This window comes from Lonchura striata, chromosome 27 (assembly GCF_046129695.1).
Source record: "Lonchura striata isolate bLonStr1 chromosome 27, bLonStr1.mat, whole genome shotgun sequence".
In the NCBI taxonomy this organism is placed as follows: domain Eukaryota; kingdom Metazoa; phylum Chordata; class Aves; order Passeriformes; family Estrildidae; genus Lonchura; species Lonchura striata.
In genome coordinates, this window is record NC_134629.1 from 4,948,708 (window position 1) to 5,083,921 (window position 135,214).

At 57.5% G+C, this 135,214-nt stretch overlaps 11 protein-coding genes across 12 annotated transcripts in view; 7 read left to right on the forward strand and 4 right to left on the reverse strand.

The window, feature by feature from the left end:
• FAIM2 (Fas apoptotic inhibitory molecule 2) overlaps positions 1–8,831 on the reverse strand; it is an 18,643-nt gene extending 9,812 nt beyond the window's left edge. Inside the window, exons 1-6 of one of the 2 annotated variants that reach the window (XM_077788613.1) lie at positions 8,670–8,831; positions 7,041–7,221; positions 4,121–4,224; positions 3,942–4,006; positions 3,289–3,342; positions 38–88 (exon numbers count right to left, since the gene is read on the reverse strand). In XM_077788613.1, the coding sequence (XP_077644739.1) occupies positions 38–88; positions 3,289–3,342; positions 3,942–4,006; positions 4,121–4,224; positions 7,041–7,221; positions 8,670–8,684 (470 nt within the window). In that variant the 5' untranslated portion in view covers positions 8,685–8,831. The other variant, XM_077788612.1, reaches the window with a different exon arrangement.
• Positions 8,832–26,710: 17,879 nt separating this feature from the next.
• On the forward strand, positions 26,711–31,134 carry AQP2 (aquaporin 2). The gene is made up of 4 exons (XM_021543946.2): positions 26,711–27,076; positions 29,061–29,225; positions 29,937–30,017; positions 30,919–31,134. The coding sequence occupies exons 1-4, from the start codon at positions 26,711–26,713 to the stop codon at positions 31,132–31,134; spliced, it is 828 nt and encodes a 275-aa protein (XP_021399621.1).
• An 8,804-nt stretch (positions 31,135–39,938) lies between these two features.
• AQP5 (aquaporin 5) lies at positions 39,939–43,029 on the forward strand. The gene is made up of 4 exons (XM_021543947.2): positions 39,939–40,405; positions 41,641–41,802; positions 42,036–42,119; positions 42,775–43,029. The coding sequence occupies exons 1-4, from the start codon at positions 40,043–40,045 to the stop codon at positions 42,958–42,960; spliced, it is 795 nt and encodes a 264-aa protein (XP_021399622.1). The 5' UTR covers positions 39,939–40,042; the 3' UTR covers positions 42,961–43,029.
• Positions 43,030–56,862: 13,833 nt separating this feature from the next.
• Positions 56,863–58,505, forward strand: LOC110477837 (pro-glucagon). Its single transcript, XM_021543949.2, has 3 exons — positions 56,863–56,957; positions 57,653–57,799; positions 58,496–58,505. Exons 1-3 carry the CDS (start codon positions 56,863–56,865, stop codon positions 58,503–58,505), a joined length of 252 nt encoding a protein of 83 aa, XP_021399624.1.
• Positions 58,506–61,499: 2,994 nt separating this feature from the next.
• On the reverse strand, positions 61,500–84,682 carry SLC4A8 (solute carrier family 4 member 8). Its single transcript, XM_021543945.2, has 25 exons — positions 84,540–84,682; positions 79,862–79,943; positions 79,009–79,143; positions 78,494–78,629; positions 77,640–77,800; positions 76,579–76,764; positions 75,446–75,534; positions 75,179–75,336; positions 74,758–74,845; positions 74,015–74,161; positions 73,763–73,854; positions 73,196–73,370; positions 72,799–72,932; positions 71,706–71,951; positions 71,515–71,620; positions 70,392–70,553; positions 69,672–69,785; positions 69,055–69,216; positions 68,284–68,535; positions 66,263–66,331; positions 64,910–65,083; positions 63,705–63,842; positions 63,050–63,147; positions 62,516–62,619; positions 61,500–61,814 (listed from the first exon to the last, which is right to left on the reverse strand). Exons 1-24 carry the CDS (start codon positions 84,582–84,584, stop codon positions 62,532–62,534), a joined length of 3,237 nt encoding a protein of 1,078 aa, XP_021399620.1. The 5' UTR covers positions 84,585–84,682; the 3' UTR covers positions 61,500–61,814; positions 62,516–62,531.
• An 11,726-nt stretch (positions 84,683–96,408) lies between these two features.
• On the forward strand, positions 96,409–103,631 carry GALNT6 (polypeptide N-acetylgalactosaminyltransferase 6). The gene is made up of 10 exons (XM_021543950.1): positions 96,409–96,896; positions 97,627–97,799; positions 99,241–99,390; positions 99,489–99,723; positions 100,668–100,785; positions 100,886–101,086; positions 101,555–101,686; positions 102,960–103,061; positions 103,171–103,323; positions 103,480–103,631. Exons 1-10 carry the CDS (start codon positions 96,409–96,411, stop codon positions 103,591–103,593), a joined length of 1,866 nt encoding a protein of 621 aa, XP_021399625.1. The 3' UTR covers positions 103,594–103,631.
• A 2,239-nt stretch (positions 103,632–105,870) lies between these two features.
• Positions 105,871–107,781, forward strand: CELA1 (chymotrypsin like elastase 1). The gene is made up of 8 exons (XM_021543952.1): positions 105,871–105,923; positions 106,015–106,097; positions 106,192–106,292; positions 106,543–106,668; positions 106,755–106,891; positions 107,156–107,301; positions 107,381–107,530; positions 107,649–107,781. Exons 1-8 carry the CDS (start codon positions 105,881–105,883, stop codon positions 107,664–107,666), a joined length of 804 nt encoding a protein of 267 aa, XP_021399627.1. The 5' UTR covers positions 105,871–105,880; the 3' UTR covers positions 107,667–107,781.
• A 3,093-nt stretch (positions 107,782–110,874) lies between these two features.
• LOC110481815 (chymotrypsin-like elastase family member 1) lies at positions 110,875–112,784 on the reverse strand. Its single transcript, XM_021550602.1, has 8 exons — positions 112,732–112,784; positions 112,558–112,640; positions 112,363–112,463; positions 111,987–112,112; positions 111,764–111,900; positions 111,355–111,500; positions 111,126–111,275; positions 110,875–111,007 (listed from the first exon to the last, which is right to left on the reverse strand). Exons 1-8 carry the CDS (start codon positions 112,772–112,774, stop codon positions 110,990–110,992), a joined length of 804 nt encoding a protein of 267 aa, XP_021406277.1. The 5' UTR covers positions 112,775–112,784; the 3' UTR covers positions 110,875–110,989.
• Positions 112,785–114,313: 1,529 nt separating this feature from the next.
• On the forward strand, positions 114,314–120,699 carry BIN2 (bridging integrator 2). Its single transcript, XM_077788618.1, has 12 exons — positions 114,314–114,391; positions 115,764–115,844; positions 115,954–116,008; positions 117,394–117,488; positions 117,586–117,681; positions 117,759–117,866; positions 117,962–118,047; positions 118,849–118,924; positions 119,168–119,250; positions 119,504–119,722; positions 119,792–120,182; positions 120,500–120,699. Exons 1-12 carry the CDS (start codon positions 114,314–114,316, stop codon positions 120,593–120,595), a joined length of 1,464 nt encoding a protein of 487 aa, XP_077644744.1. The 3' UTR covers positions 120,596–120,699.
• Positions 120,700–124,400: 3,701 nt separating this feature from the next.
• SMAGP (small cell adhesion glycoprotein) lies at positions 124,401–126,119 on the forward strand. Its single transcript, XM_031507255.1, has 3 exons — positions 124,401–124,431; positions 124,523–124,597; positions 125,956–126,119. The coding sequence occupies exons 1-3, from the start codon at positions 124,401–124,403 to the stop codon at positions 126,117–126,119; spliced, it is 270 nt and encodes an 89-aa protein (XP_031363115.1).
• A 1,846-nt stretch (positions 126,120–127,965) lies between these two features.
• Positions 127,966–131,865, reverse strand: DAZAP2 (DAZ associated protein 2). The gene is made up of 4 exons (XM_021550604.3): positions 131,796–131,865; positions 130,458–130,570; positions 129,993–130,229; positions 127,966–128,091 (listed from the first exon to the last, which is right to left on the reverse strand). The coding sequence occupies exons 1-4, from the start codon at positions 131,806–131,808 to the stop codon at positions 127,966–127,968; spliced, it is 489 nt and encodes a 162-aa protein (XP_021406279.2). The 5' UTR covers positions 131,809–131,865.
• Positions 131,866–135,214: the final 3,349 nt, after the last annotated feature.

The following is a 135,214-nucleotide window of genomic DNA, read 5'->3' on the forward strand; positions in this document are numbered from 1 at the left end:
TCCCCAGGCTGTCCCTGACCCCAGAGCCTTCCCCTACCTGGGCCCGGAGCAGCAGGCGAGGATCAGGTAGGTGACGAAGAACACGGCGCTGCAAGGAGAGAGGGAGAGCTCAGGGGGGAAAGGCGGCCCGGGAGGGTGGTGCAGGGGGAATTGCCTGGGATGGGATGTTGGAAACGCAGACACCCAGTGGGTCAGGGTGGCTCCTACCCCTGGTCCCTCTCACTAAGCTCCTTCCTGCCCTCAGGGAGCTCCTCCGCATGTGCCTGGCCCCAGGGTGGGACAAAACATCCCTGGAGAAGCTGAGGGCTGGATTTAGAGCAGAGCCAAGGTCGGGTTCAGACCCTGGAGAGCACCCAAATGTGCTGATGGCAAACAGGGCGGGAACTGGGTTTGTGCTGGCCCTTGGGAAACGCTCCTTCATGGGAAGGGAGGTCAGGCAGGGGAGGGGGCTGCCCAGGCAATGGTGGAATCCCACCCTTGGAAGTGCCCAAAGCCTGTGGATGTGGCACTGGAGGACATGGCCAGCGGTGAGGGGAGGGTTGGTGGCTGGACTCGATGTTCTCCAGGGGCTTTCCCCACCTTCACAATTCCAGATTCCATGGTTCTGTGAGTTCCTCACATGGAGGGGCCAGGATTTGCCCCTCGTTTCCAAACCCTTTGTAGCTTGAGGGTGTCAAGGCTGGAGGTTCTTAAACCAAGGGCTGGAAACGTGACCGGGCTCAGGCAGGGCTGGAGGAGCTGTGCTGGAGGAGGGAGATGCTCCCTTGGTACATCCCTCCAGGAATGGGAAGTTTTGGACTTTCCATTCCTGGAAGTGCACAAGGCCAGGCTGGACAGGGATTGGAGTAACCTGGGACAGTGGGAGGTGTCCCTGTCCATGGCAGGGGTGGCACTGGATGGACTTTAAGGTCCCTGCAACCCAACCCATTCCAGGATTCCCCTGCTGGAGCACTTGAGGAAGGGCTCAGGGCGGGAGGATCCATTCAGAAAAGCGCTCAGGGACAAGCCCAGGGCAGGAGGATCCTCCCAGCTCAGCAGAGCCCAACATGCCGTGGCTGCCCAGCCGTGCCCAGGTCCTGGCAGGTTTTACCTCCCAGCACTTGACCCCTCTCAAAGCACATCAGCCCCAGAGCTGAAGGAGGCTCTCCTGCCTGCAGCTGGGTGTTGTTCCAGGCTCTGGAAGCTGCTCCCCTGCTTCCCCCGGGGCAGCAGTTCCGGGCGTGCCGATGGCTCCCGATAGCCGCTGACCCTCGGCCAAGGCAGGGAGGTGACGGCAGAGCCCAGGGCCACGAGATCCAGGGCACGGAGATAAACCCGGGCCCAGCTCTCCCACTGGGAAACCAGGAAAGCCAGACTGGACACGGCTGAGCAGCTGGAGCACAGAGCCAGCGGGGTCGCCCATCCCTGTCTGCTCTGGACTTATTCCTGCTGAGGTGCCATCCCAGCTGTGGGAAAACATCCTGGGGCTCCCAGGTTTGTTTTACAGAGGTCTCTGGTTAGGAAGGAGACCCAGGCACAGAGCAGGAAAAACATTTGGAGACACTGGAATGAAGGGAAGGGCTCAGCTCACTGGGCAGTGAAAAAACATCAAAGTCATGGAATGGTCTGGGTGGGAAAGGACCTTAAAATCCACCCCATTCCCACCCCCTCCCATGGCAGGAACACCTCCCACTGTCCCAGGCTGCTCCAATCCCTGTCCAACCTGAATTTGGACTTCCAGGGATGGGGCCGCCCCAGCTGCCCTGGGAAATCCATCCCAGCCCCTGCCCACCCTGACGGGAGGAATTCCTGCCCCGTCTCCCATCCATCCCTGCCCCTGGCACCAGCAATCCATTCCCTGGCTCCCGTCCCTCCATCCTTGTTCCCGCTCCCTCCCCAGCTCTCCTGGAGCCCCTTCAGGCCCTGGCGGGGCTCTGAGCTCTCCCTGCAGTGAGGTGAGCCCCCCCAGCTCTCCCAGCCCGGCTCCAGAGGGGCTCCAGCCCTGCAGCAGCTCCGAGGCTCCTCGGGGCTCTCTCCAGCAGCTCCTCGTGTCCCTGTGTGGGCCCAGGGCTGGAGCAGCTCTGCAGGTGGGGTCTCACCTGGGCACAGGGGGAATTCCTCCAGGACAGAACCCCCCCAGCTGCCCCAGGCGTGTTCCTCCTGGGAAGTACAGGGAATAAACTCCATCTGGGCAGGGAGCTGGAAGAGGTGACCCCAGAGGCCAAGGTGGGGACCTGAGCCTCCTCTCCCTGTCCCCTGGGAGGTGACACTGCCTCTCCAAGCCCAGCTGCCCTCTGGAGCACCTTTGGCTCCCTCCTGGTGCCCCAGAGCTGCCGGATGCTCCCATTGGAGAGTTCTCCCGGGTTACATAAGCCGGTGTCTCATCTCCTGATTTGGGTGTGAACTGATTAAAGCTGAGTTCACCTCACACTTAATGAACCGCACTGACCCTGCCAGCAGCCTGGAAACCACGGAGCCAGGAGATGCCGGCACCTGGGAGCTCCGTTCTGGGCTGGGCTGGGGGAACCAAGGAAAGGCAGCCCAACCTCAGGGCTCTGGGATGGAGCCTCGGGAGCGAGAGCCCCGCTCAGACATGGCCAGGAGCATCCCAACACCTCCAAATCCACCCCCTCCATATCCACTGGATAGAATGTAATGGGAACCCCAACAACCACCTGGCTTCCAAGGGGAAAATCCCAAAATTCAGCCTCCATGGTGCCCTGAACATCCTCCCAGGTATCAGATATGGGGTTCTGCAGTGTTTTCCTGAAAGTTCTGCAAGGAGATCTTTGGAGCTTCCCAAGAGACCTTCCCAAAATCAAGCCTCTAAGGTACCCTGAACACCCTTCCAGGTCTCATTCAGGAGTTTCTACACTGTTTACTGGAAACTCCCCAGTTTTCTCTGGCTTTCTGCAGGAAATAGGTATTTATTTTGACCCTGGTTTCTAGAGCCATTTTTGGGGAAGTGTTTGGAGTTCTCCTCTCTCGTGTCTCTTGCTCATTCAGGTGAGATCTGCCATCTGCTCACCTCAGGCTCACCCAAGGTTGGACACTGGGGCTTGGAGCAGCCTGGCATGGTGGGAGGTGTCCCTGCCCATCCAGGGAGGCACTGGATGGGCTCTGAGGTCCCTCCCAACCCAACCCGTGATTCCGTGACCTTCCCCAGCTGCCCCTGGACACTTTGGAGTGATACTTCACATGCAGGACAGGGAAGTGTTGGGAAGTGTTGGAGACCCTTCCCACATCCCCACAGCCCCATCCGGGCTGCCTGGAGCACACGAGGCTGCAGGAAAAGCCAGGGATACTCACTAGGAAGCCCAGTACCAGGCGGAGTGGGTCTGGATGTAGCCCTTGACGGGTTCACTGCAGGACAGAAGGAGAGAGCCTGAGCAGGAAGAACCCAGTCCCTCAGAGCTCCCTGCTCGATGAGCCCAGGAGCAGCCCCAGCACGGGGATTAAAAACCCAGCCCTGGGGAATCCTCCCAGCAGCCTGGGCCTGGAGAGGAATTCCAGGTGGGAAGGGCAGTGCTGCTCCCCCAGTTCCACACTGGAGGTGGCTGGGAATGGCTCCCACAGGGGATCAGGGAGCCCAAATCCCCAGGCTGGCAGTGATCCATTATTTATTCTGGAGGCAACATGAGCCACACACACCCAGAGCGCTCGGTCATCCGAGCTGGAGAGGGGGATGAGCAGGGGAGGGAAGCCAGCCCCTGGAGCTGGGATCTGGTAACTCCCACAGGGAAAACCCAGCAGTCACTGCCCAAGGGCAGCAGCCCTGGGGAGCACCCAGGATGGATGATCCAATCCCGAGCCTGGGTGGGAATGGGAGCAAAAGCGCTCAGGGACCTCCAAGTGTTCCCTCAGCTTTGCTTTTCTATTGGAACACTCAGAAAGAATCCAGGTGACACAACCCCAGGAACCTGCCCAGGTCTCAGATGGCTCAGGACACACCCAGCACCCACCAGAAGGTGAAGAAAGCCACGATGACAACGGTGACCAGGAGCTGGATCATCAGGATGGCGTAAACCTGCAGGGAGAGGTGGTGATCCATGGATCCCAGAGCCCAGCACAGCCAGGCCCTCCAAGGGCTGGGGGTCCAGCCCTGCCAGCCCAGAGGGCGAGGGACGTGTCCCTCTCTCACCTTCCTGATGAACACCCTGCGCACGTTCCGGTCATCCCAGCTGAAGGTCGTGAGCAGCTCCGTGTCCCCCGGGTACCCCCCGCTGCCGTAGCTGGGGCTGGTGCCTGCAGAGAGGCCAGAGGAGCAGCTCCCACCCCAATTCCCCCCCGGCTGTGGGACCTGAGCCCAGGGAGCACTCACAGCTCAGGTGCCCAAATTCCCAAGCGTTCCTCTGCTCCCTTCCTGCTCCTGCAGCTCCTTGGGACCATCCCTGGGAACAGAGGGGGAGCATTCCCACAAACCATCCCAGCACCAGGCTGGGTCGCTGTCTGAGGAAACACCAAACCTCCCGCAGCAATGGGAGGGCTGGGATCATCCCTCGCTCTCCTTTCCCTGGATGTTAAATCGTCCCCAGAGCAGCCGTGAGTCAGCATTCCCAGCGGACAGCAGGATTCCCTCGCTGCTCTCCTGAGCTGTGTTTGCATCGTGGCTTTTGTCAACAACGTCCCTGCTCCGAGAGCAGCTCCTGGCAGCTCCCTGAGCTCCATCCCTCAATCCCATTTCTAGGCAGGGACTCAGGAAAGAGTTAAGCAGCGAGCCTCAAAAAGGAGGAAACATCTCCAATGCTACCAGTGAGAAAAACCTTCCCCCAAATCCTCAGATCCCTGCACAAGTCATCCCTGCTCTGCCCAAACAGGAAGGGAAGCTCCTGCTGCTGCTTTCCCCTACCCCGTCCCTGGCAGTGTCCCAGGCCAGGCTGGGGGAGTGGAAGGTCCCTGGCTGTGGCAGGGGTGGGACTGCACGGGCTCAAAGGTCCCATCCCACCCAAACCTTTCCATGACTCTGTGATCATTCTGTGCCCTCTTTGCTTCCCTTGCTGATGTCCCCTCCTGTGTCGCTGAAGTCCCCCCTGCTGGGTTTCCACAGAAGGACTTTTGTGTGATTTTCCTGCTTTACCTTCCTGTCCCTGCCTGGTCCACAGACGCCTCCCCTCCTCCTAAAGCTTCTGAGCTCAAGGATACCCAAATCCTTCAGGAAGACGGAGCAAAGACCCTCTCAATCTCAGAGCAGACACCAGGAGCGCCAAACTCAAGGTCCTGGTCCTGATTTTCTCCTGTTTTCCTGGTCAAAAGTTGCTCATTCAAAATGCAGGAGCTTCACTTAGGTGCCCCCAGCAGGAAACAAGTCTCTGCTGCTGTTCTGTTGTCAGTAAATCCCTTCCTGCCCCACTGGAGCTGAACCTCCCGCGTGTTCTCCTGGATCCCTCATGGGTCCCACAGTACCTGGGGCCAGGACAATCCCTGGGACACTTCCAAGCCTCCTGCACCAAAGCAGTCCCAGCCCCTAAACACTAAATTCACCCCTAAACACCAAATTGGCCTCTAAACACCAAATTCACCCCTAAACACCAAATTGGCTTCTAAACACCAAATTCACCCCTAAACACCAAATTAGCCCCTAAACACCAAATTGGCCCCTAAACACCAAATTGGCCCCTAAACACCCAGCTGGCCCCTCAATGCCCCGGAGGAGCTGAAGGGTTTCACCCTCCTCCCTCCCTCCCAGCATCCAGAGGGTTTCCTCCTCCTCCCTCCTGCTGCCCCCACTTGTGTCCCCCCAACCAAGGCCACAGCAGGACAGAGTGTCCTGAGTTCATGGTCACAGAAACAACCCCAAATCCACATCCCTTCTCTCCAGGTGCTCCCAGTAAGGTGTGACACATCCCATAGAGTGGATTTCCCATCTGGAGACCCCAAATATCCCATCTCACCCCCTAAACCCAAACACCCCATCCCACCCCTGAACCCCAAATACCCCATCCCACCCCTGAACCCCAAATACCCCATCCCACCCCTGAACCCAAACACCCCATCCCACCCCTGAACCCCAAATACCCCATCCCACCCCTAAACCCAAATATCCCATCCCACCCCCTGAACCCAAATACCCCATCTCACCCCATTTAGGCCTCACCCACCCTAATTCATCACAACAGCAGAAAACTCCAGATGATCCCCAGAGGCACCTGGGGGGGTTTATCCTGTTCCTCAGGGGAAAGGCTGAGAAACCATCAGGACATGCCAGCACAGACACAGCAGGGAACATTTTCACTCCTTCCCCCTCCCCAAACATCCCATCCCTGCAGCTGGGCACAACAGGCAGCAAAGGATGAAGCAGGGCAAGAGCTCAGGAGTCCCAAAATCCCATAATTCCAGCATTTTCTCTGGCTGGAACTGTGCTGAGTGAGCACTTAGCCACCCCCAGGGTCACTTCCCAGTCACCCCATCCCGCTCCAGCCCCACTGGCAAGCCTGCAGCCATTCCCTGGGCACAGCCAGGGCTCTGTCCTTGGCTACGGCCCAGCAGAAGCTCCAGGGAGCTTCTGGCTGTTGGAAAAACTGCTGGTTTGCCCAGGAATGGCCACAAGGATGCTGGAACAATCCAGCCTTTGGCTCCAGCCGTGTCCCAGCCTCCCTGGCTCTGCCAACAGCCACACTCAGGGCTGTGACACCAATTGTGACACCAATTGTGCCACCTCAGCTGCTCTGAGAGCTGGGGCTGCGTGGGAGCTGCAGGAGGGGGTGGGGGGATCCAGCTGCTCCAGGACTTTCCCTCCAGCCCCAGGAACTGGGATTGCTCAGGGCAGCGAGCTGGGAATGGGGATTTCTCCCACCATGGGACTGGGAAGGAGTTTACTCCCACGTCTGGAAGGGAGTGAGGTCTCTGGGACAGCTGGAATGGCTTTTATTCACAGATACAGACTTTCATCTGCAGATGGAGACTTCTGTGTGTAGATGGAAACTTTTCCACATTGGTAGGGACTCCTGGGCACCACATCCGTGGTCCCTCTCTTCTCCTGGTTCCCCTCTCTCCTCTCCAATCCTGGGGGATCTCTGCCCCTCTCCCAGGGCTCACCCCAGCACAGCCATGGGAAGACTTACTGGGATCCACGTAAGCCCAGCTGGGGTGGAGCGGGGCCGTGGGCGGGGCAGGAAAAGTCCCGGATTTCATCCCTTCTCCTGCTGTCGCCTCCTCATAGGACGGAGGAGCCGGGGGGGCTGTGGCAGTGTCCTTCTTGTCCCCCTGCCCCTCAGAGCTGGGGGGTTTGTTGTTCACAGAGAGCTGCACAGAAAGGGGCAAAGAGAGAGAGACCTGAGTAAAAGCATCCCAGAAACCGCTCTGGATGAGAAGCTGCCACGGACGGGTTCTGGAAAGGGCTCAGGAACTGGGAGCCACACAGGAACTGGGAGCCCCCATTCCCAGGCGCTGGACACGGGCCCATCCCTGCACCCCCAGCAAGGGTATCCACGACTCAGGGGAGACGGGAAAGCCCCGGAGGTGCTCACTGGGATGAAAAGTTCCAGGTGGCGAGGTCTGAGGGGAGACACGGAGCCCCCGCAGTGCCTCAGGCTCAACGTGACACCAAAACCATCCAAGGAATTCTCTGCTTCTCATCAAACATTGCTTCTTAAAAGAGTTTTCAGTTCCTGGGCAGAAAATCCTGAACTCTTCATTCCCATTTACCCCATTTTGGGTCAGATGCTCCCAGGAATGCTCTGGTTTGGCCCTCCAGAATTTTCTCCTCTCTGCCCGTGTGGAGGCTCAGCTCTGGTGCTTCCCGGCATTCCAAGGACTTGGGATTGCAGCAGGGAGCCAACCTGGGGCCACCTGAGCACTCCTTGGGAACATGATCCCTTTAACCTTCCAGACGGGCCTGGGACAGATAAACTGCCAGGATAAACCCTGCTGCCCGCGGAGGAGGCAGCTCAGCCGCAGCGGCGTCCCCGCAGCTCCGGGGGGCTGCAGCTGCCCCAAAGCCAGTGGGCATTAAGAGAGCAGAGCAGGGCTCCAGCTGGGGCCACAGGGCCTGAAAACACAGCAGGGCCGGGCTGGATGTGTCCCAGGGGCAGATCCAGCTGTGCCACCTCCCCTGCCGGCCCCAGGGACTCTCCTTCCCTGCCCTTCCCTGTCCCTTGGGTTTGGGGGCCGAGTTCATACAAGCCCCCTCCCCATCCCCCCAGATATCCAAGGCGATCCCAAGGGATGGAGCTGCATCCAGAGCGTTGCCATGGCGATGGTGCATGAGCTGGCAGAGGATCCACAACCCCCCCTCCTCGCTCTGAGAGCACTGGAGAGCCCCAAAATCCCCAAAATTCAGAGCCCCCCGAGTCAGGCAGGAGGTGCTGCCAGGTGGGGACAGGGGTGGGACAGCAGAACAGCTCATGGAGCCCCCGGCACCCGGGATCTGGGGGGGGCGCGGGGGGGGTAAAACCGGCCACAGGTCCAACAGGGTTTGAGCTGTGCATCCGTCATCCCTAAACCATCCCCCGATCCCAAAACCAGCCCCAAACCAGCCTCTAATCCCAAAGTCATCCCTAAATCAGCCCCCAACCCCAAAACCAGCCCCCCAGCCCCTTCCACCTCCCAGCCGCGTCCACCCCCGTGGCAGGTTCCGTGCAGGTTCCAGCTCCCCCTTCCACCCGTGGCTCTGTTCCCCAAACCCTTCCACCCTCCTTTCCTGCTCCCGTTATGCAACAGGGACGGGCTCATCCCGCCCGGATCCCTCCTACCTTTCCCTGGGTCATGGCTGCTGCGGGCCCCGCGGGAGGGATCGGGATGGAGCCGGGCGCGGGTCCCTTCCAGCCCTTCTCCCGGGACGTGTCGGGCTGGATGCGGCCGCCGCAGCCCCCGCAGCCCCCGCAGCCCCCGCAGCCCCCGCAGCCCCCGCAGCCGCTGCCTTCGCCTCCCAGCGACGTCCCCGGAGCAGCGGGCGCTGCGGCAGGGCTGTACCACCGGCAGCGCGCCGCGCAGGGGAGCGGGAGGGAGAGAGGGACGGGATGGAGAGAGGGATGGATGGAGAGAGGACAGGGATGGAGAGAGGGATGGGATGGAGAGAGGATAGGGATGGAGAGAGGATAGGGATGGAGAGAGGATAGGGATGGAGAGAGGGACGGGATGGAGAGAGGGATGGGATGGAGAGAGGGACGGGATGGAGAGAGGGACGGGATGGAGAGAGGGATGGGATGGAGAGAGGGACGGGATGGAGAGAGGGACGGGATGGAGAGAGGATAGGGATGGAGAGAGGATAGGGATGGAGAGAGGGATGGGATGGAGAGAGGATAGGGATGGAGAGAGGGACGGGATGGAGAGAGGGATGGATGGAGAGAGGGATGGGATGGAGAGAGGGATGGGATGGGATGGGATGGGATGGGATGGGATGGGATGGGATGGGATGGGATGGGATGGGATGGGATGGGATGGGATGGGATGGGATGGGATGGGATGGAATGGGATGGGATGGGATGGGAGTAGGCGGGTGCACGGATGGGGAGGATGTGGGGATTCAGGGAAAGGGATAACCCAGGGTTGGGGATGCAGGAACGGGGATGATCCTGGTATAGGGAGGATGCAGGCATAGGGCCCCACTCCAGGCCTGGGAAGCTGCTGCCCCAGAGCTACTGAACCTCAGGAGTGGGGTTTGCAAAGGGAGGGAGACTCTGAGGAGCCTTTGCTGCAGCCTCAGAGCCAACGTGGGAGCAGCTCCCGAATATCCTGGGGGTGCTGCGGGGGGCTGGAGGCTCCAGTGGGACAAGAGGGGACGGCCTGAGCCGGGCTCGGGCAGAGAGCAGGAGGGAGGATTCCCACACTGGACAGCTCCTGTGTCCCACCCTTGTCCCCTCCGGCCGCTGCAGGCCCAGGGGGGCACAGGGAGGGTCTGGAGGTGCCCTGGCAGCCCCACCCCCCAGCAGATTATTGATCGGTGTTATTGATCCAAGCCCATGGACAGGGGGAAATGGGCATCCAGGGGAAGGGGCTTTGAGGGAATCAGGGAATCACTGCTGTGACGGAACCTCAGGGCACAGGGAGATGGGGACATCTGCTCTTGTGCCACAGGCAGCAGGACATGGGGAAAATTGCCCCTTTTGAAGTGTTATAAATAAGAATTTATTCAGACAAATTAAAAATAAAAATAATTTTTTTTGCGGTCAAATTCTATCTAGCCAGCCACATGGAAAGAACAGAGCCGAGCCCGGGGTCAACCCTGGGTGTGCAACAAGGAGTCAGCCTCAGTAGAGGTTTTCTCCTATGCCCACACCTCCATCCTGGCACAGGCAGTTTTTATAGGGAAAATTCCGCCTGAGGCCAAGATTTGAGCAGTTAGTCTTTTCTTCTATTCAGAGTCTATAGGTTAATAAGATTTTCTTTATCCATCTCGGAGGATCAGCACCGATGATCAACACCTGGAGCCCAGACCTGGCCCATCTCCTGGCCGAGCCACATCCTTTTACTTGTAAATCAGTTTCCAATATACATCCAGTCTCGCCTGTAAGGGGGGGGTCTAATACAAGTATCCAATATTACATATTTCATACAAGGAATGGCGCGAATTATATTTATTACACATAACAGAAGGGTGAAGTGGATCCCACGGGCCCAGGACAGAGAAGGCACAGTGCAAACACAGCCCAGGCTCCACCTGGACCCCGGGAGAGGGGTGGAGAGGAATGGGAGCTCTCAGCAGAGCAGCCACGCTCTCTGTTCCCCAAAATGAGACAATTTGGAGCTGAGCCCCTCCATCCCCCCTCCCGTCCCTCCCCAGCCCCTTCCAGTCGCTCCTGAGTTTGACAGGTCAAAGGCAGAGGTACAAACAATAAATCAGCTGTTCTGAACACTCTGCCAGGGAAAGGGAAAACAAAAAAAAAAAACAAACCGTGATGAAATCCAGGCTCCCCAGGCCCAGCGCAGAGAAGGTGAGGAATCTTTGCAGGGAAACAACGGGGTGGGAAAACCATCCCCGTTCCTGGATCCTGCGGAGGAGCCGGGAAAGGAAGGGTTAAAGGAAAGCACGAGCTGGAAGGGCAGGAATGCAGCCAAGCAAAGCAGCCTTGGCATCCACACGGACCCAGCCCGAGCCATTCAGTCGGAAAGGGGCGATTCCGCAGGACCTGTCAGGATTATTCGAATCAGTTAAGGGCCACTTAAGCACCGGCTCCTCAAGGGCTGCGTTCTCCTGGGGCTGGGCACGGGCTGAGAAACCTGGGCAGGTCCCAGGGGAGGGAGAGAAGCTGAGCCCAGCACGGTTCAGGATGCGAGGGTGAGGATGGACAAACAACCAAGAACAAGGATGGGCAAAAGCCACGGATAAAAACTGAGCACAAGGACAGGTAAAGAACGTCCAACACACTCAGGTGGTGACCCCCTCCAAGCAGGGGCTGGCCAAGGGGCCAGGGTCTTGGGAACAGGAGCTCCGGGTGCTTTGTGGCACCAATCCCTCAGGAAGCCCCAGGGCTCCGCTGCCCAGCCAAGCCAATCCTTGGGGCCTTAACTCCAGATCCACACGCTCCATCCCAGCCTAGAAAGGCTCAAAGAGGTGAAACGTTTGGTCTGGGAGAGGAAAAACTCCCTGCAAAGCAACAACCCCTGCAGCTCCTCTGGGATAAAAACAGCAGGGAAGAGACACCAGCCCCTGCCCTGCTCTGTTCAGGGAACAACCTCAGTGGGAAGGGACCCCCAGGATCATCCAGTTAACCCCTGGCCCTGCACGGACACCCCAAAATCCCACCCTGTGCTTGAGAGTGTTGTCCAAATGCTCCAGGAGCCCTGGCAGCCCTGGGGCCTGTGGGCAATCCCCGGGGAGATGTTCAGCACCCTCTGGGGGAAGAGCCTTGCCCTGATCTCCAGCCTGATCCCCCCTGGCCCAGCTCCAGGCCGTGTCCAAGGTCCATCACCACCCGGGGCTCTCGCTCTGCCCTCCTGGCCCAGCCTGGCACCAAATCCAGCACCAACAGGCGCCAGCCCCGTGGGGCTCTGAGGAGGCACCTGAGCCAGGAAAAGCATCTGGGAGATCCTTCCTGAGCCAGGAAAACCATCTGGGAGATCCTTCCTGAGCCAGGAAAACCATCTGGAGAGACCTCAGGGCTCTGCTGGGTCCTGGAGAAGATGAGGATGACTCTGCCCAGCCTGCAGGGATGGAGAGCAGATCCCCCAGGCTTGCAGGGACCATCCCTCCCCCAGAACGCTGCCCCAAGCCTGGATCCTTTTCTCCTGTTTGAGCTGGCAGCTCCCAAACGTGCCAGAGTCCCTCAAGGTGTTAATTGTCTCCACAGGGAAAAGATCCCAGATCCAGGTGTCTGGCACACCCATCCAGCTCTGGCCATTCACCTCCTCACTCTTCCCTTTAACACTCAGACTGAGAAATAATGGTAATAAAAAATCTCTGTCCAGGCCACACCCAGCCAAATCCACCAGGGATTTTGCAGGATTAAAACAACTTTGCTGAACACTCAATCACTTCAAAACCAAAGGAAAGGGAACCTGATGGGATAATTAAAGGATTTGCTGCACCAACATCCACAGTGGCACACCCAGAAGCCCTCGGTAAATACTCTCTCCCCCATCCCAAGAGGGAAAAAAAATCTCTGGCAGTGAAAGACGTGTTGTGGACTTCAAAATAAAACATTAAAAATTCAGGAATTTACCCCAGGCCACTGAATTATGCGTGGATTATTAGTGCTAAATCCCTGGTCCCTGGGTGGAGGATTAACATGCAGGCTGGGAACATCAGGGAATGCATGGAGAGGGGTTTGGAGAATAAAATGAATTAAAACCTCCTTGCCCTTGAGAGGCAGAGCCTTGCCAACATCCATTGGAGCATGAGAGATGGAAACCTGGATAGGACAAGGGAGAATGGTTTTAAACTAAATCAGGCAAGATTTGCATTGGATGTGAGGAAGGAATTCCTCCCTGTGAGGGTGGGGAGGCCCTGGGATGGATTTCCCAGAGCAGCTGTGACTGCTCCAGGTTGGAGGAACTTGGAGCAGCCTGGGACAGTGGGAGGTGTCCCTGCCCTGGGACTGGGTGGTCCCTTGAGGTCCCTTTCCACACAAGCATTCCATGATTCCCAGCTCCCATCTCCCTTCCCAGCCAGCTCCTGCCTCTTGACTCCCACCTGGCTGAAATGTCCCCTCCTTCCTCCCCAGGATGTTCCTGAAGGATGGACAACCCCCCTGAAAAGATGGGAGAAGGAGCTGGATGAGCCTGGACCCTCTGGGATGGGAATGTTTGAAATGTCCTTCTGGGTTTCTGCACTCTGGAGAGCTCCTGCTGGTGCCCGAGCTGAGCCCAAACCCCGCTTCCAGCACCCCCTTTATGCCTCCAGTTTTCCATTGCCTGGAGGGAAATCCCACAGGCTGAGCTGTCCCCTGGTCCTGGGCTCCCAGCTGCCAAGGAACATTAATTATAACCCTGAGCAGGCCACTTTAATTAACGAGGGCTTGGCCGGCGAGGTGGGCAGCACCTGCGAGGAGCAGCAGCTGAGGGAGCTCCTGCTTCACCCCTGCCTTGCACCAAGGCCGTGGCAGCATTGGGGCGGTCGGAGAAATTCGGGCCGGGTTTGTTTCTTTGAGCACCTCCGGAGCTGCGGTGTGAGATTTCCATGATGATCCCACGGGGGATGGTGTGGCGCGGGGGAACAAACGGAAGCGAAATCCGTGATCCCGCGTCAGAGGAGCAGCTCTGCGTGCTCCCGGGGCCTGAGCAAACACTGAAATCCAGCCTGGCTCTGCCCAGGATTAAATCGTGCAGCTCTCAGGCCTTGGCAGCGTTCCCTGCCCGCTGCAGCAGAGCCCGTCCTGCCCCCGGCTGCAGCTGGGCTGCTGGAAGGAGGAATTGCTCAAGAGCTCCGAGCAGAACAGGTTTGGGGACACTCACAGCGACACCTCCACACCACCGAGCCGCCCCTGCTGCGAGCTGCTGTGTAAATGCAGGTGAACTTAATGCGAAGAAATGACCATGTCTTGGCTTAATTCAGAAGTTTGATGCACTTCTTTATTATAACTATGGTTAAATACATTCATATGCTACATAAAAAGGAAGAGATTAAAACTACATACTACTTTCTCTATCTCTATCTAGCTCTCCCACGACTCGTGACCCTCTCCTGAGAGTCCACACACAAGTGGATTGGATTGGATTGGATTGGATTGGATTGGATTGGATTGGGTTGGATTGGGTTGGATTGGATTGGATTGGATTGGATTGGATTGGATTGGATTGCATTGCATTGCATTGCATTGCATTGCATTGCATTGGATTGGATTGCATTGGATTGCATTGCATTGGATTGGATTGGATTGGGTTGGATTGGATTGGATTGGATTGGATTGGATTGGATTGGATTGGATTGGATTGGATTGGCCATCGGGCTCAAACAATCCTCACCAGAATCCAGCCAAGCACTCACTCCAGGTAAACAATTCTGCAAACGCATCCCACATAGGAAAAACAAGGAGCAGAAATAGAAATTGTTTTCTCTTTCATTTCTCTCTGTGCACCTCTACGAAAAATCCTGAGAGGGAGAGAGAGGTGCTTGCCACAGGACTGAATGGAACACAGCCCAGGGACAGCCACGCCAGGGTCTGACGTTCTTCCTGGTCCAGGAGTGACTCTGGTGGTGACATGGCTGCACCCTGCCCTGCAGAGGAGATGGAGGAAGGACTTGGGTGATCCCTGTGGGTCCTTTCAAACTCAGGAGATTCCAGGTTCTGTGGTTCCAGAGCCCAGATTTCCAGCAATTGGCTCAAAATCCAGGTTTATCTGGTGTTCTCCTGGAAGGATCCTCTGCCTTTGCCCCGGAAACCCAAATTTAGAAGTAAGGGCATTTCCCATCTGGCCTAAGGATGTCCCAGGAATGGAACTATGGAATCGGGGAATCCTGGAATGGTTTGGGTTGGAAGGGACCAGGACAGGGGCACCTCCCTCTGTCCCAGGCTGCACCAAGCCCCAGTGTCCATTCTGGCCTTGGACACTGCCAGGGATCCAGGGGAAGCCACAGCTGCCGTGGGAAATCCATTCCAGGGCCTCCCCACCCTTTCCCAATATCTGAACTACTCCTCTCCAGGTTCTTGCAGCAGTTTGTAAACCAAGCCTGTGGCTGATGCCTCCCTGACCTTCGTCCCTGGGACACAAAGACCTCGCTTTCCTCCTTTGTGTGGCTCAGACACCCCAAAAGCCACCTCCTTCTTCTCTTTCCTCCCTAAACCCCACCTTTCCCGTGAGATCCCTGCCCTCACACCTCTGCCTGGGAAGCACCTTCAGCCCCTAAATGGGGGCAGATTTCTCTCCCTCGTCCCACCACGAGGGAGCAGCTCCATCCTCCCGGGATGGACCTGAAGCTGCCCCCAGTTCTCCCTGTCCCACGTTGGGACCTTTACCCCCAAAACCTCCAGGCAGAATTCTTTTAGTCTCAGTTTGTGCTCTTTGGGTGGATTTTCCCAGGTTTTGGGGTACAGCAAATCTCCTCCACTCCCAGCGAGACCCAGCCCCTCTTGGATTCCAGAGCAGCAGATTCACAAGCTCCACTGGAGCAGCAAAATGAAATTCTGAGCTCTCTGGGCAGCTCTGTCCCCACCCAGAAGAGGATTTCAGAGCTTTCCTCACGCTGGACTGGCTGGCATGGCCTCGAGGAGCTGCCAGGGCTCCCCGAGGCTCAGCACAGCTCAGAGAACCAAAGCAAATCAGAGTGACAGTGGGGCCAAATCCCATCAGCACAGGCATGGGCACGGGAGGAAACCAGAGCCACGGCCCAGATTTAGAAACAAAACTACTCCAAAAGTCTCTGTACCGTGGCAGGAGGGCAAATCCCAACCCAGGCCTCACCACGCCCAAACCCCACTGAAATCCAGTCACCACAAACAAAAATATCCCACCCTGAACCTTCACCCTCCCTTTCTCCTCCACAGTGAGAAGGAGACAGAGGCTCCACAGAACCCACGCTGGGGTTCTCTCGTTTCAGCCTCAGCACTGAGGAGGGGTGCGGGAAGGACCAGGAAGCAGAAGGAGAAGGAGAAGGAGGGACATGGAGGATGGAAGGTGAAAGAGGTGATGAAAAGAGATGGAAGGAGAGAAGATAAATGGCTCTTCCTCAGAAAATTGAAAAGCAAGACTTGGATATCCTGCCTGCACCTGCTGTGTAAAAACAAAATTCTGGGAGCAGTTTTGAAGCCTGTCCCAGCCCTTTTCCAGCTGTTGATTGCACGGAGACCCCTGCAGAATCCAGGCTGGTGGGAAGGGCTGCAGCCAACCCTGATGGCTGTGGAAGCCTTTCCATGGGGTGTCAGGCTTGTGGAACAGTTCTGCCCTTTTGCCTGCTTCTCCCACCATTCCAGACTCAATCTCCATGGGAAAAACATCCTGAAGCAATGTAGGGATCATGAGAAGTGTGAGGGTTTCATTTGCTGTGTCTGGAGGTTGCCAGAGCAGCTCCTAGAAGCAGCTTCATGGGATGGAACTCTGGGAATTCATCACAAGCTCCCAACCTTGCTCCTGATGCTGTCCCAGAGCCCAGGAATGGCTTCCAATCCCTTCCGCCCCAGGAGGGACAGCTCCAGGCAGGGGGCAGCTGCTGGAGGACCGAAACCATCTCTGTCCTCCTGGCTCTGGGCACAGCAACTTCCCTGGATCCCATTCTGGGTGGGATCGACCTTCAGCTATCAGCTGGTCCTCCACAAACCCCACTGGACCCAGGAACCCAGCACTGGGAATGCTGGGGCTGTCAGATCCCAGCTCAGTGCCCAGATCCAAGTTCAGATCCCAGCTCAGTGCCCAGATCCCAGCTCCACACCCAGATCCCAGCTCCGTGCCCAGATCCCAGCTCAGTACCCAGATCCCAGCTCAGTGCCCAGATCCCAGCTCCACACCCAGATCCCAGCTCAGTGCCCAGATCCCAGCTCAGTACCCAGATCCCAGCTCAGTGCCCAGATCCCAGCTCCACACCCAGATCCCAGCTCAGTGCCCAGATCCCAGCTCAGTGCCCAGATCCCAGCTCAGTGCTCAGATCCCAGCTCCGTGCCCAGATCCCAGCTCCGTGCCCAGATCCCAGCTCAGTGCCCAGATCCCAGCTCCGTGCTCAGATCCCAGCTCCGTGCCCAGATCCCAGCTCCGTGCTCAGATCCCAGCTCCGTGCTCAGATCCCAGCTCCGTGCCCAGATCCCAGCTCCGTGCTCAGATCCCAGCTCCGTGCCCAGATCCCAGCTCCGTGCCCAGATCCCACCTCAATGCCCAGATCCCAGCTCAGTACCCAGATCCCAGCTCGGTGCCCAGATCCCAGCTCGGTGCCCAGATCCCAGCTCAGTACCCAGATCCCAGCTCCACACCCAGATCCCAGCTCCACGCCCAGATCCCAGCTCCGTGCCCAGATCCCAGCTCCGTGCCCAGATCCCAGCTCCGTGCTCAGATCCCAGCTCCACACCCAGATCCCAGCTCCACGCCCAGATCCCAGCTCCGTGCCCAGATCCCAGCTCGGTGCCCAGATCCCAGCTCGGTGCCCAGATCCCAGCTCAGTGCCCAGATCCCAGCTCCGTGCCCAGATCCCAGCTCAGTGCTCAGATCCCAGCTCAGTACCCAGATCCCAGCTCCACACCCAGATCCCAGCTCCACGCCCAGATCCCAGCTCCACGCCCAGATCCCAGCTCCGTGCCCAGATCCCAGCTCCGTGCTCAGATCCCAGCTCCGTGCCCAGATCCCAGCTCCGTGCCCAGATCCCAGCTCAGTGCTCAGATCCCAGCTCAGTGCTCAGATCCCAGCTCCGTGCCCAGATCCCAGCTCTGTGCCCAGATCCCAGCTCTGTGCCCAGATCCCAGCTCAGTGCCCAGATCCCACCTCAATGCCCAGATCCCAGCTCCGTGCTCAGATCCCACCTCAATGCCCAGATCCCAGCTCCGTGCCCAGATCCCAGCTCAGTAACCAGATCCCAGCTCAGTGCCCAGATCCCAGCTCAGTGCCCAGATCCAAGTTCAGATCCCAGCTCAGTGCCCAGATCCCAGCTCAGTGCCCAGATCCTAGCTCTATGCAAAGACCTCAGCTCCATACTGAGATTCCAGCCCCAAATCCACACACAGATCTCAATTCCAACACCTAGATTCCAACTCCACACCTAGATCCCAGCTCCATATCCAGATCCTGGCTCCACATGCAGATCCCAGCTCCACCCCCAGCTCCCAGTTCCACACTCCCCCAAAGCAGAGGCAGGAGCAGCTTCTTGCTCAGGAATTTATTTGAAAATGTTTCATGTAAAGGCCAGGAGGTATTTGGTGCAGTCCAACGTTTCCTCCGGCTTCCTCTGACTGCTGCATCTCAGCCTGAAAAGTATCCTTGCTTTTTATCCCTGTGGACCCCAAAGTTCCCTGCCCTGCTACAAGGGCCATGGACTGACCTTGGGCTCAGGTGAGAGAAGCCAAAAACCTTTTTCTTTCTGCCTCAATCCCAGCTGGTTTTTAGAGGGATTTCTGGAAATAACCCTCTTCTTTCCCTGCCCATCCCTGCACCTCCTCACCAGGAGCAGCTCCCCAGGAAAGGCACTAGCACAGGGATAATGTGCAGGGGACAGGACAGGAGGGGACAGGGAATGAGAATGAGAACCTTGGACCCCCAAGGCTGGAGGGGACAGGGAAAAGAGGCTGCAGGTGTCAGGGGACACAGGACATCATTCCTAGAGCCACCACCAGGACCAATTCCCAGCAGTGTCTAACACTGGTTTTCATTTTCTTTTTTAACTCGGGGATCACCTGGAGCTGGCCTCTTCCAGAGCTCATTCCCTTCCAGCCCATGGCCCCGGATTACTGAGATTTACATAGAATGAGGAAAGCTGAGCTCAGCCTGGCACTGCCCGTGGCACTGCCCTGTGGCACTGCTCCGTGTCACTGCTCGGTGTCACTGCACCGTGTCACAGCCACTCCCCAGTCCCACCCGCAGCACTGGGGCTCTCTGAGGAGTTTGTTTGTGCAATCAAACCCCTGTGCAGCCCAGCCGAGCTCTCCTGCCCGGCTCTGTCACCAGGGTCGTGTCCCACCCTCCCTGCTCCTCACCGACATCACATTCCTGCCAGGCACCCAGCAGGGCCATGGGGGCTCCATCACTTGGGAATCTGCTCCTTGCTGGGTGTCCTGGAGTCTGGCTGGAGTTGTTTCATGGATTGGAGAGAAAAGCATTCATTATTTTCCTGTAAATGTTTATGTGCCCTGGCCTGAACTTCAGCACCCAAACATGGGAAGAATGTTCTCCTCTCTGCCATCCCTTAGGTGGGACTGAAGGGAGGTCCCAGCTTCCATCTCTCATGTCATGGGATGTTGGGAATGGCCAAATCCCAGAGAAGTTGTGGCTGTCTTATCTCTGGAAGTGTCCAAGGTCAAGTTGGATGGGGCTTGGAGCAACCTGGGATAGCGGGAAGTGTCTCTGCCATGGCAGGGGTGGGACAGGATGGCTTTAAAGTGCTTTCCAACCCAAACTGTTCCATGATTCCTGCTGGGCCAAAAGGCTCCGTGGTCTCCACACCCATGGCAATGTCTGATCCCAGCAGGATCCACAGCCTGGCTCTGGCAGCACCAGTCTTGCTGTCTGCTTCCACTAAAGCCCAGCCAAACATTCAGGACTGAACTTGCAAGTCCTTGAGATGGGATAAAGAAACCCAGCAAAGCCTCTCAGGCGGGTTCTGCTCCTGGCCCGCACCCAAGGTCCCTTTGGGAGGCACTGGAGGGAATCGGGGCTGCAATAATCCATGTGCCTCCCTAAGGAACAACAAACATAGCCAGAGCCAACAGAAGCTCTGTGCAAAAAGGGATTTAGGACTCGGCCTGAAAGGCAGAGAAGGTGGGGATTTTTCCCTACTTTGCTCCCCTGGGTGAATGTCCTTCGGCAGTGGGAGAAAATCCCTTCTCCTGATGGTCACCAAAAGGGACCTTAAACCCCTCTCTCACTGCCACAGCTCCCTGCTGGAGAGGGGCTTGGGACAAGGGATGGAGGGACAGGACACAGGGAATGGCTTCCCACTGCCAGAGGGCAGGGCTGGATGGGAGATTGGGATGGAATTCTCCCTGTGAGGGTGGGGAGACCCTGGGATGTGTTTCCCAGAGCAGCTGTGGCTGCCCCATCCCTGGCAGTGGCCAAGGCCAGGCTGGACAGGGCTTGGAGCAGCCTGGGATAGTGGGACGTGTTCCTGCCCATGGCAGAGGGTTGGAATTCAATGGTTTTTAATACCCTTTCCAACCCAAACCAGTCTGGAATCAGGCAACAGGAGCCAAATCCTGGAAAAACCCAGCAGAGACTCCCTCCCACAGTGAGGGTCCTGTTTGGCCCTGTCCCTGCTGAGGGACCCCCACTCACAGCCCACAGCCCCTCCTGTCTGGGGATCCTACCACGATCAGGACTTCCAGGGTGCAAAGATCCCTGGAGCCCAACTGCTGCTGCTGCTCCAATTCCCGGATGGAAGCCAGGCCAAGGGTTTCTGCCCCTGCTGGTCCCAAGACAGGTGAGTCCATTCCTTCATTCCATCTGCTTCCCAAGCCCACGGCTGCCATTCCCCACACTCTGCTGGGGAGCAGGGTGGCACCAAATGCTCAGGCACATCCTTCTTCCAAGCTGCCAACAGAGAACCTCAACCAAGAACAGCATTTGTCACAATACAAAAATTTAACTTTTTTCTTTTAAAGGCTGCTTTTGAAGAACTCTCCAAGACAGGATTTCAGTTTTGCCCATTCCAGTTTTACCTATTCCAGTTTTACACATTTCAGTTTTTCCCCTTCTTTGTGAGACAGAAATCTTGCATTTCAAGGAACAACAGAACCAAAACCATTCAAGTTTGTACAAAATTTTCTCCTAAGCCTTATTCCAGTGGTGGATTCTCCAGTGTCCAGTGAAAAGGACGTTTGCTGCCATGGGAAGCAGCAGTTCAGGTTGTCCCATAGGCTATTTTAGAGGAGTGGGAGTCGCCTGCAGGTGCTCCCTGCTCCCAGAAAAGAGCAAAAAATGGGATTTCCAGCAGGGTCTGGGTAGCGCATGGGACTCCTGTGACAGGTCGGATCCAAGCAGGAAAATGTGCTTTGTTTATGCAATAAGTGTTTTTGTGGCTCCGAGGTATTTCAGATGGAATGGAGATACCTCAGGATGTTTATACTTTCCTGGAAGCCAGGGGAGCAGAGATATCAGGGCCATCTAAAGCACTGGAGGAGCTCCTGGTTGTGCAAGAACCGTTCCCTGCTTGCAAAACGTTCTTCAAAATACGGCACCTTGGAAACGTGGCACCGGGACCTTTCCTGCTGCACCAGCATGGGGCTCAAACATGGGATTCCAAACACAGGGCTCCAAACACAGGGCTCCAAACATGGACACCAACAAGAGGCTCAAACACAGGGTTCCAAACACAGACACCAACACGGGGCTCAAACGTGGGATTCCAAACACAGGGCTCCAAACACAGGGCTCCAATCATGGACACCAACAAGAGGCTCAAACACAGGGTTCCAAACACAGGGCTCCAAACATGGGGTTCCAAACACAGACACCAACACGGGGCTCAAACATGGGATTCCAAACACAGGGTTCCAAACACAGGGCTCCAAACATGGGGTTCACACATGGACACCAACACGGGGCTCAAACATGGGATTCCAAACACAGGGTTCCAAACACAGGGCTCCAAACATGGGGTTCACACATGGACACCAACACGGGGCTCAAACGTGGGATTCCAAACACAGGGCTCCAAACAAGGACACCAACACGGGGCTCAAACACGGGGCTCAAACATGGGATTCCAAACACAGGGCTCCAAACATGGACACCAACAAGAGGCTCAAACACGGGATTCCAAACACAGAGCTCCAAACATGGGGCTCAAACATGGGGTTCTAAACACAGGGCTTAAACACGGACATCAACACAGGACTCAAACATGGACACCAACACCAGATTCTAAACACAGAAAACCCACAAAGGGCTCCAAACACAGGGCTCCAAACATGGGGTTCACACATGGACACCAACACGGGGCTCAAACGTGGGGTTCCAAACACAGGGCTCCAAACATGGACACCAACACGGGGCTCAAACACGGGGTTCCAAACATGGGATTCCAAACACAGGACTCCAAACATGGGGTTCCAAACACAGACACCAACACGGGGCTCAAACACGGGGTCCCAAACACAGGGCTCCAAACACAGGGCTCCAAACACAGGGCTCCAAACATGGGGTTCACACATGGACACCAACACGGGGTCCCAAACACAGGGCTCCAAACATGGGGCTCAAATATGGACACCAACACGGGGCTCAAACATGGGATTCCAAACACAGGGCTCCAAACATGGGGCTCAAACATGGGGTTCCAAACACAGGGCTTAAACACAGACATCAACACAGAACCCAAACATGGACACCAACACCAGATTCTAAACACAGAAAACCCACAAAGGGCTCCAAACACAGGGCTCCAAACATGGGGTTCCAAACAGAGACACCAACATGGGGCTCAAACACGGGGTTCCAAACACAGGGCTCCAAACATGGGGTTCCAAACAGAGACACCAACATGGGGCTCAAACATGGGGTTCCAAACACAGGGTTCCAAACATGGGGCTCAAACATGGACACCAACATGGGACTCAAACACGGGGTTCCAAACACAGGGTTCCAAACACAGGGCTCCAAACATGGGCCTCAAACATGGACACCAACATGGGACTCAAACACGGGGTCCCAAACACAGGGTTCCAAACACAGGGCTCCAAACATGGGGCTCAAACATGGACACCAACATGGGACTCAAACACGGGGTTCCAAACACAGGGCTCCAAACAAGGACACCAACACGGGGCTCAAAGACGGGGTTCCAAACACAGGGCTCCAAACTTGGAGCTCAAACATGGACACCAACATGGGGATCCAAACACCAACACAGGGCATCAACAAGGGGTTCCAAACATGGGGCTCAAACACAGGGCTCAAACATGGACACCAACATGGGGATCCAAACACCAACACAGGGCATCAACAAGGGGTTCCAAACATGGGGCTCAAACACAGGGCTCAAACACAGGGTTCAGTACACAGGGCTCCAAACACAGGGCTTAAACACAGGATTCCAAACACGGACACCAACACGGGGCTCAAACACAGACACCAACACCAGATTCCAAACACAGGCAACCCACAAAGGGCTCAAACACGGGGTTCCAAACACAGACACCAGCACAGGATTCAAACATGGACATCACCAGATTCCAAACACAAGGAACCCACAAAGGGCTCCAAACATGGGGTTCCAAACACAGGCCATCAACATCGGGCTCCAAACAGTGGGTTCTAAACACAGACACCAACATGGGGCTCAAATACAGGGAACCAACGCAGGGCTCCAAACACGGGGTTCCAAACATGAGCCACCAACATGGGGCTCCAAACACTGGGCACCAGCATGGGGCACCAGCCGGAGGCACCAGCATGGGGTTCCAAACACGGCGATGCAGCATGGTACGCCAACACAGAGTTCCAGTCATGGGCTTCCAAACACAGCGAACCCACATGGGGTTCCAACACAGGGTTCCAACATGAGACACCAAAATGAGGCTCCAAACATGAGGCACCAACATGGGGTTCAAACAGAGGGTACCAACAGACCATTACAAAGACAGAGTTCCAAATATGGGCACCCACACAGGGCTCCAAACACTGGACACCAGCACGGGGTTCCAAACACAGGGTTCCAACATGAAGCACCAACACAAGCACCACCATGAGGCACCAGCTCAGGGATCCACACAGGGCACCATCAAGGGGTTCCAAACATGATGTTCCAGCATGGAGTTCCAATGTGGAACATGAACACAAGGAATCCATGGGCTGGAACACGGGCACTAACATGGGGTTCCAAACATGGGCACCAACACAGGGCACAAATACAGGGTTCCAAACATGGGGTTCCAAACATGGCACCAACATGGGGCACCAACATGGGACACAAATGCAGGGTTCCAAACATGGGGTTCCAACACAGGACATGAAGATGAGGGACCAACACAGGGTTTAAACATGAGGCACCAGCACAGGGCATCCACATGGTGTTGCAAACATGCGGCTCCGAACATAAGACATCAACGTGGGGCTCCAACACAGGGCACCAGCATGAGGCACCCACATGGGTTCCAACCTTCTGCAGATGCCAACCTGCTCCTCCAAGATCATTAAATTTGCACTTGGTCCCAGGGAGGGCTGATAACACCGTCACACTCCAGGGGCTGGGGCTAACAGGTAAAATAATGCACTTTCCCAAACTCGTTGGACTCCCTCCAGGGCTGGAATGCTCCTGGCTGCTCCCAAAGCAGCAGCACACCTGGGGTGAGGTGGAAAGCCACATTTCCATCATCTCCAGTAGCTCCAGGACCCCCTCCTAGACAGAACAGATTCAACAGCCCATTCCCAACCCTCCAGCTTGTGGCATCTCCCATTTTTCTGGGGTAGTGCCCAACTGTGGCACAGCCAGGAAACCTTGGCTCTGCCACTGGCTCAGTGTCTGGAGTCAGCAGGATCTGCTTTTGTGCAGTGGATGGATTCCTCTGTAAAACCAGTGGAATTACAGTGCTGGGGGTCTCTGGGGAAAGCTGGGATGGGCTGTTCTTGCTGGAAAACACCATCTCCCAGCAAATGCCATTGACACCATGACAGCCAGTCTCGAAATGCAGCTCTGACCCTTTCCCCACAGTCCAGCACCACAGGAACCCTCCCCCATGGCACAGACAGCTCCAAGCTCAAAACAAACATCTCCAGTTTCAGCACCAGCATCTCCAAGCTCAGTACAAACAAGCTGCCATGAGTTTTGCATTTCCAGACAAAAGTCAGGACCATGGGGTTGGACTTCTAAGTTGCTCAGAACTAATCCTGCTGACTTCTTCTTTTTAATTAGTCCTGAGCACTGAGATATCCCCACGCTCCTCACGAGTAACCACTAATCAGGCAGGGTATGAGCTCCAGTAATTACCCAGATTTGATCTCCATCCTCCCTGCAGTAATTGCAGCCCTGAGTAACTCCTGCCCTGAGAAGGGCTGAGCCCTGTGCCAGGCATGTGGAGCACGAGCCTGGCCAGGACCGTGATCGTGGTGCTCAGCAGCACCCAAATCCCTTTAGCCTCCAAGCCTGTTTTACGAGACTGACTCCACTGCTGGAAAAGCTCTGTCTGGAGAGATGCTGGGGCGGGACACAGTCCAAGGGGAGGATTTTCAGAGGAAAAGGTTTTATTAGACCACAGTCCCACCTTGTTCAGACTCAGCCATGGGCTGGACTTGTTTTTCCCACAGTCCCTCACTTGTTAAGAGCCATGTTCCCTAAAACCATTGTTTAGAGAAAAAAAGAGGGAGAGGGAGAGGGAGAGGGAGAGGGAGAGGGAGAGGGAGAGGGGAAGGAGGAAGGGAGAAAAGAAGGGGAAAGGGAAAAAAAGAGAGGAGGAGAAAGAAAATGAGAAGGGGAAAGTGGAGGAGGAAGGAAGGGAGACAAGAAGGGAGAAGGAGGAAGACGAGAACAACGGTTCCATTGGAAGGGACATATGTCCATCCTCTGCTCCACCTGGGAGCTCCTGGGATACCCCATCATTCCATGATATAATCCCACCAATGTGGAACATTTGCCATTAGCCCCATGGCACTTGCACAACTCCTCTGGAAGGGAAAAATACTCAGTTTATTGTAGAGCAAGAGCCTTTGTTAGAGCCCAAACGTGGACACTTGGTCCTGGGGCTCTGTATCCCTCTGGGATAAAACGGTCCTTCCAGCTACAGCTGGAGGAGTGATCACACCTCAGAGCTGGCCCTGGAGAGGAAAAACCAGCTCCTCAATTTCCAGTAAAGCCACCAACCCCAATGACAAGGCGAGGAAAAGGTTTTGCAGATATCCTTCAGGAATGGGAAATGGAGAAAAGGGAAAAGAAACTTCTTGGGCAAGGAGCAGATGGGAAGAATCAAACCCCAGAAAAGAAATTCTCACTCTGGGATTGACACCGAGAACTAAAAGGATGTTTATGAAGAGCAGAGTTGGCCAAAATGGCCATAATTGGGGCACAGTTGGTGCTCCAGTCCTGGGGTCACATTTTCACATGGGAATTTCTGACAGTCTGCTTTGGGATTGATTCCCAATTTTCTGGGTAGGAAATCTGTGCCCAGGCTGTAAAATTCTGGTGCTATGAGCAGCTGAGCTGTAGTGAACCCCTTTTGTGCCTCCCTTGCACTCACTTTTCATGGAATCATGGAACATCCTTGGTTGGAAGGCACCCTCAAGGATCATTGAATCCAACTCCTGTCCCCGCACAGGACACCCCCAGGAATCCCTCCACGTTCCTGGATTTTTCTGGTTGTTAAATCACAGCCCACTGACTGATTTTCAGCACAACCTGAGCTCAGCTCCAGCTCTGCAGATCCCCCATTGCTTCCTGCCCTTTGCATGTTCCCAGCTGCAAGAGCAGCTCTGGGGATCGATCCCAGGTAAGGAAGCCCAGGAGAAAAGGAGCAGTCCTTGCCAGCACTGCTGGAGGCTGATCTGCGACCTCCCCAGGGCGGCGAGCGCCGCATTCCCCGGCTCTCATAGACGGGGCAGGATCTGATGTGCCCTCAGCTGGAACACAGAAGGAAAAAAGCATCATATTTCCCAGGACCATGATCCCATCCCCTTCAGCAGCTGATCCTGTGGCCCTCCCGCCTCCAGGTATATAAATGTTGTCCCGGGTGACCCTCAGGGACACAGCAGGAGGTGGGCACTGAGGACGCTGTGGGCAGGATCGTTCCCAGGAGCCTCCATGATGTGGGAACTGCGCTCCATCGCCTTCACCAGGGCCGTCCTTGCGGAATTCCTGGCCACTTTGGTCTTCGTCCTCTTCGGCCTCGGCTCTGCCCTGAACTGGCCCTCGGCGCCGGCCCCGAGCACCCTGCAGATCGCGCTGGCCTTCGGCTTGGCCATCGGGACGCTGGTGCAGGCCCTGGGCCACGTCAGCGGCGCCCACATCAACCCCGCCGTGACCCTGGGCTGCCTGCTGGGCTCGCAGCTCTCCCTGCTCCGCGCCCTCTTCTACGTGGCGGCGCAGCTGCTGGGCGGCGTGGTGGGCGCTGCCATCCTGCACGAGGTCACGCCGCCCGACGCCCGCGAGGGGCTGGCCCTCAACAAGGTCAGCCTGCGGCGCCGGGTGGGCTTGGCAGGCGGGGGGACACGGGCAGGGTCTTTGGGAACCCGAGGGGTGGGAGGAAGGGGCTTGTGGCCAGCCCCAGAAACCCCCTCAGCTGCCCCGAAACCTCCAGCTGGGGATCCCGGAATTCCCTAAAATTCCCACTGGGAATTTTCCTCAGACAACCGGGAGAGGCCCAAAATCGGGGGTATTCTGTGGGAATTTCATTCCAAATCCACCCAAAAAATCCCTAAAAACCCCCTCAGCTCCCCAAAATCTCCTGCCAGGGATCCCAGAATTCCCAAAATTCCTGAAAAATTCCCAGAATTCCAGGTGAGGAAGCCTCTGAATGCCACAGCTCAGTACCTGCTGGACCCTGCTGCTCCAACAGTGCTGCCAGGAGCAGGGATGAAGGCAGGACTCATCTTCCTCCTCTAGTTTTAGGGCTAAAATTTCCTGAGGTCCATCAGCTATTTCCCACTGAGCCACTTCTTCCACCTGGGAAATTTTTGCTCTTTTCATATTGGTGCCAAAAACATCTCCTGTGTTTGGGGCTAAAGCCAGAGGAAGGATCCATCTGGTCACAGACACACCCCTTGGAGTCACAACCATCTCATTTCTCATTTTTCCCCAGGACTGTACTCAGGGGACTTGGATTCTGGGGCTCCCAGGGGTTTAAGGAAGGAGACATCCAAAACACCACCTCTGCATTCCTCTGTCCCAGGCTCGTGCAATTTCCCCTCTGGTGGGGGTACATGCAGCCTTTCCCTGGCTCTGTTTTGGCCAAGCCACAGTTCCCAGGTTGCTGAAGTGGTGGGCAGAGGAGGGATTTGGGTCTACATCCCAGATTTTCATTAGATTCAGCTTGTTGCCTCCCACCGTGGAGGAATGATCGCACCAAATCCAGCTGGTTCATCCCAAAACCCAATACATGGATTCCCCAGAGCTTCACAAGGACCTCAGGCTGGTTTCAGACAAGGAAAAAAATAAAGCCAGGGAAGCTTAGGAAGCCATGGGGGATTCTCCAATGGTATCCTGGCCTCCAACACCCCCTTCCCCACAGGAGGGGGAAAAGGAATTGAAACCCAGGGATTCACTGTCCCACCCCAGCGGGGCACAGGCACCTGCCAGGATCAGCATCACCCAACCCCAAGGGAGCTGGGTTGGGAAGCAGCACATGGAAATCACCTTTCCCACAGCAGGGAGGCACTGCCAGGACTCAGCTGCGCTGCCAGAGTGATTAAGAGGGTTAAAAAGAGGGATTTGTGGTTTACTCTGAATGAAGCGATTTAGACTGGTAATGACTGAGGGTAATAAAAGCGGGAGGTTTAAGGGAGACTCAGACTGCTCAGCTTTGTTGGTTTACAGCTTAAACCACCCAAAAGTGGGAACCGGGGATTTTGAGCAGGCTTTTATCCCCTGTGAGCTGTTCATCGTGTGGCTGCCTGCACAGATTACCCCTGTAAAAAGGGAGGGGAATACTGGGCAGGAGAATGAGGAAGATCTGACTCTGGAGCTGGGGCAGGACCTTCCTGGGACCGCCAAGCAATGGGATTAGATTTGGGGGACACGGGGAAAGAAGGGACTGAGTTGGAGGAGAGGGGGTGCCACTAGGATCAGCCCCAGATCAGACCTGACAAATTCTCTGAGTCAAAAAAGTGTGCAAAGGGAATTTTTTTTTTTTTCTCATGCAAAAATATTTATTTTCAATGTCTTCAAAATGCAACTTGTAAACTTTTCCAAAAGGCATTTCGAGTAGGAGGAAAAGAAAAAAAAAAAGAAAAATACAAAAAAATTACCAATAAAATATCCTGAGAGGTCAATCAAGCATTTCCCATTGAGCCACTTCTACCTGGGAAGTATTTTCTTATTGGTGCCAAAAATCTCCCCTGTCTCCTTTGGCTCCCCCTGATTTTGGATTCCTCCTCCATATTTCCCATCCACTCACAGAACTCAGCCTTGGAACATGTTTTTCCTCCCATTCCAGCTGCACAATGAGACCACGACGGGGCAGGCGGTGACGGTGGAGCTGTTCCTCACCTTCCAGCTGGTCCTGTGCATCTTTGCTTCCACAGACGAGCGGCGTGAGGACAACCTGGGCTCCCCTGCCCTCTCCATTGGCCTCTCTGTGGCTGTGGGGCACCTCCTCGGGGTGAGTGGATAGGCCAAAACTTGGCATTTTTGGGGTTCTTTTTTGGTTTATGCCCCAAGTTGGTTTGGCTGCATCTCCAGGCTTGGCAGGGAATATGAAACCCGTGGTTTTCCAGTAGAGAGAGGGAAAAATCCCACCAAAGCCATGGGGGAGCTATGGCCTGAGCTCAGCCTTTATTTGGCATGAAAAACTTGATTTTCTGGACCCTGCCTCTCCTTGAGTCCCATGGGGAGTTCCAGGGATCTGTGGGATCTCTCCTGGAGCGAACGAGTTGGCCGCTGGGGCTCTCAAGTGCAGGATGAGCCTGGGAAGTGTTTGGGATGGATGCTCGGGGGAATCCCACCTGCGTGACGGCCCAAAGCAGCCCCACTCCCAGTGCACGCGGGAAAGCGCTGCTGGTCTCACCACACCTTCCATCCTCAGCGCTCCACGAGCCCCTGCATCCATGGGACCCTTCCTCTCCTGTCCTCAGAGGCACGAGAGGGAATTTTCTGCAGGACTGGGAGCTCATCCCCACAGCTCCTGGGGCTGCAGCACAGCAACACCTCACAGTGCTGACTCAGGTGGTGGCAGCTCCTGGGATCCCTTTTCCCGGAACAGGAATGCTGAAGGGTGAAGCAGCAGCTCAGCTGTCACCCTAATGACACCCCAAATTTTTTACAAATGAGGCAAAAGGGCTTAAGCTGACAGCAGCCATGGTGTTCCCGGCAGATCCGCTACACCGGCTGCTCCATGAATCCCGCCAGGTCCTTCGCCCCTGCGGTCGTCGTTGGAGACTTCAGCGACCACTGGGTGAGAATTCGGCTCTGGGAGTTGTGTTGGATGAGTCCCCCAAACTGCCAATATTCCTTGAAACTCAGCAAGCCAGACAAATTCCAGGCATTTCCATGCCAGCTCCCAGCTGGAGGAGAGAAGGAGAGATTAGGAGAAAGAGGTGGGGCTGCTGGGTGTTTAATTGGCTTTTCCAAACTGGGAGCATTGCAACAGGATCAGGGTGTAAGGTCTGTTGACGTGACTTAGCACAGGGAACAAAAGCAATGGAGAGTGGAGCTGCTGCCAGTCCTGGGGAACTTTCCTGGTTCCTGGATCTAGGTACGCCTTTGGGAACAACCCCTGGCTCCCCAGGGAATGGTCATGGCTCTGAGCCTGCCGGAGCTCCAGGAGCATTTTGGCAGTGCTCTCAGGCACAGGGTGGGGTTGGTGGTGGCTTTCCTGAGCAGGGCCAGAAGCTGGATTTTGAGGATCCTTGTGGGTCCTTTCCAGCTCAGGAGATTCCATGATTTCATTGGTTTCATCTATAAAGAGCCTGGCTGGAGGCAGAAGGTGGTTCCTGATGTGTTCCAAGGTGTCTGGCCCAGGCAGTGCCTCCACCTCCTCCTCTTCCTGCTCCTCCTCCAACAGCAACCCATGAGTGGGTAGGAAAATGCTCCTCCAGATGATGCCACATCACTCAGCACGTTCACAATGGGCCTGTCGTTAATGCAGTCTGAGCAGAGGGGGAATGGTAGAAGAGGACGGTTTGGAATATCCCGGCAGTGGTGGGGAGCTCAGATCCCCAGCGATGGCCAAAGCAGAGCTGAGTTCGTGTTTTGTTCCCAGGAAGGAACCCAAGCCCCTGGAATGCCCCTCGGAGATCCCAGTTCTTCCAAAGTCAGGCTGGGTTTTGCTCACCCCACTTTTCTCTCCTCTCCAGGTGTTCTGGGTAGGTCCCCTGATTGGGGCTGCAGCAGCTTCCATCCTCTACAACTACGTCCTGTTCCCGCAGGCCAAAACCTTCTCGGAGCGCTTGGCCATCCTCAAGGGCTGCGAGCCCGAGCAGGACTGGGCCGAGCGCGAGGCCCGGCGGCGCCAGTCCGTGGAGCTGCACTCTCCCCAGACCCTGCCCAGGGGGATGTCTGAGAAGGTGTAGCCAAACCTCTCCCTGGGCCGAGAGAGGAGCTGGAAACCTCTGGCATGGCTCCAGTGCTCGTCCAGAGGAGCATCTCACCCCTCTCCTCTGTCCCTTCGTTTCTCCTGGGGCACTGAAGTTGACTCCTCTCCCGGGGAGATGCTGTGCTGTCCCACCCACCTCCTGTCCCCAGCTCTGCCCATGCCCGGGGGGTTTCTGCTCTGGGGGACAGCCAGTAAATCCCGACCCCGCAGGAACAAGGGAGCTCCCCAGGATGCCCTCTTCCACGTCCCCCTCGCAGGACACGGAGCTTGGCTGAGGCTGCTCCCTCCCAGAGAGCTCCGAGGAGCCTGAGGAGTGTTCATTACCCTGGGTGTGGAGGTTGCCACCCGATGCCTCATTGCTGCTGCGCTCTGCTCCCGTCTCGGGTCCCCGCTCGGCTCTTGGCTCACATGCAGGAGCAGGAGCAGGAGCACTGAGCCATGAGTGTCACACATGACAGGTTCTGCTGTGAAAGGGACCAAAGTGCCATTTCCCACCCGCCACGGGACACAGAGGTGCTCCCACAGGGGATTTCCCGGGAAGATGGGACTGGGAGCATGGCCATGAGTCCCTGCAGGCCCCACTGGGGTGCACGTGCAAATTGTCTCTCCTGTGAAACAGCAAACCCAGGTTACAGCCCAAACTTATACCCACCTTATTGTTGGGCCAGGGTTGTCCTGGTTGTCCTTCCTCTCTCTCCCCGGTTTTCCCTTCTTTCGTCTGGTCTTGTTCCCCTCAGATCCCCTTGACGCTCAGATCACCTGGAACACACAAAGGAAAGATTTCACACCCAGCGTGCTCCAGGTGTGAAGAATCAGAATCATGGAATAGGTTGGATGGAAGGGACCTCAGACCCCACCCAGTCCCACCCCTGCCGTGGGCAGGGACACCTCCCACTATCCCAGGCTGCTCCAAATCCCATCCGACTTGGCCTTAGGCACTTCCAGGGATCCAGGGGCAGCCACAGCTACTCTGGGAATTCCATTCCAGCACCTTCCCACCCTCACAGGGAGGAATTCCTTCTCATCTCCATCACTTGCTTCTCACATCCCTTTCTCGTGGCTGCATCACTCCAGACCCTCCAAACCCCTCCCACCCCTTCCCTCTGCCCTCTCAGGACCTGGTCATGGTCCTCAGCCTGGAAAAGGAATTTGGGCTGGCCTTTGGGTGAACTTTGCTCTTTCAGCCATTGATTTAACCCCATTTCACTTGCTCTGCCCCAGATTCTGCAATCCCAGAGTGAATCCCAGCAGGGTCTCCAGCATTGCCCCACCGATATCAGCCCCAGCAGGATTTCCTTGGAAAGGCTGTTATGGGAATATTCAATGAGATGGGGCCCAATTCCAAATCATAAGGGATGATTTATGGATCGTTCCCAGAATGGAAATTTCCATTCCCCTCTTCTGGCAGGACACCCCCCACCACGGGATGCTCTTCACTCTGCTCCACTGGCACCACCCCCTCCTCCCATCAGATCCATCCTTGCCTTCCTCCCCGTGCTCTTCCTCAGGTGCTGCAGTGGCTGTTGCTGGAGGGGTGAGGAGGGAGCCCAGCTTTGATCTGGCCCAGACCTGGTGTGGTGTGTTCACCCACAGCCAATCCCTGCAAACAGCCCCAGAGGCTTTGCCAAGGCACTTCCAGCCCTGGTTTGATCCTCCCGAAAACAGGGATTCTGCTTCCCTTTGCTCCTTGATGGTGAATTTGAATTTTGGCTCAGAAGAGGCTTCTCAAAAAAATCCCTCTGTTCTCAGCAATGGCAATAAAATCATGTTTTACATCAATACCAGTATCAAAATCGTATTTCTGTTAGCAAATGATCACTTTTAAAAGTCACGTGGGGCTTTTGATGCTTTTTAAAGGAAAATTAATCCATGTTTGTGTGCAGGAAAATCCCAGCAGACTTTTCCAGAAGTCACCCTGGGCATGTTCTGCTGTAGAAAAAGCCACAGCTGAATTAAGTTATTTATTTAAATTAATGTTAGTGTGTTCAATGTCTCTTCTCCAGATCGAAGCATTTCATTTATTATTTACCCTGACAATGTTTAAGTCTCACAGGACCTGAACCTGAGGTTTAATGTCTGATAATGGCTCTCCTCTTCCCCATTAAGTGCTTTAAATTCCCTTTTACTGCCTGAATTCAGAAATAGGGATCAAATACTGACATATTTATGGAAAACACTGACATTATATTATATTTATATATATTATTTATGGTAAATAATAGATATAAAGTCACTCCCAGACCCCAAACTCCTCAAGCAGGTAGCTGAAGCAGCCCCAGTCTTCCCAGGAGTACAAATTCACTTCCCTGTGGACCTGTGACACTTCCCAAACTTGCCCTGTCAGGAAACCACCCAGACATTCCAGACTGCTCCAGGGGAGATGGAATTGGAGGGCAGGATCAGGACCCTGGAGCTCCATGGACCAACCATAATCCTCCCTAAACTGGCAACACTTGGGATGTCAGAGCCAGGATTTGAAGCATTCCCGTGTCCTTCCACCCCCAAGATGACGAGGTTTTCCCCTTCTCCCACCTTGGGGTCGGGGGTGCCTCAGCTTTGGGCTGATCCTTCTGCAGAGCTGTAAAAATGCCAGAGCATTTTGCACACACCCACATCCCCTTCCTTGCCCTTGCTGCTTGGCTGCCATATTCCTGGAACCATGGAATTGTTTAGGCTGGAAAATGCTTTGGAGACCATTCAGCCCAAGCATTTCCCTGACCATGTCCCCAAGTGCCACAGCTCTGAAATCCCCCCAGGGATGGGACCCCACCCCTGCCCTGAGCAGCTGTCCCTGCTGTGGAAAACCCCTTCCACTGAGGAAATTTCCCCCAAAATCCAACTAACCTCCCCTAGCACAGCCTGAGGCCATTTCCCTTGTCCTGTTGTTCCCTGGAGCAGAGCCTGACACCCCCTGGCTGTCCCCTCCTGTCAGGAGTTGTGCAGAGCCACAAGGTCCCCCTGAGCCTGCTTTTCTCCAGGCTGAGCCCCTTCCCAGCTCCCTCAGGAGTTCTCCAGACCCTCTCCTGGTGCTCCAGCCCTTTTCCAGCTCCATTCCCATCCCTGGTCACTCCCCAGCCCCTCAGGGTCCCTCTTGGCAGGGGGATCCAAGGGCACCCCAGGATTTGAGGGCAGAGCCCAGCCCAGGGGCCATGCCCTGGTCCTGCTCCTCACAACTTCTGACACAATTTGTAGTTAACCCCATGGAATTCTGTCCTTGGAGTTCCAGCCCCAGGATGGACCATTGCCACACCCACCCGCTGATCCCTTTCCTGTTGTAGGAGCATCCAGATCCCTGCTCAAGGAATCTGGGAGAACCTGGGAGCACCAGCCTTGATCCCACTGCCTGAAGGGTTTCTGCATCATGTGGGGAAATGACTGGGAGAACATGGAAGTAAAACCATGGTCTGGAGAAGCCCAAACCCAGCTGGAAATCCCAGCACAGGACAAACCCCCTCAGCCTCTGGTCACGCTGTGGGACAGGGAGGACAGAGATCAACCCAGGGTCACCTCAGGGGTGGGCAGAGCTGAGTTCTCTGCTTGGGATTCCTTGCCCTTCCCAGGCCCAAAGGCTGCATGAGCCTCCAGCAGTCACTTCCCTGCAATGCCGTGACCTACCTGGGAGCAGGTACATCATTATTTTACATCATTATTTTTATGGATCTATTTGTAGATGGAAAAATATTTCCCAAGTCTGTTTTCCTTGAGAAGCCAGGAGGGCAAGAGGAAGAGGCAGGGCCAGGTGTTGGAAATTACCACAGAGCATCACAGAAGGCACTGGTGCTCCAGGGGGAAGGCAAATATCCTAAAATTCTTCTATTCCCGGGACTCTGCCAAAGCATCTGCTGTAAAGAATGGAGACTCTGCTTCAATTTTTATCCAAACTTCCCAGGAATCAAAACAATAAAAAGAAAAAGCCCACATTTCCAGACACCCCTCAGTGCAAGAACCTTCAGCTGCGGATCTGATGGCACAAGGGATTTTCCCAGCATAGATCTCTTTAACTCCCCAGTGGAAATTTTTAAAGCTGAGAAATTCCTTGGTGCATTTGCTCTGAGTTTCAGAGGCAGAATGGGGTGAAAATGGATTTTCCCAGCTATCCGTGTATTGCCCCCAGTGTTCTGCTGTGAAACCTTGGGCACTTGGAGCCAGGGAATTGTGTGAAGATCTTGGCTTTTCATAGAACCACGGGAGGGTTTGAGTGGGAAGGGACCTTAAAGCTCATCCTGTCCCACCCCTGCCATGGGCAGGGACACCTCCCACTGTCCCAGGCTGCTCCAAGCCCTGTCCAACCTGGCCCTGGACACTGCCAGGGACCCAGGGGCAGCCACAGCTGCTCTGGAAATCCATCCCAGCCCCTCCCCACCCTCACAGGGAGAATTCCCTCCCAGTATCCCATTCATCCCTGCCCCTTGCAGTGGGAAGCCATTCCCTGTGTCCTAGCACTCCAGGCCCTTGGAAATTGTCTCCTTTCATCTTTTCTGCTCCTTCCTTCGGGCACTGGAAGGCCACAATGAGGTCACCCCAGAGTCTTCTCCAGGCTGAACAGTGCCAGGTCTCTCAGCCTTTCCTCCCAGCAGAGCTGCTCCATCCCTCTGCTCATCCTGGTGCCTGCCCTGGGCTCTCTCCAGCAGCTCCAGCTCCTGCTGTGCTGGGCCCAGGGCTGGAGCAGCTCTGCAGGTGGGGTCCCACCTGAGCACGGGGGCAGAGCCCCCGCTCTGGGGGGCGCAGCCCAGGCTCGGGGTCTCTGGGTCCTGTCCAGTTCTCACCCCCAAGAATGTTTTCAGGAGTTTCCAGATTCCCACAATGATATCAAGAACTCATTAATTTGTTCATGGTGTTTTTCAGGTGCTTCAGAGCCTGGTTGTGATTTCAGGCCCCTCTGCCTTGGTGCAGCTGAAGCTCCTCCAGGCCAGGCAGGATGGCAGTGTCAAAGGGAGGGGGAAATCACCTTCCCAGGGACATCTCCCTCCCCACATCCTTTCCATTTATTCCCAGGTGTGCTCCTTGCAAACCAAGGAAGGACTGCACAGGTGAAGACTTTCCACAGCAAACACCTTTCCAGAGGAAAAAACACCACTGGGCCCAACTCTGAATCCCGAGGACACAACAAACAGCCAATAAGAATTCCAAGTGAGCAGAAAGGGGGCCTTGGGGTGTCCCTTGTGCTGGTGGCTTTGCTGGAAAGGACTGGACCTGAAAATCAGGACACCGGGGGTTCATCCCACCTTTCCCACTGTGTGATTTGGGTTTCCAACCGGGCTTTGCTTTCCTGACACTCATTATCCCATGGGACAATTCCGAAGCAAATGAGCTCCTGGGGGGGGCAGAGCAGCCCCAGATCTGCCTGGAGACCAGCAGCAGGTACTGAGCAAAGAGCAGCGCTGTCATTAACTTTGTCACCAGTCAGCACTGCAGAGCGTCCCCGAGCTCCCAGAGCACAGGTTGCCAGGTCGCTGTCACCCACGGCGGGCTGCAGCAGCAGGGGACGGGAGGACAGCCCCTAAACTCAGTGTCAGAGGTCTGGCTCTGAAGCCAGCACTAAAGGAAGCCAAAGCCTCGTTGCTGCAGGGCAGGAGAAAGTGGAAACGCCACCAGCCCCAGGCCAGCGGTGTCAGCCCTCAGCTTCAAAGAGAGGGCAGCAGATGAGGGTCAGATAAGAGGGATCCTTGAAATCCCCACCTGAAACACCTGCACAGGGACATCCCAAAGCAGCAGCAAACCCTTCCCTGCAGCCCTTGAACTGAGGATCACGAGGGCAAAGTTTGCTGCTTCTGCTCTGTAATATTTCAGTTTTTCCTTATCAATCACTCATTGCAAAATCCTGGAGCTGAGCCAGCAAGAAACACCTTTTCTCTTGAAAAGCTGAACCAAACTTTCTCCTCTGCTGTCATCCCAGCCAAGGTCTTTGGGTCACCTAATCCCAGCTCATGACTTTAGGTCATAGGCTGGACTAGAAGATCTCAGAGGTCTCTTCCAGCTCAATTAATTGTGTGTTTCTGATACCAGTTCCAGCAGAATTGGCGTCTCCTGTTCAGGACATCCTGTCACTGTTATTATTGCTGCCTCTATTACTGGGCCAGTTTTAAGGTCCTTGGCTGAGGTACGGAGCCAGGTGAGGAGGAAATCCCAAACCCTGACTTAGCAGCCTTTGTAACCTGAATTTGGAGCTACCTCTGCCAGGCCCCGAGGTGCAGCACAGAGCTGAACTCACCAGAAAAAGCGAGGAAATTAAAATTAACAACAGCAAATTCACAACAGGCTCCAACAAGGAGCTGTGTGACAGCAGGGACTGCCAGGGGCTGGCACAGGTGGCCTCAATGACACACAGCCTCCCTGGGCGAGGCAGAGCCCGGGGCAGCTCCAGGGGAGGATGAGGATGAGGCAGCAGTTGCCTCCCTCCCACCCCCTCCCCACTTTGGGGTCCCTCTCCTGGGTGGTAGATCGGGGCAGGTTTGGGTTGTGATGTTTGTCTGCCGATGCTAGCGAGGAGGAGGAGGATGAGGAGGAGGAGGAGGAGGAGGAGGAGGAGGAGGAGGAGGAGGAGGAGGATGAGGAGGAGGAGGAGGAGGAGGAAGGAGGCAGCCAAACCTGCCCTTGCTGCCAAACGCCTCCCCGTGTTGTCTCCGGCAGGGCGGGTGAGGCGAGGTGTGTGTGACCCCTCCACGTGGGTGTCAGCACCGCCTGCCCCAGGCCTGCAGCGCCTTGCCCAATCCCATTACACCTGACATATCAAAGCACTTTCAGTTCTGCCAAGCTCCCTGGGTGGCATGGAGCCATGGAGAGGACAGGGAGCCTTCCAAATGCCATCGGAGGAGCCAAGCAGGAATGCCCCGGTGAGAAAAGGTTCCCAAACTGCCTCGGGAGCAGAGGCTTTGCACGGTGTGTTTTCCGGAAGTTTTCTCTGCCATTCCCAGCCCTATTTGATTATATCTCCTAGTCAGCTGTAGGATTTTGCTTGTTATTATCCACACTTGGGAGGCTAGAAGAGCATATTTTTGGCTTTTCAGCTGAAGCGAGGAGCGTGCTGGAGGACAGCACAATGCAGCTGCCACCAAGGGAGATCCAGGATGGGGACATCGAGGAAGGGTTTGAAGGATGGGAACAGGGAGCATTTTATCCAGCTGGAGCCACAGACAGGGCTGAAGGGAAGTGGCAAGTAATTATGGCAGCTGGAATCTGGCCAGGGTGTCTTGAAATACCAGCTTGCAAAACTTTCACCAAAACACGCCAACGGACCAGGTGTTTCGAGGATAACAGATCTGGGCTCTGACTCTGCAATCAGCCCCGGGATCAGCAGATCCAGGAGAAAACCATTATCTGGAATTAAGGCTGTAACAGATCCTCAGTCCCTCGGGGCCCTCCAAGTCTGTTTTGCTCAGGATTTTGGGTACAAAGGAAGAGAAAAAGCATTTATTTCCAGTCCTGGACAAGAAGTGCCCTCTCCTTGCTCTGGACAGGAGTCCTCCAGGTGTTTGACCCACCGCAGGCCTGACAGACACCCCAGAAGGCAGCAGGGAATCCAACTTTTTGGATTTAGGGAGGATTTTACCAATGTCCTGCCTGCAGAGCTTTGCTCTCCGAGTGCTGCAGCGTGGCTGCCCCTGCAGAGGGGCCTGGCAGCCAGGGATCAGACCAGCCTGGGCATCATTTGGGAAAGGAAAAGGGGATCAAGCGAGCAAGGAGAGCAGATCTGGCACCCAAACCCATCTAAAGAAAATATCCTGGCACAAGGCTGCAAGGGCTGTGAGAGAACCAAGAATTCTTTGTTGTCACCCAAGACCTTTTCCACCCAAAAACCTCCGTCCCCACCAGCTCCACGCGCACAGCCCCGAGAGCCTCCCCTGCCCCTCCCTGCCAGCCAAGGATCTGCCAGTGGGTGGGTTTGGGATGGAGGGCAGCGCCCCAGAAACATGAAAGGAGATGTGTAAACAGCCTGTGTCCATGAGAGCCTGTGGTTTGGTGCTGGCGTTCCCAGGAACAAAATCGTTGCTCATTGAGCAAGAGCTGGAGAGGCAGAAAGAAAAGGAAAGGGCACAGGGTGACAGGGGAGGAGACACCATTCCCAGCTGCACACCCCAATTCCAGCGCTTGCTCCAGTGCTCTGGAAGGAGCAGCAGAAAGGAAAGGGAGCAGAGGTTCTCAGCCAGGCTCTGCACCAGGAGCCCTCTCCATGCCATTACTCTATCCACGCACCTCAGGGAAGCTCCAGCTCATCTACAACTCCCCAGATGGACAAAGCTTCCCCCAAACTCTCCTCTGCTCCCTGGAAAACCACAAACAACTTGTTTCCTGGAGCTGAGCCCTCTTGACAGCCTGGGAGCAGCTCCAGATGTTTGATTTTCCTTTACATTTCAAGGTTCCATGGAAATCGAAGGCACCCGGAGCCCAGCCCCAGCAGATCTCCAGCCCAACGAGGGTTTTCCAACAGGAGGAGTGTGCAAGCACAGGGAAGGAAGGGAGGGAGCGAATATTAACTACACCTGTGCTAGTGAACCACCCAGGACCTTGCGAGAGGCAGTAAAAGCAAAAAGCAGAGGAGGGAGCTCAGCCTCGTTATGCAACCTCGTTATTTAACGACCACAGAGACACCCTATAGGGGCTCTTTGTTTGCAGAGGGAAAGGAGAGAAATACCACCAATATCTGAGTCACAGGTTCACCAAAAGGCTCTGAACACATTTTCAGGTGGAAACTTTTTCAGGTTCACATGGTAATTGGGGAGGACTGGCTAATCCCCTGGCTCCACCCACCACCCTGTAACACAGCTCCTGCTGCTCTTGCATATATAGATAGGTATGGCCCTACACCCGGCTGCACACATCGGATCCTGGACACAGAGCAATCCTAAACTTTCTTCCTCCCTGCCTGCTCTCCACCTGCTCCCACCATGAAGAAGGAAATACTAACCCTGGCCTTTGCTCGAGCCGTCTTTGTGGAGTTCCTCTGCACGCTTATCTTCGTCTTCATTGGGCTGGGCTCGGCGCTGAAGTGGCCGTCGGCGCTGCCCAGCATCCTGCAGATCGCGCTGGCCTTCGGGCTGGCCATCGGCACCTTGGTGCAGGCCTTCGGCCACATCAGCGGCGCCCACATCAACCCCGCCGTGACCATCGCCTTCTTCGTGGGCAACCAGATCTCGCTGCTCCGCACGCTGCTCTACGTGGTGGCCCAGCTGGTCGGGGCCATCGCCGGCGCCGGGATCCTCTACGGCGTCACCCCCGCCAACACCCGCGGCAACCTGGCCATCAACGCAGTGAGTCCCTGCCCGGGGCGATCCCCTCTTCCCTTGCCTTTCCTTTGGCACGGACACGGGGAGGAGGATCCTGAGCTCAGGATGGGTCCTCAGTGCTCTGTCCTGCACGCAGAGCGGGCAGGGAATGGGACGGGAGGGAAGCCGGGCTCTGGCATGATGGCTTTATTGTGCGAGCGATGAGTGGGATGTTTTTCCCTCCTTTAATGAGAGCTTCCTCTGTCCTGAGGGCTCCGTGAGTCACCCACACCATTGAGATGTTCCCCAGCGCAGCCTCTCCACCTGGAGATTAACGCGGGACAGGAGCCGTGCCAGCAGCAGGGGGAAGGGAGGGAGCAGAGCCCAGTCCGACCAGTATGGGCAGGGGGAGCAGGAGCCCACTGGAACCAGTGCGCTGGGGGAGCTGGGAACGGAGACGGATGGGGACAGTGGTGGGGAAGAGCTGGAGAAGGAGCAAGGGGCAGGACGGTGTCTGCAGCCGGGGCTGCTCGCCGGGGGGGACAGCGGGACCCTCTGAGATAAGCAGGAATGAAGCACGTCCTGGAACCCCCGGGGCAGTGCTGGAGAACATCTGGGATGAGAGCGGTGGAGCTGCTGCTCCAGGCATGGACAGGCTGGACCCCTGGGGCAGCACAGACGTTGCAGAGGGCTCGGTCACTGGGATGAGGAGCTCCAATGGCTCTCATTCCACAGGTTCCACATCCCAAACAAGCCAGATTTAGATAAAACATGGGCTGTGATGGGTTGGGTCACTTTGACCTTTCCATGCCCAGCGGGGTCGAGTTCCCCTGAGAGTCCCCAGGGTTTTGTGCAGTCACTGGGACACAACAGCCCATCCCAGCCCACGACCTTCATCCCAGCCCTCTCCCTCCACCCCATCCCAGCTGCTCCTCATCCTCCTGGGCAGGTGCTCCACAAAGTGGAGAGCAGAAGTCAGCAAGGAAAAACGGGATTTGGTTGGAAAGCACTCAGTGCTGTGGAGACAGGGAGGTGGAGAGATGTGGAGAGCCCAGGAAAGGGGCAGGCTCAGGGAGAGACAGATTTTGGAAAATTGCAAAGAAAGAATGATAATTTCTTTCAGAGAAGGAGCAGGGAGCTCAAGCAGGGGCTGGGCAGGGGTCCTGGGGGGCTTCTTCTCCAACTTCACCCTCCCAAACCTACCAGCAAAGCACCCGGGAGCCCTCCCGGCAACGCCAAGCCCCTGGGAGGGTTAATTATTGTCGCTCTTGTGGTTCCAGCTCAACAACAACATAACCCCAGGCCAGGCCCTGGTGGTGGAAATCATCCTCACCTTCCAGCTGGCCGCCTGCATCTTCGCATCCACGGACAACCGGCGCAGCGGCGTCGGCTCCCCGGCGCTGTCCATCGGCCTCTCTGTCACCGTGGGCCACCTGGTGGGGGTGAGTCCAGGGGGAGGGTCCTGTGAGCACAGAGCTTCCCAAAATGCCCTCGTGCGTTGGTCCTGAGGGAGCTGCTCTGGAGGAGCAGGCACAGGAGACCTTGGGGTCTTTCGTGGCGAGGGGTCATCTCCAGCTCTCTGGAACAAGGACACCGTCGGGGGCCACTTCGGTCCCTGCTCCCAAAGGGTGGCTCCGACCTGCTCCTTAACCCAGGGTTCTCTCCACACCTCCAGATTTACTTCACCGGCTGCTCCATGAACCCTGCACGCTCCTTCGGGCCCGCTGTCGTCACCAGGAGGTTCAGCCCCGTGCACTGGGTGGGTGTTGGTGGCACTGGGGACAGGGACAGGTGGGGCCATGTGGGGACAGGGCAGGGACTGCCATGGGAATGGCAGGGCTGGGGGTTTCAGAGCCCACCACAGGCGGGAAGGATTAAAAGGGGCTGGAAACGAGGGAGGTTTTGCCCCTTGATGCATCAGGAACAGTTAATCCCCTGGCATAGAGCCAGCCAGGGGACAGAAATGAACCCCTCCCAGGGTAGGTTGGGTGGGAACAACCTAAAAACTTATCCAGTCCCACCCCATGCCATGGGCAGGGACACTTTCCACCAGCCCAGGTTGCTCCAAGCCCCATCCATCCCAACCTTGGACACTTCCAGACACAGAAATCCGCCGTGGTGCCCTTTGAGCACCATTGGTGCATCACCTGAGGGGAAGCAAGCCCACGGAGGAGCCCAGCTCGGTCTTTCCTCTCACCCAGCGCTTCCTGCAAGCGCAGCCCCAGACTTAGAGAGCAGGTTTAGCCCTCAGTGAGCACAGGCTGAGGGGGTTTCAGCCCAGGAGGTCTCTGGAACGGGTATTTTCCGCTCTCCGTGTGGCAGGAGACGTGCAGCAGGGGTGGGTGGTGGTGCTTTCGGTGGAGCTGGAGCGGCAGCCCCGGGGCTGCTCTCACCACGTCTCTGTTGCTCTCCAGGTGTTCTGGGTCGGGCCCATCCTCGGGGCTTGCTTGGCCTCCCTGCTCTACTTCTACATCCTGGTGCCCTACTGCATGAACATGTCTGACCGCGTGGCCATCATCAAGGGCACCTACGAGTCCGAGGAGGAGTGGGAGGAGCAGCGGGAGGAGAGGAAGAAGTCCATGGAGCTGACCCCGCCATAAGAGCAGCTGGCAGAGCCACGCCGAGGGAGGCGAGGAAGGCCCACGCGTGGGCTCGCGTGTGCCCCAAAGCCAGGCAACCACCACACCCAGCTGCAGCTGCTGACTCTTCATCCACAGCCTTCCCATCCAGGCCCCCGTGGGGTGCCGGCAGGCCGGGGGCTCTGCGTGTGTGTAAAGAACCCCTGCATGAGCTCTAGAACCTCTCCAGCTTCCCCGCAGCCACAAAGCCCCTCCGCCAGGCCCTGGCACCCTCGGCTCCATCCCTCCCTTCGGTGCAGCTCTGCGCCGTGGCAGGGCCCCACACCCACACTGGGGCACCCGCAGGACCTCACCTGGCCCAGGTGTGGGAACACCTGGGGGCCCCTGGGGGCAGGGGAACAACTGCTTAGGGCAGGGGGATGCAGCACCCCCAGCCCAGGGGCTGCTCGTAGATGCTCTTTCACCTTTCCTGGTGCTGGGAGTCCTTTTTATTCCCAAAGAACGAGACTTTTTGGATTCTGTGTTGAGATCTTTGTATTATAGTTTATTATTTATTGCAAATAAAGGAAAGTTTGAAAAAAAAAAAAAATCCTGGGTGCAAATCAGCTCAAGTCTCAAAGTTTAGGAGGAAGAATGGATCGAGCTGGACACAAACTCGTCCCAAAGGGTCAGGAAACAGCAAGGCCTCAGACCCTGAATCCTGTGGGAACTGGTGGGTTGTGAGGGGAAAACACCAGTCCTGAGAAGGATAAGTGGGCACTTGTGCTGGAGTGGGGAGGAGCAGCGGGTGCAGCTGGGAGTCCATGCTGGGGCTGGAAGGAGCAGGAGCGATCCTTCCCCCCTTCCCACACGGCCGGTGTCACTCCGGCCGTACCAGTTCTCCCAGACAGCTCCACGGGTGCCCTCAAAAAGTGACCCACAACTCCCCAGCCCCTCACCTGTGCCAAACCCACACCTTCACCCGACCTTCTGCTCTGGCCCTGCTCTTCCAGTTCTACCACAACCCTCTGCCAGAGCAGCTCCAGGCCAAGGCACCGGCACAGGGACAGTGGCACAGGGACATCGACACAGGGACAGGGACAGTGGCACAGGGACAGGGACAGTGGCACAGGGACACAAGGACAGGGACAGTGGCACAGTGACAGTGGCACAGGGACATTGGCACAGGGACATTGCACAGGGACACCGGCACAGTGACAGTGGCACAAGGACATTGCACAGGGACAGTGGCACAGTGACAGTGGCACAGTGACAGTGGCACAGGGACACTGGCACAGGGACAGTGGCACAGGGACACTGGCACAGGGACACTGGCACAGGGACACAAGGACAGGGACAGTGGCACAGGGACACCGGCACAGGCACATTGGCACAGGCACATTGGCACAGGGACATTGCACAGGGACAGTGGCACTGGTACACTGGCACCGGGACACCCACCCTGGCCCCACTCCCCAGATCCAGCCCCTGCTCCTGCTGCCGAGGAAGGTTCCCACCATGGACCCCCAGGAGTTGGGAGACTCTTCCCGGGGAGCTCCCCCAGCCCAGCCCAGCCCGCAGGGTCCTGCAGCCTTGGCCGGGGGGCTGGGCAGCCTCACCTGGGTTTTGGCACTCCTGGACCTGCAGTCCCGGCTGAGCCTGGGGAGCGGCACCTTCATCCAGCTGCCCTCAGAAGGGGCTGGGGACGCGCAGGAGGAGGAAGGGAGGTAGAAGAGCCCTTCGGGTCAGCAGCAGGGCCAGGAAATTAAACCCTGCAACCCCCCCTCAAGTGTCCTCAGGGATGGGCTGAGGACCCCCCACGCCTCGGTTTCCCTTTTTGAGGGATACTGGGACACCTTCCCATGGGGGATGGGAAAAACACCGGCCCTGGGGAGATGGAAGCAGATCCCAGAGACTCCCTCTCGGGGGCTGGGGCAGGGCAGCCCCCAAAACCTGCACCCCCCCAAAACCTGCACCCCCCAGTGTGCTTCCCCTGCGCCCCAGGACCCTGAGGATGCACCCAAAGGGTGCATTCAGCCCCCCCAGACTGGGAATCTTGGCCATCCCCCTGATTGTGGAGCCCTGGACCCCATCCATCCCCACACCAGAGCAGGGATGGGGGAGCCCCAGTGGGAACTGGGGACCACCACAGCCTCCCCCAGATGTGCCCAGCCTCCCCAGTCCCTCCAGGTGATCGGCGGCAGGGGAAGGAGCCTGGGCTGGGTGTGAGCCCGCCTGGATGAATCAGAGGCTCCTGCAGCTCCGGCTCTGTGTCAGCACAAAAACCATCCAGGGCCCAGCCCTGAGCCCAGCTCGGGCACTGCCAGGGGGATTCGGGGTGAGTGGGACCCCAAGGCAGGGCAGGGGGAGCTGAGCCCAGCAGGACCCCTCAGGAACAGAGCCCACAGCTCCTTCCCCACCCGGCTTCCCTGGGCCTGAGGATTTGATCCAGGCAGGGAGGTGAATTTAATCCAGACTGAATTTTGGCATCCAGCAAACCCCGTGACTTCACCTGGCCAGGGCAGGGCCCAGGGCAGGGCCAGGAAAGGACTGAGGGCCGCCCACCTGTCCTCACCTGTCCAGGAACGGCAACAGCAGCACTTGAAAACCAATGGAGAACTTATTATTACTGCTTCTTGAACGTTCCAGCTTCTTCAGACTAATTTTTAATTAGATTGGAAGGCTGGGAGGCAGCAGTGCCCCACTCACTCCCTGAGCAGAAATTGGCTTTTCATGGAAAAATACACTTTTATTTCAGCAGGAACAGCAAGGCCAGGTACAAACCTGTGTGTTCACACTGACTTACCTGCAGTGCTGTGCTGGTTTTCCTGCTTCTCCCTAAAACAGGAGTTCCCATCCCATCCCATCCCACCCCACCCCATCCCATCCCCTTCCCTTCCCTAAGCCACACAGCTCCAGGGGTATAAAAAGGTGAATTACACTTTCTTGACAGATTTTTTTTTACCCTAATTTAAATGTTTCTCACCAGGTGAAACCACTCCAAAGTCATCTCATTACCGTTCCTGGATGGTTTTGCTCTAATTAAGGGTTATTCCCTGAACATGCCCACAAGCAGCTGCTCTGCTCTAAGAAGATTTCACAGATAATTCCTCTCTCCTGAGTACCTTTTCCATCCTCAGATAATCACTGCTCAGCTTTAAAAATTGGATCTTTTTTTTTTCTGGAGGGAGGACAAGCCCAGGTTTTCACAGGTTGGAACAGTCTGGAAACTTCATATCTTTTATACATCAAAGGGCTTTCAGGTCTCTTTAAGTCTAATTAAGAAAGATCTCCACCAGATAATTTAAATTCCCTGAATTCCAAGATCTCTGGACAGGGGAAGGAGCCAGGGCCATGAGAAGAAGAAAAATTCAGTGGAAATAGCCGACTTAAGGGGTTTTTGGTGGGATGCAGGAGCTTCTTTGGTTTTGCTCCTTGCAGAGGGTGAGACCCAGCTCAGTCCAGGAGGGAGTAGGGACAGAGCTCCACAGCTGGGGCACTTCCCTTCCACCCTGCTCCCAGCTCCAGCCATTTTGCATCCCTGAATGCTTTGCTTAAATCCTCAGGTCCTGGAGAGCAGAGCCTGGTTTCACCTGGAAGCTCGTCCCAGCTTGCTGGAAAGATGAGGAGAAAACAACCCAGGAAATCCCAGAGAGGGAGAAAAGCATCCCAGAGGGGCTTGAATCCCAGCTGGGAAATCCCAGCAGCCCAGGAAGCACCTCCCTGCTCCAGGAGGAATTCCAGGGCTGCTCTGGAGAGCCCCGAGGAAGCAGAGAGCAGCTCAGGAGCAGCACGAAGGAGCTGAGCCAGGGGAGAGAGCTGAAGACACGGAACAGAGAAAGAACCCAGAATGCAGAACAGAACTCAGAACGAAGAACCCAGAACAAAGAAACCAGAACAGAGCTCGAGGCTCCACACCAGGAAACTTTATTCCTGCAAATACTGACATTTCCAGAGCACTTCCAGAGCATTTCCAGGGTTGAAATGTCCCCGGAGAGGAGTGAGCTGTGCCCCAGGAGGAGAGCCCAGCCTGGGTGTTGGCATTAGTCATGGCACAGGCTGTGCCAGCACCCACCTCCTTCAGAGCCTTCCTCCTCCTACTCAGCCTCTACCCAGCCTGTTGTGCCACGAGATCCCTCGTTAGGAGCCAGGAAACAGCCCCCAGGCCACCAAGGGACAGCAGCCACCCTTCCTGTTGCCACCCTGGGCAGGAACACTGCCTCTGCCTGAGCAGCACCTCCTGGAATTTGTGTTTGGCTCCCTGGCTCGGTCCACGGGGATTTGGGGGTCAGGTTGGGCACCCCCCGGTGCTGCCAGTGCCACCAGTGCCCTGCCTGGTCCCCACAGTGCACCGAGGCCCCAGTGTGTGCGTGGCAGCACCATAATTCATGGAAATGTGAGAGTTGCCCAAAAAACACCCAGGACATTGAGGAGGCGAAGGGCTGGAGATGTCCAGAGAGCAGGGAGGGCAAGAGGAGACCCAAAGGTGCTTCTGTTCCCACTAAACACCTCCCACAGCTCCCCAAATGCCTCTTTAATAACTCCTAACTTTAATAAGTCCCAATTTCTATAGCCCACAAAAATGCCTCTTTAATAAATCCTAACAACTTTAATGAGTCCCAACTTAGCTTTTAATAAGTCCCAACTCAACTCTAGTAAGTTCTGACTCCTTCAGCCCCAAAACAACCTCTTTCAAGCCAGAGCAGCTGGGAGTTTTTAGAAGATGTCCCAAGGTGGGGACCAGGAGGGGACAGGTGCCCCCCTGCCCTGGTCCGAGCCCTGGTTCCTCTGGAGCAGCGAAGGGTGCTGAGGGCATCTCCTGCTGCTTTCTGCTGGGATTGTCCACGGGGAAAGGAGAGGTGGCCAGGAAAGCCCTGCCCAAAACAGATCCACCTGAGGGAAGCCCTCTCTTGTTTCCATCCACCCAGCACCCCATGGAAATGGAGGTTCCTCCCTGGTTTTCTGCCCCTCATCTGGGGACTCCAGCGCTGGCGGCATCGTGGCTTTTCCCGCTGCCAAGTTTCCTCTTGCTCAAGGTTTTGCCTCGGCTTTCCAGGATCTGCTTGTTCTTAATCACCCTCCAAACAAAGTCCAGGCGGCTCCTCTGAGGGCTGCTGGTGATGGCATCAATAAAAATCAAGAGCAATCAAAAGGGAAGATAAAGGTGCCCTGCAGGCTTGAGCTTGGCCTGACAAAGGGGCTTTGTTGGGAAAGGTCAGCTCCGGAGCTGTGAGGATTTCCAGGCTGGAGAAAGCAAGAACCCAGCAGGCAAAGAGGGGATTAAACTCAGATTGTTAATCTGCAGCCCCGGAGTGAGGAGTCGGAGCTGCCCCAGCTCCTCCAGCCAGGCTTTGGGCTGAGTTCCTCCAAAACAAGAGCTCTTCAAGCTCGGTGCCTCCATCCGGCCCCGGGGTGTGCAGGAAAAGGAGGACAACACCTCGAGGGCCCTCTCCATGCACAGATCCACTCAGGAGAACCGGGGCCTTTCCATGGCAGAAACAAGCCCTGAAAAATCAGCACGAACCAGCAAAATAAACCAAATAAATCCCCTGGCACGAGGCCTCCAGGATCCAGGGCCGGCTCTGCCACTTGACATTAATCCTGCTTGGCAAAGGCCACGGGAGCTCCTGTGCCCAAGAGCAAGGTGCAGCTGCAGGTTGGGATAAAGCCCTCTTGTGCAGCCAGGATTAAAAATGGAGATAAAAACAAACATAAATGTCCGGCACAATCAGCCTTTTCTAAAAAGTCAGAAAGAAAAAAAATAAATCAATTCCTCTTCAAAATTTTCCACTTTTACCAGCGGGGATTTTTCCCTCCTTCCCAGGAACTGGTTTCTCTGGGGACAGGGCAGTTGTTTTCCTGCCATGCAGCCAAAGAAAACAAGCCGTTTCTCCATTTTTTTTTTTTTTAATCCTTATTTTTTAAGCTACTTGTCCCAACAGCCAATTGTTTTCTCACCAGGAGCCCCCCAGTTTGAGATCAGAGTCCAGAGGAATTCTGAAATTCTGTTATCACCCTCACAGGAAAGGGGTATAAAACTGAGCTTGTTTTCTTATCTCTTGGAACAGAAAACGTTGGTGTTTCACAAAAGAACCCTGTAGAAGCAGTTAATCAGAGGATAAAAGCGTGTTGGGTGTGCAAACAAAACCTTATCCCACTGCTGACATCAGGGCTTGCATCTCTGCGGCTTTGTCCTGGATTTTTGCCACACGGTGTTTGGATTTTCAGCTCAACTCCCTCTCTGCAGCAGCAGAGCTGTGCTGGGGTTTGCCCATCCCTCCTGCACCATCCAGCCCCCAAATGCTCCTTTCTTTCCATGGAAGCAGCCTGGGAGCTCCCGGATCCGCCAGGCTTTGCCGCAGAACCAGGGCTTGGTGTGGTTCAGCAGAGCCTCGCCAGGGCAGAGAACACCCCCCAAGCCCGGGCACGACCCCAGACCATCCCTGGCTGAGCCAGCACCGGGATGGGCAGGAGCAGCGAACCCAGCCCTGGGCTCCTTCAGCTGGGCCGGTGCTATTTAGGACCAGTTCTAGGCTCAAAGCCAGCCCAGAGGGGCCAAATCCGGCACTGCCAGGAGTGTCTCTGGTGGAGGCAGCTCCTGCCCCCGCTGGGGGTCCCAAATCCTCCTGCCCGATGTCTGAGGATGGTCAGGATAAATCCTGCAGCCTGTGCTGGGCCAGGGCCACATCTGAAATCTGGGCTCAGACTGGGGCCAGAAGAAAGACCTCGAGGGGCTGGAGTGAGTCTAGAGCCAGGAATGGAGCTGAGAAGGGCTGGAGCACCAGGAGAGGGTCTGGAGAACTCCTGAGGGACCTGGGGGGCTCAGCCTGGAGGAAAGCAGGTTCAGGGGAACCTTGTGGCTCTGCACAACTCCTGACAGCAGGGGACAGCCAGGGCAGGCTGAGGCTCTGCTCCCAGGGAACAGGGACAAAATAAAGTGCCTGGGGAATTTAGGTTGGGTACTGAGGAATTTCCTCAATGGGTGTTTGTCCAGCCCTGGCACCGGGGCAGAGGTGGAGTCGTCACCCCTGGAAGCGTCCATAAACCACGGGAATGTGGCCCCTGGGGACCTGGGTTCATGCTGCTGATGCTCTTGGAGGTTTTCTCCCAGCCTCGATGATTTCTATGACCGGGAAAAGGAGAGCTCGGACAACCCAAGGCAGCCAAAGAGCCGAACTTCCCAGCTCCAGGTGAAGGAGCTGAGGCTGAAGGGTCCTCACCGTGCAGCTGCAGCTCCCGGGGCTCATCGCTCCTCCGGAGAAGAGCAGGAGCTGCAGCCAAGCCTCGGTGGCTGAGCAAACACGGGCGGCTTCTGTCCAAGCAGGCAAGTGAATCTGGAGGCTCAATTTGTCATCTAATTGCAGCCACACCCCCCAGGATTAATTGCTGCATTTGAATTCAAAGCAGGGCAGATTTATGGCTCCATCAGGTTTCATCAGCCGTTACTGGTGATTGATGCCCAACTAAAAGCACTGCAAACAGCCAAAAAAGGGCCCTAATAGGGTTTTTTTCAGAGTTAGGAGTATTTGGGCTGTTTAATCATCCCCAAGCCTGCAGGAGGGGGAAATTAAAACCTTGGCCACATTTGCTCCAGACTCCAGTGAAGGTTTTGGCTCATGCACGAGTGGAAGTTGCCTCAGGAGGGTGTCCAAGATTTCCACAGAATTATGGGCAGGAAGAAGAGTCGGGAAACAAAAGCCTGATGTTTTTCCACATTCAAAGCCAGAGGGACATTTAGCAGAAATAAACCTTTAATCAGGATAAACCATTAACTATCATCTGCCTCTGTCTCAGGTAAAGAGGGGAAATTAACCCCACCCCGCCCCAAGATCAGTGGTTGTGAGGCTGCAGGTGTGTAACCACCGAGGTGCTGGGTCAAAACCACACCACAGCCTCCCAAAAACATCCCACAGCCTCCCAAAACCACACCACAGCCTCCCAAAAACATCCCACAGCCACCCAAAACCACACCACAGCCTCCCAAAAACATCCCACAGCCACCCAAAACCATCCCACAGCCTCCCAAAAACATCCCACAGCCTCCCAAAAACATCCCACAGCCACCCAAAACCATCCCACAGCCTCCCAAAAACATCCCACAGCCTCCCAAAAACATCCCACAACCTCCCAAAACCACACCACAGCCTCCCAAAACCATCCCACAACCTCCCAAAAACATCCCACAGCCTCCCAAAACCACACCACAGCCTCCCAAAAGCATCCCACAGACACCCAAACCACACCACAGCCTCCCAAAAGCATCCCACAGCCTTCTCAAACCACCCCACAATCCCCCAAAACCATCCCACAGCCTTCTCAAACCACCCCACAATCTCCCAAAACCATCCCACAGCCTTCTCAAACCACCCCACAATCTCCCAAAACCAGTGCTCACAGCCGGTGATGCCCAGAGCTGCCCCAGTTCAGCTCCTGTGGGGTCCCAGTATGAACCAGCAATCGCTGGTGCTGGGCCCTGAGGGTCTGAGGCTGCTCAGAGCAACCAAGGATTCCCCAAAAACATCTGATAGTATCCAAGAAAGTCCTTCCTCGATAAAGGAAGTGGAAACCACCTTTCAGTGTAGGAAATCGGGCTGGGAGCACACAGAGAGTGAAGGAGCACCCCGGAGGGTCAGGGAGCAGGAGGGAGCACCAAGGAGGGCCAGGTGTGGGAACTCAAAATGTCTCTCAGACATTTTTAGAGGTTCCAGGCCTTGGTCAGAAGCATTTGGGACCCTGGCAGACAGCTGGAAACAGCTGTGATTTTGAGTTTGAGCCATGGAATGAGTTACCAACTTTGGAGGTGGAACAAGCAGTCACAAAAGGTTAGATAGTATAGTAAAAGTAATTACAAAGTAGAGGGGAATTTTTTTTAGTATTGTACAGGGGGGTTTTAGCACATGTACAGGGGGTTTTTACTTTGTACATGGGGGTCAGAAGTTCTAAGATGGAGGAAAGTGGGCTGATCCTGTTCTTCCTCCTTCTTCTTCCTTACCTCCATGTTCTTGGTGATGTTGGCACTCACAGATTGGTTTAGAGTAGAAAAGTACTCTGTAATATAGGTAGTGGGTATTAGGGGATAACTATAAACATGTAATATGTAATATATCATATAAAAGATAGCAGCAGGCCTGGGTGGGGGAAGAGAAGAAGAAGACAGCAGACAGAGAGGATGTCAGGGTGTGTGTGTGCCTCTACCCAGGCTGCTGACCAAGCAGCTGCAGCCCGAGAAGAAAATCTTTTAGATAACCAACAATAAACTGCCTTGAGACTGAACAGCTAAAGCCTGCAGAGTTTTTCTTTGGAAGCACGGGTTGGAGGAGGAATTTGACCACCTTATGAGACCCCAGAGCAAGGCTGGGTTCCCACAAGGGATCAGAAGGAGCAGCCAAGGAGGGCCAGGGCTGGAGGCCACGGAGGGCTCGGACCCCAGGTGTTTTAGGCAGCGTGGGTTCAGCCACAAGAGCTGAAATGCACCAGTTCACCCAGGTGAGAGCACTGAGCCTCCAGGTGACCCCAAAGCTCCCAGCCATGAGGAGGAGCAGGGGCACCACGAGAGGTGTCTCCACGGCTGGGGACCCACCGGTGTCCAGATCCCAGGGGTGACGCCCCCATGCTCAACCCCAAAGGGTTTCACCTGCAAATCCCGTTTTCTCACCCATCTCCCAACAGGCTCAAACTGGTTTCTGCTCCAACCCCCACTGATGAAACCACTTCCACTCTCCAGGCTCACGTCCAAGTTTCCCATGGGCAAAGCCTGTCCTTGGCCCCCAGTGGCTCCGTGTCCAGGGATCATGGATACTGAGAGCTCAGGGAAGGCGCCTGGGGACAGAAGAGTGCTGGGAGGTGGGGACGAGAGGGACCTCACCCAGTTTGTCACCAGCAATGTGAGAAGAGTCATAAATCCATCAGAAATGGGGATCCACCACAGGGATCAGCCTGAGCTGGGTTTTGGGAAGGGCTCAAGTTTTGACTTCTCACAGCTCAACCCATCAAGTCCCACTCTTGGCACCAGCTCAGCTTCCCACCCCACTGCTCCTCCCTAGCACCAAGCCTGTGGGACATCAACTCCGAGATGTTTCCTGCCAAAAAACCAGGCACAAAGGGGAGAGGAAATAATCCCCAGCCCTTCAGAGCTGTGAAAATACCTGGTGAGAGCGCAGAGTTTCGCTCTGCAGTGGCCCCTCCCTTGGCTCTTCAACACCTGCAAAGCAAAACAGAAAAAACCAGCCCAAAAAATGCTGGGACCAAGCCCAGGCACTCAGCGTCACCAGGGAGGTTCCAGGTGGAACCACTGACCTAAAGAGGTTTTTCTTCACCAGATTTGCCTTGGCCACTGTGGCACCTCCAGCTTTGGTGGGGAAGAGGAGGCCACAGACTCCTTCATGAGGAAAACAGGAGTGAAAGCGCTGATCCCCAGGGCCCCGGGCTCGGAACCACAGCTGGGGGACAGATGGGGACGTTCTCCAGTCCCTGCCCTGGGTTAGAGCCTGGGCTGGGCTCTCAGAGCAGCAAGGAGAGCCTTCATTCTTCTCTATTAGCCATAAACCCCTCAAAATGAAGCATCCCTTGGTTTGACCCCACTTCAGTAATCTGGGTTAAATTTAAGGGCAGGTTTAAACATAAACTTCCCTGCCCATGGCAGGGACATGGAACTGGATTTAAGGTCCCTTCTAACCGAAATCATCTGGGATTCCATGACTGTGGCAAGCACATTTCTCTCCCTTTCAGGATTTTTCATAGAGGTGCACAGAGAGAGATTAAAGAGAAAAAAAATATATTTCTGCTCCTTGTTTTTCCTATGTGTTTGGAGAATTGTTTACTTGGAGTGAGTGCTTGATTGGATTCTGGTGAGGATTGTTTGAGCCTGATGGCCAATCCAATCCAATCCAATCCAATCCAATCCAATCCAATCCAATCCAATCCACCTGTGTCTAGACTCAAGAGAGTTGTGTTAGAGAATGTAGTATGTAGTTTTAATCTCTTCCTTTTTATAAAGTATATGAATGTATTTTAATATAGTTATAATAAATAAGTCATTCAGCCTTCTGAATTGAGTCAGACATCATCATTTCTTCCCATTGGGTTCACCTGCATTTACAATGCATGACAAACTCATCGTGTTCCCAGGCTGATTTTGGACAGCCACAGCAGGACCATGTCCCACCATTCCCATGGGAGCAGCCTTGGCTCCTCCTGCCTCTTCCCACTCCTGGAGATCAGCTCATCCTCATGAGAGCTCCTGGGACAAACAGGAAAAGGGCCGGATGGGCAATGGATGAGCTTCTCCAGAGTCGATGGATGTGGAGTCTGGACATGCTCCAGGAGTTCCCCCTGATCAGCTTTTCTGGTCCCTGTTCCATCGGAGCAGGATGCTCTGGTAGCCTCAAAGCTGCTTCTCCAGGGATGTTCCCAGAGCCAGAATTTTACTCCAGACCATCCCAATTCGGCTGTGATGTCACTCTGATGTCACTGTGATGTCACCAACAGCATCCCCAGCTTGGGGCCTCCCACCCCCAACACCCCCAAAAAGAGAGACTCACCACAGTCCTTGGAGGGGAGTTCTGGGAGCCTCGGAGAAGGGAGGAGGATGAGGAAGGGCAGGGGAGGAAGGATGGGCAGGGAAGGACGGACAGACAGGCAAACGCTGCCACCTGCCGTCATGAAAACCTCTCAAAGTGCCGAACTGGGATGAATTCTGCTCTGCGGGATCCCGAAGCTCAGGCTCCTGCTCTTCCAGCCCGGGAGAGCCACCGGCAGCTCCATCCCGCTGGGAAAGGGAGCGTGACTGGCTTTGCTTGGAATGGGGAAGCGCCAGGTCCCAGAGGGCTGCAGAGAATCCCCCGGGGGCTGTGGGGACAGGACCCCACGGGACATTCCCTGAAGATGCTCCAGCACTGGGAGCCGCGGTGAGGAAGCCGAGGAGCCCAGAGGAGCATCGGCCGAGCCGAGCATCCCCTCCCGGAGCTGCCGCCTCCGCAGCGTGACCCCCGGGCCGGGGGGACATTGCAAACGGCCACATCTGAGCTAATCTGGTGGCACTAATGACAAACATCCCGCCCGAGTGACGGGCAGCAGAGCTGGCTCTCTCCTCCCCAGATTCAGCTAATTAATGTCCCCCTCCCTCGGGTGATGTCAGGCTCCCTCAAAGGCCGTGAGTGGCCCTCATTAAAGGCTCCTCAGGATGAGCGTCCCCCGAACAACGACCTTATTTTGACAGTGGCGGTAATTACAGAACTCTCCGTGGTGGAATGACAATAATTACCCAGGCGAGAGCAGAAAGGTCCCAGGGGGAGAGCACAGAAAGAAATCTGCACCTGGAGCCCTCATCTCTCCTGGTGGGAGAGACAAAGCCCAGCTCCCTAGGACTGGCTCTTTCCTGGGAGAAAAGGCACATTCAGACCCCCAAACACCGAACCCTGGACATTCTTCCTTGGCTGGAAATGCCCCAGAGATCTCAAACCTGCCCTGGAAACACCTCCTGCCATCCCCACTGGGAATGCAGAGCCCCCAGGAGCCCACCTGCCCCCAGGTGGGGAGAACACCAGGGAGCTGGATCTGCTCCCACCCACCCTCCTCCGGGCCCAGATCCAGCTCTTTGGGGCTGCCCTCAATTTTCCCCTTCTCCTTTCTCCTTTTTCCATTGCTGGATTCAAGGATTTGAAACAAACGAGCCCAGTTCCTATGGGGCACCCAGGAAAACTCTGAGTTGCAGGTGCTCCCAAGGCTCCTGGGCTGAGCCTGGGTATCTCACAGGGATCCAGAAGTGCAACCCCTCATGGGCCGCATTTCACCCCCAAATCCCATAAATCACAGGCAGCATCCCTAGTTTCAGGTCTGCACTCAGGGAACCACACCAGCCTGGGATCACAAGTGGATCTGCCTGGCTGAGGAGCTGCAGCAAGAATTTCACATGGCTGGAAGTGTTTGGAGACACAAATCATTGGTTTATGCCTTTGCTCTTTTTTCCTTGTTTCTTATCTCCAGTGAAGGTGCTGGAAAGGGGAGCCCGTGGGCAGGAATCCGTGCAGGACACACTGTGCCAGCAAGAGGCCACCTCACCCGAGAGGAGGAAACCCACAGGTCAGTGCTTTGGTCCAAAAAGTAGGGGGGGAAAAAAGCAAATATAAGAAAAACAGCAACAACAATTAAAAAAAACTTCATTGAAGGCGTCAATTGGAAAATCCACCAGTAACAATATTGTCTGCAGCAACCCCACTCCTGAAAAGCTGTAATGATTCACAGTGACCCGTCTGAGGAAAAGCAGGATACCTGTGACCCACCTGTCAGCTCTGGGCATCCTCCAGACGAGCTTAAAAGCACCAGAGAAGAGAAGGGTTCAGCCAGAAGCAGCTCGAAGGAGGAAAATCAGATCTGGTGTGGAGGGAGCAGCTCAGTCCCCAAGGTAGGTACCTCTTCCTTCCTCCCTTCATCCTCTCAATCTCCAGAGGAATCTAACCAGGTGAAGAAAGCATTTGGTGATGGGCAAGAGAAGTCTGATTTTTGGCAAATAGAGGGTGGGAGGTGGTATTCTATTCCTGCACAATTTCTGAGGTGTCCAGCAAAAACGAGGAATGTAAAATATGAATAAACCTGCTCATCTGGAAAGTGCTTTTCCAAGCAGTGGGAAAGTGCTCCAGCACTGTGGTGATAATTCCAGGATAGAAATGTCACCCCCAGATAGAAAAGGGAGGTTTGGGATAAAGTTCATTGCAATTTTATCTTTGGGTGTCGTTCTGCGTGCCCGCACCGGGAATGTGCCCACAGGGAAGGGTGAGGATGGGATTTGCCCCACACACCCACCCCAGTCCTGCCCTCACCCCTGGAAGGGGCTGGTCCACGTGGAGCAGCCCCGGCTGTGCTGCCAGGATGTCCTGCAGGGCCTGGGGGCTTGGTGGGGATGGCAGCCAGGAAATTCCCTGGATTTCTGCCCCCCCAGGAGCTCCGATGGTGCGGTGGCTGTACCTGTCGGGGCTGGTGTTTGCCGTGCTCATCCCGGCTGGGTGGCAGCTGGCTCCCGAGGACTTGGAGGACCTGTCCAGGTACGGGGCTGGGTGGAGCAGGGCTGTGGGAGCAGCTTATCCCTCTCCATTCCTGTGGCTGTCCCAGATCTCCATTCCAGTGTTCCCGTTTATTTCGTATGGATCCAAACAAACTCCCTCCTAACTCCCCACAGCCCAGGAAGGGACATTCCCTGTAGGGAATCCCGGGATTTCCTGCCTGGGTCAGAGCAGAGACACCCTGCCCCAGGTCAGCCCGGCTGGGGCTGAGCCCCATCTGGGCTGGTGCTCCCATGGCACAAAGTCCTTTGGGAACCTTCTGCGGGGAATCCCAAAATCACCCTGGAGCTGCTGGAGGATGATCCAAACCTCGGAGCAGCCCCACGTTCCTGCTCTGACATGGGAAGCAGGGACCAGGGTGGAAGTTGGGATCCACCAAGCCAGAAAGAGGGGAATGATTTGGGATAGGACACTGGATGTATTGGATGCCAGGAAAACCCAGGCCAGGCTTGGCAAATCTCCAGAAACTGAAAGAAGAACTGTGTGTTTGATTTGTAGGAATCATATTGAATATTCCAGATTTATTCCTCTGCACTGTTCCATCTTTTCTGGGGAATGATCTGCACAGGGACAGAGTTTGGAGGGCACAGCCCTGCCCTGGGCATCGCCTGGAGGAGGATCCTGCTGGGGTGTCTATTAAACCCCATTTTCCTCCCTTCTCCTCCCACCCCAAGCAGATGGAAGTTGTCCGGACCCCAGAACTCCCAGAGCTTCCTGTCCCACATCAAGCGGCACTCGGAGGGGACCTTCACAAGCGACTTCACGCGGTACCTGGACAGGATGAAGGCCAAGGACTTTGTGCATTGGCTCATCAACACAAAGAGGTGCCGGGAGCAGGGAGAGGGGTGGGATTGTGCTGGGAAACAACCACCCACCACCCCAATCCTGATCCTGATGGAGAGCTGGGGAGGGACCTGGAACAGTGCCAGGACACAGGGAATGGCTCCCACTGCAGAGGGTAGGGATGGATGGGATATTGGGAAGGAATTCCTCCCTGTGAGCGTGGGGAGGCCCTGGAATGAATTTCCCAGAGCAGATGTGGCTGCTCCATCCCTCGCAGTGTCCAGGGCCAGGTTGGAGCACCCTGTCGTAATGGAAGGTGTCCTCCCTTGGCAAGGGGTGGAATGAGATGAGGTTTGAGGTCCCTCCCCACCCAAACCATAAAATCCGTGGATCTGGTGCCAAGGCAGTGTTGGACTCCCTTTTCCTGTTGCCCAACAGCTCCTGGGGATCCTCTGGTCTCCTGTAATAAGATCAGGAAAATGGAGGCATTTATGGTGGGATTGGAACTCTGGGATGGGAAGGGGCTGTTTTGTCCTTCCCGTGATTTGTCCTCACATTTTCCTCCTCATTCCAGCCTTATCCTCCTGGGATTGTACATGGGATCACTGGCGTTTCTGCTCCAGCCACTCCCAAGGGGCGGCTCCTCCCTGAGCAATGGAACCCTCCCTGCCCTTTCCCAGCTCCTGATTTTAGCAGGAGTTTCCATGCCCTGAAGCTCTTTGGGGTTTGTTTTTAAGGTACAATTAACAGCAGATCCAGGCAGCAGCTTTCCAGCCGCGTCCACGTGGAAGGTTGGGCCTCTCCTCACCTGCCGGGATCGGAGCTCCACAGGAAGGATTCACCCATCACCTGCAGCTCCTGGACCCAGCCCGTGATCCCTGGGAGCTCTACGGGAAGGATCCACAGCTCCTGGACCCAGCCCGTGATCCCTTGGAGCTCCACGGGAAGGATCCACAGCTCCTGGACCCAGCCCGTGATCCCTTGGAGCCCCATGGGAAAGATCCACAGCTCCCAAACCCAGCCCGTGATCCCTTGGAGCTCCACAGGAAAGATCCACAGCTCCCAAACCCAGCCCATGATCCCTTGGAGCTCCACAGGAAAGATCCACAGCTCCCAAACCCAGCCCATGATCCCTGGGAGCTCTACGGGAAGGATCCACAGCTCCCAAACCCAGCCCGTGATCCCTTGGAGCTCCACGGGAAGGATCCACAGCTCCCAAACCCAGCCCGTGATCCCTTGGAGGTCCATGGGAAGGACCCACAGCTTCTGGATCCAGCCCGTGATCCCTGGGAGCTCCACGGGAAGGATCCACAGCTCCTGGACCCAGCTCCTGATCCCTGGAGCTCCTCCTGAAATCTGCCCCCATGGATCCGCCGTCCCTCCAGCCTGGATTTCCCTCTGGCTTCCTTCTCCCCGCAGTTTTCCCTAAATGCCAATAAAACCTTTGCTCAATCCTGCAGCTGGTTCTTGACCTCTCCAACCTTTCCAAGCATCCCACTGGGATCCCACACAGACCCCGGGGATTTTAAGCCTCTGACTCCCCACTTGGTGCCTCATTTTTCCCTCAGTTCCTCAAGTTTTGGATAAAAGATAACCAGGATGTGCCCACCTGACCTCACAGACAAGGGCCAAAAGCAGTTGGAGAGAAATTCAGGTAAAACCCTGCAGTAATACCCTTTTTGGTGTTAAATTATTCCAATTTAACCTGGATCCGAAGAACCTCCTTGGAGTTAATTTAGTTCCAATTAATTATGGGGCAAGTGAGCCCAGAAAAAGCTCAGAAAGGCAGCAGAGAACTCTGGATGGGGAATTTCCCCACTCCAGGGCATTCCTGTAGTCCCAGCACAGCCAGGGTTGGCACAGGGGACACATGTGACACAGCTACTCCCACTGAGAAATAAATTAAATTTTTAAATATAGAATTAAAAACAAAATCATGTTTTAAATATAATCCTTTTAAGATAAAATAATTTGAAAAAAATAATATTAGAAAATACTTTTAAAATATAGTAGTTTAAAAATTAAATAATTTTAAATAATCCATAAAGTAGAATAATTTAAATATAAAATAGTTTTAAAATTAAAGATATATTAATTTTAGAATAATATAATTCTAAAAAGAAAATATTTTTTAAAAATTAAAATTCCCCCCCTTGGTTTTATTTCCAGCCCAGAGCGTTCCCAAACTCCCTTGGGATAAAATATATAAAATTATTTCCACCTCTCAGAAAGAGAGGTGGAATAAATAATCCCAGAATTTTCACAGAAAGCACAAAAACAACACAAAGGAAGTGTCAGCACCTGGTTTATTCCGTTTGGTTTATTCCCTGTTTACAGCCTTTGTCATCCCCACTCCCATGGATTTCCTTTAGGGAATAGTCTGGAAGGCCCTAGGGGAAGTGGGAGGGGATTGATGCCAGATTTCACTTTCTGGGTCATTCCAAAGATATTTCGGATTTATCCATAAGCAGCTCCAGGAACCGTTTCTGGCAGGTTTTCTCCCCATGTTGTTTTCCCCTGCACAAGGAAATATTAAATCCTCCCAAAATATGGAGCTGTCCATGACTTTCCTTCCTTCCTTCCTTCCTTCCTTCCTTCCTTCCTTCCTTCCTTCCTTCCTTCCTTCCTTCCTTCCACCCTCCCTTCCTTCCTTCCTTCCTCCCCCCCTTCCTTCCTTCCTTCCCCCAGCCCTGTCTCTCTATTCCCAGAGAGAAAAAAACTGGAAAACCAAACTTGTCCAGGTGTAGGATCCCACCTATCCCAACTTTCCCTTTCTCCAGAATTTACTTAATTTTTCAGCCTCCTCTCCTTCCTGAAGGCCCAAGGCAGCTTTTCCTGCCCTGCCACTGGCAGGAGTGAAGCTCCACTTCCCAAACCCCATCCATCAAATCTGATGGAGTTCTGCCCTCCATCCTTACAGAGCAATTCCGCATCTCCTGTTCCCCAACCATTGTCCTTTTGGGGTGGTTCCATGCAGGGAAAGGCTCGGGATGGGTGGGATGAGCTGATGGCAGGAGTGCTCATGCTCCTGTCCCAGCTGCATATTCCAGGAGGCTGGAGCATGTTCCTCCTCTTCCCTCTGCAATGTCCTCCCTTCCCAGCTCCACAGCCCCCAGCCCCAGCCACACATCCCAGGGGGGCACCAGAGCCCCCCAAGCCCCCAAAATGTGGGAAGAGCTTCAGGAGCTTCTCTGCTTCCCAGCCCCTCCCTGTGAAACAGCGGGAAGGGAGGAGGAAAAGGCATTCCCAGCTCCCTGCCGGCCCCGGAGAGGCTTTGCAAGGACAGGGGTGGAGGAAAAACCAGAGTCCAGGGAGGTGACAGGAAGAGAAGTGGAGGAACAAGGGCTGGGATTCTGGGGGTGCAAAGCTCCACATCTCACCTGGCTGCTCCCACCACCAAAATCCAGGGATTTTATTTTTAAGCTTCCCTTACGGCCATTTTAGAGCTGACTAAAAAGGGACATTTCTGGATTTTACTGCTTTCAGGCTGGCGGCAGAGCCCAAAAAGCACTCTCAAAAAAGATGGGAAAATGGAGCATAGGGAGCAAATGTTTTTCCTTTGTGTTATCCCCAGTGCTCAGGGGTCCTTCACCCCAATTTCTGAGATGCTCCCAATGCTGGCCCACCATGGAGAGCATTCCTCTTGTACCAGTAAGAGACTGAAGTTATCCAGAGGAGAATCCCAAACCAGACCAAAACCCCAGCTGTGAGGAAGGAGAAGGCACCAGATTGAGCAGGGAATGGTTTTGTACATTCAGAGTTTTTATTTGAAAAAAAAAAAAAATTAAAAAAAAAAGAGGAAGGAGAGGAGGAATTCGAGATTAAAAAAATAGAACTGATGGGAAGCGGTAGCGGAGGCTCCACCACTGCACAACACACGCACACGAGGACACACGAGGCTGGACAACACGGATCCCCGGGACGCAGCAGCCCGGGGAACGGGAAACTCTGCATGGCTTTATGGGACCCTCGGGTGGGAAACGAGCCGCTCCTCCGTGTCTGCCTTGGCACATCCCTGAGTCACATTCCTGCTCCTCGACGGCGGCGTCGAGGCGCCTAAACATGGGGATGGGGGGAAAGGAGGGAAAAGGGGGAGGTATCATCAGTGGAAGATCCAGAATCAGAGATTCGTGGAATTGTTCAGGTTGGAAAAGGTGTTTAAGATCATCAGATCCAACCATCGACCACCATGTTCACCACTGGCCATGTCCCCGGGTGCCACATCCAAGTTTATGGAACTCTTCCAAGGATGACGGCTCCACCAAGGCTTGGACAGCCTTTCCATGAAGGAATTTTCCCCAGTATCCAACCTGACCCTTCCCTGGTCAACCTGAGGCCATTCCCTCCTCTCCTGCCCATTCTGGAAGCAGGTCCCAACCTCCCTGGCTGTCCCCTCCTGTCAGGAGTTGTGCAGAGCCACAGGGTCCCCCCCGAGCCTCCTTTTCTCCAGGCTGAGCCCCTTCCCAGCTACCTCAGGAGCTCTCCAGACCCTCCCCTGGTGCTCCAGCCCTTCTCCAGCTCCACTCCTAGCTCTGGAGATGCCCCCAGCCCCTCAAAGCCTCTCTGGGTGTCGGGTCCCAGTGTGATCCCAGGATTCCAGGTGTAGCTCCCACACTTCCCTGCAGAGAGGAGCCGGTGGCCGTGGTCCTGCTGCCTGTTCCCAGGAACGTGCCCCTCGCTCGGCAGCACTGGCCAGAGGCAGGGAGGCTGTGGGCACGTGCGGTCCCCCCAAGGCCACGCCACAGCTGAGCCTTTACCTCCTTCCTCCCGGCTTCAGAGCGTTTCTGTGTTCATGGTCAGAGCCTTCCACACCGTGGTCTTGGACATCTCGTCCGAAATGTTGATCTCGGAAGGATCAGCCCTGCAAGGAAGATTCCACACGGTTTTCCATGAGGATGGGTCTGATCCCACCAGGAGCATTGGCAGCAGCTAGAGGAACAGGAGGGCCTGGAAAACCAGAGCTCAGCTGCTGAGGATGGTTTGGCTGGATGAGGAATTTTGGGAATCAAGCCCTGGAGTTGCAGACCCACAGCTGGTGTTTCCCCCTGTGACCTCTCAGGTGGGAGCAGGAGGGTCTCCAGATCCCAAAAAGCCACTAGTGAGATACTTTTGGGATAAAACAGGAATTATGCAGCCACTGTGTGGGGTCAGACTCTTCCATCACCTCCTAAATTGCCAGTAAATTGGGATTTTCCCACTAATATGACTGGGGATAAATCTGCAAGTGGAGAAACCTGAGCCAGACACTTCCCACTGATCCTGTCGGGGGTCCTGACCTGGGGGGTCTTTACCTGTCACTGCTGGGTTTTGGGGTGTCCACCCTGCTGGTCTTGCCCAGCTTCAGCTGAACAGAATTCGCAGCAGCTGCTTCCATCATTTTCTGGGACTCCTGAAAAGAGACAAGTCGAGTTCTCTCTTCTTGATCCAAGAGGAGATTAAAGAAATTCCAGCAAAAACCTGGCATGCTGCCCTCTCCTCTGAGCCACAGCTCCTTCAGCAGCAGGAAAAGACATTCCCCTGTGGGTGTGTTCGGGGTTAGTAGCACTGCTGGGAGCAAACCCTCACAGAAATATAATAATTATTTTTACTATAAGGGTCACTTAAAAATTATAATGATGTCTGTTCAAGTGTGAAACTCTCTCAAAATTTAGGGAAAAAGAGTTCAGAATGTGGGATCCGGGCTATGAGATCTGTTTGATTCAGTTCTGGTCTTCTCCAACAGCTGCTGCCCAGAGGAGCTGTGGATTCCCCAGGCTGGACAAGCTTGAAGCACCCTGGGATAGTGGGAGACATCCCTGCCCGCAGCAGCGGTGGCACTGGGTGGATTTTAATGTCCATCCCCACCCAACCCATTCCATGGTCCCACGATTCCATGATCTAAGGATGAATTGTGACAGGAACAGGGAATCTCACAGCCCAGAGGAGATTCCTTGCCCCTGGCGTTACCTCCTCTTCTTTGGCTTCATTTTTGGCATCGTCCAACTTCTTCTTCTTGCTTTCTGGCATGAGGTCATCCAGGAAGCTGAGCTCCCGCTTGGAGAAGCAGAAATCCATCACTTTCCGGACAAAAACGAGAGCCAAAACCTTCAGGAAGGTAAAGGAAGATGGGTGAGGCTGGAGATGGTGCTTCCCATCCCTCCAGGGCTGCGAGCACTGGGGGGGCACCGGGAGCACTGGGAACACCAGGAATACTGGGAACACGGGTGTCCTGGATTGCAAGGTGTGTATTCTATTTGCCAGCTGTTACAGGTGCGGCAATTAGCTCCCGTTAATTGGGCAGTTATCTCCTGTTAATTGGGCAGTTTATCTCTTCCACAACCAATCCTCCCTCCAGGAGATCTCTTCTGTTCATGGGCCATTAATTATTATCTTCTGTTCATGGCCACTGAGTGTCCCTGTATGGCTGAGAAAATTCCATCATCCCACTGGGAGCTGCTCTGCCCAGGGGGAGGAGCCGAGAATTCCTACTTGGATACAATCTGAGATTTTGGGACAACACAGCAGCCTTTGCCCCCTGCATTCCCAGAGGAGCAGCTTCCTTCCCCCTGCATTCCCAGAGGAGCAGCTTTCTTCCCCCTGCATTCCCAGAGGAGCCCAGGCCCATCTCCCCCAGCCCTGGAGCTCCAAGGAAAACTCCCCCTTGTGCAGGATCTGCTCCAGCAGAAGCACAGCTGGCACTGCAGGAGGCTGAGCCCCCCTGGGATGGTGCTGAGCCCCCCTGGGATGGGGCTGAGCCCCCCTGGGATGGGGCTGAGCCCCCTGGGATGGGGCTGAGCCCCCCTGGGATGGGGCTGAACCCCCCTGGGATGGGGCTGAGCCCCCCTGGGATGGGGCTGAGCCACCTCCCTGACCCACAGGGGCCAGGGCATTTCTGTCTCTGGCAGGGTTGGTTTGTATTACTGCATTTTTAAATTTTATTTTTATTTTCCTCCCTAGTAAAGAACTATTATTGCTACTCCAGTATCTTTGCCTGAGAGCCCCTTAATTTTAAAATCATAAAAATTTGGAGGGAGGGGGTTACATTTTCCATTTCAGGGGAGGCTCCTGCCTTCCTCAGCAGACACCTGTCTTTTCAAACCCAGGCAGCCAGGAACGCTGGGAACACTGGGGACACTGGGAACACCAGGAACGCTGTCTCCACCGTCTCTCACCATCATGGGGAAGATGATGGCAGCGCGGGAAGCTTTGATGGCCCAGAGCAGCACGAGGCAGAGCAGCTGGATGAGGGTGAAGAGGTGCACCTTGCGCAGGGGCACGTGGCGCAGGTAGATGAAATCGGGCTGGTGCTTGGCCGGCATCCAGAACAGCTTCAGGCGGTCGAAGAACTGCAGGGAAAAGGGAGCACTGCCACAGCTCCTGCAGCTGCTGAGATGTGGAGATTTTAGGAGCAAGGAGAAATCCGGGATCCCCTTCTGTTCCTCCTGGGAGCAGCACCTGTTTTCCCTTCACTCCATGCAAAAACCACCTGGCTTTGCCCACCAAATTCCAAATTATTCCAGTGTTTTCTCTTGTCAGCATCTCCTGGCCCAGGGAATCCCCCAGCGAGGATTCCCACCAGTGGAATTTCCTTCCCTTCACACTGAATTCTGCCAATCTCCCACCACCAAACACCAACCTGTCGTAAAGCCTGAAACAGAGAGCGCTGAACTGGGATCCTCCCAGTGCTGAACTGGCCCCTCCCAGTGCTGAACTGGGATCCTCCCAGTGCTGAACTTGGACCCCCCAGTGCTGAACTGGCCCCTCCCAGTGCTGAACTGGGATCCTCCCAATTCTGAACTGGGCCCTCCCAGTGCTGAACTGGCCCCTCCCAGTGCTGAACTGGGACCCCCCAGTGCTGAACTGGGATCCTCCCAGTGCTGAACTGGAGTCCTCCCAGTGCTGAACTGGAGTCCTCCCAGTGCTGAACTGGGGTCCTCCCAGTGCTGAACTGGGACCCCCCAGTGCTGAACTGGGATCCTCCCAGTGCTGAACTGGAGTCCTCCCAGTGCTGAACTGGGGTCCTCCCAATTCTGAACTGGGCCCTCCCAGTGCTGAACTGGGGTCCTCCCAGTGCTGAACTGGCCCCTCCCAGTGCTGAACTGGAGTCCTCCCAGTGCTGAACTGGAGTCCTCCCAGTGCTGAACTGGGATCCTCCCAGTGCTGAACTGGGCCCTCCCAGTGCTGAACTGGCCCCTCCCAGTGCTGAACTGGGATCCTCCCAATTCTGAACTGGCCCCTCCCAGTGCTGAACTGGGATCCTCCCAGTGCTGAACTGGCCCCTCCCAGTGCTGAACTGGGGCCCTCCCAGTGCTGAACTGGAGTCCTCCCAATTCTGAACTGGGCCCTCCCAGTGCTGAACTGGGCCTCTTCCAGTACTGAGCTGGGCTCTCCCAGCCCTAAAATCCTCCTGAGCCTCCACCCATCAGTCCCTGACAAAAACCATTTGAGTTTCTTGCTCTCAGAGACATTTTTGCCCATCCCAAGGCCTTCGGGGAGAGGACATTCCCTGGAGCAGCCGTACGTACCTGGATTCCTCGGAGTGATGAGACCCCCATGTACAGAAAGACCCCGTAAAGCACTGGCATCGGGATAAACTGGGGGGAAAAATGCAATCATTAATGGCTTTAAATTCCATTTGCAGCATTGCCACTCTCTCTCACCACTCCTTTCTCAGGTACTGCCTGAAGATTCCCAGCTTTCCCATGCTGGATTTTATCCAGCACAGATTTTGTTCTCTGTGTCAGGCTGACCTTTTGATTCATTTCATCAGAATAATCTTCTTTTCTAGAGAGGTTGGAGACAAAGAGGGGATTTTATCCATCAGGACCACATTTCACCTATCTGAGAACTCCTGTGGGGGTAAAAATTATCTCGAAAAATTATTGTGGGAATGCATGGAAGTGATGTCTGCTTTGAGCCTGGAGATGGCTCAAAGATGGGTCTGCTTTGAGCCTGGAGCTCCTGGAGCTGGGATTGTGTCTCCTTTGAGCCTGGAGCTGGGATTGTTTGGTGGGAAGAACAGGCAGGGAAGCCTGTGGGAGGAACTCTGAGGGTTCAGCTCCTGGCAATGGCTCTTAGGAGGCTCTTGAGGGAGTGAATTGCAGCCAATAAAGCCCTGCTTGTCTGAAAATGCTGAATTCTAACCCAAAGCGGGGGTGGATGTGTAGAGTTTGCGTGGCCATGTTTGGGGAGGAGGGATGGCTTGCGTGAGAAGCTGCTGGAAGTTTCTTCCATGCCTGGCAGAGCCAGCTCCAGCTGGCTCCAGGATGGACCTGCTGCTGGCCAAGGCCCGACCAAGGGCCCACGCTGGAGCAGCTTGTGGAGACCTGTCTCCCATGGGATGGACTCAGGGCAGAGAAGTTCCTGGAGAAGACTGGAGAAGTTCCTGGAGAACTGTCTCCCCTGGGAGGGAATGATGGGAAAGGGCTTTTGGCTCCTCTCCCTGAGGAGCAGCCAAAACAAGCTGGGATGGCCTGACTGAAACCCCCATTCCCATTCCTGCCTCCCTGGGAAGAGAAAGAAGGAAAGGGAAAGTGGGAAAGGGAAAGGGAAAGGGAAAGGGAAAGGGAAAGGGAAAGGGAAAGGGAAAGGGAAAGTGGGAAAGGGAAAGGGAAAGGGAAAGGGAAAGGGAAAGGGAAAGGGAAAGGGAAAGGGAAAGGGAAAGTGGGAAAGGGAAAGGGAAAGGGAAAGGGAAAGGGAAATGGGAAATGGAAAGGAGGAAAGGGAAAGGAGGAAAGGGAAAGGGAAAGGGAAAGGGAAAGGGAAAGGGAAAGGGAAATGGGAAAGGGAAAGGAGGAAAGGGAAAGGGAAAGGGAAAGGGAAAGGGAAAGGGAAAGGGAAATGGGAAAGGGAAAGGAGGAAAGGGAAAGGGAAAGGGAAAGGGAAAGGAGGAAAGGAGGAAAGGAGGAAAGGAGGAAAGGAGGAAAGGAGGAAAGGAGGAAAAGAGGAAAAGAGGAAAAGAGGAAAAGAGGAAAAGAGGAAAAGAGGAAAGGAGGAAAGGAGGAAAGAAGGAAAGAAGGAAAGAAGGAAAAGAAGGAAAAGAAGGAAAGGGAAAAGGAGGAAAGGAAAAGAAGAAAAGGGAAAAGGAAAGGGAAAAGGAAAGGGAAAGAAGGAAAGGGAAAAGGAAAGGGAAAAGGAAAGGGAAAGGATGATTTTGTCAGTAATAAATTCAATTAATAGCCCTAATTCCAGCCTGTTTTCCTGTGATCATGACTGATGAGGGATCTGTCCCTGTCCTTATCTCAAGCCATGAACCTCTGGTCTATTTTCTCTCCAGTCCAGCTGGGAAGGGCAGGGATGGACCAGCTTTGGTGGGATCCAGCCAGGATCCCTCTCACTACAGAGGGTCTGGAGAACACCTGGGAATTAAGGGATTTGTCTTGTTTGCTTGGCTTGAGCACCCCAAGCTGGATCTGAAGGGCTGGGAAGTCACCGAGGCTGGTTCCCATCCTGCCTTTGGTATCACCTCCTTGGGGAGAGAGGCCCGAATTTTACATCCCCTCCCAAAGTCCTGTGGGTCACCAGGGGCTTTCCATCCCGCTCTCACCTTGAGCACGGAGGTGAAGAAAACGGAGCAGCCCATGAGCACGAAGATCATCAGGCCAGTGACTCTCTGCTCCCGGATCCCCAGGAACTTGGGCTGCTCGCCCGGCGCGGAGCAGTCGGACTCCACTTTGAGGCTGTTGACGTGGGTGATGGACAGGACCGTGGCGGCCACGAACCAGGGCAGCCCCATCACCGAGCACACCCCGAGCATCACGGCCACCATGAACAGGTCCAGGTGGTACCCGCAGCCTTTCTGGGGAGCAAAAACGGAACAGGAGCATCCCTCAGGGACCAGGACAACACCACGGGTGGGGCTCAAACCCTGCTCAAGCACAAATTCTGGAAAATTTAAATAAGGTTTGAAATAAGAACCAGAACCAAACGTGGATTTGACATCTTGCACAAAAATCCAGCAAGATCAGACAAAGTGGGTCTGGAGGGTTTGTACCTTCTCTGCTTCTCAGAAATAATTTTTAAATTTTTTTTTTCATTCATAAAGAAATTCCCACCACTTGCAGATAGGACATGGCTCTGAGTGATCTCATCGAGATCCCTTCTCCAGCTGCCACTGATATTTGAAAAAAAACCACCTTTCTACACTCCAATATTCACTTGCTGCTCCCAAAAGTTGCCATCCCTCCCTGTGTCCAGGAGAGCTCCTGCCACAGTCTGGTGTTATCCCAAACCTTCCCAAATTGTTTGGGACAGGAGCTTGTCCCAGCCCCGCAGCCTGAGCGGGGTGAGGAGGGGGTGACCCCCTGCAGCCCCTCACCTTCAGCCTGTGCTCCTTCCTGTTGACGATGACGGCCGTGATCTGCTGGTCCATGAAGATGAGGATGGTGCAGAGCAGGGCCGGGATGAGTGCGGCCAACACCGTCCACCACGGGTTGGGCCCAATGGGGTTGATGAGCCACCCGCGGTCATCCCTGGTGGGCTGCAGCACAGGGGGGGATCAGCTCCCAGCCCAAACCCTTCCCTGGCCTCCGTTCCCCTCCATCCCTGTGTCCAAGCATTTCCCAGCCCTGGCTTCACGTCACCCTCTCCCAGGGCACTTCGCAGTGCCAGTGTTGTCTGTCCCAGAGTCCCCTCACCCCTGGTTTTGGGGCTGTCTTCCCAAAAGACAGGAAGGAATCGATGCACTTGGATGCGTCAGAGGAGATGCTCACACCACCAGCAGCTCCTCCAGCCCAGCCCTGTCCTGCTGGAGATGATTCTCCTGTCCAGTGGCTGGTTTTGGGGCTGTACCCTGATTTCCATGGGGAATCGATGCACTTGGACGTCAAAGAGGAGATGGTTCCACCACCAGCACCTCCTCCAGCCCTGCCCGGACATCACCTGGTGGCACCCAAGGTGCCAAAAGCCTCCCCCACCAATCCCCAACCCCGTTACCTTGAACATATGGGGGACGTGGAGCTTGGGGGACGGGATCCCGATCCCAAGGTCGATGAGCACCATGATGACAATGGTGAGGAACACAGCAAAGTCACTCACTGTGGATCGGACCTGGGGCAAGAAACGGGGGCTGAGAGGGGCCAGGAAACCTGGGGACATCCAGTGTTTGGACTGGTTAACCCCTAACATCCCTCCACTCCAGGGACATGCAGCCAACTCCCCTGGGTGGATGTTGCTGCCATGTTGGAGATCTGAGGATCTGGTGTGGGACAGTAGAAAGAGTTTAATTAGGGGGACAATTCAAATTTTAATTCAGACATTAACAAAAAATAACTAAAAATAACTAAAAATAAGGAAAGGTGCCACACTTCTGGGTAAAATGGGAATAAGGCACTGAGGCATCATTCATTCCTGTTTTTCCATGGCAACTCCTCATTTGAATGCCATTCCAGAAAATGATGTTCAGAAGGGGAAAAGAAATAAATAATTTTGGAAGAGCTGATTTCCTGCCTCCTGAGCCAAAAAGCATGGCTCTGAACGGGTTGTGAGGCAGGTGGGGAATGCTACAACCTCTCTGCACTCATGGAAACGAGGGAGGGACATCCGAGGTCAGCATTTCCCAGCCTGACTGAGCGGTGGCCAATCCTTCGGTGCTCCGGGAATGGCATTTTGGGAAAGGAGCATGGAATCTGTCCCGGGCCACCACCTTCTACCTACTCTGGTTGGGAAGTAACGGCTGGTTTTAAACTTCTTCAACAAACTCGACAGGACAAAGGTGGAGAAGAAGAGGATGCAGCACCAGAAGAGGACATTGGGCGCGTAGGGGCCGTTGTGTCCACAGGCAGGTCCGTGGAACTCCCCATGCAAAGAGCGACATTCCTGGAGAAACAGAGCATCAGGACATGGAGGAAAACCAGGATAACGGGGGGTTTGAGTGTCTTGGTGCAAGATCTGTGACCCTGCAGCTGCCATAGAAGTTATAAATATAAATATATCAATATATTATAAATATATCCGTATATTATAAATATGTGAATATTTATACCTATAAATAAATATATATTATAATATATTAATATAAATATGCAGGTGGTTTATATAAAAATATTCATATATTTATATAATGTAAATATGGGCAGCAACAGCTGAACAAGTGACACATGGAGCTGGAATTACAGAGAGGGGAGCAGAGGCGGGATGTGGTGGGACACCACAGACCTACAGCACGTCCTCTGCTCCACCAGGGCTGAGGAAAACACTGTAGAGGAAGGAAAAGCTGGAAATTTGAGGATAAAGAGGGACAGGGAAGGAGGCTGGGACAACCATGAGGGGAAAAGAACCAAATAATCCCTTTGCAGTCGGGGCTCTCAGGACAGGGCCAAAAGGGGCTGGAGTTGTCCCAGAGAGCTCCAGTCCCAACCTGGGCTGTGCTTCCAGGGACAATCCCAGTCGGGCTGCTCAGACATGCAAATTTATGCGAGACCCTGCAGACAGCAGCGCCTGGAGTCATTAGGAACCAATTAAGGGAGCCAATCACTGCCTTCAGGCAGGAACTTCAGTCCTTCAAATGCTCCAAGAAGCAAAGCACTCCCTTAACCTTGATCGAGGTCCCACAGCCCGGCTGAGCGGGACAGTTCTTATCCCCGAGCTGGGGACAAAGTGAGCTGGAGGAGGGGGACTGGGCACCCCTGGACTCTCCTTCCCAGGGCCAAACAGGGTAAAAGTACCCATGAGATTTAAGCAGGGACTTCTCAGAGCACTTTGAAGCCCCAAGTCACCTGAAGATGGTGGCTTCGGCACTTGTGAGTGCCCTGAGGAAGTGGTGGCCCAGGGCACTTACGGTCACTGTGAGGTTTCCCCAGGTGATTCCCGACACGTTGATCCCGTTGCTCCGCCAGAGCCGCAGGGTCTCGTTGCTGGGGTGAGCCGGGGGCTCGCACTTACAGCTGGAGGAGGGAAACCAGGACAGGGCTGGGACCAGCGCTGGGACAAGCCCGGAGGCACCTGTGGGGGGAGGAGGAGAACACCCACTAATAGATGGTGAGGAGGTCCAGCTTGCTGTGCATGTGCACGGGGAAGGTCTCCCGCAGGTGGCTCAGCTTCTCCAGGGCCTCGTAGATGAAGATGATGCAGATGAGGGAGGCGAAGGCCTCCTCGGTGAAGCGGGTGATGTAGCACACCAGGCTGCTGGCGTCCGTGGCCACCAGCACCACGCAGAAGAACGCGGTCCAGAGCCCGATGCACGTCCGCAGGGACAGATAGGAGAGCGTGTATTCCCTGGAAAACAAAAACTCCTGGGGAAAGGCCAGCACACACCTCTGAGCTGAGCCTTTCTCCGGAGAAAATTAGGAGCAACGGGGGAGGGTGTGGAGGTTGCAGGTGGTAATTGAGGTTTCCATGTCCTTGAGGCTGCAGGGTGTGGGTGGAGAAGCCAAGTGTTTAATTAGCATTAATGAATGTTGTCTTAATGCCTTGAAGGCTGATTGAGGTTGTGGAAAGTCCTCCCATGTCCTTTAGAGCCCTGACAGCAAAACCAGCTGGGTTTGCCCCAGTCACCCACACTCAGCTTGGGGGTGAATGAGAAGTTTAATTCTGGTGAGAGGGTTTCATCCCACACCAAAGTCACCAAGATGAAAGGACTGTCATAGAAAAGAGCTATTTCCCAGGAAAAGCTCCCATTTGTTCAATAAAATCCCCAAAACTCAAAATATTCCAATTGAACTACATGGATATTTGGTCAAAATCTATTTATTTTTCCAGCAAAAACCAGGCTTAAAAGTTTTGTACTCAGTGGAAAACAAACCCTCTGTCAAGGTCCCAAACCAGAGTCATTTGTCTCACCTGCCTTGGGCATCCATCCAGAGCCTCTGGTTACTCCTCCTCCCACTGCTTCATTTTAACCCTAAAATCTCGAAATGACCCCAAGCCAAAAACCCCAAACGACCCACAAGACCAAGGACTCCCACCCTTCCTGTGAGACAGCAGCAGCAGGAGACCTCTGTGACCCAGCAAACAACTTAAATCTGACAATTCCCACCGAGAAAATGAGAAGAAAAACATCTTCTGTCTGCCCAAAAAAAGAAAAAAATCTTTTCCCCAAAAGAATAGAAGATAAACATCTCACTTGCAGAATTTGTAGAGAATCTTCTCAAAGACCAGGACGGGCCCAGTGCTGCCGAGGATGGTGAGGGGCTGGCCAGCAAAGAGGGAATAAACCACGCCCGTCATGGATGCTCCCAGCAGTGACTCCATGGCACTCTGGCAGGGGAGAGAGGCAGCAGGGACTAAATCAATCATTATGGATTAAAGTCTCCCAAAAAACCCAAAGGAAGTTCACAGCAGCGAAGAGATTTCAAAGGTTATGGAGTGGATTGGGTTGGAAGGGACCAATGGGTTGGGCTGGCAGGAGCTGGTTTGGGCTCCAAACACTCCCCACGAGCAGGGACACTTCCCACCAGTCCAGGGGGGTTCACCTGGGGCTCTTCCCCCTCCCCACGCTCCCTACAGAGAGAGGAGCTCACAATGTGGCCGTGGGTTGCCTCCCCCAGCAGTCCCCCGAAGGTGATGACGGGGGACATGCAGGCACAGTAGAGGAACAGGAAGGACGCCAGGCACTGCAGGCTCAGACCGTCCCGGAAGTCGCTCCAGAACCACGGCGCCTTGCGCTTCACGTCCAGGACCAGACCTCCAAACAGCCTGCGGGACGGAGGGAAACCAGGCTGTTCTCCTGGGAGAGCACGCGTGGTTTCCTTTGGGCAGAAAATGCTTTCGCCTGGAGGTGTTTCCAGACCTGCCCCGCCCCAAAGGGAGGAAACCCAAGCGTGTTGATGCTGGGGCTGGGCCCACCTGCCCAAGTGCTCCCCCTGCCCAGATCTCCCACCTGCCCACACCTCCCCCCTGCCCAGATCTCCCACTTGGCCAGGTGTCCCCCTTGCCCAGATCTCTCCCTGCCCATCCCATGGGACCAAGGTGGCAACCTGCAGCCCTTTCACTGAACCAGGTGACCCCAAAAGCTGCTGGAAGGGGAAGACCCTGCTCAGGTTTTGGGGGCAAAACAGAAGAAGGCCCCAAACCAGGAAAGCTCCCACCTCCCAGTCCGCTCCAGCTCAGGACCACTGTGTTTCTCTGGTTTGCTGTGGGAAGAACTCTCATCCAGAGCTCCCGGCATCTTCCTCTTTTCCTGTGAACACGGAATTCAGCTCAAAACAGGCATTTTTCAGGTATTTTATCAACCACCACCTTGTTGTGCTCCTGGCCAGGGTGTGACTGTGCCAAACTGGGAATTCCAAGTTTACCAGAATTTGGGGTGTTGTGCTGCCTGTCCCCCTTGCAGCACCCACCTGGGAGGGGACGTTTTTGGGGGGCTCGATCCGGATGGATGGGTCCCACTCTCCTGGCGGCAACACTGTGACCTGATCCAGGAACTCGTCAATGCCAGCCACGAGGTCAGCTCGGTCCTTGGCTTTGTAGGCAACGTCGTGGAAAACCTGCCCAGAGGAGACCCCCAGGTGAGAGCACAACCTACCCCAGGTGTCCTCACCTGGGCAGCTCCCCTTTGGCTATGGCAGGATCACCTTCCCGAGATCTCCTGCTGGAAATGGCAGCTGGAAATGTCCCCCAACCAGGAAAAATCTGGGCATTGTGGTGCTTGTAATCATCTCCTCCATGAGGTCATCATCCCTCACAGCTTTGAGGAGAAGTTCTACCACCCTGGCAATGCCACCCCTGGGATGGTGCCAGCCCTGGATGTGGGGAGGATGAGGTGCAGGATGAATCCCAGGTGGGATCTCAGCCCTGCTCCCCATGGCCACACTGAAGGTTTGGCTTAAAGGGGAGAAGTTCTTCTGGCCCGTGTGATGCCGCCACTGGGGACAATGTCCTGGGTACCCCATAGGGAAAGATGGAGTGTAGGATGCACCCAGAGGGGATTTCAGCCCCCAGGATTTGGGGGGATGTAAATCTGCCTGGTTTGGGGGTGAAAATGAAGGGCTGGGACAGCCAATCCTCTTCCTCACTGCTCCAGGGACAGGGAATGATGAAGAACCCCGAAAGTGACCCAGAGGTCCCCCTTATCTCATCACACCTCATCCGTCATGGTGGTGGCCATGGACCTGCCAATCTCGTGGTACTGATGGGCTTTTCCTCCTGGCCCCAGCAGGACGAAGAGGAACCTGGGCAAGGAAAACCAAACCGTGAGAGAAGAATGTGGCTTCACTCCAAGAGCTCCCAGGGAAATCCCTGGGACCTCAAGGGGAAACATGTTGGTTCCCCACCTCCTCTATGGGTTGAATTGCTCACCAAAACCAATCACAAATCTCATTTTGGGGCCAATTTCACTGAAATTAGTTTGTAGGTTTCAAAGATCCAGCAGGGAATGGAGGAAGGTGAGGAGCAGCATGGGAGAAACATGCAGCTCCCACTTGTTCCCTTGGGCCCCAAACTGTGGGACAATTTCAGGTGAGTTTGGGGTTTTTTAAATAAAACTTTGTGTTTCTCCTTCAGACCTTGTTGGGATGGGAACTTCTGTCATTCCTGACAGGAGCACGGCCGGGGTCAGGCGGACAAAGGCCACGAGGGGCTGGTGGAGGAAATCCAGCTCTCCCACCAGCACGTTGGACGCCTCTGCTCCACTGGGAATCTTCTTCATGAAGTGTAGCTCCGCCTGGGCAGGACCAGCCATTCTCAGGGAGCCCCCCAAAACCGAAGCCCTCAGGGCCCCCCAGGGTCTCTCTCATCCCCCTGGAGGAGTGGGAGAGGTGCAGGGGTCTCACCTTGCTCAGGTCCATGGCACTGGTCTCAGGGGTCACCCCATTTTTAGCTTCTGCAGTGGTAGGAGAAGGATGAGGGGTGAGGGTTTGGGCTGGGAGGAAAGAGGAAAAGCTCAGAAAGGGAGGAAAGGAGGAGTTGGGGTGTTTGTTATTTGCCAGAACAAGTCTAATGGGGACAAAGTCACCCAGAAACCCCCATCTGGTGCCAAAGCCTGAAGAAACCCTCACCTGGTGTCAAATCCCTGGAGAAACCTTCATCTCAGGCTAAAGACAGGCAGAAGATCTCACCTGGTGCTAAAGCCCTGGGAGAAAACTTCACCAGTGCAAATTCCAGGAGAAAACTCCATTTGGTACCACATGCTGATAGAAACCTTCAGCTGGTGCCAAATCTGACAGAAACTTTCACCCAGTGACAATCTCCTCCAGAAACCCTCACCTAGTGCTGAAAACTGGCAGGAGCCCTCACCTGGTGCCAAACCCCTTCACCGCGTGGTAAAGCCTGGCAGAAACCTCCAGCTGGTGCTAAAACCTGGCAGAAACCTCATCAGGCTCTAAGTCCTGAAGGACCCTCACCTGGCTCCAAACCACACAGAACCTCACCTAGATACAAACCCCACAGAACCTCACCTGGATCCAAATCCCACAGAACCTCACCTGGATCCATACCTTGCAGAACCTCACCTGGATCCAAATCCCACAGAACCTCACCTGGTTCTATACCTCGCAAAACCTCACCTGGTTCCATGCCCACAGAACCTCACCTGGATCCATACCTCGCAGAACCTCACCTGGCTCCAAACCACACAGAGCATCACCTGGCTCCAAATCCCACAGACCCTCACCTGGATCCAAGCCCTGCAGAACCTCACCTGGCTCCATACCTCTCAGAACCTCACCTGGCTCCAAACCACACAGAGCCTCACCTGGATCCATACCTCACAGAACCTCACCTGGTTCCCTGCCCACAGAACCTCACCTGGCTCCAAACCACACAGAACCTCACCTAGATCCAAACCACACAGAACTTCACCTGGATCCATACCCTGTGGAACCTCACCTGGCTTCAAACCTCACAGAACCTCACCTGGTTCCATGCCCACGGAACCTCACCTGGTTCCATGCCCACGGAACCTCACCTGGCTTCTCAAGCAGGTGCAGGTCCTGTTTCTTGCTGACATCTGCAAAGGAGCGCACGATGGGCAGGAGGTTGTTCCTTTTCCTCTCGTTCTGGTGGTGGTGCTTCTTCAGCAGCACCTCCCGAACCTTGGCCCGCGTGCGCTCGTCGAACTCCGGGGACGGCTCCTGCTGGGCCAGGATCAGGTCTGGGTGGGACAGGGACACGAGGTCAGAGCATGGACCTGCCCTGCCAGAGCCACTCCGCCTTCAAAGCCCTGAACCCCGGAGCGTGCAGGGAAAATGAAATCAATGTCATGTGAGGAAATGGCTTGGAATGAGTCAATATTGAACAAGCGTCAGCTCTTAGGGAAGCCACAGAGCCAGGTCCTGAAATCCTCAAAAATGTGCAGGACATTCTCCTTTGCTGCAGAGAATTCTCCCTTTTGCTGCAGAATATTCTCCTTTTTATTGCAGAATAATCTCCCTTTTACTGCAAAATATTCTCCTTTTTGCTGCAGAATATTCTCCTTTTCATTGCAGAATATTCTCCCTTTTACTGCAAAATATTCTCCTTTTTGCTGCAGAATATTCTCCTTTTTATTGCAGAATATTCTCCCTTTTATTGCAGAATATTCTCCTTTTTATTGCAGAATATCCTCTTTTTTATTGCAGAATATTCTCCCTTTTATTGCAGAATATTCTCCTTTTTATTGCAGAATATTCTCCTTTTTATGGCAGAATATTCTCCTTTTTGCTGCAGAATAGTCTCCTTTTCGTTGCAGAATATTCTCCCTTTTGCTGCAGAATATCCTACTTCTACTGCAGAATATTCTCCCTTTTACTGCAGAATATTCTACTTTTACTGCAGAATATTCTCTCTTTTACTGCAGAATATCCTACTTTTACTGCAGAATATTCTCCCTTTTACTGCAGAATATTCTCTTTTTTTTGGCTCCAGTCGCTCTCTAACCCAAAAATCACTTTCCAAAGACCCCACACTGCCAGCAAGAGCGGCACACCCGAGCCCCACTGGCATCCCGGGATCCCTGGGGCAGGATTTCCCGGGAAATCGGCCCGGTACCGGCGATGTCCTCGACGCTGGTGGCGCGCACGTCCAGCAGCACCGTCCCGTTGATGATGCAGCTGCGCAGCTCGAAGAGGCTGTGCAGGGACAGCGTGGCCACGTAGGGCTTGCTCCAGCGCTCGCCCCCATCCTCCACGTCCTCCTCAAACTTCAGCCACCTGTGGGTTTGGGGTGGGATCAGCCAGAGCAAAAACGGCCCCAGCCCTGCAGCCCCTCGGATGAAGCCATGGAGTGGCTGGAGGAGGTTCCTGCAGCTGGGAAAGCTCCGTGGCCCAGAGAACAGGGACTCCTCTGCCACCGCAGCTGGCAGCAGGGATCACGGAATCCTGGAATATCCTCAGCTGGAAGGGACCCACAAGGATCACAGAGTGCAACCCCTGCCCTGTGCAGGACACCCCAACAATGCCACTTAGAGCTGTCCCTGACCTCTGGAGACATGGAATGGTGGAATACCCAGAGGTGGAAGGGACCTATGAGGATCACAGGATCATGGAAACTCTGGAATTAGAAGGGACCCACAAGGACCCTCATGTCCAACTTCTGGCCCAGGATAACCCCAAAAATTTCACTAATCCCCAAACCCCAATGTCCAAGCGTTCCCTGACCTCTAGAACCACGGAATCTCCCAACAAAGATCATCAAGTCCAATCCCTGGTCCTGCTCAGACACCCCAAAATCCCACCCTGTCCCAGAGAGCTTTGTCCAAACGCTCCTGGAGCTCTGGCAGCCTTGGGGCTGTGACCATTCCCTGGGGAGCTGTTCCAGCAGGGGAAGATCCTTTTCCCAGTGTCCAACCTAAACCCCTCCTGACACAGCTTCCTGCCATTCCCAAATCCCAGGGATTTACTTACCTGGCTGTCTCCTTCCACTCAGCATCTTCCCCCTCCTTCATGCAGATCTCATCCAGCTCCGTGAACAAGTCGTGGGGGACGTGCTGCTCGTCCTCCTCCGTGCCCAGGATGAACTGGACCCGCTGGGACGGGGTGTCTGGGGACAGGAGGAGATTCCCCATCCCATTACTGAGCCCAGCTCCATCCCGGCACGCTCACATTCCAGTGGCATCCCACTGGGACCAGCCCAGCCATAAACGCTGGGCCAGCCCCTCTCAGATCTCTCTGGGCCCTCACAGGGAAGGTGGAGCCACCATCCCAAGCTCCATAAGGATGAGCTGCTTTCCTTCCTTCCCCACACCTCCAGTTTTACACCCCTAAACCCATTATGGATTTAACACCAAAACCAGAGAAAAGTTTGGAAAAAGGGGAATCCTGCTTTAAAAAAACCACTTTTCCTCTGTAAAACAGCCCCACAGAGCATCCACAGGGACCTGGCTGGGAAGTGCCGTGGTGGCCACCCCAGCAGGACTTACAGTGGTAGCCCTGCTCCGCGGGGCCCGGCTCCTTCTCCCGCTCCCGTTTCCGGTGCTTCTGGCTGTGGGCGCGGTGGTGCCGGTGGCCCTGGCGCACCAGCGGCATCCGCACGCCCACGTACAGGGTCCGGTGGCCTGGGAAACAGGGATGGTGGCAATGATCATCATCCCGCGGTGGCTCAGCCACGGCAGCCGCCCCAGGAGGAGGCCACAGAGCCAGGGAAGCTGCTCAGTGGGAAGGGACCCGCAAGGTTCACCAAGGTTCCACACAGGACACCCCAAAAACCCCAAAAATTTCAGTGGATCCCTGCCTTTCCCAGACTTGCCCTTTTTTCCAAGCCCGTTTTACTCAAGCTTTGCATAAAGGGATGGTCTGGGGGTTACCTAAATGTGCCCTGAAAGCACCAAAACCCTTCTCAAATTCCAGCTGCCAACACCACCAACCCTCAGATTTGCTCATTAAGCAGGAAATAATACAATAATAATAGTTTAGAAATCTTTTTATGGCAGAAGGTGACTAGGAAAGATCAAAGGAGCCCCATGACGATGAACTCCAGGAGGAAAACAGGGAATCTGCACCACATCAGATGATTCTCCTGCCCTCTCCAAGCCAGGAGCAGCTGCTGTGGGAAAAGCAGATGGGAATTATCCAACCCCATGGACACATTTCACAGCGGGGCCTCCACCAGGGCTTTAAAAGCCATCGCATTAAAAAATAAATCAATAATTTGATGTTTAATCAAGAACTACAAGAGGTTTTGCTGCTCTTGATGTGACACCAGGCAAGGGACATTGCAGGGACTTTTTCCCAGGACCTGGTGGCCCCTCCAGGAGGATCCCAGCAGGATCTCACCTTCCAGCTCCTCCTTCTCATAGTGGATGTTGACCACATTGCTCGTCCTGCCCTGGTCAATCACGGCCTCCTCGTCATGTCTCTAATGAGGAGAAGAAGTGAAAATTCGGGGATGGGTCTGTGGAGCTCCCTCCACCCTCCCTGTCCATCCACCATTCCATGAGGATCACGGCTTCTCCTCCAGGCACAGCCCAAAAAGCAAGGACTTGTGGAAGGTTCTCTTCCCAATCCCAAATAAACCCATCCGTGTTGTACACGATGGGAGTCTGGAAGGGTTACTATGGGGGGAGAGGGACTTCAGACCCAAATTTGGGCATTTCAGACCTAAAAATACTCAACTGCCTGCTTTGTTTTTGTGGTTCATTTCTTAAAAGGAAAAAACACACAGGGATTTCCAAGCTGGGGAAAAAGAGCCACTTTTGGTCCCAGGGTGGCTCCTGCAGGACTCCCTGGGTGGCTCTTGGCCACAGGACATGGCTACCAATGACCTCCAAAAGCCTTCAAGGTCCTGCAGAGGCCTGGGCTCCCCTTGGTGCGAGTTCTTGTGGAAAACAGCATTTCCCATCTTTTAATTGAGATTTCTGAGCAGCCTGAGCTCGTGGGAAGTATCCCTGTCCATGGCAGAGGGGTGGAGCAGGATGGTCCAATGGTTTTCCAGCCCAAAAAATCCCATTATTCTTTTATGCTTCAAATACTAAAGGCAAGACACCACCACTGCTCACCTTCCCCTTCCCTGTGCCCCCCAACAATCCAAGAAAACCAAAATCCCATCAACTGTGCAAAGGCCCTGCAATGCCCACTAACCCATATTTTCTATCAGTTTCCCAATTATTCCTCATTTAAAGGCTCAAAGGGAAGGTTTGGGATGATCGAGTGGATGAGGTTCATCCTTGCCCTGATGCCATCCCGGCGACCGAAAATTATTCAAACAACAAAAACCACACCCAGATTTTGATTCCTGAAACTGAGGGTGGAAAAGGAGCAAAATCCTGCGGGAGCTGGGGGAACTTGTGGGGCTGCTGGATGAAATTCCAGGAGCAAGAGCTCCCCCACTCCCGGGGAAGCAGCTCAGAGCAACCACAGCAGGAATTTGTAAGGAAAGTTCCCAACCATCGGGCAGACGCTGCCCTTGTATTGATAACGATGCCGTGAGGTTATTGGAAAATGGAGAATAAAGAATGGATCGTGATTTCAGCTGGAACAACTCTCAGGGAATCTGCTCCCCCAATTCCCGCTTTAACCAACAGACAGGAAACCTCCGGGTCCCAGGCACTGGTGAGTTTGATGAGGAGGAACAAACAACCCCGCTGGGGATGAGGTGCTGCTCCCTGAGCTCCAGTTCCAGAGTTCACCGTCGCTCCCTCTGCCTGCTCCTGGACTTGCCCGCGTTGCCCAGCAGCCGGATTTTCCCGCGCCAGTGGCTCTTCCGCCCTCGCTCCAGTGACATCCACCACCCTCCTGCCCTTCCCAGCACCCTGCTCCCTCCAGAGCTGCCAAAAGAGACTAAACCCCAACCCCGGAAAAGGCACAGGGTGAAAGGGCTCGGTAAATCACAATTTAAAATGGGAATCTTAATAAACTGGCAAATTTGAGCACACCTGTGGCAGTGGGAGTAAACAGGGATTTGAGAGTGGCAGATTCAAACCTCCCGTTGGTGACACGGGCAGCCTCTTTCTCCCCAAAAATGCATTTTGTCAAACCTCCCCTCCTGCACTCCAGGGAAGCTCCAGCTGGATTTGGGGGAGTTTTCCCTCCATGGGGGGTGCACAGCTCCCAGCAGAGCCCCTGGGATTCTCCCAGAGAGGGTCACGGTGTCACTGCTGTGACCTTGGGGTCCCTTCCCATTCAGGCTGTTCCTTCATCCTCGTGCCAGTCCCCGGTTTTGGGGGACTCCAGCTGGATCGGGGGGTCAGATTCCCTCAGGACAAGGTGGCACCTTGTGTCCCTCAGCTCCAGAGACAAAAAGGGATGGGATCAGAATCCAGGGTGCCAACCCAGGGATTATTTACACTCCCCAAAACTCTGCCCACTTGGAAAACATAGTGGAGGGGAAGAATCCAGCTCTGGTTTATGGAAAACTCTGTGGAATGGGGTGAAAAACACCACGTCCTGCCAGGGGAAGGACATCAGCATTCGGGTGGATTTTAAACCCAAATTCCCAAAGAACAAGTGAGGTACAAACTGTCAGGAAAAGAAACATCATGGGCAGGGCTGATTTCCATCCAAATTTCCTGCAGAAAGTCGGGGAGTTCTTGCTTTGGCACAAGCCCCATCCCTTGGGGATGCTCATCAGGCAGAGCCAGTCCTGCCACGGGACAGAGGCTCCGGACAAGCCCCATTTTTCCTCTCCTTCCTCTCCAGCTCTGCCTGACTTCCCGAGCTGAGCTAATCCGGCTTCTCCATCCTCCAGACTCGTTCGCTTTAATGAGCTCCTCCCCGGCGCCGCCGGACTCGGAGGTCACCTGCCCGGAAAGGTGACCCGGCTGTAAAATGACCCGGCCGGGGAAGGTGACACCGAGGGCTGGGCAGGGCAAATCCCGCCGGGACCAAGCTCGGAGCCCCACTGCGGGTTATTAGCCAGGATTGAGGCTCCAGGAGCTTTAGGAGGGGCAGGTGGGCACCTGTGGGTCCAGGGATGCTCCGACATCCCATCGCCCTTCCCTGGACACGTGCCCAAAATGCCACCGAGGGAAATGCTCCCCTCCACCTGCCCCAGTGCCAGCCCGGCCCCTCAGATGGGCTGGCAGGGGTTGGTTGTTCCCCCGAGGACATTCGGGGGGATTTATGGACTTTATGGGCGGGTTTGGGATGGGATGGAGCAGGAAGGGGGAGGGCTCCAAGGCAGGAGTTATCCCAGGATACCTGGATGGGTACCAGCCTTCCCTCTCCAACCTCCTCCACTGCCAACAGCCTGGGAACCATCAAATCATCCAAACTCAGCTGGAAAGGGGATGCCAAGCTTGGCGTCGCTCACCCTGGAGTTTCAGAGCAGCCAGAGTTGTTTCAATTTGTTTTCTAAGGAAAAGATTCACTTTGGCTGCCCAGAAGTTGTTTTCTGGGGAGACTGAAAGGAATTGTTGCTGCTAGGAATGAAATCAGGAATGGCTGGAGCAAGGCAGGAAAACCCATTTCCATGTCATGAGCCCAATGTGTCCTGTCCCCCTCTCCAAATTCATATTTTGTTGTGATTTTGTGTCCCTCAGAGAGATCTTTGAGGGTTCTGCCTCAGTTTCCCTGACTCCCTGCAACTCCTCGGGTTAGGAAAGAAAAGCTCCTGCTCTGGGGATGTTTTGGGGTAACTGAGGATGAGGAAAAAGCCCCAAGCAGAGACTCAGAACCAGCCCTGAGCCCCCTTGGTTCCCAGCCCAGGGCACACCAGGAGCTGCCACCAGCAGCACTGGGAGGATTGATGTCACTCACCTCACCCGAGGTGTAATTAATCATTAATTAATAACTGACCCCACTGTTCTGATGGGATGAGGGTAACGGGGGGTACCTGGGGGCTGCTGAGGTGGCAGAGAGACCCCCCTCACCCCTCTCCATCCCCCTCCTGCTGGACAAAGCCCTGGGGTCCCTTGGGCCGTGTCACCCCAGGGACCCCTCTGGCTCCTGGGCCAGGATCTGAGCTGGGACTGGGGGAGGGGACAGGTTTTGGACCCCCAAAATGGGGCTGGGGAGGGACCCGCTGGTCACAGCCGAGCGTCACCAGGACACGATGGTCACCAGTGCCGTTCACACTGTCATTGCCGGGCAGATTAATTCATTCCCAACCTCTCATTAATTAATTCCCTGCCTGTCGTGGTCACCCAGAGCAGCTCGGGCCGGTCCCGTGGGTGTGGGCAGGGGAGGACAGGGACAAGGAGACGCTGAAAGGGAGGGACAACCCAGGGACCGTCCCCTGCTGCCCGGGCACGGGGCACAAGCCCTGAGCCCCCAGACAGGGGGACAGTGACGGGGGGGACGGTGATGGGGGGGACGGTGACGGGGGGACGGTGATGGGGGGGACGGTGATGGGGGGACAGTGACGGGGGGGACGGTGACGGGGGGACGGTGATGGGGGGGACGGTGATGGGGGGACAGTGACGGGGGGGACGGTGACGGGGGGGACGGTGACGGGGGACGGTGACGGGGGGGATGGTGATGGGGGGACGGTGACGGGGGGGACGGTGACGGGGGGACAGTGACAGGGGGACAGTGACAGGGGACAGTGATGGGGGGACGGTGACGGGGGGTACGGTGACGGGGGGACGGTGACGGGGGTACGGTGATGGGGGGACGTGGGGCTCTGCGGGGACAGTGGCTTTGTCTCCTCTCCGAAGGGCCGATCCGGCTGGGGGGGCAGGAGGGAGGGGAGGCACATCCAGCTGCAGAGGAGGAGCCGGGGGCCCCGGTGAGGCCCCCCCAGCAGACCCCACGCAGGTGCCCTTTCCCCCTCGTCCCCTCCCTCCTGCGCCCACCTTGAGCCCCTCTCGCCCCTCCGTTCAGAGGCCGGGCTCCCGCACCCCCGGCACCCCAATTCACAGACACCTCCCCCGCCGCCGATGCCCTTCAGCCCCTTCGCATCCCCCTCGCGGGTTCCTCCCCTCCCCTTCCCGCCCCCGGTCGGAAATGCCGCAGTGAAGCAGCCGCGGAGCATCCTCCGGCCGCCCCGGGGCACCGGGCATCCCCGCGGCCCCACCTGGTAGCTGAGGATGCCATCGGGCTCGTTGCTGCCGGCGGGCATGGCTGGGCCCGGGCACCCCCCCGGGGCGGGGGCCAGGGGGGCGCCGGCTGCAGCGCCGGTGCCGCTCACACCGGCTCCGGCATCGCCCGGTGCCGGGGCCAAACCCCGCCCAGGCCGGCGGCAGGAGGAGGAGGAGGAGGAGGAGGAGGAGGAGGAGGAGGCAGGGCCGGGAGGGGCGATGCCCGGCGGGTTTCCTGCGGCCGCGCCCGGCAGCACCCCCGGCCCCCAGCCGCGATCCGCTCCAGCATCGCTCGGAGCCCTCCGAAACCTCCCCAGGATCCTCCTGCTGCTCCCCAGCATCACCCCCATCCTCCCTCCCGCACCTGCCCTCGGCTGACCCCCGGCCCCCCCCGGCCACCCCCAATCCACCCCCCACTCCCCTCAGCATTCAGTGCCCCGCTCCAGAGCTGCCCCTCCCGGGCAGCAGCAGCGCCCCAGGATCCTCCTGATCGCCGCCGGCATCACCCCGATTCCCCCTCACCCCATCCCCAGGCATCACCCCGATTCCCCCCTCACCCCATCCCCAGGCATCACCCCGATTCCCCCTCACCCCATCCCCAGGCATCACCCCGATTCCCCCTCACCCCATCCCCAGGCATCACCCCGATTCCCCCTCACCCCATCCCCAGGCATCACCCCGATTCCCCCTCACCCCATCCCCCGGCATCACCCCGATTCCCCCTCACCCCATCCCCAGGCATCACCCCCTCTGGCATTTTAGTGCCCCCTCTACAGAACCATCGCCCGCCCTCGGTGCCCCCCAGCACCATCCTGACCCCCCCCAGCACCGTCCTGGTACCCTCCCAGACCAGTCTGGTACCCCCAGCATCTCCCCAACTCTGCTTCTCACTGTGCCTTGATCTCCTCAGGCTTCCCCCTCAGATCCTCTCCAGTGTCATCCCCAAATCCCCACAGACCCCCCAGCCCCTCCCCCCCAACCCCCTCCACCATCCCTCCCACACGTCACCTTCCACATCGTCCTGACCCCCCAGGGTCATCCTGACCCCCCAGCCCACCTTGTTCCTCCCCAACACCATCCTGACCCCCCAGACCCACCTTGTTCCTCCCTCCCCAACACCATCCTGACCCCCCAGCCCACCTTGTTCCTCCCCAACACCATCCTGACCCCCCAGCCCACCTTGTTCCTCCCCAACACCATCCTGACCCCCCAGACCCACCTTGTTCCTCCCCAACACCATCCTGACCCCCAGCTCACTCCCACCCCCTCGGGAATCTCCCAAACCCCATCACCTCCCCTCAGCCCCCCACGTCCCTCCATCTCCCACCCTCCTTTTCCCCCAGCTGAGGCCAAATCCGGCCCTTTGCTCCCCAAAAAACCCCTTGTCCCAGCAGGAAAGGTTCAGAAATTTGGGAGGGCTGAACTACAACTCTTCCAAAAACACCCCTTGGAAGTCTCTGACTTCCTTGGAAATGCACTTTTTAAATCTCATTTTCCAGTCTCTGCCTCATCCAGCTCGTGTCCAAACACAGCAGGATCACGGAACATTTCCCTTCCCTTAATGAGGGATGAAAATTGAGGGGCAGTTATTAATTAACAGAGGCATTAATGACTTCCCATCCTTGCTGGTGGCACAGATGAGCTCCTGCTGCAGATGGGGGGAGAGATGATCCCCCCATCCCTCATTTCCAGTGGCAGCTCTCAGAAGATTTGGGACAACCACAGCAGTCAGAGAGTTTTTCCTTAGAGAAATGCTGTTTCTGGGTAGGAAATTTCCCTTTTTCCTCACTCTCCCATTAGAGGGATGAAATCCCAGCCTGCCCCATCCTCATTTCTTTTGTCTCCTCTGAAAATGTGGCCCCAGAGGAGTTGGATGTTGGAATTTGGGGGTGTTTGGGCACAGATTAGTGCCCAGGGCTCGGTGTCAGGACATCCCCAGCACCTGGGCAGCCTCTTCCCCCTCCCACAGCCCAGACCCTGAATTAGAAACCCTCAAAAATTAATATTTCCCACCCAAAATCCCATTTCCAGCTGCATTTTTGCTGCCCTGGTTTCTCCAGGAGCACCATCACCATCTCCATCCCAGCTTGGAGAACAAGAGTGGGGCACCCTCAGCCCCAGCTCTCCTGGCACAGCTTCACCCACTCCTGATTTTCCAACTTCTCCTGACGGGAATCTGCCCTCGCCCAGCTCCTGCTTTTCCCAAAACAACTCCCACCCACCTGGAGCCCAGCCTGGCCCCAGCAGCCACAGCCCACCCACGGGTGCCACCAGCACCCTGCAATTAAAGTTATTTCGGAGCCAGAGCCACCCTCCTGGCCCGGAGAGGGCTGGGTCCAACAGGGAAGCTCCGTGTCCCTGGGGCCATCGGGGGCTGAATCACTAAAAATGTCCTCGAGAGGCCGGCTTGGAGCTTCCACCGCCGTCCCCTCCGGGCTCATGGAGGAGCAGCTCAAAATTCCCTCATGGCTCGCCCCAGCGGCTCCCAGGGAGATTTTCCACGGTGTTTTGGGCACTGCAGAGCTGCTCCAGCCCCTCTGATAAAACCACCTGTGCTCCTGCTTTGGGAATTCCATTTCCCAGGCGAGGAGAGCCCGGATGGATCCCTCCTCCTGGCCAGCTCCAGCCACTTGGGGCCAATCCATGGGAATAAATTGATGAGGTCCTTGCTCCGGCTTTTGGGCTGCAGCTTCCAGGAATTCACCTGGGAAATGAGGGGTTTCCCCCTAAGAAGAGCATAAAACCCTCAAATAATGATCAAATAATCCAAATTAATTTGAGGACCCACAAGACGAAACTTGGAGCAGGAGATGGTGGTGGGAAAGTTCATTGTGGTGTGGAGAAAAACTGGAGAAAATCCCAAGAAAACTCATTTTCAGTGAAATGAAGGCCCTGGTTCTACCCAGGGCTGGAAGAAGCTCCAATATCCACATGGATGGAGAATCCAAGGTGAAAGCTGCTGAAGCAAAGAAAGAAGTTGTGGGATTTGTCTTGGGAGATGGTTCCAGGGACTCTGGGGATGCACAGAAGCTCGTCATGAGTAAATCCATTAACGTGGCTCTGTTCTGGGGAAGAAACTTCACTCCTGACTTTTCCGTGCTGCCAAAGAGGAGACGTTGGAGCTGGAGATCCCTGGAATCAGAGGAGAACTTGGCTCTTCATTGCAACACAAGTTCCCTCAAACAAGAGGTGCCAAATCCACTTTGGGAGAAACTTGCAAAATAGAAAAGCCTGAGACGGGATTTTTCCAAAAGAAGAAATATTTGGAGCTGATGCTTTGTGCCTCAGTTTCCCCACTTTGGGAACCACATTGGATACCACTGATGGAAATGCTATAAACACTCAAATTACTGTTAATGAATTAAAATAATCCTTAGTGACCCCAAAAACCTTGAGGTTCTCCCGCCCAACCTTCCAAACTCCCAGAAAAAGCCAACGTGCCTCCCCAAGCATCCCTAACAGTGTACGGAATATTAATTTCCACTCAGTCAAAGGCAGATTTTGAAGAATTCCCTATTCCCAGGAGCTGCAGCTCCCCCTCACTCCTCCAGAGCCCGGGATGGGATTGGCTTCGATATCCACAGGGATCAATAACCCAAAGCACACCTGGATGATCCAAAGCTGGGAGCACATTCCCAGAGAATCGAGAAGGACGGGGAATGTGGAAACTGCTCCCAGCCCCAGGATCTCAGAATCCTCCTCAGCCACAGAGCCCCGGGGCTGGAGGAGCCCCCGAGGCCAACTCGGGAATGTCCAGAGTCCGTCCCGTGGGTCAAGGTGCAAATCCATGGATTTCCCGTCGGGAAGAGGAGTCCTACTCCAGACGGAGCAAAATGTGGCTCCAATATTCCGCGTGTCCCGCCGCGCCCGAGGGGAGAATCTCCTGGCACAGCTCACAGCCCGCAGCGGCCGCTCCGCTCCTCCAGCGCCCAGCCCGGCGTCCAGCAGCTCTGCCGGGAAGAAGGGGTTTGGGGACACAGAGACCCCAGGAGAGCCCTGGGCCACCCCAAACCCTGACCCTGTGCTGACCACACATCCTCTGAACAGAGGGAGAGATGGCGCTCCCAGGATTTTCCTGGGAAGCTGCGAGGCAGCTCAGAGAAAAGAATGAGAAACCATTCTTACCTCCACCTGCTGCTGTGCACATGTGGAATGTGTCATGGAGATGTGTTTACCAAAGGGTGATTCCTTAATTGGCCAAGGGTGATGGGGTTTGGATTTCAATTGGATTTCAATTAAGGAATCTGGTCTGTATGGGACTGTCAGTAAGGGTGAGGTGTGGTATAGTACAGTGTAGTACAGACAATAAAGTGATGGATCAGCCTTCGGCAATCACGGAGCCAGTGCTAATTATTATCAGTGGGGACCCCTGCTCTGTGCCCCCACCCAGAAAGGGCTGGGCTGGAGCTCGAGCTGCCCCTCACCCCATCCTCCATAAATCCCACTGACAATCCCATGCCCGTGTGGCTCCCGAGCCTCCCCCAGCGCTTCCCACAGGTCAGACCAGGAGGAAAATTGTCTTTGAGCAGGAAACTGGAGCACATTTGTCACCTGTCCCTGTGCCGTTGTCATTTGAGTGCTGACACAGCCCCACTTCCCCCTTCTCCTTTAAAACCCCCCCAAAATCAGGAGTTCTCCACAGGAATACCCAGGCCCTGAAGCCATTAAAGAATTTTTAAGGGCTCCATTTAGGAAAAGGAATGACAGAAAATGGGTTTGGCATCCCAGGGACCCAGGGTGGGAAGGCAGGACTGGGGTGAAGGTTCACCAGGAGGCCTGAGGGGCCAGAACTCAGGGAGACCTGTAGAAATCCTTTCAGAATGACAAAAATCATTTGGAATTATTTGGAAATGCGTTTTGGGGTGTGGAGATCAGAGAGAATGAAGGAAATACTTTAGAGAACTTTAACTGGAAGATTCAAAGGAGGTTGAGAGAACTTTTCCCCCAAGGGATCCTCAAAGTCTCCGTGAGGATCACAGGAGGGATGTCCTGGCTGGGCAGCCGGACCCCAGGGTCTTTCCCCTGTACCCAATTCCCCTGGGAACCAGCAAATTGGCTGCCCAGAGACTTTTTAAGGAAATTACCCCACTCTGCCACACTTCCTGTGTGCCCAGGGCTGGTGGGGAGGAGGGTGAAGCATCCCTGGTGCCATGGACCCAATTCCCCACCAGCCTCCCCAGTTACCTGCACAGGCCCTCGGATCTCCACCAGAGCCACATCCCCGGGAGCATCTTCCCTCTCAAGCGCTGCTGGGGCTTCGTAGAGATCCAGAAGGTTTGGGAAGGAGCCCCCAGCCCCTGGATTTAGCGGCTGCAGCTGCCGCGGGCTGCAGGGCGCTCTCCCTCCTTCCCAGGGGATGGGTGAGGTCCAGGCTCTCCTCGGGGCCGGCACTTCCCCGCTCTCCCCGTCGGTGCCGCCGAAAGCTGCGGCTCCCGCGGCCCCGGCGCCGTGCGCAGGGCCCGGGGGGAAGCGGGCGGCGGCCCGGGGCTGTCCCAGGGGATGAGCAGAGCCCTCCAGGCGGGCGGTGGAGAACGCCAGAGCTCCGGGCTGCTTCTGGCGGCTCTCAGGTGACCTCTGCCCGTCCCCTGGCACCGCATCCTCCGTGCACTGCACAGGCAGCGACACCGGGATGTCTTTGGGAGAGAGGGAGGCAGAGGGGTCACTCCTGGGAACTCAAGGGGGGTTTTCTCTTTCCATTGCTCTGTTTTCCTGTTGGGCTTGGGGAGCCCCTGGGCTGGCGGAGCTCACTGTCCCCCCTGGAGCCTGGGCCACCAGAGAAAGGACACCGAGGACAGCCAGGGAGGGCTGAGGGGCGGGGGACCATCAGCTCCCTCGGGAGACTGGGGCATCCCTGTGTCCCAAACTCCAGGCTGTTCCCAGGAAAGGCTTTGGATTAAGTCTGGAAGGACACATGTGGAAAGGAGGGAGCCCCAGGGCAGGGAGGCTGCAGTTTCCCAGCACAGTTTTCTCCAAACCGATCCCTCCTGGCCACAAAATTCCCTCTTTAGGGTTGGGAAAATGCTGCCAGACCCCGTGGGGGTGCTGTGAGTGTTTGGGGGAGAGAGGAGAGTACGGAGAGGGGGAATCCTTGGCAAACCAGAGGGTTCCTGGGTGTTTTCTGGGCTGTAGATCCTCCCCCAGCCTGCTCCCACCCTCTCCAGGTGATGGTCCCGGGACCAGGAGTGTCCCTGAGCAGCGACACCCAAAGCCACGATGGGCTCAGGGCACGCTCCTGCTCCAAGCCCCTCCACCCCACCAGAGGAACTTCCCGGGGATAAAAGTGGGAGTGACCCAAAAGTGCAGTCTGGGGAGGTCCCACTCACCCAGGACCGGTCCTTTCCTGGCCCGCAGCCTCTGCAGGAGCCTCCCCTGCTCCGAGCACAGCTCCTGCAGCCTGGCCACCTCCGCCCAGAGCTGCAGGAACACCTCCTCCATCGCCATCACTCCTGGGCAGGGGAGAGGGAACGGAGCAACCGCCTGGTAACGGCAATAATAATCACATTAATATTCATCTACTGACACTGGGGTTATCCAAGGGCAGGAGGAGCTGCCAGGGTCATCCCTGGATCAGGTGCTGCAGGTACCTCCAGATCCCCGGTGCTGCAGGAGTGTGGGATTGCACAGAGAGAAGCTTTCCCAGTTCTCTCATAATTTAGAGGGGGAAAAAAAAGGGAAGAGGTTCTTTCTAAGCCGAGCTGGGCTTTTCCACCTCTGCCCCACACCTTCCACGAGCTCCAAACAACACAAAAATCCCACTTAGTAAAAAAATCTACCTGGAAAAAAGTTGTGTTGCCAACTCGGTATCAAAGGATCAAATTTTTGGGGGGCATGAGAGCAAAAAACGCTCAACAAATCCATCCAAGGAATGGTGTCCATGGGTAGGGACACAATTCCCTTTTTTGAGCTGCTTAGCCCCTTCTCCTCCCAAAAATACCCCAGGAAGCACCACCCAGCATCAATTAACCAGATATTGGCATTATGGAGGAAAACTGTGCTCCCCACACTTGTCCCCTCGTTAACAGCTGTATTGTGGATTAAACTTCGCAGTTTTCCCCATCTTGCGCCAATTATTAGCGGGCGAAAAGATAATAAATAAACCCAAAGCTGGGCACAAATCTGCAAAGGGGATCTGAAAGGTTAGTGCGGTCCTAATTAGCATAAATATGCAAATCAGCCTGGCTTCCTGTCAGCTCCTCCAGGTTTGCTGCCGCTCAGCGCTACAAATTTCAGCTCGACGTTAAATTTAAACTCTGGCTCAAATTAGGGGCTTGGCTGGAGGCTGGATGGAGCCGCCTCCGACGCTGTGGATTCCCCGGGAGGGGTGAAGGGCAGAAATCCCGAAGGAAATGCGCTCGGAGCGAGGAAAACCTCAGAGGCAGTGGTAAGGTTTGCTCCCAGCGCAGGGAATTGCGGTGCTCGCCCCACACCGAGGGGTGACTTCACCCCAGTTTTGGCTCTTTGGGTTCTTCAGCTCCTGAAGACCTTAAAAGTAAACATTTTTCACTCCCCAAGGCAGCCAGCTCCACCTCTAATTCAAGTTTTGTTTTGCCTGAGAGTTGTCTATAGAGACGCCCATTAATTATTAATTGGAGTGTGACACCGAGCCGCCACTCCCTAACGAGCCTGGGAAGATTTGTCATGGATTTCATTCCTCCCCTGCAAGGGTTCTTCGGGTCTCGACTCCTTCTCATTCCTCCAGACTGGTGCCACCAGGACGAAGCTGCAGAAGACTTTTTATGTCCCAAAAAAGCCTCTCCCAAACTGCAATTAAAAGCAGCAGTTTGGGAGCACAAGGCTCCCGTTTGCGGGGTTGGCAGAGCCCGGCGGGGCGAGCGGGGCGGGTTCGGGGCACCCAAAATCTCATCCCCACAAAGCAGCCCGGTGTAAACCCCAAAACCCTTCTCTTTCCCCCCAAAAGTGACTTACCGTGGCGGGGACCGTCCTGGCCCTGCCCGGTGGCCGCGGTGACGCCGAGCTGAGAGCGGCGGGTCCTGAAAGTCGAGCGGCAGCAAATTTGGGGGTGGGAATTTCCCCTTCGGGTTTTGAGCGAAGAGCGAAACCTCCGAAGCAGGAAACGAAAGGGGCGAGAGCGACGGCGGCGAAGCGAACTCGGAAAAGCCCCGGGGAGGGCGATGGAGGCGCCGGGGGGCTCGTGGGGACCAAGGGTTGGCTCCAACCGGTGCCTCAGTTTCCCCTCGCACCTTATTCCAGCTCTTTAATTTGGGGCCGAGGGGTGTTTGTGCCCCGGAGACTTCATCCCCTGTAAACCAGTTAATATTCCAGCTAATATCCCAATAATCCCGCTTAATCCTCGCTGTACTCTACCTCAAATCTCCAAAATCCTCCACTCAGCACCGGAGCCAAAGGAAAATCCTGGGCTGGGTGAAGGATCCCGCCTGGGCCCGTCCCCCCGGGACTTTCCCCGTGGCCGTCCTGCTTCTCCCAGCACGCCCAGTGCAAGGCACGTACTGGTCCCAGCACACCTGGAGCCACGACCTTGGGACCTCCATAAATCCCTGCGGCCCCAGCACGCCCAGTGCCAGTCCCTTACTGGTTCCCAGTACACGTGGGGTCCTACCCACGCAGCTCCCAGTGTCCCCAGTGCCAGTCCCTTACTGGTTCCCAGTACACGTGGGGTCCTACCCACGCAGCTCCCAGTGTCCCCAGTGCCAGTCCCTTACTGGTTCCCAGTACACGTGGGGTCCTACCCACGCAGCTCCCAGTGTCCCCAGTGCCAGTCCCCTACTGGTCCCAGCACAGCACCCCATTTCAGGCGCAGGGCCGGCCGGCGGCTCCGGGACCGGGCGTTGCTCCCGGGACGGGCGGGCGGCTCCGGGACCGGGCGTTGCTCCCGGGCCTGGCGGCTTTAGGACCGCGGCGGCCCCGCCCGTGCACCTGCCCGGTGGCGGAGGCGGGACAGGCGGCGCAGGTGGCCCCGCCCCACCCGGACGCACCTGCGGCCCCGCAGCCGCTGTGGAGCCGGTGAGAGGGGACGGGACGGGGTCCCGCTGCCGAGCCCCCCTCTGCTCTAAGCGGGTCCCAGTGCCCGACTCCTGCCGGGGGAAGGGGATCCCGGGGTCCCGGTGGGCAGCCCTGGCCCCAGGGAAAGGAGGTCCGGTGGTCCCGGGGGTCGTGGTGCGGCGCCCGTCTCTGCGGTAAGGGGGTCTGGGGTCCTGCTGTGAAGTCTTTGCCCCGGGGGAAGAGGTCTGGGCGTCCCGGTGGTCTCGGTGCGGAGCCCCCCAGCACGGTAAGGGAGGCAGGAGGCTCTCGGTGAGGAGGAGCCCTCGGCCCGGGGGAAGCGGGAGCAGGGTGGTCCTGGTGAGGGGTCCTCCTGCGGGTTGGGTTCTCGGGGGTCCCGGCGCAGAGGCCCCTCCGTGCGAGGGGGCTCAGGGATGGAGCCCCTCGGGGAGGGGGTCCGGATTGAGCCCCCGGGGCAGCCCAGCGGCTCCAGGGGCTGTGGCAGTTCTGGGCAGGGCACTGGGAGCACCTGGCACCCATCAACCCCACGGGGCACCCCAGGGTCCCCGGCGGGGTAGAGACCCTCACACAGCCCCCATCTCCGGGCGCTCCCATCCCACAGCCCGGGAGCGGCTCCGGGACCCCCTGGGCTCATCCCGAGGGATGAGGGCAGCGCCTGGTGGGGGGGAGCCCGACTGGATCGTGGTTCCTGTGAGCGCCCAGCCCTCGCACTCCCCAGCACGTCCATCTCCTCGCACTGGAGCTGAATCCCTGTGGGTACGATCCCTCTGTGCCCCGCTTCCCACTCTTGGCTTTTCCCCGTCCCTGCCCCTCCCGATGTCATCGTGGCTCGCTGCCACGTGGAGCCAGCGGCAGCGTCGGTGTCAATTCACTTGTATTTTATTTATTTTCCTTCTTTTCCTCTACCAGTATATCTTTGTTTCCCCCTCTTCCCACCATCCTTCCCTCCCGCATCGCGGGGATGCTCCCGGAATTCCCACCGAACCCCTTTTCCCCCTGTTCTGACGCCAGTAGGCTCCACTGGGGCATTTTGATGTTGTTTTTCCAGGGCGCAGGGCCAGCCCCGTGGCAACACGGGATTTTCGGGATGGGCTGGATGGGATGGAGCAGAATCCACCTGAGAGTTTGCAGGGCAGGTAGCGGAGGGCGCAGGTGCGCCAGGAGCTCACGCTGGAGCTCTGTGCCAAATCCACCCCAGTCTTTTGAAGGGAAAATTTTTGTTTGTATTTGGCTTTTTGGCCCTTTTTAGGAAGGGACTGAAGAGGGGGTTGGGGTTAGGCCCCCCCCCCGGGAGCGGCAACTCTTGTGCACAACCTGTGCCACTCCCCCTGCACGCCTGAGTGTCCGTCTGGGGTTAATTAGCACCGACACCTAACGAGCTTCTCTAGCAACGTGGCAGGAAGGAAGCTCAGAGAGTTGTGGGGTTGATGGAAACTGAGTTTTTCCTCCTAAAATCCGCTGCTCTTCCCTCCTCCTTGTTGTACGGGCGGCAGCGCCGTGCGATGAAAACCTCGAAGCTCGGGGGCACAAGCAGAGCTGGGGGTACCTTCGCTCAGCTTCGGGCAGAAATTCCGAGGAAGTGGCAGGGAACACGAGGGGATTGGTGTTTTTTCCCCAGTTCTACTTTTCCGCGCTGGATGGGGCCGGGCGCTCTTGGCAGTGAAGCGTGGTCCAGCTTTGATCCCGCGGCGCTCAAAGCGGGGACCCCGGGACCCCCCTCCTCCTCCTCCTCCTCCTCCCCAGCCCAAACTTCCTCGCCCTTGAAGTTGTGGCAGGTGCCCTTCCCCGCCCCATTCCCAAGAGAATGAAAAGAAAAGGGGAAAAAGGAATCAAGGGAAGGGGGGGGAACCCCGAAGTGGAGGAGGAGGAGGAGATGGCGGTGAATGGATCCCGCCGGGCTCGTCCATGCTCCGGCGGCCGCGGCTCACAAAGAGGAGCCGCGGGAAGTTTGGGGGTGGTGGAAAGCTCAGAGCCTCCGACGGATCCCGGGGCAAATTCGGGAGCTGGCGCCGAGCTCCCGGTGGCCGTGGCAGCGGACACGGCCCCGGCCGCCGAACCTGCGGCTGCAGCTCCGCCGAGCCCGGAGCACTGCACGGTCTGCTCGAGTTTCCCTTCGCAGGCAGGAAAATGCTCAGGGAAAGGCTTTTTTCCCCAGTGGCCGAAAAACTTTCGGCATTTTTTGTTCTGTTTTAACTTCGGCGTGCGAGGAGCGGCGGCGGGAGGAGGCTGCAGCCTCCGGATCGGTCCCAGAAGAAACTTTTTTGGGGAGGGGTCTCGTGTGCGGTGGGGGGGTGGCACATCCTCTGGCATTTATTAACCCGCACTTTTCCTGGTGTTTTAATTTCGGGATGGATTTAGGGGCTGGAAGTGCTGGGGGGGAATGAATTTTACAGGTGTCACTTGTGCCAAACCTTATATTAACATATTGCCATACCAGTATATTACTAACATTGTATTGCAATATCGATATGTTCATATGATGCTAATATTAATATAATATGTCAATATGTTGATGTATTTTGTTGCTATTGTATTGTTACGTTATTATTTGTTATTAACCTGGTCTAGTGGGAGGTTCCCTGCCCGTGGCAGTTGGTCGGACTGGATGATGCTTAAGGTCCTTAACAAAACTATTCCATGAGTTGATCGTATTTATATATTCCATTTTTGGTACACTATAATCTCTATGAAATACAGTATACTAAATCTTTATTTTGACATCAAGGGGATGCTCCCGGGGTGCATCCAGCCCGGGAATTCACCGCAGGTGTTTCTCCTCCCCCCAGGTCACTGGAGCAAAGCAGGACACCGTGATGCGCCCCGAGCCCCCACATTGCTGAATCCCGCAGCCCGGAGAACCCTCCAAAAACGCCCCGAAACCCCACAATGAGGCTGTTCCGCCGCCGCTACAGCACCTTGAAGGTGGCCTTGGCGGGCGCCGTCTTCGTCCTCTTCCTCTTCATCCTCCAGAAGGACGTGGGGAGCAAGGAGCCGGGCGAGGAGCCGTGGCTGCGGAACATCGTGCAGGGCAAGGACCAGGTGCTGGACCTGATGCTGGGCGCCGTGCGGGACCTGCGGGACTCGATGCCGCGGCTGCAGATCGGGGCCCCGGAGCCGCCGCCGGAGCCGCTGCCCAGCGCCCGCTCCTGCCTGCCCGGCGTCTACACCGCGGCCGAGCTGCGGCCGCTGATGGAGAGGCCCCCCCAGGACCCCGCCAGCCCCGGCGCCGACGGAAAAGCCTTCAAGAAGGATCGCTGGACGCCCGAGGAGACGAAGGAGAAGGAGCGAGGCTACGAGAAGCATTGCTTCAACGCCTTCGCCAGCGACCGCATCTCCCTGCAGCGTGCGCTGGGCCCCGACAGCCGCCCGCCCGAGTGAGCGCCGCGCCCAAAGCCCCTGGGGCCACATACTCCCCCAAATTACAGAGGAAATTAAAGCAGATTTGGGCCAGGATGTCACGAGCACTGGCAGAGGATTGAGCGCAGACAGAGTTAAACCAAAAAAAAATTTATTTATTATTATTTCTTTATTTCTCCCTGATTTGGGCCCCTTGGGGGCGGGTTTAATGGCAACAGGCTCTTTGTGTCTCTGTACCTGCTTGGTGGCGCCGGCACCTCCCCGCCTTTCCCTCCCCTCCCTCCTTTATTCCAGCGGCTCCAGCGGTCAGACTTTTTCTTTTCTTAGCCGAGTGGAACAGCCCTGGACCCCGCTGGGGTTGGGGGGAGGGAAACTGGGAATCTCCAGAGATTTCCCCGCCTGGCCTCGGCCGGGGGCTGCCGGATTAAAGCGGGGCCCGCGCGGAGGGGTGGGACGGGGGAGACATGGGGGGAATTTGGGATGGAAAAAGCCTTGAAAGGGATGGAGGAATCCAGCCCCCTGCGCTGGCAGGCGATTATCCGTGCTTAGCAGGTGTAGCGGTGACAAAGGGGGAAGCGGAGGCCGGGAATGGGACTCACTCAACCAAAATCAATGGGAATCAAAGCAGGGACGAGCCCAGAGGGGCCAGAGCTGCTCCCCTGCAGCTGTGGGGTTTAGTGGGGGCTGGATATCGGGGGGTCACTCCGGTCGTGCCTCCCTCTTCATCCCCCCTATTCTATCCCCCAGGTGCATCGACCAGAAGTTCAAGCGCTGCCCTCCCCTCCCCACCACCAGCGTGGTGATCGTGTTCCACAACGAGGCCTGGTCCACCCTGCTCCGGACCGTCTACAGCGTCCTGCACTCGTCCCCGGCTCGGCTGCTCCGCGAGGTCATCCTGGTGGACGATGCCAGCACGGACGGTGGGTGGGGACCACGGGGACACAGGGCCGGGGGGGCAGGGAGCGTGGGGGGATGTGGGTATGAGGGGTCAGGGGGGTGCAGGAGCTGTGATGGGATGTGGGATCAAGAGGGATGCTGGAGCCATGTGGGATGTGGATGCCAGAGGGAGGCAGGACAAGCTGTGGTGGGATGGGGGAGTGACAGGGTGCAGGGGCCACAGGGAGCTGTGAGGGAGTGGCGGGGGGATTCGGGGGCCAGAGGGAGGCAGGATCCATGGCAGGATGTGGGATCAGCAGGATGCAGGAGATGCCAAGCCCCTTTCCAAGCCTGGGAGCAGCAGCAGCTCTGAGCCTCTCGGAGAAGCGGCTCACGCTCCCAGCATCCCGGGATCTCCCAGCAGGTGCTCCCTGTTTCATCCACCCCGGAGCAGCCCCGGGATTTTCCCTTCCGCAGCACCACTGTTAACCCTGCCCTGGGGACAAACCAGGTGCCCCACAAACCTCCACCCTCAGCCAGCTGTAATCCTCGTTAATTAGCACCCAGAGCTCATTAACGCGGGGTTCAGTGTCAGGGCGCTGGGAGGAGCGGACTCTGCCCTTGTCCCAGATAAATTCTCCCTTTCCACCTACGGGCTCCCGTGGAGCAGGAACTCGTGGTGCCCCCGGGCTTCACTGCCCCAGAGCTCGACTCCCACTGTAGCTGGACGTGGGCTGGACTCGGGTCCCCTTCCCAGGACGCTTTTCTCGGGGTCCCAGCTCCCACCAGGCCATTTCCAGGCCCTGGCTTGGCTGCATCTGCCAAGAAATCCCGGGTTCTTCTGGTGACCCTGCACCCGCTGTCCCTTCCCTCAGTAACAGCCTGGTCCTGGTGACACTTCAAGCACAGGGGTGTGACCTCCTCACCATGTCAATCCCCAGTCCCTTTCCAGAGAGGGATTAGACCCTCATAAAACTCATTTTCTTTAGCCAAAAATACACTTGGGATTGGGGAAAGGCTCTGGTGTCCCTGAATGTAAACCCAACTGCAGGGTCTGAGCAGCAGGGATGGGATGGGATGGGGATGGGGATGGGATGGGGATGGGATGGGGATGGGATGGGGATGGGATGGGATGGGATGGGATGGGATGGGATGGGATGGGATGGGATGGGATGGGATGGGATGGGATGGGATGGGATGGGATGGGATGGGATGGGATGGGGATGGGATGGGGATGGGATGGGGATGGGATGGGGATGGGATGGGGATGGGATGGGATGGGATGGGATGGGATGGGATGGGATGGGATGGGGATGGGATGGGGATGGGATGGGGATGGGATGGGATGGGATGGGATGGGATGGGATGGGATGGGATGGGGATGGGATGGGGATGGGATGGGATGGGGGCAGCAGGACGGGCTGGTGGGATGCAGGGACTGGCACCTGCCTCTGTGACGGGTCCGGGTGCTCTTCCCACCCGCAGAGTACCTGAAGGAGGAGCTGGATCGCTACGTGGAGCAGCTGCAGATCGTGCGCGTGGTGCGGCAGCGGGAGCGCAAGGGGCTCATCACGGCGCGGCTGCTGGGGGCCAGCGTGGCCAGCGGGGAGGTGCTGACCTTCCTGGATGCCCACTGTGAGTGTCCGCCCCGTGACACGCTGTGACACCGCGAGCGTCCAGCCGCCGGGCGCTGCGAGAGGCGCTGGCCCCGCTCCACTGTCCCCGTGTCCCAGGCGAGTGTTTCCACGGGTGGCTGGAGCCGCTCCTGTCCCGCATCGCCGAGGAGCCCACGGCCGTCGTGAGCCCCGACATCGCCACCATTGACCTCAACACCTTCGAGTTCTCCAAGCCCGTCCAGAACGGGAAGCAGCACAGCCGGGGCAATTTCGACTGGAGCCTGACTTTCGGCTGGGAGATCGTTCCCGCGCGGGAGAGGCAGCGCAGGAAGGATGAGACATTCCCCATCAAGTAAGCCCAGCACGGGACTCTTTATCCAGCTGGGTTTGCTCTCTTTTCCAACAAATTGGTGTTTTCCTTGGTTTTGGTGCCTCTGGACGGGCAGTGCTGCCCCTTCCCAGCGGGGTTCTCCGTGGGATTTTGACGTGGGAGATGGCAGGGTGTTCGTGCCCGAGCACGGTCAGAGCTGCGGGGATGGTGGAGGACAAACCTCCCTTGGGGCTTGGGGAACGCGGGGCCAAAACGGACCTTGGAATCTCCTCCTCGCTCCTGCAGAGCTGCCCATGAAGGATTTAATTGCTGTCGGTACCTTCTGACCCTCGGATGCCCAGGTGCCCCCGCACAGAACCGGTCCCCTGTGGATCAGGCTGTGCCAAAAGCCCTTTTCTTATCCCTCAGTTTTACACGCAGACAGAGCAGGGGTTTTTCCCTGGTGCCCCACTGGGAGACACCGGACACCCCGCGCGGGCCCGGCCCCACGGCGGCCGCGGGGCTGGCTTTGTGCACGGGTCACCTGGGCGACGCTGCTGTCCCAATAAAAGCCCCTTTCACCTCCAGCCGGGCACTTGGCTCCCGGCACTGCCTCGTCTCCAGCAGCTCAGAGAATCCTTGGGGTTTATTATTTTTCCTGAATAAAAGCGAGGTTCTGTTCCAGCCTCAGATGGAAAAGATTAGAGAAGCAGGAGGAGGGACTGGGGCACCGGGCTCTGACCTCCTCCTCTTTTTGGCGACAGGTTTTTAGTAACAATATCCTCTTTTCACTTTGAATCCAGCCGGCAGCGAGGCCCCTTTGTGTCATGCTGTCACCTCTGTCCCCCCCCAGCAGCCAGGCCCAGCCTGTCCACCAAAGCCACCACAGCTGGATGGAGGGGGATTCTGATTTTGGGGCTGTGATGTCCCAAAACTCAGATTTCTGCTCTTTTATTTGTGTTTTACCCCTTCTTTGCCCACTGCAGGTCCCCGACCTTTGCAGGTGGCCTCTTTGCCATCTCCAGATCCTACTTCGAACACATCGGCTCCTACGATGACCAGATGGAGATTTGGGGGGGTGAGAATGTGGAAATGTCCTTCAGGGTAAGGACGGGGGGTCACCTTCCAAGGGCACCTGCAGGGAGCTCCCTGCTGGGGGGCCCGGGGGCTGGACCCCCCCACCTCAGGTGTGGCCTCCCCGCAGGTGTGGCAGTGCGGGGGACAGGTGGAGATCATCCCCTGCTCCGTCGTGGGCCACGTGTTCCGCTCCAAGAGCCCCCACACCTTCCCCAAGGGCACCCAGGTGATCTCCCGGAACCAGGTGCGCCTGGCCGAGGTCTGGATGGACGACTACAAGGAGATCTTCTACCGCCGGAACCAGCAGGCCTCCCAGATGGCCAGAGAGGTGCTGGACACACGGGGGGCTGCAGCTTCTACTGGGAGGGCTGGTCCTGCTGGGAGCTCTGCCCGAGCAGCAGGAGTGGGTGGGAAACCAGACAGGTGGACAAAAGTAGCCAAAACCCTTTTTTTTTCCTTTCTCCCTCTGGCCAGAATGTTTCCTAGTAGGAAAGCATTGGGGTTTATGAATTTCTTTTTTTTTTTTTTTTTTAGCACTAAAACTTTTTATTCTTTTCTTTTTTCAACACCAAAACTTCTTATTCTTCACCAAAATATCTCCAAGCTCTTGGGGGAGCCTGTGGGTACCCGTCAGGTGACCCCCCAACTTGTCTTGGTGCTGGTCACACCATGAGGGTTGATGGCAAAGCTGGGGTGACTCCCAGCTCTGAGCCCCAACACGGAAAGGGTTTTTTGGGGATTTTCCCCTACTGTTTTCTGAAGTGAATTTAATTTTCACCTGTGACTCCGCCGATAGAAGACGTTTGGTGACATCACAGAGCGGCGCAGGCTGCGGGAGCGGCTGCACTGCAGGAACTTCACCTGGTACCTGCAGAACGTCTACCCCGAGATGTTCGTGCCCGACCTGACCCCGACGTTCTACGGAGCAGTGAGTGCCGGGCTGGCCGGGGCACCGCGGGCTCGGCCCCGGGCGGGGAACCGCGGGGGGAGCGCCCGAGGTTGGGTGTGGGGCTTTGCATTAACCCGGGGAGGGGAGCGGGTGCTGCCACGTCTGTCCCAGGTCACTGCGCCTGTCCCCGTGTCTGTCCCCGCTCGCTGCACCTGTCCCCGTGTCTGTCGCTGCTCCCCGTGTCAGTCTGTCACCTCATCTGTCAGTCTGTCACCTCATCTGTCAGTCTGTCACCTCTTCTGTCGCTGCTCCCCGTGTCAGTCTGTCACCTCATCAGTCACCGGCTGGCGGGGCCGGTTTGGACTCCGGCTAAGCTGGAATCCGGCAGAGCTGGTTTGGGGTGAGTCCCAGGGTGGGGAGCCCATGGGGATGTGGATTTGGGTTAAAGTCAGGGGAAGAGCTGAAAACTTCCTTGAGCCCCAAACACTGTCCTGGCACAGGGAGGGCTGGAATAACTGAGCTGGGGATGGGACGTGGAGCTCCATCTCCATCCCGTGGGAATCTGGGCACGGGTGGGAGGCAGGAGCCCACCTCCAGCCACCCATCCAGAGGGAAGTGGAGACAGGCAGGACGTGGAGGGCTGGCTCTGTCCCTGAGGGAGCTGGGGACAGCAGGACGCTCTGGCTGCATCCCCAAGGAACTGAGGGCAGGCGGGATGAGGGGCTCCAGCTCCATCCCTGACTGTGGGATTCCCCTGAGGCTGGAAAAGCTCTTTCCCTCAAGCTGGGGGTTGGATCCCGAGTCTGCCCCTCCCCAGCCAGGGCGATGTGACAGCAGCCGGCCCGGTGACAGCCAAGTGCTGGGTGCTGGCTCTCATCCAGCTTTTAATTCACCTTTATTTCCTGAAACCTCAGCCCGAGTGCCTTTGCCTTTGCTCCGTGTGCCGGAGGCGATGGCTCGGGCGTTCCTCATGTCCTGGAAAGGACACGGGACCCGGAGCCGGCGCTGCGTGCCGGGATCGTGTTTGCACCGCGATAACCCAGAGCCCCGCACAGCCGAACCCGAGCCGCTCCTACCCCGGCTCCTCTGAGCCCTTCTTTCCTCCACTCTCCTGGAGCCTTTTTCCTCACTCCTGCCCCTTTTTTCCCCCCTCCTTCCCCCCTCTCCTCCCCTCCTCATCCCCGCTCCCATCGCCTTTCCCCTCCCTTTTCCTCCCACCTCTTTCCCCCCTCTCTCCATCTCCTTTTTCACTCTCGTTTTTCTCCCCGCTCTTTTTCCCACCACCACCTCTCCTCTTCCCCCCACGCCACAGATAAAAAACGAGGGCACCAAGAGCTGCCTGGACGTTGGGGAGAACAACCACGGTGGGAAACCTCTCATCATGTACCCCTGCCACGGCCTGGGGGGCAACCAGGTGAGCCCCCAAAGCATCCCCATCATTTCCCCCTCTGCCGCCCCCCGTTTCTCCCCGGGGCTCAGCTCCCGGGGCGCGGCAGTGACGGCCCCGCCGGCTCTTCCCGCAGTACTTCGAGTACACGAGCCAGCGGGAGCTGCGCCACAACATCGGCAAGGAGCTGTGCCTGCGCGGGGCCGAGGGCACGGCCGAGCTGGGCGAGTGCCAGTTCCGAGGGAAGCCCGGCCGGGTGCCCGCCAGCGAGGAGTGGGACCTGGCGCAGGTGAGGAGAACTCCCCGTCCCGGGCATCGCCCCTGGGCACGGCCGCACCGTGCCCGCCACGGCGCTGCTCCCCCGGGGCCGTTTCCCCTCGCTCGCATCCCGTGCTCACCCTCTGGCCGCTCACTGATCGCTTGGGTTGGTTTTTTTTTTCGGCAGAACCGGCTGATCAAGAACTTGGCCTCGGGGCTGTGTCTGACGGCGCGGGGGAAGCACCCGGCGCTGGTTCCCTGCGACCTCACGGACCCGCACCAGCTCTGGTCCTTCACCTAAAAGGGAGCGGAGCTCCCGGCCGCGCCGGCCACGCTCAGGAAACCAGGATCCAAAAAACTTCCTTCTTCGCTTTAATTTAAGACGTGAAAGCCTTAAATATGCTGCATTTCGTGGTTGCCTTGGACTGGATCCCGTGCCTTTGGGAGCCGGGCTCTGCCGGGGGCGCCCCGCGGACCCCGAAACGCCGCGGGCGTGGCGGGGCCGCTCCTGCGGATGCTCCTCGGAAGGCGCTGCTCGTCCTCCCCACCCCGGCTGCAGCCAGAGACTCTTAAATTCAGATCCGGCATTAAAAACGTGGATGCGCCTCCCCAGGTGTGGAATCTGGACGGGAAAATCCGGCGAGGAGGAGGACGGAGCCCGTGGGGCTCCTCCCGCCGAGGGAGGATCGGGGCTTGCGGTGGCCCCTGGCGGGCAATGGGAGAAGTTGGGATCTGTGCCTTAGGAATCACGTTGGATTTCGAGGCGGGAGGGGGGGAAGTTCGATATTCAGTTTTATTATTGTTATTATGAAATGATGATGATTCCTGAGTGCGACTCTCGTGCTGAGCAGGAGTTTTCCCTGGATGGCGCCACAGAATCCTTCTAAACAGGATCCCGAGTGCCACATCTCCTCTGTTACAGATATTTTTGTCTATCCCAACTTCTGTAGCTGCCACTTTTGTTGCCATTTCATTATAGTGGGGGAAAAGTCCTCCTGGACAAGGCAGGAGGGGGGAGAACCTCTGTCCTAGACACTCAGCCTCAAATAAAGAGATGATTTATTTTACACGAATCTTGTCTCCAGCCATTCTGAGCTCTCCACACTCCTCTGACCTCATATCCTTCAGTGTTCTTGTCCTAGAAACTCCCTATTTAGCCCAAAACTGAGTTTGCAGCCCTTTGTGTCACAGCTGGGGGATCAGCTTTGCACTGGGGATCCGGTGCTGGGAGGGACCCTCAAGGACCGTCGAGGCCGTTCCTGGCCCTGTGCAGGACAAAACCCCAATGGACAGGTTGTGGTCAATAAGGTCTCTGACCTCACAGATTGTGAAATCGCCAGAACTGGAACGGACCCACAAAAGTCACCTGTTGGTTCTGCAAAAGACAACCCCAAAGACGCCCAAAATCCAAGAGTGTTGTCTAAGTGCTCCCTGATGTACAGACTCAAGGTGATACAGAGTAAAAATTTAACAAGGTAGAAATCCATTTGAATTTAAGTGAAATGTGCTGTAAATAAACATACCCATTCCCTACAAATCTTTATTAGAATTGTGGGGTTTGATTTTTCATCCGCATTTCAGAGGTATCATGGAAATCCTGAGTTGAAAGACATCCACTGGGAACAAAGAATTGTGGAACATATGGAGTAGGATAGGACGTAAGGTGTGTGTTCAATGTTTGTCCATGCACAGGACAATCCCAAGAACCTCAGTAATTAGGAAATCCGATGTTTTTAGCCCAAAAATGAGTTTGCAGCCCTTTGTGTCACAGCTGGGGGATCAGCTTTGCATTGGGGTGTCCCTGTGTGGGGCAGAGCTGTTGCTGCTGTCCCTCAACACGTGCCCTCGACAGAACAAACATGGGATTACTTGGAAATGGAGTTCCTGGGAAATCCCGTGTTTTCCTTGGAGATAAGGGCAGAACTGCAGCAGGTGCTTTTGATTGCCTTCACTTTTTCTGGCCTGGCTGACCCCATGAACCCGGTGATCCCAAATGCCAGCTGTGCCTGTGCCTCGAGGGCCAAGGTCCCCCCCAAAACAACCCGAGTTTGGAGTTCAAGGGGGAAAAAATGACACCGTTTTGGCCAAAACGCCGGGGTTTCTTTCAAACCACATCGCTGCTTCGTTCTGCCCCAAGCTCAGGCCCCAGGGAGGCCGAGCCCCGGCGCTGCCCCAGCGCTGGCTGCGCTGGGGGCTTGGGGAGGGGCTGAAGGTCGTGGCCTGGCTGTGCCTCGATTTCCCCGTCCCGGCGCCGATGCGGCCGCATTCGGGTGCTGGATCCAGCCCTGGGAGCCATCGCACCGAGCGAGGCCGCGGAGAGCGGCAGCCGAGGCCCGGCGGGCTGAGAGCGGCCCCGGCGGAGCCGGCGCTGCGGCCGCGGGGCCGGGAGCCGCCAGCGCGGGGCAGCGTCCCCGGGATCCGGCGGCGCTCGGGCTGCCCTGGGGTGCCCGGGCGCCGCGTGTGCCTTGGCGGAGGGGCCAAGGCCGCTCGGGGGCCGCGGCACCTGCCGCCCTTCCCGCGCCTCCTCCCGCGGCCCCGTTAAAGCGCCCGCGGGGCAGCCCCGGCCCCGCGGCGGACAGCGCTCCACGATGATGCTGCAGCTCGTGCTCCTCGCCGCGCTCGCCCTGTGCGGTGAGTCCCGCCCGGAGCCTCCGGCCTCGGCAGCTGCCGAAGGCCCCGGGACCCACCCCGCGGGGGGCTCACGCCGCGCCTCTGTCCCCAGGGCGCTGCTCCGAGCTGGATCTCGATGGCATGCAGCGGGTGGTCGGCGGCACCGAGGCGCGCTCGCACGCCTGGCCCTACCAGGTGGGTCCTGCCGGCGTCCCGCGGCCGGGCCCGGGGCTCTCCCCGCGCCGGGACCCCGCGCTGAGCCCCGCGCCGCCTCTCGCCCCCTCCCCAGATCTCCCTGCAGTATTACTCCAACGGCGGCTGGCACCACACCTGCGGGGGCTCCCTCATCCAGAGGAACTGGGTGATGACCGCCGCCCACTGCGTCAACAAGTGAGCGGCCCGCGGCCCCCTCCTTCCTCTCGCCAAAGCTCCTTTCCCCCAAAATCCTTTCCAAGGAGAAATTCTGCCTGCCCCGGCCACCAGAGCGGCCGCCCTCGGAGGCCTTTGGGGCTCCTCAGGCAGGGGCTCCAGGGGCTCCTCCGGGAGCGTCCTCTCCCCGCTCGGAGCCTCCCGGATCAGCTCCCGCTCGGGCTGAGCGGAGCTCGGGGCTGACGGAGGGCTTTTTGCACCTTGCCGGCAGACAATTGCAGTACCGTGTGGTGGCCGGCGAGCACAACCTCAACGTCAACGAGGGCAGCGAGCAGGTCTTCAGCGTCAGCAAGATCGTCGTCCACCCCTACTGGAATAGCAACAACGTGGGCGCAGGGTAACGCCCGCGGGAGGGGCACCTGGGGGCAGCGCGGCCGGGCTTTGGGCAGGCTCCCCGTAACATGCCGTCCCTCCCCGCGGCAGCTACGACATCGCCCTGTTCCGCCTGAGCAGCTACGCCACCCTGAACAGCGCCGTGCAGCTGGCGGTGCTGCCCCAGGAGGGCACCGTCCTGCCCAACAACTACCCCTGCGTCATCACGGGCTGGGGCCTGACCCGCAGTGAGTAACGGGCTCCCCCCGCCCCGAATCGCCGCGCCCGGGCACCGCCGGCAGCCGCGGCGGCGCTCGGAGCCGCGGACGGCGCCCGGAGGCTTCGCCCGGGGCTCCGCCCGGGCCACGCGGGCGCCCAGCGCCGGCCGGGGCCGCGCCGAGCCCGGGGGGCGCGGACGGGCCCGGGGGGGCTCGGCGGGGGCCGCGGGCTCGGCTTTGCCGGCGGCGTCCGGCGGCTCCGAGGCGGCGCTGACCGGCGCCGGCCCCGCGCAGGCAACGGGCAGCTGTCCAGCGTCCTGCTCCAGGCCTCCCTGCCCGTCGTGGACTACCAGATCTGCTCCAGCGCGTCCTACTGGGGCTCCCTGGTCAAGAACACCATGGTGTGCGCCGGCGGCGACGGCGTGCGCTCCGGCTGCCAGGTCCGGCCGCGGCCCCCGCGCCGCCCCCGCCGCCCCCGCGCCCCCCCAGCCCCGGCTCACGCCGCCCCTCGCTCCGCAGGGCGATTCCGGCGGGCCGCTGCACTGCGCCGTCAACGGGCAGTACCAGGTGCACGGCGTCACCAGCTTCGTGTCCAGCCAGGGCTGCAACGTGCTCCGCAAACCCACCGTGTTCACCCGCGTCTCCGCCTACGTCTCCTGGATCAAAAGCGTAAGGCGGCCGCGCCGGGCCGGGCCGCGCCGGGCCGGGCTCAGCCCCGGCGCTCTCGGGGCTCCGCTGCGCCGGCCCCGGCCCCGCGCGGCTCAGCCCGGCCCTCTCTCCCTTCCAGGTGGTCGCCCAGAACTGAGCCCGGCCGGACAAGCGCTCGCTGCCCCTGGCCCGTGGCCATGCCCTGACCGTCCCCCGCCGCGCTCCGGGCTCCTCGCACCCGAGCCGGCCTCAATAAAATCTCTCCTCCCGTCTCGGTGCCTCCGTGCTGCCTTGCCCCGCGCCCGCCCATCCTTCCTCCTCCGGCCCGCCGTCCTCATCGCCGCCCAGCTCCCGCACCAGCCCTTCCCCGCCTCCTCCTCTTCCTCACTCCTCAGGGAAGAGCCCTGGGGAGCCGGAGCTGGCTCCGAGCTGTCGGGGCAGCCCCAGCGTCTCTGGGACGCTGGAAAAGGGGGAAATGCTGCAGATCCCCCTCCTGGGCAGCGAGGCAATTGCCCCTTGGCCGTGCGGGGGCACGCGGAGGATTCGGGGCCATCCCATCGGCATTTCCCCTGCCGCTCGCTCCATTTCCCTTCCCAAAATGACCTCCTCGGCCATGAGAGCTGTCGGATTCGGGCACTGCCACCTCCTCGTCCCTCAGCTGCATCCTGGCGCTGTGCCACAGCCCCCCGGCCTGGGGACAAACCGCCAGCACCAACGTGCCCCAAACCCCCACTTTACACCCCAACCAGACACTGCGGGGTGGATCCGGCGCCCGCTGGGAGTTCCTCCCACCCCTCGGTCGCGTCCTGCCGAACAAAACACCCAAGAACGACCAGATGGCTCTGCCAGCCCCGCGGTGGCCGCGGGAGCCGTGGCTGTGCCTGGCACTGCTGAACCCCCGCGGGCTGTGCCCGGTTCTGCCCCTCCCAACCAGAAACACACCGAGGGGCTGGAGCACGTTCAGAGGAGGGAACAGAGCTGGGGAAGGGGCTGGAGCAGCTGAGGGAGCTGAGGAGGCTCAGCCTGGAGGAAAGGAGCCTCAGGGGGGACCTTCTGGCTCTCCACGACTCCCTGAGAGCAGGGGACAGCTGGGGGAGTCAGGTTCTGCTCCCAAGGAAACGGGACAGGAGGGGAGGACAGAGGCTCAGGTTGTGCCGGGAGAGGCTCAGCTTGGACACCAGGAGATCGACACAATCCCCTCCCTTGGGCAGCTGCGGTTCCAGCCCTGGCTCCCCACGGCAGTTCCGGTTGTCCTGTTCCACAAAGCCTTTGATTCCCCGTGCAGTGACCCCGCACAGCCCCAGCTGGTGCCTCTGAGGAGGAGCCCCTCGGGTTTATCTCCTCACAGTCCAAGAGTGCAAGTTTCACTCTTCCTCTCAAATCTTTGGCTCCTCTCGTCTCTCCCAGTGCCCACACACTTGGCGGTGCCACTGCTCTCCAAAGGCTCAGCACTTCACAGCCTCTTGTACCACCCAGAGCTCAACCTTCATCTCAACCACAAACTGATCTCTTGTACCAGCTGCATTCCTCAACACACCAAGCACAGAATCCCAGAATCCCGGAGGTGGGAAAAGCCCTCGCAGACCATCGAGTCCCAGTGTGCCCAATCCCCACCTTGTCACCAGCCCAGAGCACTGAGTGCCACATCCAGTCCTTCCTTGGACACCTCCATGGAGAGGGGCTCCACCACGCCACGGGGCTGCCCCTGCCAATGGCCAACCACCGTCCCTGTGTCTTGGGCTGCAAGATGTGGCTGGGGGCGGGGGCGGGGGGCTGTATTCTACTGCCATCTGTTAGAGATGGAGCAGTTATCATCTGTTCATTGGGCAGTTTTTCATTATCTCTTCTGTTCATGGCCCACTGAGTGTCCCTGCATGGCTGAGAAAATTCCATCATCCCACTGGGAGCTGCTTCGCCCAGGGGGAGGAGCCGAGAATTCCTACTTGGATCCAATCTGACCTGGGAACAGCACAGCAGCCTTTGCCCCCTGCATTCCCAGAGGAGCAGCTTCCTTCCCCCTGCATTCCCAGAGGAGCAGCTTCCTTCCCCCTGCATTCCCAGAGGAGCCCAGGCCCATCTCCCCCAGCCCTGGAGCTCCAGAGGAAAACTCCCTCCTTGTGCAGGATCCTGCTCAGGCAGAAGCACAGCTGGCACTGCAGCGCTGGGTGGTACAAAAGGCTGTGAAGTGCTGAGCCTTTGGAGAGCAGTGGCACCGCCAAGTGTGTGGGCACTGGGAGAGACGAGAGGAGCCAAAGATTTGAGAGGAAGAGTGAAACTTGCACTCTTGGACTGTGAGGAGATAAACCCGAGGGGCTCCTCCTCAGAGGCACCAGCTGGGGCTGTGCGGGGTCACTGCACGGGGAATCAAAGGCTTTGTGGAACAGGACAACCGGAACTGCCGTGGGGAGCCAGGGCTGGAACCGCAGCTGCCCAAGGGAGGGGATTGTGTCGATCTCCTGGTGTCCAAGCTGAGCCTCTCCCGGCACAACCTGAGCCTCTGTCCTCCCCTCCTGTCCCGTTTCCTTGGGAGCAGAACCTGACTCCCCCAGCTGTCCCCTGCTCTCAGGGAGTCGTGGAGAGCCAGAAGGTCCCCCCTGAGGCTCCTTTCCTCCAGGCTGAGCCTCCTCAGCTCCCTCAGCTGCTCCAGCCCCTTCCCCAGCTCTGTTCCCTCCTCTGAACGTGCTCCAGCCCCTCGGTGTGTTTCTGGTTGGGAGGGGCAGAACCGGGCACAGCCCGCGGGGGTTCAGCAGTGCCAGGCACAGCCACGGCTCCCGCGGCCACCGCGGGGCTGGCAGAGCCATCTGGTCGTTCTTGGGTGTTTTGTTCGGCAGGACGCGACCGAGGGGTGGGAGGAACTCCCAGCGGGCGCCGGATCCACCCCGCAGTGTCTGGTTGGGGTGTAAAGTGGGGGTTTGGGGCACGTTGGTGCTGGCGGTTTGTCCCCAGGCCGGGGGGCTGTGGCACAGCGCCAGGATGCAGCTGAGGGACGAGGAGGTGGCAGTGCCCGAATCCGACAGCTCTCATGGCCGAGGAGGTCATTTTGGGAAGGGAAATGGAGCGAGCGGCAGGGGAAATGCCGATGGGATGGCCCCGAATCCTCCGCGTGCCCCCGCACGGCCAAGGGGCAATTGCCTCGCTGCCCAGGAGGGGGATCTGCAGCATTTCCCCCTTTTCCAGCGTCCCAGAGACGCTGGGGCTGCCCCGACAGCTCGGAGCCAGCTCCGGCTCCCCAGGGCTCTTCCCTGAGGAGTGAGGAAGAGGAGGAGGCGGGGAAGGGCTGGTGCGGGAGCTGGGCGGCGATGAGGACGGCGGGCCGGAGGAGGAAGGATGGGCGGGCGCGGGGCAAGGCAGCACGGAGGCACCGAGACGGGAGGAGAGATTTTATTGAGGCCGGCTCGGGTGCGAGGAGCCCGGAGCGCGGCGGGGGACGGTCAGGGCATGGCCACGGGCCAGGGGCAGCGAGCGCTTGTCCGGCCGGGCTCAGTTCTGGGCGACCACCTGGAAGGGAGAGAGGGCCGGGCTGAGCCGCGCGGGGCCGGGGCCGGCGCAGCGGAGCCCCGAGAGCGCCGGGGCTGAGCCCGGCCCGGCGCGGCCCGGCCCGGCGCGGCCGCCTTACGCTTTTGATCCAGGAGACGTAGGCGGAGACGCGGGTGAACACGGTGGGTTTGCGGAGCACGTTGCAGCCCTGGCTGGACACGAAGCTGGTGACGCCGTGCACCTGGTACTGCCCGTTGACGGCGCAGTGCAGCGGCCCGCCGGAATCGCCCTGCGGAGCGAGGGGCGGCGTGAGCCGGGGCTGGGGGGGCGCGGGGGCGGCGGGGGCGGCGCGGGGGCCGCGGCCGGACCTGGCAGCCGGAGCGCACGCCGTCGCCGCCGGCGCACACCATGGTGTTCTTGACCAGGGAGCCCCAGTAGGACGCGCTGGAGCAGATCTGGTAGTCCACGACGGGCAGGGAGGCCTGGAGCAGGACGCTGGACAGCTGCCCGTTGCCTGCGCGGGGCCGGCGCCGGTCAGCGCCGCCTCGGAGCCGCCGGACGCCGCCGGCAAAGCCGAGCCCGCGGCCCCCGCCGAGCCCCCCCGGGCCCGTCCGCGCCCCCCGGGCTCGGCGCGGCCCCGGCCGGCGCTGGGCGCCCGCGTGGCCCGGGCGGAGCCCCGGGCGAAGCCTCCGGGCGCCGTCCGCGGCTCCGAGCGCCGCCGCGGCTGCCGGCGGTGCCCGGGCGCGCGATTCGGGGCGGGGGGAGCCCGTTACTCACTGCGGGTCAGGCCCCAGCCCGTGATGACGCAGGGGTAGTTGTTGGGCAGGACGGTGCCCTCCTGGGGCAGCACCGCCAGCTGCACGGCGCTGTTCAGGGTGGCGTAGCTGCTCAGGCGGAACAGGGCGATGTCGTAGCTGCCGCGGGGAGGGACGGCATGTTACGGGGAGCCTGCCCAAAGCCCGGCCGCGCTGCCCCCAGGTGCCCCTCCCGCGGGCGTTACCCTGCGCCCACGTTGTTGCTATTCCAGTAGGGGTGGACGACGATCTTGCTGACGCTGAAGACCTGCTCGCTGCCCTCGTTGACGTTGAGGTTGTGCTCGCCGGCCACCACACGGTACTGCAATTGTCTGCCGGCAAGGTGCAAAAAGCCCTCCGTCAGCCCCGAGCTCCGCTCAGCCCGAGCGGGAGCTGATCCGGGAGGCTCCGAGCGGGGAGAGGACGCTCCCGGAGGAGCCCCTGGAGCCCCTGCCTGAGGAGCCCCAAAGGCCTCCGAGGGCGGCCGCTCTGGTGGCCGGGGCAGGCAGAATTTCTCCTTGGAAAGGATTTTGGGGGAAAGGAGCTTTGGCGAGAGGAAGGAGGGGGCCGCGGGCCGCTCACTTGTTGACGCAGTGGGCGGCGGTCATCACCCAGTTCCTCTGGATGAGGGAGCCCCCGCAGGTGTGGTGCCAGCCGCCGTTGGAGTAATACTGCAGGGAGATCTGGGGAGGGGGCGAGAGGCGGCGCGGGGCTCAGCGCGGGGTCCCGGCGCGGGGAGAGCCCCGGGCCCGGCCGCGGGACGCCGGCAGGACCCACCTGGTAGGGCCAGGCGTGCGAGCGCGCCTCGGTGCCGCCGACCACCCGCTGCATGCCATCGAGATCCAGCTCGGAGCAGCGCCCTGGGGACAGAGGCGCGGCGTGAGCCCCCCGCGGGGTGGGTCCCGGGGCCTTCGGCAGCTGCCGAGGCCGGAGGCTCCGGGCGGGACTCACCGCACAGGGCGAGCGCGGCGAGGAGCACGAGCTGCAGCATCATCGTGGAGCGCTGTCCGCCGCGGGGCCGGGGCTGCCCCGCGGGCGCTTTAACGGGGCCGCGGGAGGAGGCGCGGGAAGGGCGGCAGGTGCCGCGGCCCCCGAGCGGCCTTGGCCCCTCCGCCAAGGCACACGCGGCGCCCGGGCACCCCAGGGCAGCCCGAGCGCCGCCGGATCCCGGGGACGCTGCCCCGCGCTGGCGGCTCCCGGCCCCGCGGCCGCAGCGCCGGCTCCGCCGGGGCCGCTCTCAGCCCGCCGGGCCTCGGCTGCCGCTCTCCGCGGCCTCGCTCGGTGCGATGGCTCCCAGGGCTGGATCCAGCACCCGAATGCGGCCGCATCGGCGCCGGGACGGGGAAATCGAGGCACAGCCAGGCCACGACCTTCAGCCCCTCCCCAAGCCCCCAGCGCAGCCAGCGCTGGGGCAGCGCCGGGGCTCGGCCTCCCTGGGGCCTGAGCTTGGGGCAGAACGAAGCAGCGATGTGGTTTGAAAGAAACCCCGGCGTTTTGGCCAAAACGGTGTCATTTTTTCCCCCTTGAACTCCAAACTCGGGTTGTTTTGGGGGGGACCTTGGCCCTCGAGGCACAGGCACAGCTGGCATTTGGGATCACCGGGTTCATGGGGTCAGCCAGGCCAGAAAAAGTGAAGGCAATCAAAAGCACCTGCTGCAGTTCTGCCCTTATCTCCAAGGAAAACACGGGATTTCCCAGGAACTCCATTTCCAAGTAATACCATGTTTGTTCTGTCGAGGGCATGTGTTGAGGGACAGCAGCAACAGCTCTGCCCCACACAGGGACACCCCAATGCAAAGCTGATCCCCCAGCTGTGACACAAAGGGCTGCAAACTCATTTTTGGGCTAAAAACATCGGATTTCCTAATTACTGAGGTTCTTGGGATTGTCCTGTGCATGGACAAACATTGAACACACACCTTACGTCCTATCCTACTCCATATGTTCCACAATTCTTTGTTCCCAGTGGATGTCTTTCAACTCAGGATTTCCATGATACCTCTGAAATGCGGATGAAAAATCAAACCCCACAATTCTAATAAAGATTTGTAGGGAATGGGTATGTTTATTTACAGCACATTTCACTTAAATTCAAATGGATTTCTACCTTGTTAAATTTTTACTCTGTATCACCTTGAGTCTGTACATCAGGGAGTACTTAGACAACACTCTTGGATTTTGGGCGTCTTTGGGGTTGTCTTTTGCAGAACCAACAGGTGACTTTTGTGGGTCCGTTCCAGTTCTGGCGATTTCACAATCTGTGAGGTCAGAGACCTTATTGACCACAACCTGTCCATTGGGGTTTTGTCCTGCACAGGGCCAGGAACGGCCTCGACGGTCCTTGAGGGTCCCTCCCAGCGCCAGATCCCTCATGGTCGCCCAGCCCTGTGGCCTGGCCCTGGTCCAGGAGAGCCTTTTGGGGGTTTGGGGGTTCCGGGGCGCGCAGCGGATGCTGCCTGGCCTCGCCTCCGACTTCCTCCATCAAAACCCTCCAACGGCAGCCGCGGGGCCGCGGGCGGGGCGGGCCGGGGCCATGGCCGAGGGCAGGAGCGGCAGCGCCGGGCTCTTCGCCAGGCAGGTCCAGAAGCACTTCAGCCGCGCCCAGGAGAAGGTACGGCGGTGCCACCCACCCCCGAATCCCAGCTTTCACTGGATTTGTCCTTCTTTCCCACCACAGTGCTCCCAGGCCGGCCCAAACAGCACAGCTCAGCACCTTTGGGTGTTCCCAGGGTGGGAATTTGGGCGTTTCTGGGTCAATGTCATCGTTGCTCCATGGCTTTGGAGGATGGCATCTCCCAGAGCTCCCCAAGATACTTTGGCTTCTCCAGTGGTGGGGGGTTTTCCACCCAAAACACCTTGCAGAGGGTATGGGGGGCTGTGGGGTGGTGGCACAGGCTCCCTGGGCTGGCAGGCACTGAGGGTGCCCGGCGGGACCCAGCGTGGCCGGTGGTCCCAGGAATGTCGGCGAGACCGGCAGGGGCCCGCAGGAAGCGAGGGGGAAGGGCTGCGGAAGCGGCACGAGCGGGGCAATTCTCAGCTGCTTTGGGGCACTTTGGGGGAACCTCTTTCCTTTCCTCCCCCAAAAAATGTAGTTGTGACTGCAGTTTTGGGGGTGACACAAAAGCCCCTTTCAAACCCTCACCCTCCCAGGCTTCCTGGCCGGGACTTGGTGCTAAATTTGGCTTTCCCACGGCTCAATCATCCGGGGCCAGGCTCTGGCTCCTTCCTGCACACAGCAGATCTCCCTCCCAGCCGGTCCTGGCCTCTTCCCAGGGGGCCCAACCTCTTCCTGGACATCCCAAATCTCCCTCCGACCCAGCCCCAGCCTCTTCCTGGACACTCCAAAGCTCCCTGCTCCCAGCCCTGGCCTCTTCCTGTGGGGGTCAAGTTGTTTGGGGACACCCAAAAAGTCCCTCCTGCCTGGCCCCAACCTCTTCCTGGGGGGTTCAGCCTCTTCCTGGACACTCTGAATTTCCCCCCATCCAGCTTCAGTCATTTTCCAGAGGGTCACCCTCTTCCTGAGCACCCCAAAACTCCTTCATGCCTGGCCCCAGCCTCTTCCCAGGGAGCTCCATCTCTTCCTGGACACCCCAAAGCTGCCCCAGTCCAGACTCAGCCTCTTCCCAGGAAGTTCAGCCTGGACACCCCAAATCTCCCCCACCCAGTGCAGCCTCTGAGCTCTCCCTCAGCCTCAGACCCTCCTCATCCTCCTCATGGTGTCCCCTGTGCCCCACAGTTGGAGCTCAGGGTGTTTTGGGGTGCACAGGACTGCACCTGCAGGGTTTAGGGTGGGAGGTAAATTGGCATCCCAAAATTCACCATTTTCCTGAAAAAAATGAAAGCACTGAGTGGGTGCAGTGAAATTTTGCATTCCCACACAGGTCCTGCCCTGCCGGATCCTCGGCAGCCCCTCAGGGCGGTTTTGGGGGGCCCGGTGACCTCGGGGTGTGGTGGGGGGCTCTTCCCCTCTCTCTCCATCACAGGTTTTGCAAAAATTGGGCAAAACGGTGGAAACCAAAGACGAGCAGTTCGAGCAGAGCGCCTACAACTTCCAGCTGCAGCAGGTGACAGGGGGACACCGGGGACACTGCGGACACCCCACAGGGGGACACCGGGGGCCTGTCCCCCCAGCCCCCGGACAGCCCTGACCCCCCTCGCCGCTGTGTTTTGCAGAACGAGGGCCACAAACTCTACAAGGACCTCAAGGGGTTCGTGGGAGCCGTGAGAGGTGCGGAACCGGCCCCGAATGCCTCAGGGAAACCCGGGAACAGGGAGGGGCTCCGGGCGGAGCCAGGATAGTAAATAAGGGATAGCAGAGGAAATAAATAGTGCTTATAATAAATAGATTGTTAATTAAAAATCGGTATTAAATAAAAAAAAGAATAAAAAATGAGAATAAATCTATTGTAAGCTACAAATGGATAACAAAGAGAAAATAATAATAATAATAGTAATAGTAATAGTAATAGTAATAGTAATAATAATAATAATAATAATAATAATAATAATAATGGAATAATATATAATATATTATATATGAGCTATGTATTATATATCCTACATATATGACATATGCAATATATATTTTTATATTGCACTATGTATTAAATACATATGGGATAATAAAGATATAAAAATAATGGATATTAAATATATATTAAAGATAAAATAATAATATAAATACTGTATGTGGGATAATAGATAATAAATACATATAGGATATATATAATATATAATATGTTAAATAGAAAAACAGATAGATATGTTATCTATCGGATATACATGCTATATATGGGATAATAGGGACAATAAATAATTTAAAATAACACACCTGGGCTAATAAACAACAACAGACAGTAATGAATAAATTAATAACGATCAGGAATAAATTATCATGACAATGACAATGGCAATGGCAGTGACAATGACAATGGCAATGGCAATGACAATGACAATGACAATGACAATGACAGTGACAGTGACAGTGACAATAACAATGGGAATGACAGTGACATTGACCTTGACAATGACAATGACAATGACAGTGACAGTGACAATGACTATGGCAATGACAATGACAATGACAGTGACAGTGACAGTGACAATAACAATGGGAATGACAATGACATTGACAATGACAATGACAATGACAATGACAATGACAATGACAATAACAATGGGAATGACAGTGACATTGACTTTGACAATGACAATGACAATGACAATGACAGTGACAGTGACAATGACTATGGCAATGACAATGACAATGACAGTGACAGTGACAGTGACAGTGACAATAACAATGGGAATGACAGTGACATTGACAATGACAATGACAATGACAATGACAGTGACAATAACAATGGGAATGACAGTGACATTGACATTGACAATGACAATGACAGTGACAATGGGAATGACAGTGACATTGACATTGACAATGACAATGACAATGACAGTGACAATGACTATGGCAATGACAATGACAATCATAATCACAATCACAATCACAATCACAATGCCAATGACCATGGCCATGACCATGCCAATGACCATGACCATGCCAATGACCATGGCCATGCCAATGACCGTGCCGCACGTCTGTGTCCGCAGTGATGCACGAGAGCTCCCGCAGAGTGGCCGAGACGCTGCAGGAGATTTACAGCCCCGAATGGGACGGGCACGAGGAGCTCCGCGCCATCGCCGACGTGAGCCCTGGGTGTCCCCAAGGGTCCCCTTGAAGCCTGGGGGGTTGGAGGGTCCCGGGTGCCACTGCTGTCCCTGTCCCTGTCACTGTCCCCCCAGAGCAATGACCTCCTGTGGGATGACTACGAGGCGAAGCTGGCTGACCAAGCCCTGCGGCTCATGGAGAATTACCTGGCTCAGTTCGGGGATTTTAAGGTGCCCCTGCGTGGTCTGGTGGGGCTGGGGGCGGGGGGAGCACGGGGGGTCCTGGCTCACCTGTCCCCCCTTCCCAGGAGCGCATCGCCAAGCGGGGCCGAAAGCTCGTGGACTACGACAGCGCCCGGCACCACCTGGAGGCTCTGCAGAGCGCCAAGAAAAAGGACGAGGCCAAAATCGCCAAGGTTGGGACTCCCCAGGATGCCCCGGCACAGCCCCCGTGTGGGGACAGTCCCCCGGCCGTGGGGACAAAGCCACGGCCCCCTGTCCCTCCCCGCAGGCCGAGGAGGAGTTCAATAAAGCCCAGGCGGTGTTTGAGGACCTGAACAGGGACCTGCGGGAGGAGCTGCCGGTCCTGTACGGCAGGTACGGGGCTGTCACAGGCCTGGCGACATCGCGGGGGCTCGGGGACATGCAGGGGGCTGAGGGACACTGCAGGGATTTGGGGACACCGTGGGGCTGGAGGTCACTGTGGGCGTTGACAGGCTGGGGATGTCATCGGGCTGGGAGACACCACAAGGGCTTGGGGACATCAAGAACCGGGGCGTGGGGGACATTGTAATGCTGGGGGACATCGTGGGGCTGGGGGACATCGTGGGGCTGGGGGACATTGTGGGGCTAGGGGACATTGTGGGACTGGGGGACATCGTGGGGCTGGGGGACATTGTGGGGCTGGGGGACATCATGGGGCTGGGCGACATCGTGGGGTGGGGGGACACGGCAGGGACAGGGGGACACAGCAGGGGTGGGGGGACACCATGGGGCTGGGGGACATGGGCATGGGTGCCATCAGGTGGGCGAGGTCCCCCCATGCAGGGAAGAAGTTGCGTGGGTCTCTCCTCAAAGTCCACCCTAGGGACACATCGGGGGTCCTGGGGCAGGGGGCCACGGGGGGCCTGTGACAGTGGGAGGTGGCAGCTCCACGGCATCCATGGGGTGGCCCTGAGGGGGACATTCCCCTTCCATGTGGGGCCCAAGGTGTTGGGGACTCAGCAGGTGGGAGGTGGCTGAGCATCCCCAGACCCCTCCGGTGTCCCCTTCATGGGGCACCCCCAGACCCCTCCGGTGTCCCCTTTGTGGGACATCGTGGGACACCCCCAGACCCCTCTGGTGTCCCCTCTGTGGGACATCGTGGGACACCCCCAGACCCCTCCCTGTCCCCCGCAGCCGCATCGCCTGTTACATCACCGTGTTCCAGAACATCTCCAACCTCCGTGACGTCTTCTACAAGGAGATGAGCAAGGTGGGGAAGGCACCCCAAAACACCTCCCCCACCCCCCGGTAGCACCAGGTGTCCCCAGGTGTCCCCAGAAGGTTACGCCGATGCTGTTTCCCACCCTTCCAGAGTCCTTGCTCTTCATTTCATTCATCCAGAGCAGCCCGAGGGTGTTTGGGCTGTCCCCAGGTGTTGGGGGCCCTGCTGAACCCCGGGTGGGTGGGGGTACCTGGGGGGCCCCTGAGGTGTTTCTGCGTCCCCCTTCCCCAGCTCAACCGGGACCTGTACGAGGTGATGAGCAAACTGGAGAAGCAGCACTCGAGCAAGGTGTTCATCATCAAAGGCGTTCCCAGGTAACGCCCGGGGGAGAAGGGGGCACAGCGGAGGTGGAGGGGACAATTGGCCCCCCAGCCCCCACGAGGCTCCGGCCCCAAGGTCCTGGGGCGGGCGGGGTGTGCCACAGACGGGCTGAAGGCGCTTTCTGGTGGGCCTGGGGAGGTGTCGGGGTCCTGCTGGATGGGGAAGCGTCACCTGCAGGCTGGGCCGGTGACACCTCAGGGATGCTCGGGGACACCCCGGCCTGAACCGCTCTGTCCCCCCCGCCAGCAACCGCCGCTCTCTGGTCATCTCCGCGCCCGTGAGCCCCCCGGCCATGTTCCCCTGCCCGGACAAGGCGCCCGTGGAGGACGCGGAGGTGACACCGGCGTCCCCCGGCGGGGACAGCGCCGCCCCCAGCGCGGAGCCGGGGGCTGTTTCCCCCGGGCCGCCCCCGGCTTCGCCCGCCAGCGGCGCCTCCCTGGACACGGAGTCGGTGTCCAGCGAGGAGCCCCCGGAGCCCGGCCACGACAACGAGCCCCCGGGGCGGGCGACATCGGCGACAGGGTCGGTGTCCAGCGAGGAGCCCCCGGAGCCCATCTCCAACCCCGACGCCCCGTGCCCGGGGCAGGAGCCATCGGCGACAGCGGCGGCGCCGGGGGGTGACAGCGGGGCGCGGGGGGGCCCCGAGGGCATCGCCGCCTCCCTGGCGTCGCTGATTTTATCCGAGGCCATCGCCCAGGCCGCTGGCACCTTGTCACCAGAGCCGGGCACGGCAGGGGACAGCGCGGCCACCAGCGCCGAGGGTCGGGCACGGCCCGCGGTGTCCCCGCCCGCAGCTGTCCCCTGCCGTGCCCTCGGCCCCGCGGCGGCACCGGCGACACCCCGGGAGCCGTGCCAGCTCGGCGGGGAGCGGGGACAGCGCGGGGACACCCAGGACAGCGCGGAGGCGGCGGGTGTCGGGCCGGAGGTGCGCAAAGCTCAGGTGGGGAAGTTCTGGGAGAGCCGCGGTGGGAGCGAGGAACGCGCACAGGATTCCCGGCTCGGGGACACCCGGGCGGTTCGTGGGGACACGGGGCCGGCCCGGGGGACAAAGCCAGCCCGGGGGACACCCTCTGCCGCAGGTGGGGCCGGACCTGCCCCTCCCCGCGGCGCCAGGCCCCGGGAACGGCCGGTGCCCCCCTGGATCCCCAGCCCGGGCGGGTGCAGCGGGCAGGGGCTCGGTCCCTTTGGGCTGGGATTTAACGGAATCACGAGGTGCCAGTGTCCCCCCCGTGTCTCTCCCAGGGCTGTTCCGGGACACCGGAGCAGGACACGAGCCAGGACTCCTCAGGTGCTGCAGACCCCCTCCAGGATCCCCCCGAGTGCCTCAGCACCCTCTGATCCCACGGGAAATGCGGCATCTTCCCCAAATTTATTCCCCAGAAAGTATTTCCCAGCCCCCATCCCGTCTGAAATAAAGATGAAAAAGGTGGCAAAATCCCAAATCTCCATCTGGGACTGCAGAGGGGTCCGGGGGTATCCCCAGCGGCGGATTTCGGGTCTCTGAGGAGTGTGAGAGGGGGAGGCTGGGGATTGTCACTCTCTCCCCGCGCTCCAAAACCCGTGACTCAGGGAAAAGACGTCGAGCCTGTTCCACCAGCTCCCGGAAAATGCGCTGTCATGCCAAAAAAAACCCCAAAACACCCCAATTTTCCCCTCCCGTGATCCAGAATTCAAAGCCCCATTCCCAGTCTCCTGGACGATGGGTTTGCCCCGCAGCCAGCGAGGGGTTAACGGGGGAGGGATCCGGGGGGGTTGAGCCTCATTCCAGCCGAACTGGAAAGGTGAGGTAGGAAAAAGGCAACGCCTTCACCTGGGCAACGCCTTCACCTGGAGCCGCACATGGTGCCGGCAGGTAAGAGCTGCAGGAGTGGGACCCGGATCCCGGGGTGCCCCCCGAAATTCCCGATCCCTGGGGGCTTCAGGGGGTGGCTACGCAAAACCCCAGGCACGGCATCGGGACACGGCGCCACCGGGGCCCTGCAATGAGGGACGGATGGGGCGTGCGGCTGCTCTGGGCTGAAGCACGTCGGGGTTCGGCCGGGCATTTTCCAGCTGGATTTGGGGCGGGAGGAGAGGAAAAGGCCGGATCCTGCCACAGGGAGAGGCTGAAAGCAGGAAATCCGGCAGGAAAGCTGAGAGGGAAACAGGGGAGCAAAGTGCTGGTCCCAAGGGATCATCCCAAGGTGAAGATAGGCGGGCGAGCAGCAAATGCCGCCCTCCGCCCGCTGGGGAGGGGAAGGAGGGGCTCTAAAGGGGCTGCCGAGCACCCCCAAAGAGGCCTGGGGGGATGGTTTGGTGATCCCATCCTCCATCGGCCGGGAATGGGAATGGAAGTGGGATGGGAATGGAGTAAAGACACTGCCGAGCACCCCCAACAAATCGCTGTAGGGTCGGTTTGCTCCTCCCGTCCTCCAGGCACCGGGAACGGCCACGGGAATGGGGATGGGGATGGGGGCGCTGCATCCCCGGGGCTCCTGGAAGGAGTTTTTGGGATGAGAGCAGCAGAGCAGGGCAGGGTTTCCCTTGGGAACGGCTCTGGAGCCACTCGGCCGGAGCGCAGGAATGAGGAAGATGAGGGTTTTTCCACAACCCTGCTTTAAAAACACATGGAAATCCATCGGGATGGGAATGATTCACTCCCGCTGCCAGCCCCCCTTTTCCGGCCTGGATCCCGGCCTGGCACTGCCAGAAATCCCGAGGGTTTTTGTGGGGGGAAGCGCCGGAGCCTCCCCGCGGGGCTTGCGGGAGTTCCTTCCCACCACGCCGGGGAGGGGATGGAGGGGATCCATGGAGCATCCCTGCCCCGGGAGCGAGCAGGAGGAGCTCCACCTCCACGACCACGGATGGCCTGATGGAAATCAAACCTTCCCTCAGCTAAAACTCGGGTTAAAGCTTTGGTGAGTCCCGAAGGCGCTGTGGGTCCCAGGATTGCGGGTGTTTGGCGATGGGGCACAGAACTGGCACAGAGCTGCCAGACTCTTCCCAAAAAACCCTCCCAAGGCTCGGACCAGCTCCCGTCCCACCCAGCAGCGCCTTTTCCTCTTCTTCTCTCAAATCCCAAACTCTTTGGGGAAATCAGAGCCAGTTCTGGCTCTGGAGCAGCCGGGAGCAGCTCCACGGGAAGGTCGCGGTTGGCTTTGGGAAAGGCCCAGAGCCCGGAGAGCAGCACAGCAAAGCTGCGCTTAATGAAGGGCTGGGCTAAAGCAAAACTGGATTTAGAACAAAACTGTTTAAAGCAAAACTTGATTTAATTCAAAGTTGGGTTTAAAGCAAAACCGAGTTTAAACCAAAGCAACTCTGGATGTAATGGAAATCTGTGCTTAAAGCAAAATCATGTCTAAAGCAAACTCAGTTTAAAGGAAAGCTGGTTTTAAGGCAAAATCAAGTTTAATTCAAAGTTGGGTTTAATCAAAAGCTGGACTTAAAGGGAAGTTTGGTTTAAAGCAAAACTAAGTTTAAAGAAAAGCTGAGTTTATAGAACTGGACTAAAGTAAAATCAGGCTTAAAGCAAAATTGTGCTGGAAATAAAATTGGGTTTAATGTAAAGTTGAGATTAAAGCAGAGTGTGGTTTCAAGCAAAGCCGGGTTTAAAGCAAAACAAAGTTTAAAGTGAAACAGGCTTAAAACAAAGCAAGATTTAATGCAGGACTAGTTTTAAAGCAGAAGTCGCCTTACAGCAAAACCAGGTTAAAAGCAAGGCTGGCTTTAAAGTACAATTCGGTTTAAAGCACAGCTGATTTTAAGTAAAACTGAGTTTAAAACTGAGTTTAACGAGCGGGTGGCTGCTGCCAGCCCGAGCCGGGCATTGCCTGCTCGGGGTCCCCGCCCCTCCCTGTCCCCCTGCGGGGCGGGGAACGTTCACTGCCCCAATTCCCGGGACCCCCCAGCCCCAACTCCCGACTCCCCCAGCCCCAATTCCCGGGGCTCTCCTCCAGCCCCAGTTCCCGGCTTTCCCCGTCAGCCCCCAGTTTCCGGCCACCCCCAGCCCCAATTCCCGACTCCCCCAGCCCCAATTCCCAGGACCCCCCCAGTCCTCCAGCCCCAATTCCCGGCTCTCTCCTCAGCCCCAATTCCCGGGGTCCCCCAGCCCCAGTTCCCGGGGTCCCCCAGCCCCAATTCCCGGCTCTCTCCCCAGCCCCAATTCCCGGGGTCCCCCCAGCCCCAATTCCCGGCTCTCTCCCCAGCCCCAATTCCCGAGGTCCCCCAGCCCCAATTCCCGGGGTCCCCCAGCCCCAATTCCCGGCTCTCTCCCCAGCCCCAATTCCCGACTCCCCCAGCCCCAATTCCCGGCTCTCTCCCCAGCCCCAATTCCCGGCTCTCTCCCCAGCCCCAATTCCCGGGGTCCCCCAGCCCCAGTTCCCGGGGTCCCCCAGCCCCAGTTCCCGGCTCTCTCCCCAGCCCCAATTCCCGGGGTCCCCCAGCCCCAATTCCCGGCTCTCTCCCCAGCCCCAATTCCCGGCTCTCTCCCCAGCCCCAATTCCCGGGGTCCCCCAGCCCCAATTCCAGGCTCTCTCCCCAGCCCCAATTCCCGGGGTCCCCCCAGCCCCAATTCCCGGGTCCCCCAGCCCCAATTCCCGCTCCGGCCCGGCCGTGGCCCCGCCCCGCTCCTGCCCCGCTCCCGCCGCTCGATTTCCTCTTTTTTTAAAATCCCCAAACAAACGGGATTCGATTCGCTGCCGAGCGCGCTGAGTCACGGAGCCCCCGCGCCCCGGAGCCGCCGCCGGGACACGCGGGGGCCCGGCGGGCACAGCCACGGTGGTCGGGCAATTCTGCGGCACCGACCTCCGGCCCCGCATTTGGGGCATTTTCAAGGACTTCCAGGCACTTTGAAGCTCCCCAAGTCTGGGAGTGAATCCAAACAGGGGCTGGTTCTTCTCCGCCCCAGTAACACCAGTGCGTTACTGGTGCTGCACCACCCCCCTCGCGCGGAGCCCTCCGGGGCGGTTTGGGGCAAATCACCACTTTTATCCGTTTTCGGCAGCTCCGAAGGAACCGGAGCCTCAGCTGGAAGGAGCCACTGCAAGGAGGGATCTCGGCCCCACCTGAGCACAGGTGACGGGGTTGAGTGGGAATTCACCGCTTTTATCGCTATTTTTGGCAGCTCTGAAGGACCCCAAACCTTCCCCTAGGAGGAGCCGATGCGATGGAGCGAGATCAGCCCCACCTGAGCTCAGGTGAGCTCCTGGAGCGCTTCTCTGGCCTCTTCCCACGTTCTCCACGTGGCTCAGCCCTCCCTCACCTCCCTCTCTCCCTGTCCCGAGGAAGACCTGACCACCCCGTACCTGAGGAAGGCTTCCACCCCCGCTGGCCATGAGGACGCCGACACCGCCGTGATCGCAGGTGAGGCACTGCGGGCTGAGCCCTGAGCTTGCCCCGCAGTGGGGATCACCCTCATCTTCCTCACCCTGCTGAGCCCTGAGCTTGCCCTGCAGTGGGGATCACCCTCATCTTCCTCACCCTGCTGAGCCCTGAGCTTGCCCCGCAGTGATCACCCTCATCTTCCTCACCTCGCTGACCCTGAGCTTGTCCCGCAGTGATCACCCTCATCTTCCTCACCTCACTGACCCAGTGCTTGCCCGCAGTGGTGATCACCCTCATCTTCCTCACCTTGCTGACCCTGTGCTTGCCCGCAGTGGTGATCACCCTCATCTTCCTCACCTCACTGACCCAGTGCTTGCCCGCAGTGGTGATCACCCTGGTCTTCCTCACCTCACTGCCCCTGTGCTTGCCTGCAGTGGTGATCACCCTCATCTTCCTCACCTCGCTGACCCTGTGCTTGCCCGCAGTGGTGATCACCCTCATCTTCCTCACCTCACTGACCCTGAGCTTGTCCTGCAGTGATCACCCTCATCTTCCTCACCTCGCTGACCCTGAGCTTGCCCCGCAGTGATCACCCTCATCTTCCTCACCTCGCTGACCCTGTGCTTGCCTGCAGTGGTGATCACCTTGGTCTTCCTCACCTCGCTGACCCTGTGCTTGCCCCGCAGTGGTGATCACCTTGGTCTTCCTCACCTCGCTGACCCTGTGCTTGCCCGCAGTGGTGATCACCCTCATCTTCCTCACCCTGCTGAGCCCTGAGCTTGCCCCGCAGTGATCACCCTCATCTTCCTCACCTTGCTGACCCTGTGCTTGCCCGCAGTGGTGATCACCCTCATCTTCCTCACCTCGCTGACCCTGTGCTTGCCCGCAGTGGTGATCACCCTCATCTTCCTCACCTCGCTGCCCCTGTGCTTGCCCGCAGTGGTGATCACCCTCATCTTCCTCACCTCGCTGCCCCTGTGCTTGCCCTGCAGTGATGATCACCCTCATCTTCCTCACCCTGCTGAGCCCTGAGCTTGCCCCGCAGTGATCACCCTCATCTTCCTCACCTCGCTGCCCCTGTGCTTGCCCGCAGTGGTGATCACCCTCATCTTCCTCACCTCACTGACCCTGAGCTTGCCTGCAGTGGTGATCACCCTCATCTTCCTCACCTCGCTGACCCTGTGCTTGCCCCGCAGTGATCACCCTCATCTTCCTCACCTCACTGACCCTGAGCTTGCCCCGCAGTGATCACCCTCATCTTCCTCACCCTGCTGAGCCCTGAGCTTGCCCCGCAGTGGTGATCACCCTCATCTTCCTCACCTCACTGCCCCTGTGCTTGCCCGCAGTGGTGATCACCCTGGTCTTCCTCACCTCGCTGCCCCTGTGCTTGCCCGCAGTGGTGATCACCCTGGTCTTCCTCACCCTGCTGACGGTGCTGGTGGTGATCGGGATTTACCTGTACCGGAACCAGGGCTCCTACCGCACCTACGAGCAGGCGGAGCCGGACGCGGCCCCGCGGGAGGAGCCCCCGGCCAAGGAGAAGGAGGAATATTTTATCTAAGGACACGCCTGGGATCCACACAGCTCCCGAAGCTCCCTGGAGTTGGTCCACATAAGTTTTCAGGAGTTAGGATGCTGCCTGAATTCCCGGGCATCAGGGATCTGCCCCAATTTCCTGGAGTTGGGCGTCCGCCGAAATATCCCGGAGCTGAGGATCTGCTGAATTTCTTGGAGGTGGGGGATCTTCCCAAATTGGGAATCTGCCTAAATTCCCTGGAGCTGGGGCTCCACCTGAATTTCCTGGCTTTGGGGTTCTGTTTAGATTCCCTGGATTTAGGGATCCACCTAAATCGGAAACCTGCCTAAATTCCCTGGGCTTGAGGTTCTGCCTAAATATCCTGGAGCTGGGATCTGCCTGAATCTCCTGGAGCTTGTGATCTCCCTCAATTCCCTGGAGCTGGGGCTCTGCCTAACGCTGAGGATCTACAGGCTGATTTTGTTCGTTTTGTTTCAGTTTTTTTCCTTAATTTATGAAGCCAACCGTGGAAGGAATACGTGGGTGCCCAAGGGTAGGAAAAACCTCAAATACCCCCTAAAAATTAGTAAGAGGAAGTTCCCAATGCAGCAGGAAAAACGAAAGAAGTGAGGAAAGCCCTGGCTGGCAGCAGCCAAAGGGGTTCTCAGAGGCCCAACAGAAATTTGTTACTTCATTTAAATTTTCAAAATAATCTTTATTTTTGGTTTTTAGTATAAAAACTCCACAAGTTCAGTGCAGCACAGAGAGTCCGAGAGCTGCGCTCGGGAACAGCCAGGGATGGTCACACACACAGAACACAGATTCAGATTAAAGTGAAATATTAAGATAAAATAGGGTCGAATCTGAGCTCTTTCTCCATCAAGTAACAGCCAAAAAGAAGAACACCCGACTGAGGATCCCTGAAGGTTCCTGCCAAGCTTGTGGAGGTTTGGTTATCAATGCAGGCATGAGTCACTGATAAACACATCGATAAACCCATTTACAACCCATTTACAAGCACCCCATTCATAAAAATCCACCTCCAAACAAACACCCCGTTCATTAAACTCCTGATAAACGCACCAATGAACACCTCATTGATAAACCATCGATAACCCCCAAACCACCCCGAGCCTCAGGGGGAACCCAAGGGATTTGTGCGCTCACTGCTCACTGACAGTTCCCACACCTGGCAGCTGGAACAGACGGAAACAGCCTCTCGGATTTAAGGAATTCGGGTGCGAAAACACCAGGTTTGAGTTAAAGTCAAGCGTTTGCTAATTAAGCATCAATTAAACCTGGTTCTAGCTGGAATGGGAGGATCCCACGGGAGCTGCAGCGCGGCCCTGGCACCGGTCATGGCTTTGATTAGAGCTGAAGTGCAAACAATCCAAATTACCCGGAGTGGGTTAAAAAACATCCCAGGACAGAGGACTCTGGAGGAGAAAGGGGGAGAGGGTGGGGGGCACCTCGGGTGAGGCCGGGAGGGGCTCGGGCGTCCTTCCCACTGCTGGGAAGGAGATTTTTGCCTCTGGGAAGGGAATTTTCCCTCCGGGCAGGAGATTTTGTCTGTTTTCTACCCAAAATCCACCTTTCCCAAAAAGAGGGGAAACCCGGACGGGTCCAGCAGAGGGATGAGGGCGGTGGAAGGGGAAACCCCTCCCCAGGGCATAATTAGGCCGTTAATTAATTAGAGCTTCGTGTAAATAAGGAAGGGGCAGGGCTGAGCTCACCCCGTTTGTGAATGACCCCCCCGGGCTCCCCAGTTACCAAACCTCTCCCCTGTCACCCCTGGTGTCACCTGCGGGGCCGGGGTCCCTGCCCGGCCCGGGGCGGGTCCCGGGGGGAGGCGCTGGCGGGCACCGGGGGTCCCCCGAGCCCGGGGTGCCCCTCACCAGAGGCTGAAGGCGCCCCCGGCCCCCCCCGGGAAGCCCCCCTTGCGCGGGGGCAGCAGCACGGCGGCTCCGGGCGGGACGGGCACCGGGGGCGCGCCCGGGGGGCACCCGGCGGGCGGCGGCTGCAAGAGACAACCGGGGGTCAGGGGCACGACCGGGGACAGCCGGGGGCACTGTCGCGATAGGGGACAGCCGGGGGCACTGTCAGGACAGGGGACAGCCGGGGTCAGGGGCACGACCGGGGACAGCCGGGGGCACTGTCGCGATAGGGGACAGCCGGGGGCAGTGTCAGGACAGGGGACAGCCGGGGACACTGTCGCGATAGGGGACAGCCGGGGTCAGTGTTGCGATAGGGGACAGCCGGGGACACTGTCGCGATAGGGGACAGCCGGGGGCACTGTCAGGACAGGGAAGAGCCGGGGTCAGGGGCACAACAGGGGACAGCCGGGGGCACTGTCGCGATAGGGGACAGCCGGGGGCACTGTCAGGACAGGGGACAGCCGGGGACACTGTCGCGATAGGAGACAGCCGGGGTCAGTGTCAGGACAGGGGACAGCCGGGGACACTGTCATGACAGGGGACAGCCGGGGTCAGGGGCACACCCAGAGGGGGCACGGAGGGGACACGGCAATGTCCCCAGCCCTGCTGAGGGACAGCGGCCGGGATGGGACACGGGTCCCCAGCCCTGAGCCACCCCTGAGGCCTGCGGCACCTGGGCCAGGTGGGGGACACCTGTCCCTGTGCTGCCACCTGTGCTGTCACCTGGGGGACACCTGTCACCTGTGCTATCCCCTGTGCTGTTACCTGAGGGACACCTGTCCCTGTGCTGCCACCTGAGGGACACCTGTCACCTGTGCTGTCACCTGTGCTGTCACCTGGGGGACACCTGTCCCTGTGCTGCCACCTGAGGGACACCTGTCACCTGTGCTGTCACCTGTGCTGTCACCTGGGGGACACCTGTCCCTGTGCTGCCACCTGAGGGACACCTGTCACCTGTGCTGTCACCTGGGGGACACCTGTCCCTGTGCTGTCACCTGAGGGACACCTGTCACCTGTGCTGTCACCTGTGCTGTCACCTGGGGGACACCTGTCCCTGTGCTGTCACCTGAGGGACACCTGTCACCTGTGCTGTCCCCTGTGCTGTCACCTGGGGCACACGCTGTCCCCAAGCTACCAAAGAGAATTCCAGGGCAGCAGGAACCTCTCAGGCTGCAGGGAAGGGCAGCCAAGGGGGGCTGGGGAAGCAGGGCCAGGTGAGGGGACAGGTGAGCAGGAGACAGGTGAGCAGGGCCAGGTGAGCAGGGCCAGGTGAGCAGGCACAGGTGAGCAGGCACAGGTGAGATGGGACAGGTGAGCAGGCACAGGTGAGAAGGGGACAGGTGAGCAGGCACAGGTGAGATGGGACAGGTGAGCAGGCACAGGTGAGCAGCCCCAGGTGAGCAGGAGCTCGCAGCAGTGCCAGGCCCAGGTGTGGGGACAGGTGAGGTCAGGTGGCCAAGGCCCCCCTTGTCCCGCTGCCCCCAGGCCAGGTTTGGGCAGCGGCAGCCACGCCCAGCCCGGCCGTGACCCTGAACCAGCGGTGACCCCAAAGCCCACCTGGCAGTGCCCTAGGCCAGGTGGGATGGGGCTGGGACTCACCTGGGCCAGGGCCAGGTGATCTCCTGGTCCCCCCACCCAAATCCCCCCGTTCTGTGGCTCCACCTGTGCTGGATGCTGGCAGTGCCACCCGTCCCAAACCTCACCCATCCCAAATCTGCAGTGCCACCCTTCCCAAACCTCCCCACCCATCCCAAATCCGCAGTGCCACCCATCCCAAACCTCCCCACCCATCCCAAATCCACAGTGCCACCCGTCCCAAACCTCCCCACCCATCCCAAATCCACAGTGCCACCCGTCCCAAACCTCACCCATCCCAAATCCGCAGTGCCACCCATCCCAGACCTCCTCCCCCATCCCAAATCCGCAGTGCCACCCGTCCCAAACCTCCCCACCCATCCCGCACACACAGATCCCCGGCACTCACCGGGATGCTGGCAGTGCCGCCCGTGCCCAGCCTGGCGGCGGTGTCGAAGCCGCCGTCCAGCAGCAGGGTGGAGCCCGGTGGGTACAGCTGTCCCAGGGGGAAATAGGCCACGGGGGAGCCCAGAGCCCCCACGGGCGGCGGCGGCGCCAGGGGCAGGTACAGGGACACCCCTGGGTACGCTGGGGACACGGGGGGGACGCCAGCGGCGCCCAGGGGCACGAAGCTGAGGCGGTAGAGCTGGAAGAGCACCGGGTCGGCCGGGTCAGGCAGGTGCCATCCCCCAGCCAGGTGCGCATCCAGCACCCGCGGGGACCTCACCTGCCTGCGGGAGCGGGAGGCACCCGGAATTCACCCCGGCCTTTAAAGGGGCGCTTTGGGTCACTGGGTCCCTGTCCAAGGGGAGCTCCGGGCTCCCCTGGGCCACGGACGGCTCCCAGGTAAATGCCCCAGGTGTGCCCCACCTACCTCGGGGTACGCAGGAGCGGGGTCCAGGTAGGGGGGCGGCTGCGGCAGGGGCAGGGCCTGGGGGTACCCGGGGGGGGCCGGCCCGGGGAACAAGGGCTGGCCTGGGAAGGGCCCTGGGGAGAGAACCGGGTCAGGAGAGCCGGGAGCCAGGGCGGGGGCTCGGGCATCGCCCCGCGCCCCCCGGCAGATCAGCCCGGCCTCAGTGTCCCCCAGCGATGGCAGCCCCTCCTCCCGTCACGGCATGGCCTCGCTCCCCCCAGGGCTCCAGACCCCCCTCCCAAATATCCCCAAATCCTCAACTCCCCCGTGCCCCCTCCCACGATAGCCCCCCAAAACCTCACACCCCCCCCCGTGCCCCTCCCATGGTATCCCCCCAAAGTCACACCCCCCCGTGCCCCCCCATGGTATCTCCCCAAACCCCCCCGTGCCCCCCCATGGTATCCTCCCCAACACCCCCGTGCCCCCCCATGGTATCACCCCCCCAACCCCCCCGTGCCCCCCCCATGGTATCCTCCCCAACCCCCCCGTGCCCCCCCCATGGTATCACCCCCCCCAACCCCCCCGTGCCCCCCCATGGTATCACCCCTCCCACACTCCCCCGTGCCCTCCCATGGTATCTCCCCCAACCCCCCCGTGCCCCCCCATGGTATCACCCCCCCCAACCCCCCCGTGCCCCTCCCATGGTATCTCCCCCAACCCCCCCGTGCCCCCCCATGGTATCCTCCCCAACCCCCCCGTGCCCCTCCCATGGTATCTCCCCCAACCCCCCCGTGCCCCCCCATGGTATCCTCCCCAACTCCCCCGTGCCCCCCCCATGGTATCACCCCCCCCAACCCCCCCGTGCCCCCCCATGGTATCTCCCCCAACCCCCCCGTGCCCCCCCATGGTATCACCCCCCCAACCCCCCCGTGCCCCCCCATGGTATCCTCCCCAACCCCCCCGTGCCCCTCCCATGGTATCTCCCCCAACCCCCCCGTGCCCCCCCTTGGTATCACCCCCAACCCCCCCGTGCCCCCCCATGGTATCACCCCCCCAACCCCCCCGTGCCCCCCCATGGTATCACCCCCCCAACCCCCCCGTGCCCCCCCATGGTATCTCCCCCCCCAACCCCCCCGTGCCCCCCCATCCCCCCCGTGCCCCCCCTTGGTATCTCCCCCAGCCCCAGCCCCGCCTCCCGGGTGAAAGCGAGGCTCAGCACGCGTCTCCATGGCAACCCCGGGCCCGCCCCGCCCCGCCCGGGCCCCGCCCCCCGCGCCCTTAAAGGCGCCGCGCGGGCGGGGCGGCGCTGCCGGCGGGGCGGGGCTCCGGTCCCGGCCCGCGGCCCCGCCCCGGCCTTGCCTTTGCCGTTCATGGCGGCGGCGGCGCCCGCGGTCACGGCGGGGGCGGCAGCGGGAGCGGCAGGAGGCGGGGGCGGCCCGTGGGGGAGGGTGAGGGACGGGGCAGGAAGCGGGACGGGAAGCGAGCGTCGTGACGTCATCGCGCCGGGGGCGGGGCCACGCGCTCTTAAAGGGGCCGCGGGAAAATGGGGGGGAGGGAGGGGCGGGATGGGGGCGGGGGTCCTAAAGAGGCTCTGGGGTCACTAAACAGGGTCTGGGGGCCCTAAATATATATAAAAATAAATATATTTTATATATACTAAATAAACATATACATAAATATATATATAAATATGTTTATACAGTATACATTTAATATATATTATATTGATATATTGATATAATATACATTGTATATATTATATTAATCTAAAATATATAATATATAATATATCATATATCATATATCATATATCATATATCATATATCATATATCATATATCATATATCATATATCAAAATCATAATCATATATTATATATTATATACATATTACATATATTATGTATATTATATATATTATATTTATTATTTATATTATATATATTATATAATTTGAATTACATATTTAATCTAAACAACATAACATTACAGTTTAATATATAGTGCAGTAAAAATTGATATTTATTACATCTTTATAAAATACCAATAAAACCTTTAGAGATACATCATACATACTAGAATAATATATAAATATAGTCAATAATATTAAAAATACTGATACAATAGTGTAGTGTATAATACGTAGGAATAAGTATTAATAAGGATTAGTAAATAAAACATTCTATTAATTAATATACTGTATTAGTACAAAAACAATATAATTATGCATTCATATATAAATATACAGTATAATATGACTATATGGCCATACATTTTTGTATAAATTCACAATATAGAGCGCAGTGGTACATTAAAAAATCAACAAATACAGATAAAATAAGAGGACATCAAACACGTACCATGTGTATCACGTACGTAGCGCTGCGTGTAAATCATCCAGAAGTCTCGGCGCGGTTCCGGAGCCGCCGGCGCCGGGAAATCGCCCTGCGACGGAGAATTCCCGTCCGGATTGTCCCGCTCCCGCCCGAGCCGGCGCTCATGAATAATGCAGCACTGCTCATACATATGCAAATGAGCCTCCCGGCTGCGCGGGGGTGCGCTCATGAATAATTCATGAGGGGGAACGTTCCTCGCTTTCAGAACGCGCAGAAATGGGAAAAAAAAAAAAAAAAAATCTGATTTTCCTTCAAGGGGACCCGGCCTGGGGAGCCCCGAGCGGCCCCGGGGGCTGCGGCCACGGCCCCGGGACCCCCGGGACCCCCCAAGGACCCCCGAGACCCCCGGGAACCCCCCCAGGACCCCCGGGACCCCCCGGGACCCCCCAAGGACCCCCGAGACCCCCGGGAACCCCCGGGATCCGCCCTGGGACCCCCTCGGAACCCCAGGGAACCCCCGGGACCCCCCCCCGGGATCCGCCCTGGAACCCCCGAGACCCCCGGGACCCCCCCGGGACCCCCCCGGCTCTGCTCGGCTCTGCTCTGCAGACCCCCGGGACCCTCGGACCCTCTTTGGGAACCCCGCTCAGGGACCCCCAAACCCAGTTAGGGACCCCCAAACCCAATTAGAAACACCTAGACCCCGCTTAGGGACCCCCAGACCCCACTTAGGGACCCACAGACACAGTTAGGGACCCCCAGACCCAGTTAGGGACCCCAGACCCATTTAGGGACCCCCAGACCCAGTTAGGGACCCCAGACCCATTTAGGGACCCACAGACCCATTTAAGGACCCCCCCAGACCCGTTTAGGGACCCCGGACACGTTTAAGAACCCCCGGACCCATTTAGGGACCCCCAGACCCGTTTAGGGACCCCCAAACCCATTTAAGAACCCCTAGACCCATTTAGGGACCCCTAAACCCGTTTAAGAACCCCCGGACCCGTTTAGGGGCGCCCCTCCCTCCACCCCCCCCGCCCCCAAGCTCCCCCCCCTCAGCTGAGTCTTTGTTAATTAAAATCCGCCCCCCCACCCGAGCTGTTTTCCTTCCCCGCATGCAAACTATTAGCTATATGCAAATGTATGCAAATGACCGGGGATTTAACTAGCTGTAGGTATTTAACGATTCGTATTAAATATTCATAATCACGGCAGCGCGTATGCAAATGAAGCCGGCAGAACTGGGCCGCGGCCGCCAATAACAGGTGCACCTGGGGTAATTAGAATATTAATGAATATTAATGATTATTAATGAGGAGGGCTCGCTCTGGCTGTGGGGTCATTAATATTCCCCCCAGCCTTGTCCCGTTTGTCCCGCTCCTCGGGGGGGGGCCCGGCACTCCGGGGGTTGGGGGGTTCGGGGGTTGGGGGTCCTGGATTTGGGGGGTCCTGGGTTTGGGATCCGGGGTTTTGGGGTCCTGGGTTGGGGATCCGGGGTTTTGGGGGGTCCTGGATTTGGGATCCGGGGTTTTGGGGTCCTGGATTGGGGATCCGGGGTTTGGGGGGTCCTGGATTGGGGATCCGGGGTTTTGGGGGGTTCCGGCACTTCAGGTCTGGGGTTTGGGGGTTTCTGGGCTGGGAACCTCTGGTGGGGGATCTTGGGGCTGGAGCTGGTTCTGGTGCCGGGGAGGGTCTCTGGTTTTGGGGTTCCAGGGCTAAGGAGGCCTCTGCAGCTCGGGGCTCTCTGGTTTCGGGGGGTTTCTGGTTCTGGGGGTGTCCCTTAGACTCCGGGGGTGTCCCGGGGTGTCCCGGGGTGTCCCGGGGTGTCCCGGGGGTCTCAGGGGTCTCTGTCCAAGGGGTCCCGGCACCTCTATCCCGGGACTCTGTCCCGGGGTTCCTCTCCGGGGTTCCTCTCACGGGGGTGACCGGCTCTCTGTCCCGGGGGTCTCAGGGGTCCCGGTGTCTCTCTCCCGGGGTCCCGGTGTCTCTCTCCCGGGGTCCCGGTGTCTCTCTCCCGGGTCCCGGTGCCTCCCCCGAGGTCCCGGGTCCCGGGTCCCGGTCTCTGTCTCCCAGGGATCCCGGTCTCTCTCTCCCGGGTCCCGGTCTCTCTCCCGGGTCCCGGGTCCCGGTCTCTGTCTCCCGGGGATCCTGGTCTCGGTCCCGGGTCCCGGGTCCCGGTCTCTCTCCCGGGTCCCGGTGCCTCTCCCGGGGTCCCGGGTCCCGGTCTCTCTCTCCCGGGTCCCGGTCTCGGTCCCGGGTCCCGGTCTCGGTCCCGGGTCCCGGGTCCCGGTGCCTCCCCCGGGTCCCGGGTCCCGGTCTCTCTCCCGGGTCCCGGGTCCCGGTCTCTCTCCCGGGGATCCCGGTCTCTCTCCCGGGTCCCGGGTCCCGGTCTCTCTCCCGGGTCCCGGTCTCTCTCCCGGGTCCCGGTCTCGGTCCCGGGGT

Bases quoted from the DNA above. Each gene is read 5' to 3' on its own strand.
- BIN2 (XM_077788618.1), top strand. From the start codon at position 114,314: ATGGCCGAGGGCAGGAGCGGCAGCGCCGGGCTCTTCGCCAGGCAGGTC. The intron at 117,682-117,758 runs GTGCCCCTGCGT...CCCCCTTCCCAG, and splicing joins CTCAGTTCGGGGATTTTAAG to GAGCGCATCGCCAAGCGGGG. The intron at 117,867-117,961 runs GTTGGGACTCCC...CCCTCCCCGCAG, and splicing joins ACGAGGCCAAAATCGCCAAG to GCCGAGGAGGAGTTCAATAA.
- CELA1 (XM_021543952.1), top strand. From the start codon at position 105,881: ATGATGCTGCAGCTCGTGCTCCTCGCCGCGCTCGCCCTGTGCG. The intron at 105,924-106,014 runs GTGAGTCCCGCC...CTCTGTCCCCAG, and splicing joins CGCCGCGCTCGCCCTGTGCG to GGCGCTGCTCCGAGCTGGAT. The intron at 106,669-106,754 runs GTAACGCCCGCG...TCCCCGCGGCAG, and splicing joins AGCAACAACGTGGGCGCAGG to CTACGACATCGCCCTGTTCC.
- AQP2 (XM_021543946.2), top strand. From the start codon at position 26,711: ATGATGTGGGAACTGCGCTCCATCGCCTTCACCAGGGCCGTCCTTGCG. The intron at 27,077-29,060 runs GTCAGCCTGCGG...CTCCCATTCCAG, and splicing joins AGGGGCTGGCCCTCAACAAG to CTGCACAATGAGACCACGAC. The intron at 30,018-30,918 runs GTGAGAATTCGG...TCTCCTCTCCAG, and splicing joins GAGACTTCAGCGACCACTGG to GTGTTCTGGGTAGGTCCCCT.
- AQP5 (XM_021543947.2), top strand. From the start codon at position 40,043: ATGAAGAAGGAAATACTAACCCTGGCCTTTGCTCGAGCCGTCTTTGTG. The intron at 40,406-41,640 runs GTGAGTCCCTGC...TTGTGGTTCCAG, and splicing joins GCAACCTGGCCATCAACGCA to CTCAACAACAACATAACCCC. The intron at 41,803-42,035 runs GTGAGTCCAGGG...CCACACCTCCAG, and splicing joins CCGTGGGCCACCTGGTGGGG to ATTTACTTCACCGGCTGCTC.
- DAZAP2 (XM_021550604.3), bottom strand. The intron at 130,230-130,457 runs GTAGGTGGGGCA...GTGCTCTTCCAG, and splicing joins CCGCTCCTGCGTACCCCGAG to CTCTACCGCCTCAGCTTCGT. The intron at 128,092-129,992 runs GTGAGTGCCGGG...TGTCTCTTGCAG, and splicing joins GCGGCACTGCCAGCATCCCG to CCGCCGCCCGCCGGGTGCCC.
- LOC110481815 (XM_021550602.1), bottom strand. From the start codon at position 112,774: ATGATGCTGCAGCTCGTGCTCCTCGCCGCGCTCGCCCTGTGCG. The intron at 112,464-112,557 runs GTGGGTCCTGCC...CCCCCTCCCCAG, and splicing joins CGCACGCCTGGCCCTACCAG to ATCTCCCTGCAGTATTACTC. The intron at 111,501-111,763 runs GTGAGTAACGGG...GGCCCCGCGCAG, and splicing joins GGGCTGGGGCCTGACCCGCA to GCAACGGGCAGCTGTCCAGC.
- GALNT6 (XM_021543950.1), top strand. From the start codon at position 96,409: ATGAGGCTGTTCCGCCGCCGCTACAGCACCTTGAAGGTGGCCTTGGCG. The intron at 99,724-100,667 runs GTAAGCCCAGCA...TGCCCACTGCAG, and splicing joins GATGAGACATTCCCCATCAA to GTCCCCGACCTTTGCAGGTG. The intron at 100,786-100,885 runs GTAAGGACGGGG...GCCTCCCCGCAG, and splicing joins ATGTGGAAATGTCCTTCAGG to GTGTGGCAGTGCGGGGGACA.
- LOC110477837 (XM_021543949.2), top strand. From the start codon at position 56,863: ATGGTGCGGTGGCTGTACCTGTCGGGGCTGGTGTTTGCCGTGCTCATC. The intron at 56,958-57,652 runs GTACGGGGCTGG...CACCCCAAGCAG, and splicing joins GACTTGGAGGACCTGTCCAG to ATGGAAGTTGTCCGGACCCC.
- SLC4A8 (XM_021543945.2), bottom strand. From the start codon at position 84,584: ATGCCCGCCGGCAGCAACGAGCCCGATGGCATCCTCAGCTACCAG. The intron at 75,535-76,578 runs GTGAGGTTCCGT...CTTTCCTCCCAG, and splicing joins GCACCTGCTTGAGAAGCCAG to CCCAAACCCTCACCCCTCAT. The intron at 74,846-75,178 runs GTCTGAAGGAGA...TTCCTTGCCCAG, and splicing joins GAAGTTCCCATCCCAACAAG to GTTCCTCTTCGTCCTGCTGG.
- SMAGP (XM_031507255.1), top strand. From the start codon at position 124,401: ATGGAGCGAGATCAGCCCCACCTGAGCTCAG. The intron at 124,432-124,522 runs GTGAGCTCCTGG...GTCCCGAGGAAG, and splicing joins TCAGCCCCACCTGAGCTCAG to ACCTGACCACCCCGTACCTG. The intron at 124,598-125,955 runs GTGAGGCACTGC...GCTTGCCCGCAG, and splicing joins CGACACCGCCGTGATCGCAG to TGGTGATCACCCTGGTCTTC.